Source organism: Ceratotherium simum, chromosome 7 (genome assembly GCF_057802395.1).
Source record: "Ceratotherium simum simum isolate JZ-2026a chromosome 7, ASM5780239v1, whole genome shotgun sequence".
NCBI lineage: Eukaryota > Metazoa > Chordata > Mammalia > Perissodactyla > Rhinocerotidae > Ceratotherium > Ceratotherium simum.
This window is the reverse complement of record NC_141906.1, coordinates 15,705,421-15,849,599: the sequence shown is the minus strand read 5'-3', so window position 1 is coordinate 15,849,599 and position 144,179 is coordinate 15,705,421. Positions and strand designations below refer to the sequence as shown.

The 144,179-nt window shown below is 39.4% G+C and overlaps 2 protein-coding genes across 3 annotated transcripts; both read right to left on the bottom strand.

Annotated features, from left to right (window-relative positions):
• Nucleotides 1-53,285: 53,285 nt before the first annotated feature.
• On the bottom strand, nucleotides 53,286-88,825 carry COPB1 (coat protein complex I subunit beta 1). Of its 2 annotated transcripts, none has more exons than XM_004418460.3 (22): nucleotides 88,716-88,825; nucleotides 87,822-87,972; nucleotides 83,473-83,702; nucleotides 82,887-83,056; nucleotides 81,271-81,385; nucleotides 79,725-79,817; nucleotides 78,175-78,312; nucleotides 76,255-76,374; nucleotides 74,407-74,514; nucleotides 74,177-74,323; nucleotides 73,206-73,351; nucleotides 71,733-71,829; nucleotides 70,500-70,660; nucleotides 69,026-69,146; nucleotides 63,931-64,158; nucleotides 63,594-63,773; nucleotides 61,067-61,211; nucleotides 59,669-59,788; nucleotides 56,455-56,600; nucleotides 55,749-55,838; nucleotides 54,144-54,299; nucleotides 53,286-53,668 (listed from the first exon to the last, which is right to left on the bottom strand). In XM_004418460.3, exons 2-22 carry the CDS (start codon nucleotides 87,910-87,912, stop codon nucleotides 53,609-53,611), a joined length of 2,862 nt encoding a protein of 953 aa, XP_004418517.1. In that variant the 5' UTR covers nucleotides 87,913-87,972; nucleotides 88,716-88,825; the 3' UTR covers nucleotides 53,286-53,608. The 2 variants fall into 2 exon arrangements, with proteins under 2 accessions (XP_004418517.1, XP_004418518.1); XM_004418461.3 differs by lacking the exon at nucleotides 88,716-88,825 and adding an exon at nucleotides 88,681-88,704.
• Nucleotides 88,826-94,598: 5,773 nt separating this feature from the next.
• On the bottom strand, nucleotides 94,599-106,054 carry PSMA1 (proteasome 20S subunit alpha 1). Its single transcript, XM_014783181.2, has 10 exons — nucleotides 105,949-106,054; nucleotides 104,611-104,655; nucleotides 104,237-104,338; nucleotides 104,013-104,116; nucleotides 101,994-102,082; nucleotides 100,984-101,054; nucleotides 100,735-100,864; nucleotides 99,484-99,563; nucleotides 96,306-96,416; nucleotides 94,599-94,968 (listed from the first exon to the last, which is right to left on the bottom strand). Exons 1-10 carry the CDS (start codon nucleotides 105,949-105,951, stop codon nucleotides 94,912-94,914), a joined length of 792 nt encoding a protein of 263 aa, XP_014638667.1. The 5' UTR covers nucleotides 105,952-106,054; the 3' UTR covers nucleotides 94,599-94,911.
• Nucleotides 106,055-144,179: the final 38,125 nt, after the last annotated feature.

Here is a 144,179-nt window from a genome sequence, read left to right as displayed (position 1 = left end):
GAAGATATTTCAGACAATCACCTTGTACTATACCTTGCAAGCTTGGTGTGAAGTCTAATACCAATACAATTTTTTTAAACAAAATAAGATATCCAAAAAACTCATCATAGTAGCGAAACAGTGAAGCATAGGTTTACCCAGAGATTTTACAGATGGACAACCCTGGGTTCAAGCCTGGGCTTAACCACTTCCTGGCTGTGTGACTTCGGGCAATTATTTACGGAATTTCCTTTTCTGAAAAATTGGGAAAAGAATGGAATCAGCTTCAGGGCATTGTTGCATGGATTAAATAAAATAATGGTGTAAAGTGACTGGCACTTACTAAGTGCTCAAAAAATGCCAATTATTGTTATTATCCATAATACAGTGTCTGGCACACAGTGAGTATTCATTACCTTTGTTCCCCTGCATCCTCCTCACCACTCCTCCACCCTCCACGGGTCCATCTGCACACATTTTCAGTGCACAGGCCTTACTTAGTGCCTGTTCACAGAGGAACCAGAGCCCTCTAAGTTCTAATTCCTCACAGCACCCCCAATTCAGCTCTCTCCACAGCAATCTATTCTCCCCCTTCATTCAACAAGCACAACAGATACTATAGGATATTGTCGCGTTGTTCTTAAGTACCAGCTCCCCTCCCTCATCAGGAATGTAAGAGACAGAGGCTCTAGGCCATATGCTCACATCATCAGCTGTGTTTCCATGACGACCAGCCCAGCATAACTAGATGTTTCAGCGGAGATGAGCTGTGACACCCAGCTCTCCACAGAATGTAGCTGACTAGCTATGATTATATCCCTTGCACTGACCTAAGGGCTAAAGCAGGATGGATATGATTCTGAGGGGTGGGGAGGTTTGTGTTTGCATAAGTAAGAGGCTGAATTTGCGAATGCATTTGGCTATCCATTGCAGAAGTAACTACTTTGGCTGTAATAAGTTAAAAGAAAATTAAAACAAAAATTCTATCCTAAATGCAACAATAGAGGAAGGTACCTGTTGCTATGTGAATGAAACGAAGATACAGACCTAATTCTTCCTAAGAGGGTCATAGAATACTTCATTTTAACAAAATCTTTGGTATTTTCTCTATTTTAAAAAAGGAATATGTACTATAAATATATTAGTTAGGGTGCTTTCACCTAAGTAGCAGGAACTTAACTAAAGTAGCTTAAATAATTAGGGCATTTGTTATCTCATGCTTCAGAATATCTAGAAGTAAGCCTGTCCAGGGCTGGTTAGTTGAGTGGCTCAGGGATATCCACAGGATCCAAGTGCTATCTGTCTTTCTCTCTTCTTTCCTCAGCATGTCTGCAATGTCTCCCCTCATTGTTAAGAGATGACCAAAGCATTTCCAGATGTCATAAGCAGACACTTCATCTCCAAAGAAGAGGAGCATTTGCTCCTGTGCATCTCTTTTTAGTGGTGAGGAAAACCCCTGCCAACCCTCTCCCGGCAGACTCCATGTTGGGTCCCATTGGCATGCCTTCATCATGGATTTAGGGTCAGGATTTGGATTTTATCCTGAGGGAAATGGGAAACCATTAAAGGATTTTCAACCAGGTGCTGGAGTCATAGATTTCTGTTTTCCATAGATCACTTGGAGAGTAATATGGAGGATGGAATAGAGGGAGGGAAAGATGAGAAGCAGAGAAACCTGTTAGCAAATTGTTGCAAAATCCATTTAAGAGATGATGAGGTCTGAACTAAGTTAGTGATGATAGGAATTAGGGTGGGAGTTAGGAAGCCAGAGGGAGGGAATTGGAGATGTTAAATTATCGTTGACATTGGACACAGAGATTGATGCTACTTAGATTTCTTATTTTTGTACCTGAGTAAAAGAGTCTTGCCACCAACTGAGCTGAAGAATATCACAGGAGCAAATTTGAGGGAACTGGTGATTAGCTCAATTGTGTAAATACTGAACTGGTGGAGCATGGTATATCTAGGTAGCAGGACAATGTGGAGGCTGGAAGCTCAGAAAAGAGACAGGGAGCCGGGAGTTGTCAGCATGTGAGGGGTTGGTGAAAACCAAAGGAATGGATGAGATCACCCAGAGCAAGAAGGAAAGGGTGCCAAGGACGGACCCTGGCTGAGCAGCATTTAAGGAATAAGCCACAGAAGAGAATTCAGTGAAAAAAATGAATTCAGTGAAATCAGAGAGGTAGAAAGAGAACCAGAGAGGGTGGGGTTGCAGAAGCCAAAGGGAGAGGATTTTACAAGAGTGTTAAAGCCTATAGAGGAGCTACGAAGATAAAGGATTAGTTTCAGTTTTAATGACCGTGTTGAGAATTACTGAGGTGAGACAGTGAATGCAGCAAATGCAATCTCTTTCTAGAATCTGACTGTGAAGGGGAGTAGAGAGATAATGCGACAACTGAGGCGGGTGAGGGAGGATTTTATAAACACGGAGTTAGGCTCAAGCATGTTTGTAGATTGAAGGAAGGGACCTAGAGCCAGGGAGATGCTATAGTTACCCTGCCGGACGCAGATATAGGACAATTTTGGAGGAAAACTCCAAAACCTAGAGTTCTCTCCTCCCCCAGGACCATTTCAGAGGGTCTGTAGGGATGGCCCCTCAACAGGGGGCTGCCAGGTGTCCCTCAGCCTCTGCTCCTTCAATGACATTCATCTACATGCCCTTATTGTTCTTGGAAGATACAAGAGAATCAATCTTGGTCCTTGCTCAGGACTTGCCTACTGGAAATTATGCAAAATACCGGCTGTCTCTCATAGCACCTTATTAGTGCCTTGCGGTGGTAATTTCGTGGAAATGACTCTGAGGCAGAGTTGAGCTGCCTAGCAGGCAGCATTTTACACTACACATCTGTCTTCTATGTCTTCTCTGCCTCCTTTGAGGCCAGCCCAATTGTTCCCAGGCCAGACTCTCAGGGGGCTGCACCCTCAGCCTGCCTGCTTCCTTCAGACTCAGAGTACCCTTTGCCCTGGCCAGTCACTCACTGTCCATCCCTTGGTAGCACAACTTGGACTAGGAGCCAAGAGTACAGGACATACCTTGGGAAGATCAGGAATATGTAACCTGGAGGAGACCCAGGAAAAACTGTCCACCCTGCACAGATCCCTTCAGAGCCTAGGACACCCTTACCTTCACAACCCCAGTGGGACATATATTGATGTGTTGCCCTCTCTATAGAAACTGTCTGCCTCACACCAGGAGTTTACTTCCAGAAGTATGTTACTGCTGCATCATCCTATTCCTCAGCCCCATCATTGGCTAATTGGTCCAGGTGGACATTGGGCCCAGAAGATTTCCCCATAATCTTCACTGCAGAATCCTGGCATTAACCACTGTGTCTAGCACATAGCAGGCACTTGGTAAATATTTCTTGATTTCATTTTTTATCTTAGCATTCACCACATGCTGTTTGCTTTACCAGGAAAGCTCTTTCTCTATCCCTATCATTTAGCTGATGCCTACCTACTCATCCTTCCGAGCTCACTCAAAACATCATCAACTCCATGAAACCTTTTTTGATTCTCCACCTCTGGTCTGTTCTGCAGTATTCAGAACTTATCTCTGAGGCAGAACTTTGTACTCTGTATTGCAAATATTTTCTTGCTCATCTGCTATATTGGCCTCTCTTTCTCTCTAGATGATAGATAGATAGATAGATAGATAGATAGATAGATAGATAGATAGATATCCTAATGCATTTGAGATTCACCTGTGTTGTAGGATGTATCAGCACTTCATTCCTTTTTATTGCCAAATATACCACATTTTGTTTATCCATTCGTCAGTTGATAGACATTTGGTTTGTTTCCACTTTTTGTCTATTATGAATAATGCTGCTATGAACATTCATGTATAAGTTTTTGTGTGGGTGTACATTTTCATTTCTCTTGGAATTACTGGGTCATATGGTAACTCTATGTTTAACCTTTTGAGGAACTGCGAGACTGCTTTCCAAAGCAGCTGTACCATGTTACATTCCTACGGGCAGTGTGTGAATGTTCAAGTTTCTCCACATCCTCAGCAACACTTGTTATTATTTGTCTTTTTTATTATAGCCAACCTAGTGGATATGAAGTGGCATCTTATTGTGGGGTTTTTTTTGTGTGTGTGAGAGGAGGACTAGCCCTGGGCTAACATCTGATGCCAATCCTCCCCTTTTTTCTTGAGGAAGATTGGCCCTGGGCTAACATCCATTCCCATCTTCCTCTACTTTATATGGGATGCCACCACAGCATGGCTTAACAAGCCATGTGTTGGTGCGCGCCCGGGATCCGAACCTGCGAACCCCAGGCCACTGAATTGGAGCACGCACACTTAACCGCTGTGCCACCAAGCCAGCCCTCTCACTGTGGTTTTGATTTCCATTTCCCTAATGATTAGTGGTGTTGAGCATCTTTCCACGTGCTTATGGGCCATTTTTATATCTTCTTTAGAGAAATGTCTATTCAAGTCCTTTGCTTATTTTTTAATTGGGTTATTTGTCTTTTAATTATTAAACTGTAAGTGTTCTTTGTATATTCTGAATACAAGTCTTTTATCAGATGTATGATCTGCAAATATTTTCTCCTATTCTCTATTGTTTTTTCACTCTGTTAATAGTGTCCTTTGAAGCAAAAAAGTTTTAAATTTTGATGAAGTCCAATTTATCTGTTTTTCTGTTTGGTTTCTCGTGCTCTTGATGTTGTATCTAAGAAGTCTTTACCTAATCCGAGGTCGTGATGATTTATTGTTATGTTTTCTTCTAGGATTTTTATAGTTTTAGTTCTTACATTTAGATCTATAATCCATTTGGAGTTAAAAAGGTTTAATCTTCAATTCAGTACAAATTTTTTCTCTCCCTTCCCCCATCCCAGCCTTTAGTTGGGACCCTGAATGGAAGTAGAGGGGTGAAATCTAGTGGGAAGATACCTCTTCTCCTTAATGGGGGGGAGGCTTCTCCTCCGTTGTGGAGATGAGAGAGCTCAATTAGCGTGACAATCTCTATGTATTTACTCTGTCTACGGAAAGTGGAGTGACTTATTTGATTCGTAAATTTGGGAGTAGACTAGATATGTTTGATTCAGTGACTTCTTTTTCTCTCCTCTTTTCTTGGGTGAGAGCCTGCCTGCAGGGAGCAGAGTGCTCCTCTGCTCCTCCTTGTTTTAAGTCTTACCTAGGCAGGACCTCATGTCTGCAGGCTGCTGGGGTCCAGCACTACCTCCACTGGATGGTGAGTCTGTATAATTTTGGAGTTCAGTTAGCAGACTTATTTGGCTGTCACCATAACTAAGCCTATATCTCCAAAAAGATGATATTTTGGCTACCATCTATCTACCTTATTCTTTGTCTAATTTCTCAATTTGTTTAGAATCCAGGCAGTGAGAAGAGTACTCTGATTGGGCCTCATCAGAGACTCTAATAACCTTTTCCTCCATTTAAGCCTCTAGTATATTGGGATGGGTGAGAAGGAAAGGGACAAGTGTCTTAATTTGACTTAATTTGGCCTTGGCTACAGTCTTTTCTCTCTTGGTTTATTGTTGCTTCTCTGGCTGGCAGTAACTGTCCATTGATGACTTCTGTGAGGCAGATTTCCAAAAGTAGGCTCTCTCATGGAGGATATGTGGGAGTTCTTTGGGAGGGAGTTGCAGGAACCTCCCCACTACAGAGTTGTCCGACAGATGAATCAGAGTCCAGGCAGGAAACAGACACCACATTTAAAAGAATAACTGAAGAGATGCTAGTGAACGGACTGTTGACAGAGGAGTGGACAAGGTTAAGGGAACCAACTAGGACTGTTGAGCACCCAGTGATAGTCAGGGGGAAGCCTTTACCACTATTAGGCTCAAAGGGGTATGAGGAAGGAATTGTTAACCACGGGAGAGGGGCCACCTGAAGGCTGTGGCCATAGGAAGATGAGTGAAGCTATTGTAAAGCAGGATTCCCTCGGTAGCCCAGCATGGAGGGAATTGGGCTGTGGGGTGAGGAGGGATAAATATCTTTCTTTACTCCCATCCTCTGATCTCTTGCTGATGTCTCTTATTGCCCAGATCCAGTTGGAAGCCAGAGAGCAAGGGAACCTGGTGATGAAGTCCATAGAAGTAAACCACCTAGGACGCAGGGCAGGGAAGAATGGAGAATGGAGCTGGAGGGGCAAGTGGGTAAAATTCAGCACATCTGCCATGAAAGACGGGGCTCTGCTCTTCCACACCCCCCCAGCTACCGCCATCAGAGTGCTATTCAGCAGTACTGCTGTCAAAGTTGTTTATGTCTAGTGGACATTCTGATTAAACAATGTCCGTGCCATCCAGCTGTTAAATATTTTGAATATCAACCCTGAGCACACTTTACAGCTTCTTAATGCTGGGGTCTCCTGCCTGGCAGGAAGCCCTCTTGAATAGAGCAGCAATGAGAAGGCTCAAGCCTTCCCGCTGTCCGTGATGCTCACTTGACCTTCAGGGAACTCAGAAAAACTTTCAGCACTGAGCAATGGGTGTGTGGGTTCTTCCACTGCCCCCACTTCTCTCTGGCCTGCCATCTCCCTCCGATTTTCTTCTTTCCTGCTCAGTTAGATGCTGGAGGTAGTTCAGTAATCTACTGCCTAAGCAGGTGTCCAACTGGGGAACAGAATTCTGGTCTCTTCTTGCAGGCAACTCTAATTTCTACAAATGATTGTTTTGGAGCTCCCCATTCATCCCCAGCACTATGTCTCAGGTAGAGAAGAAAGAACCCACTCACCATGAGCAAATGCTGCAGTCTCCCCAAGGCCAACTACCCTCAAGAAATCTCCCCTGTCTTCCCTACCAGATATTTTAATGTATTTTAGAAAGGGGCGTTACAGTGGGGGAGAGTTGGTGGATGGTGGCAGCAGGCCAAATCCTGCACCCTGTTTGTAAGCCTAGGAGAAGGTTGAAGGTGGTGGGTATACCCCCAAATGTAGGCTGTTCTCTTTAGAAGGTGAGATATTTAGTTGTTTTTTTTTTTTCTTTTTTCTTTTTTCAGCCATAGGCTTTAGTGTGGCTGTAGGGCAATAGGAAAAGAGCCATCAACATCCTGTTAAAAAAATAATTCCCGCTGTTGGCAAAATTTTTTTAAATACCATAAATATAGACGTAATATAGAAAGTACAAAGCTCCCATATTCCCACTTTTCTGAAAAAAAAAAACAGTGTTAGCAGTTTGATACACATTCTTCCAGACTTTTTTTGCAATGCATATCAATTTTATTAACTTTAAAAAGGGGGATCTCTTAGTGTACATACTATTTTGTAACTTCCTTTTTTCACTCAACAGAATATCCTAGACATCCATAAGGTTTCTCACTGTCAGAGTGTGGTGTTAAAAATACTAAAAAGGAGAAAACCAGAATGTGGTGTTGAATTAGAAATTGAGGTCTTAGTGGAAACTGATGAATTTCAACATATATGAATAGATGTAGAAATATACATACATATAAGTGTCTATGTGTGAGTGTGCATGCATGCACACACACATGGATATACACTGGTATATTCCCTAGTTGCCCATTCCTAGGATCTGAAAGCAATGATATCCCCAAAACAATGAGCATACCTAGCTTTCAGTTCTTGGTTTCTAAAAACCACTCTCCACTAAAAGGAACCAGGGCTCTTTGGAGAAATGGTTGATTCCAAGGCTCAGTCAGGGAAAGTACAAGAAGAACTTGGAACATCTTTTTGTGCCAGAAAGGAAATGCTCAAAAAACAATGGGGACATATCAAAAGGACATAAAGGGGACCCCCAATGGCCAAATCTAGAATAATTTGCACATCAAAATATAGTCGTGTGCCACATAAAGACGTTTTAGTCATATACAGCAGTGGTCCTATAAGATTGGTACCATATGACCTAGGTGTATAGTAGGCTATTCCATCTAGATTTGTGTAAGTACACTCTGTGATATTCGCACAATGACAAAATTGCCTAATGACACATTTATCAGAATGTATCCCTGTCATTAAGCAACACATGACTGTAACGATAATAATGGATTATAATCCACTACATAAAGTAGGAAATCATGAGTGCATATTACTATAAATAAATAGGTGAATAAATTGAAAGCTTGATGTACAGTACATTAGCATGGTTTCAAAACACATTCCTACAAAATACTCGTTAGTTACAAAAAGGAGAGTTGTTGCTCAATGGATATAGTTTCAGTTTTGCAACATGAAAAAGTTCTAGAGATCTGTTGCACAACAATGTACATATAGTTAACACTACTCTACTGTACACTTAAAAATGGTTAAGCTGGTAATTTTATGCTATGTATTTTTTACCACAATAAAAAAAATATTTATTAGTTATAAAAGAAAACAGAGTAATTTTTCAGTGGAGAAGCCTGGAAGACACCACCTTAATCAAGTGATCAAAGTGAACATCATTAGTAATGGGACAAAGTGAAACCATGTACCACCTGATAGGATGCAATGAGAACACGACATCATTCCTATGATATATCTGCCAAAGATGCATAATCTGAATCTAATCATGAGGAAATATCAGGTAAACCTAAATTGAGTGATATTCTACAAAATAACTGGACTGTAATCTTCAAATGTGTTGAGGTCATGAATGTCATGGAAAGACTAAAGAACTGTGTCAGATTAAAGGAGATCGAGACATGACATCTAAATGCAACACGTGATTCTGACCTGGCTCACTTTTCTGTAAAAGATCTCCTTAGCATAATTGGTGAAACTTGCATGGGGTCTGAAGATTAGATGGTTGTAATGTGTCAATGTTGATTTCCTGACTTTGATGGTTATATTGTGGTTAAGGAGGGAATGTCCTTTTAGAGGAAATACATGTTAAAGTACTCAGTGGTGATGGGTCATCATGTTGGTGTCTTAGCCGCAAATAGTTCAGGGGGATAAAAATTATTCCATATGTATTGAAATTCATTAGTTTCCACCAATACATCTGTAGGTATTATACTTGCAACCTTTCTGTAGATTTGAGATTGTTTTTAAAAATTAATATTCTTCTGGAGGAAGAAAAGAGTGTGGCACTCAAATGCTGATTAGAAGCTGTCTATCGGCAGGAATTGTGGACTAAAGGGCTTCCCTGTAGCTTCCCCATAGGCAGAGAGCTGGCTTGTTCATTGGAGGATCTCACTCTGCCTTCCAGAGCATCTGGTGCCCCTCCAATTCCTGAGCCTTTCTAGGGCACTGCAAGAGAAATTGATTTGCTTCTCATCAGGGTCCCCCTCTTCAGTGCCTTTTGCCTTAGTTTGGTTTCTCCCAAAAGCAGAGCTTGAGCCAAGAACTTGGGTGCAGGCGGTTACCTAGGAGGCCATCCCAGGAAGTAGGAGTAAGGAAGCAGAGAAAAACTAGTCAAGAGAAGAAGGAAATCCACTCTAAGGGGGTGTTATTGAGGTTGTCACTGTGGGCAACAGGGGCTGGAGAAGTGACCAGCATGCGTCTCAGAATTGTCCACCTGAAGGACGGGATGCTGGACCACTTATCCACTGCTTGATCTCCTTGGTGGAAGACTGCCCCTCAGGAGCGTAAATTTACTCCCCCCCAAAACACACTTTCACTTGCACCTGAGTCAAACAGCTTTCACAATCCCAGAGAAGCTCCAGGGCAAAGAAGGAAAAGATGCAAATCACATGCTTGAGGCACGATGCTATCAGGGCAGGCAAGGTTGAGCTGTGGCTGAAATCATGGGCTGGGGACATGTGAGGGAGGCACCACAGGTACCTGCTGGAGCAGCTTTACCTTCCTCCACTTTCTGAAGACAATTTCCCCACCTGCTTTCTCTAGTTCAGATGGCGTCATCAAAGAAGGAGTTTCTGTTTTATTGGTCTCATTGTTTGTGTGGGCTGATTTCTGAGTAAAAGAGAGGAAGAAGACCTTGATTTTGCTATCTTGTAATCAGAAGTCTGATGATTGATGACTAATACGGTCATGTGTAGCTTAACGACAGGAATATGTTCGGAGAAATGTGTCATTAGGTGATTTTGTCATTGTGCAAACATCATAGAGTGTACTTACACAAACCTAAGTGGTATAGCCTACCACATACCTAGGCTATATGGTACTAATCTTATGGGACCACTGTTAAATATGCAGCCTGTTGTTGACCAAAACATTATTCGGCACATGACTGTGCCGACTTGCACTTCTCTGAGCCATCCCCAAGTGCTGTTCCCAGCCCTCCTAGTTATCTCATTTCCCAGGATTTCTTTGGCATTGCTGGTTAGTGAAATGGGATTTGCTCATCCTAGGCAAACCACGGATTGGACTCCTTCCATCCAAGAAGGAATGCAATTCAGGCTCCACAATTTTCACAGAAGCATGTCAGCTTTGGTCCTATTGGTCTTATATTTAAAGTCTATGGCTATCCTTTTAGCCATCCAATGGATGCCACAAGCCCTTACCAAGAAGCGAAACTTAGAACTGAGTGCAAACTACCTTCTTACAAGAAGTTGAAATTTAAAAAGCTCAATTAAGAGAGAGATTGAGAAATGAATGTGCCACTCCCAGACAAGATCAGATCCCCTCTTACACATGTTCTCCTTTGTAGCATTTTACACTATGGTGATTAAATAACTAATTGTGGAAACAATTGTCTGATGTCTAGCCCTCCTCCACTGTAAGATAAGCTCTATGCATGTAGAGATGTGTTATCATTTAAAACTCCTTTCTCAGCACCTAATAAATAGTTGGATTCCAATAAATATTTGTAGAGTTTATGCTTTAGTTGCGAGTGACTGAACCTCCAACTGAAATTTGCTTTAAAATAAGTTTAGAGGTAGGGTAGTTTCCCTGGTTGGTTGATTTAATAACTCAACAGTGTCATAAGAACCCTGGTTCTTTCCAGCTCTCTGTATGTCATCTTTGATGTTGACTTCATCTTTCAAAATGCAAGATAAAAGTTCCAGGCATCACACAAATCCAGAGGAAGAAGAGAGAACGTCTCTCTATGGCTCTATCTTTAAAACAAAGAGACTTTCCCCAGAATCCTCCAGCAGACTTCTCAGCTCTCTTTGGCCAGAATTGGGTAATATGCATATTCCTATACTAATCACAGGCAAGGGGATAACATTGCCTTTAGACCACTCAGTCAGGCCTGTCCCTTGGACCTGGGAGTGAGGTCCACTTCCCCCGATGCACATAGCTGTGTGAGGGAGAAGTGGAGAGCAGAACAAAATCATAGTTCCATTCAAGTGGAAGCTGGAGGCAACAGAGTCCACTTTGGGTTCACATACCATGGAGCTCTCCGCATAGACACTGCAGCTCAGATCTGCTGGCCTGGGCCAGACAACAATCTCTGTAAGAGACATCAGGCTGTCCTCACTACCCTCCTTCCAACGTGAACTCCTCCCTGAAAACATTTCTTCTCTCTCTTTCTTGTTACCCACCTCCCCACTGAGTTCTGGAATCAGCTCCTCAGGCACAGCTCGTATTTCCCTTGAGGTTTTTGCTTCACTCCCATAGAAGACACTGTTCACGGTCTTGCTCACTACCATTTATATAAGACTCTGTGATGAATTTCTCCTTGAATTACAAGTTTGTATTACGGACAAATATCCTCTCACCAAACGAGGACAATGACACAATCCATAACCATTCTTTCTTGCAGCAGTGAGGCTTAGAGCTATGTGTGGTGCTCAATAGCCATGATGATCTCATCCCAGGCTCTTGGTACCATGATGTTTCTCCTTTCTCTAATTTTGTGTCTAAGATCTGGTTGTTGTTGTTGTTATTGTTTCTTTATGTAATAAGTTGATTCTGGAAAAGACTGGACCCAAGGATTTTTGAGCCCTTGAGGAGAGATCAACTGAAACTGGACTTAGTTTGGCATATTTCCCCCAGACCAGCAATTGATATCCCAGATTACATATCTTAATTTGATTTCTAAAGCCTGCTGACAAGACATTAGAAATGTGTTCAAGTTAGATTTTTGTGATTGTCTTTGTAGGACTGTAAAGGCAAAATGGGCATGCAGGGTACACTTCCTGAAGGGAATGGATATTACCATTGTTAATCATCTTGGCAAGAGTTCAATCCTTTGGCTGAAAATAAGTTCTGGTGAGCAACCCCATAGACTGGGGCAAGGGCAAAAACTTCCTTCTCTTTCCAGGGCCTAGGGCCAGCTTGGCTTGGTCTCTGAAGTGAGGACGTTCTTGGAGAGCTCCTGGTGATTATGAACATTATTGACTCCTGCAGAGTGAGGCCAGGTCTGGAACACAGAAGAAAGATGGACCAGCAGGGGATCCTGAGAAAGAATCTGAGTTTGCTCAGTTGTAGGAAGTTATCATCTTTTGTTATTCTTCCCTTTCTTTATTCTGGAATCATTTATCACTTCTCTTTAAACATTATGGGCTGGTGTCTGCTGGGACATTGAAGAGAAGATCTTGTCTCAGACTTGGGCCAGAGAAGCCAAGAGGAGAGCTTACATGAAGCCCAAATGCTGTCAACAGTCTGCCAGCAGAGAACCGCTGGGCCCTTGGAGCAGGCACCTCAGGGATCACCAAGGCAGAGGCATCAGTGTGGCTCGTGGAGAGAAGGCCAGAGCAAAAGAGTAGGAAGAATTCCCCCTCTCCTCTTCTTTCCCTCCCTTTTCTTCCTTCTCCCCTTTCATTCTGCCTTTTCTTCCTTCCTTTCCTCTCCTCATCTCTCCTCACCTCTCCTCTACTCTCCCTCCTCCCTGCCTCTGTTTTATTCCTTCCTTCCTTTTTAATACAAAATATCCTCACATGGTCCTAAATGAAAAGGTGTGAAAAGTACACACCCCTGACACCCAGTGAACCAATCCCCTTCACCCTTGCTACTGGTTTATTCTGAACTCTTCTGGGGATATCCTATGAATACGAAAGCAAACATAAATGTATATAATAAATATATTCTTTTTTACTCTGTTCTATAAAAATGAGAGCATAGTCAACTTGCTGCTCTGCACCTCTTTTATTCATTTAACAATATACCTTGGGGATCTTTACATAGCAGTACATAAAGAGCTTCCTAATTTTTAAAAAATAGCTAGATGGTATTCCATCATATGAGGACATCATGTTTTATTTAATCTTTTCCTTTCACCAACAATGCATATTTCATTTCCCATGTGGGTAAATATATCTAGTGGAGAAATTCCTAGAAGTGGACTTGCTGGGTCAAAGGGTATGAGCATTTGTAATTTGGGAGGAGGGATCTCTTCTTGAACACATGTGGAAAAGCACCCTGAAACATTCTCAGAAATAACTGGGAGAATCCATAATGAAAATTTTTTTCTGGCAATTAATTGGTGGGACTTAGTAGCTTGCACCTAACAATTTGGGTTAAGATTACATCTCCTGAGTAATCATTATTTATTATTATAAGACCCCGTGTGACAGAGACTGGCAGGAATCCTCCCAAATCCATTCTCTGCTTCTTTCATAGTAACAGAGGGTAAGCTAGGCAAACGGCCACCCATTTTCTAGCTAGTTTGCAGCTAGATGAGGCTATGTGACCAAGTTATCATCAATAGACTGTGAGTGGATGTGAAGGATGCAACTTTGCCTCATTTGTTTTAAAAAAACCACTTGCTCTGGACTTCCACTTCACCGCCTTCTCACAAACTGAAACATGTACGGGTCATGCATGGCCCATCTTTGACCACACAGGTGAAGACAATGGCATTGAGGATGGCACAAAAATAAAATGGAAGGGACTTGGGACCCTCAAGGACTGTGTGGATCAGAAGGGCTTTGCCACCCTGGCTTGCTTACTTCAGGGTTTTTTGTGGGAGAGAAATAAACTTCTATTTTCTTTAAGTCATTGTGCTTTGGGCCCCTTTGTTATAGCACCTTAGCCTTTACCCTAACATCTATCCAATATTTTTCTGGAAATAGGCCCTCTCTTGGAGTGTTACCCTCAATGTCTAAGTGAAATGATGTATTTTTACATATTCTGCCTACGCAAACAAGGACTTAAGAGGGCTCAGCAGGGGCCTGCCACAGAGTAGGCAATCTTTTCCTTCCTTCCTTTCATGATATTTATTGAGCATGTACTATGTAAAATAGGCACATTGCTAAGTGCTAGGGACACATTGGTGAGCAAAATAAACACTGTCCCTGCCCTCCTAGGCCTTCCAATCTGATGGGAGAAAGACATTAGTCAAACAGTCACACGAATAAATACAAAGTTACAAAAGTAATAAGTATGAGGGAAAGTAGTGTTAGATGAGATTGGAGAGGCAGGCAGTGGCCGGATCATGCAAGGCCTTGTAGGCTATGTTAAGGCTGAATGGTCTGCAATGATGAATAGCTGCTAATAAAGACAGTCTCCTAGCTGGTTCGACTCTGCCCACGCATCCCCATCCCATTTCATTCGCCTAACAAATATTTATTGATCACCTAATTAGCTGATAGGCGTGAAGGAGCCCTTCTGGTCGTGGGAAGACTAAGTACTTGGGCCTTAGGAAAACCTTAGGCACCAATGCACATATTCCTTGGAAAGGAGAAATTCTCTAATTAAGATTGGGTACTTATCTGAAGCCAGGAGGATGCCTGGGAAGGCGTGAGTTTCTGCTCACTGAAGGTGTTGAAGCAGAAGCAGGATTAGTGCCTCGTAGAGAAACTAGATTTGGAATTCAGGGATGAAACACAAGGTTGGGGTCCTTGATGCCAAACAATTCACTTGAGGTCAGCAAGAGGTGCCAGAGCTGGCGCAGGAAACCACAGCTTCACACAGTTGCTTCTGAACTGGCTGTCCCTGCTAAGGCTTCCCCTCTCTGCGGTGGAGAGGGAGCTGCTGCCACATGCCCCACCAGGGTCCCGTGATGAGTTAAGCCTTCATCCCCACTGGTGCAGCCTGAGTTTGAGAAAAAATTTCTCAGGGCCTGCCAGAGGCTTGTAGGTCCTTCCCCCCTGCCTCCAGGAAGCCCTGACTGAGGCTCACCTCTCCTCAACGATCTCCAGGGAGGCAGAGGGGGATGCTGGATTTTCCATCAACGTCACTCTCCAGGGAACAGCAAGATGATGGAGTAGAACGAGGACTGGATGAGAATTATGGTCACAGCTCCACCATCTTGACCACTCACTTTCCCTCAGTTTCCTAATCTGTAAGAAAAGATGCGGGTAAGAGGAGGGGCTTCCCCTCTAAGACCTCTTCCTGCTTTAATACTCTAGTGGAGGTTCTCAAATTGTGGTCCCCAGTTAAGCAGCGTTAGCATCGCCTGAGAATTTGTTATAAACACAAATTTTCAGGGTCCATCCCAGCCCCACTGAATCAAAACGTCTGGGGTGGTGCCCAGCATTTGTGCACCACTGTTCTGCAGTACGGCCTTTACGGTACCCAGTGCCTCCTGACCTGCATCCTGCCCCTGGCAAAGCGTGTGATGGCGTGGGAGGACGCTGCTTAAGACTGTGCAGGATATGTTTTGCACAACTCCGGGGAGCTCCCTTCACTTTGTAGACATTGTGGATTTGTAGAGTTATTAACACAATTTTCTAAAGACAGCAGTAAAGTGTCTTGAAGCAGGGACACATTTTTCCAATTGAATTGGAGGTGAAGATGGCAGGGGCTGGAATTTGGGGTTGGAAGCTGGAGCAGTCTGAGCTTAGCTGTAAGACCTTCCCCAACTCTCCAACTTTCTGGGCATGAGCCACTGCTGCTGCTCGTACTATTTCAAAGCCTAGAAGAAGAGATTCCAGTGGAAACTTCCTCCCCTGCTGGCTCTTCTCCAGAAGGCATTTGTTTCAAGTCCAACGATTCAGAGCTGGAAAGGCCCTTGGAGACTTCCTCACCCATCCTCTTCGTTTTACAGATGAGGGAACTGAGGCCCAGAGAGATTAAGCAACTTGCTTAAGGACACAGAGAGTTTGTGGCTCAGCCAGGATTAGACCCAGATCTTTCCTAGAGGTACAGCTTGTTATAATCTGCATTCAGTAGGGACCCAGCCCCAGTTCTGAACATGTTTCTTCTTTCAAGTCCACCTCCCACATCTACCTCCAACACACACACACACACACACACACTCTCACACACACACACACACTCAGGCTCCCACTGTTCCTGCTATCTCTGTCTCCAAACCAGATAAGAGGAAAGGATGTGAAACTCAGTCTTCCATAAAGCCCAGGGGACTGAGGTCAGCTTTGAGGACAGTCTTGGACGGTAGAGGGAGTTGCATTTTGATTGGGACCAAAGGCTCCGAAGGTAAAGGGAAGGCTCTGCTGGCTTATTTTAGGCATTCAGGGCAGCTGTGGAAGGCGTGCTGGGAATGGAAGATTTCCAGGCCTCCCTGCCCACTGCCCCCATATGGCCAAGTGAAGCCCACTCTGCCTGCCTATGAGATTCCCAGGGCCTGCACAGCCACCGCCCATTGCCGTCCCTGCCAAATTTGGGAGGCAGCAGATTTAATTCCTTAACTCAGCTCTGATTCAGAGGTGGCCCAAGCTTCAGAGCCCAAGCCAATGCTGTTACGGGTGAAATTGAAAACTTATCCCCTCAGGCTCTGGCCACATCATCCCTGAATTACCAAGGCCCAAAGCAGAAAATCAGAATTCTCCAGCAGCCTCTGCAGCATGCTTCCTCCGAAGGGACAGAGCTTCTCTCTGTAGCTTTGAGACCCACATGTGGGAAGCATTGTCCTTCCCTCCCTTGCTGAAGCATTTCTAATTTGGGGAAGGGATAGGGGAAGTCTGAGTTGGAAGGAGGGGAGGAGAGAGAGGAATGGGTTTTCCCCAACCAAGCAATCATCTGGGAACTCCTGGCTGTAAAGAGAGTCAATTCAGGTCACAGACCTGGGGCCCCAGGGGACAAAGCCTAGTGGGAAAATCATAGTATCACAGATTTGGGCACCTAGACATGGTCCCAGCTAGTGCAGGCATTTTATAGGGTGGTACTCAACATGTCAATTCAGTCAACTGTTATACCCGCAGTCCCTCTGCTCATTGTCCCTGCAGCCCAGGGTAGCCCTGCTTCTATCATGTGACCCTACCTCCTTTTGGCTACAACTGACTGGGCAGGTGGAAGTGGAAAGCTGAGCCCAAATATAACAAATCCACAGGCTGGCCAGGGACCTACAATATGGAATGGCACAAGAGGAGTTAGGATAACCGTATCTCCTCATTTGGAAATTTAAACAGAGGAACACTGAGAAAATGAGGCATTTAACAGCAGGAACAGATGCTCAAATGTTATGATCTAGAGAGAACCAGGCGCAACCGTGATGAGCAGGCAAAAGTTGTAAGAAAACAGAAATTATGAAGAATCAGAAACTATGAGTGGGGATAGTATTGAGAAAATGGAGCAGACATGTAGATGTGCAAAGTAACTGAGTCACACTCATAGGCCAGTGCAGTGAAGAGCCATGGAAACCCTGCTGTTAAGGTCCCTTGAGCATCTTTAGACCCAGAGCAACCTTCCAGACTTTATGGCTCAACCACACTATAACAAGGGTCCTCTCCTTAGATTCAGTGAGAAGTATGTCTCCCTTTTCATCTCTCTCTCTCTCATAACATTAGACACGTTACTTGAGATAAATTGAATGAGTCTTCATTCCAGACAACCAAAAGAACCAAACACAGCCTACAGTCAGATTTTTAATAAAATAATGATTCAACAGTACTAATGACAACATTGCAAGAGCAAACTAAAATCACCCACCATGCTTCCCCATTTAATAAAGTAACTAACAATAATAGTAGTAGCTTTAAGTATTAGATACATACTTCTGGGTATCCTTACACATTTTTCTACACAATTGCAATTATGGTCAACACACATTTTGATTTGGGCTTTTATTGCTTATTGAGACTTAAAGTGGTATTTAGGAGAAGAGTGAGGAAGAAATGAGGACTAGGAGAAGACCCCTATATTTCTGACCTGACTCATCGTATAGAACTATGCTGTCCAACATGGTAGCCACTAGACATGTGTGGCTATTTAAATTTAAATTTAAAATAATTAAAATGAAATAAGGTAAAATTTAAGTTCCTCAGTTACTAGCCACGTTTCAAGTACTCAATAGCCACATGTGGTTAATGGCTACCATCTTGGACAGCACAGACTAAGAACATTTCCATTATTGTGGAAAGCTCTATCACATGTTGGTAGGAGAGAGGCTCCTCCATTATCCTCTATCACAGGGGTAGGCAAACTTTTTCTGTAAAGGGCCAGATAGTAACTTTTCCAGGCTTTGAAAGCCAAATGGTCTCTGTTGCAGTTACTCAACTCTGCCATTGTACCATGAAAACAAGCATAGACAATATGTAAACAAGTGACCATGGCTGTGTTCCAATAAAACTTTATTTACAAAGAAAAAGCAATGGGCCACACATTTGGCCCTCCCACCACCCATAGTACCCTTGCTGTATCACATCACCTTATTTGTTTCCTTCACAGCACTAAGCATTTTGTAATAACTTACTTGTTTATTTGTTATTGTTCTTCTCCCCACGTTAGACTATAAGCTCCATGAGTTTAGTGACTATGTCTATTTTGCTTACACCGTGAATCCAATACTGATAGCACATAACTAATATTGTCGTCTGACTGAATGAATAATGGTGTTGCCATTTACTGGACTAGGAACACCAGAGAAGGAACAGTTCTTTAAAGAAGGTAATGAGTTACTTTAGGGACATGCTAGGTGTATTATAATTTATTATTTTTATTGGTCTCTCTGGAGTCCCTTTCCCCTTTAGCCTTCTTCAAGCCACATTAGTCTGCATGTCAGTGACGTTTTTCAGGAGCTGGACAGAGTCACTGCTTTTTGGATCTGCTCCTTGGGAGGCTGTAATCGGAGGCCCAGCCTGGGGGAAATTCCCTGTGACACCAAGCATGAGCCAAAGGAGCAGGAACAAGGCTGAGGCCTGGTCTGGTCCTCCTGCTCTTTTGTCAGTGTGGGCTCCAAGAACATAGATACCTTTCCCATTCTGCTTGGACTGAGCAGAATTAGAAAGACCAAATCTGCAACCCGAGGAATTACTTAAGGCAGAATTTCCAAAATTTCATTCATTCATGCACCCCCTTCACAGTTTTTACAGCATTTCCATACCACCTGAAAACACATTTACTTAATATTTCCAATCCTTTCAAAATCTTTAAAATCTTTAAATCAGATTGGGTCACTCCTTGCTCAAAAAACTCCAATGGCTTCCCAACTCAGAGTTCATTCCAGAGCTCTTACCACAGCCTACAAGGCCCACATAACCTGGCCCCTGCATGCTTCTCTGACCTCATTTCTGCCATTCATTCAGGCCACTCCAGCCACACTCGAACATTCCAAGCCAGCTGCTGCCTCAGAGCCTTGGCTTAACCTGCTGGGAAGGCTTCATTCCTCACAATCATCCCTCAGAAAGGCCTTTCCTGACCACCTTATATAAAATAGCAGCCCTCTTTACTCTTCCAAATACATTTTAGAATCAGCTACAAAAATTTCACACACATACACACACACACACACACACAAATCCTGTCAGTATATTGAATAGGATGGCATAAATTTCTAGAATAATTTGGAAGAACTAACATCTTTAAAATAGTGAGTCTTCTTCCGATCCATGCTATATATCTTCATTTGTGTGGGTTTTATTTTATGTTTTTCATTAAAGTTTTACAATTTTCTTGCTAAAGACCAGGCACACACCTTTTGTTAGATTTGGTTCTAGAGGTATAAAATTATGTTGCTTTTGTAAAGGATATCTTTTTTTTTTAAAGTTACCTTACATTAGAAAATGTTTATTGCTGGTATATCTTTTTAATATCTGTTGCATCAATTGTTATGACCTTATTTTTATTTCTAACATTATTTATTTGTGCCTTCTCTCTTTTTTTTCTGATAAGTCTCACTAGTATTGGAGTAACATTAACTAGTAGTATTAAAGACCTACTATCACCTAACAGAGACATTCTTTTTTTGTGTGTGAGGAAGATCAGCCCCAAGCTAACATCCATGCCAATCCTCTTCTTTTTGCTGAGGAAGACCGGCCCTGAGCTAACATCTATTGCCAATCCTCCTCCTTTTTTTTTCCCCTTTTTTCTCCCCAAAACACCAGTAGATAGTGTTTGTCACAGTTGCACATCCTTGTAATTGCCGTATGTGGGACGCCGCCTCAGCGTGGCTGGACAAGCAGTGCGTTGGTGCGCGCCCAGGATCCGAACCCGGGCTGCCAGTAGCAGAGCTTGAGCACTTAACCGCTAAGCCACGGGCCAGCCCCGAGACATTCTTTTTGATGCATTGGAAAGGGGTAGAAAAGGGAATAATTAAATATTATTTTTTTGATGCTGGTGTTTATGTGGAAACCTTAAATCATTTTTTGTCCCACCAGGCTATATGGCTCCCATACTGGGAAACATTGATTTATTAAATTTCTGAAGAACAATGAAATACCTTTTGAATTATCAGTTGCTTTGGCTCACCTCTGGGCTTGTCTTTAGCTCAGGAGTTGGTAAAAAGGATGCCGAGCCGGAGAAATGGGTGTGGAGGGTGCCCCAGAGAAGTGGGGGATCCCACAGTCTGGATAAGCTGAGGGGTTTCTCTGCCCACCCCATACTGTTGCCCACACTGCTTCTACCAGCAGCTGTGCTCACAGAGGTATTCCCCAGGGGAAGGTCCCGGTGAAGGGAGCAGTGAGTGATGGCCTCCCTGACTTGCCCCACCCAGGCTCTGGATGTGAAGCAGGAAATGGGGGCTTCTTAGAACTGTCGAGGTTTCCTGGAAGCCTATGAGAGCTGAAGCCATCTGGCTCTCTACAGCTCCCTTTCTGGTGGTGTTTGGGGCCTAGAGGAGGGAGCCCCTTCTGGAGACATAAACTCACTAGCTGTAAACTCTGAGGGTCTGAGGGGTGTTCATGTTGGACTGGAGAAGGAGGCTTTCAGCTCTTGCGACCTCCGGTGCTGTTGACCACAACCCCACACCCCGGTCCCTCGGGCAGTCTTTGTAGCCTGCACTTGTCAAATCAAACTACGTCTTCTGAGAAATATGATCATTTTGAAGGCTCCTTCTCTGAGAAACCCTTGAACTGAGGAAGGCAGAAAGCCACAGTCTTCTGGGTGGGCAGAGCCTACCTGGGTTACCCACCCCCCACCTCAAAGAGGAATGCAGCTGTTCTGAGTCATCAAAGGAGCCTAACAAATAACACCTTCTTCCATGTTAGCGTCATCAAAGAGTAGGTTAAGGCCAGTTTATAGCCATCATGAGGATATTGAAAAGAACACAAGCTTCGGGGCTACAAGGCTCAGGTTCCAGATCTGTCTCTTCCACCTCCTGTGCATATCTCTTAGATGAACTCTCTCAGCTGTAAAAGCCAAATAACATCATGGTGGAATGTGCGATCCCATTTTTTAAAAAATTTGTGTAGGTGAATATAATGCAACATAAAATAGCTTGTGTTTGTCTATGCTATATTAATTACGGTACTGATAGCTGCTGCAACACATCAACCCCAAAATGTATAAAGACGCAAACGTAATAGAAGTTCATTTCTCACCCACATAAGTTCGAGGTTGTTTGCAGGTGGCCCTTCTCCCCTTAGTGATTCAAAGACCCAGAGTCATTTCATCTTGTGGTTCTGCCACCCCCCAGGCCTTCAGCAGGCTGGAGGGGAACAGGGCGTGGGAGGGTCACACTCACTTCCTGAAAGCTTTGGCCCAGAAATGATACATGTCATTTTTGCTCACATTCCACTGGCAAAAATTATAAACATGGCCACACCTGGACACAAAGATGGCTAGAAAATGTAATCCCTGCCCAGGTAGCTGCTTCCTGGCAAGGAATGGTATCACAGAAGAGGAACTGAAATTCTGGCAGACACGCCATGTATGCAGAGAAAAAGTCTGGAGAATATACACTAACCTATTAACAGTAGTTACCTCTGGGGAGCAAGATTAGAGAAGACGGAGAGACTTTCACTTTCTACTTTAAACAAGTAATATTATGAGCACATATTAAGTTTATAATTAAGAAAAGAACAATGGGCATGGTTCATTGTAAATTGCTGGGCAAATACATGTTATTTGTTGTTACTTTTATCATTGTTTTTTTGTCCAGTCCTAGAGTCAGAAAATATCACCCAAGAAAAGAATGCCCTATTACATGTCCCTCATTAGAGGCACACAGGTTTTAGGGTGGAGGTGGTATGAGGGAAAGCAGAGATTTTTTTCCTTTAAAATTTTTTAAAATATTCATACCAGAGAAGACTTCAAAGAGGATACGAATTTAGCAAGCTATGGAATGGTAGATTCAGAAGGACCTACAGGGAAACACTCCATACGCATTTCTCGAACACATGTATAAAAACACCAACGTAGTTCTGAAAAAAATGAGACGCCATGTCTTAAATCTTTGCAAGATGAAAGGGCCGTTCAGATTTTCTAATTTTATTTGAACACAAAATATTTAATATTTTGCATGTAGAGAATAAGAGGTAATCATTAGCATGAAAAGGGAGGAGAAAAAGATTTATAATCAATACTGTGTAGAAAGAAAGCAAAATACAAAGACCAGCCTACTCCACAGATGGATATTAGAGGGACAGGGAGACAGATGAGAGGGGAATAGATGGGGAGAAGAAAAGGAGGACCTATGAAAGCTGCGACCATTCCCAGGCCCCAAAGCAGGTGACAGCCTCTGATGTAGGTCAGAGGAGCATGGCTCTGGCCAGAATCATTTATTCATTCAACAAATTGTTATTGTGTGCCTACGACGGGCCAGGACTCTTCTAGGTACTAGAAGTACAGCACTGAACAAACCAAAACCTCTACTTTTGTGGAATTTGTATTCTAGAGAGAGGAGACACAATAAACAAGTAAAGCAAAGTATATGATGCATCAGGTGGTGTAAGAATCTCCTTACTGTTCATGCCAGTTTGAGTTAGGGTTTCTGTTCCTTGGTGCTTTAGATAAAACTAATGCAGAGCCAGGGAGATAGGAAGTGCAGAGGAGAGGAGTGGAGGAGAGAAGTGGGACTGTGTGGTTTATTTTAAGTAACTGGTCTCATGGTCAAGGAAGACTTCATTGGCAAGGAATCATTTGAGCCAAGGCCTGAAGAGACCCACGTGAACCAGCATGCAAAAAATGAAATAGTTACCGCAGAGAATGTTGGTTGTCCAGCCAACAACCAGATAGTCTTCTCTTCTCTCTAACAGAACACTTCCTATTTGCCATGATGCAGCCATGTGCCCAGGAGAAAGCTGGACTCCATCTCTAACTCCAGAGGTGGATCCCAATTAGTCTAAGCCAATCCTGGCAATCTAACCTCACTTAGCAGTGACCAGTTCTGGAAGCCAGGCTTAAGCCAATTAATACAGGGAATCCTCCTGGTCACTATCATTGGTCCAGGGGCAGGCACATAACCTAAGCTGGCCTAAATAGATTGAAAGAAGGGACTTATATTTCTATTTAGAGGAGGAGGTTTTTTCTCTGTCGTGATGGATGTGAACAAGGAAGCATGTTGTCTCAGTTGCTCAGGACCTGGTAACACGGCCAGCTCTAGACAATGAGGGAAGCCAGCCTGCAAACAAAGCCAATACAAAGAAGAGGGCAGAGCTAGGAGAACTGCAGAGAAATGGAGTCAGAGCCCTGATTATCCCATGCCTGGAGGCTCCTCTACTTCAAGACTCCCCATTATAGGAGAGGAAGAATCTCCTTACTGTTCACGCCAGTTTGAGTTAGGGTTTCTGTTCCTTGGTGCTTCAAGATTCTTAACTATGATAATAAAAATCATAGCAGCTAAAATGTCTTGAACATTACCTTTTGCCAGGCCCACTCCTTAAATTTGTAATTTCATTTAATGTTCTCAACAATCCTATGAAACAAATAAAACTATCACCCCTATCCGTAAGATATAAGTGACTTTGCCCAAGGTCATTTGGGTAATAAGTGGCAGAACCAAAATCTTTCAGAGCTCAGAGCCTGCGCTGTTAACCACTAATGATGGTTCTATCAATATGTGTGGCGGAGAAATAGAAAAAGAAAAGAATATGTAAAGAGGCCAGAGGAAGAGGAGGCCAGAGGAAGAGGAGATGGTGATACTCTTATGAATGTTATAATTATATGTAATCTTGTTCTCTCTGCCTGGAATATCCTATCCCCAGAACACCTTCTCCCCGCTCCCACTCTTCTGCCTAGGAACTTCTATCTGTTCTTTAAGACCTCGACTCAGACATCACCTCCTATGAGAAGCCTTCCCAGATCCCATCTCCCCAAACCTCTTTTGGGATCCCAGAAAAACTTGTTTGGATTTCTATTATAGCCCCGATTACATTATAATTTGTGTTTGTTTTCATACCTCCTCCTTTTACTAAGCTCAGAACTTCTTGAGGGCAAGGACTATGTCTAATTAATCCTTGTGATTCCAGTGCTTAGCTCATTGTAGGTGTTCAGGAAGAGTAGGATTGAATGAATTGAGCATCCATCCATCAATCATCAACATCCCATATCTTGCCAGGTATTACGCTAGGCCCTGAGGAGCTGTAAAACTAAAAAGATCAGGCCTTTGTCCTCTTGAAGCTCATAAACAAGTCGAGGATGTGTTAGTGTCTTTTAATTATACATTACAGAAACATAGCTCAAACTAGCTTAAGAGGAAGAAAAATGTGCGTAGGGACAAAATTTATTTGTTGTAGTCAGATTACTTCTAGCTTCAGGAATAGCTGAATCTAGATCCAAGGGCTCCCAACAATGTCATCATCAACACTAGGTCCTTCCCCATAACTTGTTCTTCAGTGGCTTCATCCTCAGGAGTTTTTCTTCCATGTGAAAGCTCCTCCAAGTTTACATCCAATCACGGCAAAAATAGAGCTTCTTTTTTTTTTTTTTTTTTGTGAGGAAGATCAGCCCTGAGCAAACATCCATGTTAATCCTCCTCTTTTTGCTGAGGAAGACCGGTTCTGAGCTAACATCTATTGCCAACCCTCCAGCCGAGGACAGTGCCTCCACCACTCATCACCCACCTACAGCAAAACCAAGTCTAGGGTTGGAAATCACCAGGCCAACAGCTGTGCCTCAGTCCCAGAGCCAGCCTGAGGAGACCTTTGGAGAGAACTCTGGGAACAACCATCTAGGCTGAGAGAAAGTATCTGACTTGCATGATGGTTAAGAGCAAAGATTCTGAGGTCAGGCAGGCCTGGTTTTGAATCTCAGTTTCATGACTTACGATGATACCTTGGACAAATTATATAACTTCTCTGAGCTTTCATTTCCTCATCTGTAAAATAAAGTGGAGAAGAGTACCTACCTCATAGGATGGTTAATGAGGTGTGAATGAGGTAATATAATGCATATTAAGAATTTAGCACAATGTCCATTCCATAGAGTGCTCAATAAATGTGAGTTTGAGGGCAGTACAGTGCAGTGCAGGCCCTTGAGTCAGGCAGACTTTAAGAGATCAGATCCTGGCTCCAGCGCAACTACTGTATTTCATTGATTCTGCAATGTACTTTCCCCACCCTCACCCCTTATTTCAAACATCTCTGCATCAAAGCATCTTAGCATTGTAACATGGCTTAATTGCCAGTGTCTCTTAGTAGTACGTGAGATAATAGTGTGACTTACAATCGATGTCTTACATTGGGCCAACTACTTAATCTTTGGATACCTCAGTTTCTTCAGTTGTAAAGTGGGGTTAATAATAGTATTTACTTCATAAGGTTGTTGTGAGGGTTAATTAGATTCGCTTTGCAAATTTCTGGCACACAATGAGAGCTTAATCAATTCCATGTATTGCTATTGTTTTTATCACTATTACTCAAATCAGATAACACGGGTGGTGGGAGCTGCCTGGGCTGAGCAGCCAGAGGCAGAAGCAGGCTGAGAGGGTGTGCAGAGGTGAAGGTTGGTATCAGGGGGGCAATGCTGATTCTCAGATTCGAGAGGGGAGTGTGAGGAACAGTAGGAAGCCACACAAGAGGCCAATGGGGTGCAAGGTGGATCAAGGCATTTTGTTTTCAGATGAAGACTGGAAATCACGTTAGGGTGCCCTGTCTGGCTGCCCAGTGGGGATGGGATGGTGAGTTAAAAGGGCTGCTCATCCTGTGCTAGCTGGTCTACATGTTCTCCAAACTTTCATGTTCTCTGACTATAATGGCCACCATTGTTAAGTCCTACTACGTGCCAGGGCACTGTGCTAATTGATAAGTCCTATTTCATAAAACTCTATTATCAACCTGCGAGTTAGATGATTTTATTAGGTCAATTTTACAGAAGAAGCTGAGGCTCAAAGAGGTAAATTAACATGTTCAAAGTTGCATAGCTATTAAGTGCCAAAGCTGAAATTTAAATCAGGTTTTTTTGACTTTACATCCAGTACCGACGTCCCCCTGCCATACTGCCTCTTGTACTCAGTTCTCCCCCACCATCTCTCAGTATATCAGGAAGCAAATTATCCTCTTTCCTCACCTCCCTCTACTGCTCCTTCTTCCCCCTACAGGTCTCCACCTCCCAGGCCCACAAATGCCAAGCTCACAAGTCATCTGTTTTGCCAAAATTCTGTTCTGATTTGATAAACTCTGGCCAGGCCAGCTCACTCAGCATGATTCAGCCAGAGAGAATAGCGAGGCTGCATGCCCGGCATGCCGACTGTCTGAGCTCAGGCAGGATGGGCGGCGCAGGAACCTCAGCCTGACAGATGGCTCCACTCGGCTGTCTCCCTGGGCCTGATGCCAGGGACAGCGCTCACTCCCTACAGGAGGGAGTGTGGGAGCCAGGTCGTGTGATTCTCACATGCACGGCTGTGTGTATGTGTGTGGTTACATATGGAGGGTGCATGGGCGAGGCTGTGTGTGACCCAGAGTACACATTTCTATGTGGCCGGTTTGTGTGTACATTTTTGTGTGCATGCAGAAGTGCGTGTATGTGTTTGAATTTCAAGTTTGTGTTCATCCTGGTAGGTGTGCTTATGAGCAGGAAAGAGAAAGACAGATAAAGAGAGAGAGGAGGATCATAGGCTTTGAGAATTCAGCCTTCTGAATGTTCTCACCTGTGGTGGAGAGCTGTGGCACACCTTGCCCTCCAGCTCTCTCCTCGTCGCAGGACTGAGTGACATCAGCAGCAGCAGAAAGTCATCCCATTCCCGGGGTGAAGTGTAGGCTCTGACTGAACTTCAGGCTTCTAAAAACAACTTCCTGCCTATACTTTCTCCCAAAGGTAGAGGTACTTAACTTTTGTGAATCTAAAGCTGGGTACCTGAGAGTTACTGTAAATATTCAATAAGAACATGATTACCTTTCAACCTTGTTCCCAGCACAGACATAGATGAAAAGAAGCTAATCTTGTCAATTTGCTGTTTTCTTGCTTAACCTGAGGGGTGACTCAAAGGTCACAAGGATTTATGAACTTGTTTTACAGAAGAAAAAGAATGCCTTCAAGGATCACCAGATAACCATCCCTCAGCTGCCATTGATGCCCAGAAGTCAGATTGCCCAGGGGCTTATCTGGAGTGAAAGAAACTTAGATTACCCCTTTGTTTCTCTGAAACTCCTCTTGCCAAGCACCTTATGTCTACAAAACCCCCGGCTTTCTTCTCTTGCTAAGGCTGATTTGAGAGAACTTATCCTCCTGCCTTCTCATTTTGGCCAATTTGAATAAACCTTTCTCCATCTCCAAGCACCTGAGGTCTCAGTGATTGGCTTACTGTGCATCGGCACATGAACCCAAGATTAAGAGGTTCAGTATCAAATTGTGGCCCCCTCTGAAACTCTGGTGATTAGAATGGATCTTCTTTCCAGGAAAATACCCTCAAAACATACAATTTCACATACAATATTACAGAATTCAAGGGGCCCTCCAAAGCCTATTATGGACACCAAGAATTATACAAATACTTATTGAGCATTATTGCATGTGCAATAAGTGTGCACTTATTGAACACTTACTGAGCACTGGGTACTATTATACTGAGCCCTTTTTAGAGAGATAAGTACATAATGGAATACAATGGCCACTGTTTTTGAAAAGTACCCAGTCTAGTAGGAGAAATAGATGTAAATGTATAACCACAGGCCACCGCGACAAGTGCAATAATGGTTGAGTGAAGGAACCACCAGGGCATGAGAGGAATGAGAGAATGACTTTCTTGAGAGATCCCAGGGAAAGATTCACTGAAAAAGTGGTCATTTAAGCTGTGTCTTAAAATATGAGAAGGCATTCGTCAAACAGAGAAGATGGGGGAGGACTTTCCAAGCAGAAATAAGAGCCTGTAAAAAGGCAGACTGGATTCTGCATTTGGGGATAATACCTCTGGGAGGAGCAGGAGATGGGGCTGAAAAGAGAGTCTAGAGGCAGACTATGAAAAGCCTTGTACATACTAAGCTAAAGATTTTGGATTTTATCCTGTAAGTGATGCAGAACCATCAGAGCTCTATAAAAAAGAGAGTGACATGGTCTAATTGGTGTTTCGTAAAGACCACAGTGCATCCAGCACTTACCCAGAGACCAGATAAGAGGCTGTTGCAATAGTTCAGCTGAGAGATACCAAAGGTATGAACAACCGGAACGTGGGAAAACCAAGGTATGGGTTTGAAGAAAAGAGATATTTAGGAGATAAGCTAGTCAAGAATTAGGTGCCTCCGTTAAATTTGGGGGAGTTAAGAAGAAGAAAGAAGGAATAGTTGAGCATGGCTTCTATATTTCTAGCTTGAGAAGAAAGGTGGATGTTACAGCCACTCACTGGGTTGGAACCAAGATACAGATTAGGTTGTTGGGGAAGACAATGCATTCCGTTTGGGACACATTGTGAGACATCCAGCTAGAGATGTACATTAGGCAATTGACTATATAGATCTGGAGTATTGAGGAGAGAAATTTGGAAATAGAAATTTGTGAGTCACAAGCAGATGAATGACAACTGAAATCATGGGTAATAGATGAGATCACTCAGGGAGAATGTAGATATTGAATGTAGATATTGACTGAGAAGAGAAGTAAGAAAGAAGTCAATATTTAAGGGTACATGGAGGAATTTCCTGTAATTTCCTGGAAGCTAACAGTAAACAAAATTCTTAAAATGAGGGAGTGGTCATTAGTGTCAAGGGCTAAAAAAAGGTCAAGTAAGGAGAGGACTGATGTAACAACCATGCAAAATCAAAAGATATAAAGAAGACTGGAAGGAAATATGACATACACAAATCACTAACCAGAGTTATTACTCTATGGGAATTATGGGAGTTTTTTTAATATTCTTTTTATAGTTGTTATCTAAATATTCCCAGACCAATCCAGTGAGTGTGTACTAAATTTGAACAATGAGAGAGAATACCTGGGGAAAATTTAGGAGGCTATTGAAATAGGGGACTTCCACTTCTAGCCAAGATGAGTAACAGGCACTGGATTTAAACTCCTGCCTAAACAATTATAAAACCAAGCAAAACATATGACATAACTGTTTTCAAACATCGGACAACAGGCAGGCCACTGATCCCTAAAAGCAGGAGGAAAGATGAGTCCTAATACTGTCCCAGCTTACTTCCTGGAGAGAGTTTCCATGCTGCAGTGCATAAAGGGGCGACCTAGGCAGAAGTAGCAGATTCTCTGAGTTGAAGAGACTCAAAGCAACCTCAAAAAGATCAAACTGTTTCCAAGTAAGTTCACTGAATCCTAGAACAAAGCTTGAAATAATTAGAAAGTAAAAAAATCCAGGGCCGGCCCCCTGGCTTAGCGGTTAAGTGCACGTGCTCCGCTACTGGCGGCCCGGGTTCAGATCCCGGGCGCGCACCGACGCACCACTTGTCCGGCCATGCTGAGGCTGCATCCCACATACACCAACTAGAAGGATGTGCAGCTATGACATACAACCATCTACTGGGGCTTTGGGGGGAAAAAAATAAATAAATAAAATTATAAAAACAAAAAAGAACTCCATACCTAGCAAAAATATCTTTCAACAATAAAGGAAATAAAAACTTACTATGAAGCCATGGCTATCAAGAGACTGTGGTATTGGCACAAAGATATACATTTAGATCAAAGGAACAGAATTAATAGCCCAGAAATAAAATTTTACATTTATGGTCATGTGATTTTGACAAAGTAGCAAGGACAATTCAGTGGAGGAAAGGATAGTCTTTTCTGCAAATAGTGCTGGGACACTTGAATATCCACATACAAAAAAATGAACTCAGACCCTTACTTTACACTATACACAAAATTAATTCAAATGGATCATAGAACTAGATGTAAGAGCTAACATTATAAGACTTCTAAAAGAAAACATAGCAGAAAATCTTCAGGGCCTTGGGTTGGGCATATCATTTTTAGACATGACACTAAAAGAAAATTGATAAATTGGACTTCATCAAAATAAAAAAAACTTTCTGCTTCAAAACACCATTAAGAAAATGAAAAGACAGGCCATAGGTTGGGATAAAATATTTGGAAATCATACATCTAAAAGGACTTGTATCTAGAATATAAAAAGAACTCTTACAACTCAAAAATAAAGAGAAAAATAACCCAATCTTAAAATGGGCAAAAAAATTGGAAGACACAATTTGCCAAAAAAGGTAAGCAAACAGCTAATGAGCGCATGAAAAGAGGCTCAATATCATTTGTCAATCACATGAAAATTAAAACAACAATGAGATGCTACTATACTCTCACTAAAAGGACAATAATAACAAAGATATACAATACCAAGTGTTGGTCAGGACGTGCAGAAATTGTAACCCTCAAGCATGGCTGGTGGAAATGTAAACTGGAACAACTACTTTGGAAAACAGTTTGTCAGTTTCTTAAAAAGTTAAGTACAAACTTATCATACAATAAAGAAATTCCATTTCTATGAATCTACTCAAGATAAATGAAAACATATGTCCACACAAAGACATGTATGCAAATATTCATAGCAGTATTATTCATAATAGCCAAAAAATGGAAACAATCTAAATGTCCATCAACGGGTGAAGAGATAAAATGTGGTATATCCATGTAATGGAATATTATTTAGTATTTAAAAGCAATGAACTACTGATACATACTATAACATGGATGAATCTCAAAAACATGCTAAGTGAAAGAAACCAGAATCAAAACTACATATATGATTCAATTTATATGAAATATCTAGAAAAAGCGAACTTAAAGAGACAGAAAGCAGATTAAGTGGTTGCCTAGCTCTGAGGAGATCAACTTTTAAATGGGCATCAGCGGGCCGGCCCCGTGGCTTAGCGGTTAAGTGCTCGCGCTCCGCTGCTGGTGGCCCAGGTTCGGATCCCGGGTGTGCACTGACGCACCGTTTCTCTGGCCATGCTGAGGCCGCGTCCCACATACAGCAACTAGAAGGATGTGCAACTACGACATACAACTATCTACTGGGGCTTTGGGGGAAAATAAACAAATAAATAAAAAAAATTATTAAATGGGCATCAGGGAACATCTTGGAGTGATGGAAATGTTCTAAAACTGGATTATGGTGATGGTTGCACAACTCTATTAGTTTACCAAATCAGTGAATTTTTACATTTGCAATGGGTGGATTTTGTGGTATGTAAATTATACCTCAATAAAGCTGTCTCAAAGAAAACAAAGAAGAAAAAAAAGAATTTTAGACAAAAAGGCTGAGAAAAGTCATTACCAACAAACTAGCACTGGAAGAAAAGTTAAAGTACTCCAGCATACCAAAAGGAAAATCATACCTGATGGAATCTAGATCTACACAAAAGAACAAAGAACACTAGAAATAAAAATATACAGGTCTATTACTTATCTGTTGCTGTGTAACAAATTTCCCCACACCGTAATGACTTAAAACAACATTTATTATCTCACTGTTTCTATAGGTCAGTCTTGGGAGACAATTTTTCATTGTATTTCTTTTTTTTTTTTTTTTTTTTAATTTTATTTATTTACTTTTTCCCCCAAAGCCCCAGTAGATAGTTGTACGTCATAGTTGCACATCCTTCTAGTTGCTGTATGTGGGACTCAGCCTCAGCATGGCCGGAGAAGCAGTGCGTTGGTGTGCGCCCGGGATCCGAACCCAGGCCGCCAGCAGCAGAGCGCGCTCACTTAACCACTAAGCCACGGGGCCGGCCCGATTCATTGTATTTCTGTACATCTTGTATCAACTTTGTTCCCGACTATCTTTTTAAGGATGTTTGTATAGCAAATGGCCTTGGAAGACAGAGAAAGTGTCTTCCTCCGTGGCAGAGGGCAGATTTGTATCCTGATCCATCTAATAATGTCTTTGTCTGGGGCAAGTGTCGAGTAGGTCTGCTTGCAGCCTCCAGCTTTTAACCATACACTATGAATGTCAAAGTAGATTTCAGGATGTTTTCCCTTGTGTGGTCCAAACCAAACTTCAATAGTTACAGCTATGATATTGTGCTCTAGGAAACATCTATCCCAGGAGCTGGGGGGTACAAAAATGGAAACGACTGTCTAGTGGGAATAAGGTAAGGGTTGGAGGAGAGAATTTCAAAATAGAGAAATATACTGCACAGCAGGACCCGGTCTGATAGAGGCTCTTTGGCGTGCAGGACAGTGGCTAATTTGGCTGCAAGAGACAGAGCTTCTTGCCCTTGGAGACGCGGTGAAGATAGGTGTATGCCAAAAAGTGCGACGGACACTTGAGCGAAGAGAAACCACAAAGCCATTGCCCTACTGTCATTCAAGCTTAAAAGAGACAAACCCACACACAGGGCTTGAAACTGGTGATGGTGAGAACTTCCTTGCGTGTCCCAACAGCCTGGATATGAAATTCCCAAGAAGGTGGAAAATAGGGACAACACATCGGTTTTATTGTTTTTTATTGTAATTTTAAAAGTAATGCATGCTTATTGTAAAAAATGTGAATAGTACAGAGGAGATAAAGTGGTCAATAAAACCCGCTCCCTGCCAATCCCACTCTTGAGAGACACCTAATGTAAAACAGTAATCCCTTGCCCTGCCTCTCTCCTCCCCATGCCCCCAAGTCCCCTTCCCCAGAGGTAATCATTTTAGACTCTTAGCTGTTTCTTCTGGCATTTGTATATCTTTGTTTTTCCTAAATAATATGTTCTTATTGCTACCTTTTGATTAATCAGTTTTAGACAAAGTGTAGTGACTTCTTATGATAGACTAGGACTTAGCTCTCTTACACCTCCATTCCTTCAGTTTCCTCTCCTCCATCCTCCCAATAGAATTATATTACAATTTTTGGCTATATCAGTATTCAGTGTTAACATTATTATGCCTATGCAAATACTACTTACAACTGACCATTGAAATATACCAAAGTTATATTTCTCTTCCTACTTTTGCTTTTCCTAAAGATAACAGTTGCCTTGGTTTTTTACTTGATTAATTTTCTTTGTAATTACTACCTATAGCTAACTCTTCTGACACTTTCCAATAATCTTTCACTACAGTTTTCCCTGTGATCAGTGGAATCAGACAATCTGTCAGTTCTAATTTTTATCTTGAGGACACCCCTCCTGGAGACCTTCATTTTCCTATCAGAACTCTAGTCCTACTGCTCAGCTGACTTCCTGGAACTTTCCTTCCCTGTCATCCTGAGATTTTTTTTTTTTTTTTTTTTTTGTCTTTTCCTGAGTTGGAATCCCTGTTGTCTAGAATTTGTCTTTTCCTCTTTCTTGGGTTACACCCTTATTTGAGAGATCACATATACCAATGGCTTCACCAATTTTTGCCCAGTGATAGCCCACAACGTAACCTCTTTTGAATTACATTGCTCTCATGTGGACTGGTTGCCCTCTACACCTGGTGCAAAGCTGTGATCCTAGGATTTCTCTACTGTCACCTTTCAGGTGCTCGTCATCTCTTCCCTTGTTGGAACTTCTGTTTTCTTGGTTTATTCACTTATTTTGGTGAGAAAGGGTGCACTTCAGACATTGCATGTCTGCAAATTTCTTCATTCTATCCTCACACTTGATTATAGTTTGGCAGGGTATGAAATTCTCAGTCAGAAACTATTTTCCTACAGAATTTTTAAGGCATTGATTCATTCCATTCTTGATTCCAATGTTGCTATTAAGAATCCTGAAGCCATTCTGATTCCTGATTGTATGTAACCTATTGTTTCTTTCTTGAAGTTTTTAGAGTCTTCTCTTCGTGTTTGGTGTTCTGAAATTACACAGTCATGTTCTGAATTTCATCAAGTGCCGTGTATGTGTCTATTTTCACTCAATTTGCTAGATACTCTGTGGATCCTTTCATCTGGAAAAACTTTCAATTCTGGAGAAATTTCTTGGATTACTTCTTTCATGATTTCCTTCCCTCAGTTTCTCCTGTTATTTCTGAAATTCCTATTATTTGAGTGTTGGAATTGTGGACTGGACCTTTAATTTTCTTATCTTTTCTCTCCCACCTTCTATATCTTTGAATTTTCCCCCGTACTTTCTGGGAGATTTCCACAATTTTAGCTTCCAATCTTTCTATTGTATTTTTTATTTCTGCCGTTATGGTTTTAATTTCCACAGGCCCTGTTTTGTTCTTTGAATTTTCCTTTATTTAAAAATAGCAAGGAAAAATCTTCTCTTATCTCTTTGAGCATTTTAAGGATAGATTTAGAAGCTTTCCTGTTCCTGCCTTATCTTTCTTTCCTCCAACTTACTTTTATGTGCTTGTTTGTTTTGGTCTCTATCTCTCCTGTTAGAGGTTTTACTCAGAAGTTTGTTATTCTTTGTCTGCTCTTGTTGAAGAAGGGACACATAAATTGATTGGAAGCTTTGAGCACATGGGTGAGGCTTATTGGTTTGGCAATTTGCTGTGGGATGATCTGATCAGGCCATTCGTCAGGGAACCCCCAATGTCAGTATGTTCTATTTGTCTCCTCTTCAGCTGATCAGATCCTCCAGAAAAATATTTTCATCATCTGCCTGGAGGAGGTCGATGCCTGGTGGTTTACGTTCTGGGAGCCAGGCAGGGAAAGAGCTGGGAGGTCTCAGCATCTAGCCTTCAGTGGACACATATTTATTAGTCCACAACTGTGTCATGCATTCTTTAATCCAGGGACTCTCTTTTTTCCAAAAAAATTCTTTCTAGGGAATAACCCTTCAGCCCTCTGCTGGAGTGGAATAAGAGCAGTCACTCAGGGGAATAAAATATGGAGGAGTCTCTAAGAACCTTTTTTGTCAGCAATGTTCAATTGGTTTTCCTAAATTTAGTTCCCACCTCCTTTGTCCTTAGTTACTGAGCTGTTTGAGGACTCTATAGTATAGATCAGGTTGGTTCTCAGCTTTTCACATCCTCTCCATGTGTAAGATTTAGCTTCTTAGATCTGCCAAGTCAGTTACCACTTGTTTCTCTGCTTTCAGATTCCAAAATTTTATTGCTGTTGTCTCTCCTCCTTTTCCCCCATCCTTGTGAATCTCTGTTTCTCTAAATCCCTTTACTGTGGTTTTAATGAGTTTTCAGGAGAGAGCAAAATCATATGTGCGAAAAATTATTAATCTATCATCTTTAATTAAAAGCTCTTGAACACTTTATGTTAATTAATCGATACAACTCTGAGGGTTTGGATTGTTGTCCCCATTTTACGTGTTAAAGGGAAATAACTTACCCAAGATCACAGAGCCAGTAAAAACTCAGGTCTGTCTCACACACTTTCTATCTATATATGAATATACATATCAGAAGTTGCAGACTGGAAACCTGCAGACAGACAGCCCATAAAGATTTTTGTTTGGCCCAGGGTTTTTAAACTTAGGAAATTTCACATAAAACTCAAGTGTTTGGCTTTGCTTGAGAAATCCAAAGATCTAGCAACAGTGCACTTGCATTCCTGCAGTACAAAATCTGCTGGAATAGAGTCAAATCTGCTCCTTTTAAATGTGGGACACTCTCTCTAGTTTGCCACAGTCCTCAGTGTGCTGTATGGTCTTACACCTGCCTGCAGTGCTCATTTATGTCACCTGCCTTGCCCTTGTTTTCATTTGCACATGATAGAAATTTTTAATAAAAAAATGAGTTTAGGGGCCGGCCCGGTGGCCTAGCGGTTGAGTTCATGAGCTCTGCTTTGGTGGCCCAGGGTTCGCAAGTTCAAATCCCGGGTGCAGACATACACACCACTTATCGAGCCATGCTGTGGCAGGCGTCCCACATATAAAAAAAAATACAGGAAGATGGGCACAGATTTTAGCTCAGGGACAATCTTCTTCAGGAAAAAAAGGAAGATTGGCAATGGAGGTTAGCTCAGGGCTAATCTTCCTCACCAAAAAAAAAAAAAAGAGTCTTATTAGACAAACTGCTCTGGACTTTGCTTTTTTCACTTAATTGTAGTAAGTACCTCTTGTGTCTATCTGCCCCACTTACAGCCATTGTCCTCTTACTGCACAAATGAGTCAGATAAACAAGCAAAGGCCTCCTGCAATCAGATCCTTGTTATTGGATCCTGTTCCTCTCACCCAGAGCTGACTGATCCAGGGGTGGACCGCTAACCCAGGGTGAGACAATGAAATACTCTCTCCTGAGAATTTGAAACTTGGAATAGAGACTCTGAGGTAGGAGTCACTAGAATTGAGTCCTATTAACAGCAGCACTCTAGAGAGAAGTCTCATAAGCTCCTACTACCAAGATTCCCTGAGCTGCCCTCATTCCTTCCCTACCAGGTCTTGGTTATTCAGTAATTCCTGGATTCTATGAATTACCCCAGAATCCTTCCAATAAATTCCTCTCATACACACCTTTTCTTTTGCTTAAGCCAGAGTTTTATGTTATTTCTTATACACTCTTCTCTCCTTTTCCCTACTGATTCTGCTCCCCCTTTCTAAGCTTTATAGAAGCAATACCATTAATATTTAAAAATTAAAACAGCTTTATTGAGATATAATTCACATAGCATACAATTCACCCACTTAAAATGTACAATTCAGTGGTGTTTAGTATATTCAGAGTTGTGCAACCATCCTCACAATCAATTTTAGAATATTTTCATCTCTCCCAAAGAAACTTTGTACACATTAGCAGTTGCTTCCTATGTTCCCTCAACCTCCTCCCCCCTCAGCCCTAGGTAACCACAGATCTACGTTCTGTTTCTGTAGATTTGCCTACTCTGAACCTCTCATATAAATGGAATCACACAATATGTGGTCTTTTGTGACTGGCTTCTTTCAGTTAGTGTAATATTTTCAAGGTTCATCCAAGTTGTACCATGTATCAGGACTTCATTTTTTTTTTATTGCAAGATAACATTCCATTGTATGGATATACCATATTTTGTTGATCCATGTTGGATATTTAGGTTCTTTCCACTTTTTGGCTACTATTAATAATGTTTCTGTGAACATTCATATACAACTTTTTGTGTGGATGTGTTTCCATTTCTTTTGATTTATCCCTAGGAGTGGAATCACTGGGTCATATGGTAACTTGATGTTTAACATCTTCAGGAACTGCCAGAAAGTTTCCCAAAGCAGCAGCACCATTTTATATTCCTACCAGCAGTGTCTGAGGGTTCCAGTTTCTCCAAATCCTTGTTAACACTTGTCATTATCTGTCGTTCAGATTATAGTCATCTAGTGAGTGTGAAGCGGTATCTCATTGTGGTTTTATTTTGCATTTCCCTGATGTCTAATGATGTTGAACATATTTTCATGTGCTTATTGGCCATTTACATACCTTTTTTTGAGAAATGTCTATTTAGATCTTTTGCCTATTTTTTAATTGGGTTATTTGTCTTTTTATTATTGAGTTGTAAGTGTCCTTTAATATTCTGGATACAAGTCACTTATCAGATATATGATTTGCAAACATTTTCTCATATTCTGTGGGTTGTATTTTCACTTTCTTGATGGTAACCTTTGAAGTACCAAGTTTTAAGTTTTGATGAAGTCCAATTTATCTATTTTTGGTCACTTGTGACCATCAACATTTTGAAGTATACTCCAGATATTTTCTGTGTGTTTTAACAAATATGAGATGATGTATACTTCACTGCTTTATATAGTTAATAAATCGTGAACAGTTTCTATGACTATACATCATCATTCTCTTCATAGTATATATTGCATGAATTTACCATAATCTGTTTAAGTGGTCACCTAGAGATGGATATTTAGATCTTTTCCAATATTTTGCTATTATAAGCAATCCTATGAAAACATCTTTGTACACTTGTCTAAATTATTTGACAGAAGGAAACAGAACTGAATCATCAAGCTTGTACTGGGTAAAGTGTATGTGGAATAAAAGAGAACAGTAGAAGATAAAGTTGGGAAGATAGATTGTGGCTAAATCACGGAGGGCCTCCAGGGTTGGTATAATGAGCTTAGACTGGGAAAGCCATAGAAGTCCTTTAAGTGGGGGATTTGACTTGATAAAAGCTATATGATTCCACTTTGATAAAGTGAGAAAAAAGTTCTGTTTACCCACAAACCCTGTGTTCTAGAAAAGAAGGAGGAAAAGCAAGAGATGATAAGGTCATAGTAGCCAGAGGAAGAAGAAGCTTCTTCAAGAAGAGAGTAGCCAACTAAGTCGTATGATGCAGAGAAATCAAACTAGATGATTTAGCAATAAAAGAATTTCAGTGACATTTGCCTGAGTAATGTCAATGGAGAGGAGGAGTCTGAGGGCTAAAAGGGGAGTGAGAAATAATGTAATTCTCTTTAAAAAAGTGCATGGGAGGTGAGGAAGTAGAGACGGTAAATGTATTAGTTAGGCTAGGCTATGCTGTAGTAACAAACAACTCCAAATTTCAGTGACTTAACACACAAAAAAATTTGTTTCTTTCTTACACTCTATGCTGGGGGGACTGCTCTACACAGTCACTTAGGAGCTCAGAGTGATGGAGGCTCCATCATCTTTGAGTTGCAACTTCTGGAAGACAAAACTCCTCTCACAATTGGCTCAGCAATTGAAAAGATCATTGGAAGGTCACATGCCAGCTACTCTATGCTTTGGTCCCGGGTGAGATACTAGTCACCTAGGCCTGCCTAACTTCAGAGGAGCTGGGAAATGTGGGGAGTAGATGGAATATTTGATGAGCACCACTTTCTCTGAGTAGATTATATAAAATTTCTTATAAAAGGAAAGAGAGCGATAGATAGTAACTAGGGGGACAGGAAGTGAGTGGATTTTGTTTTTTGTTTTTCTAATTGGAAGAGAATTGAGTTCGCTTACAGGAGAGGGAATGGATAAGCAATGGAGCATAGTGTTGGTCCTGGAGAAGTGGAAGGAGGAATGATGAGCCCCAAAAAGAAACCTGACCCTCTTTCTCTGAGATTGGCAGGAAGGAAGTGAAGGAAGTGCAGTTAGCTAAATTTGTGGGTGCAGAGTCAGGAAACGGAGGAAGTTCACACCTGATAATTTTAGTTTCCTAAGAAGTAGGAAGCAAGTCAATTGCCAAAAGTGGTGGTAGTGGCGGTGGTGGTGGTGGTGGGAGGCATCAGAAGTAGGTTATGGGTCTTTAGAAGTTTGGAGAAGGTTCTCAAATCTATCTCCACTAAGCCATCAGCCGTTGAGTAGACAATTACAATAGTTTCCTATCTGGTTTACTTACCTCCATTCACCCTTTCAATATACCACAAATGGGTTGACCTTTTTTAAAAGATAGGGCAAATCAGATGAGGCCTTCTTCTGCATAAAACCCTACACTTGTTCAAAATCCTTAAAATGGCTCAAAGATCTGGCTCACAGTGACTTCTCCAGGCTTGCCCTCAATCCCCTCCATACACTCTCACGAGGCTTCCTTTCATTTCCTTCCTCCTTCCTGTCTCAGGGACTTCACAGATACTCTTCCATTCACCTCAAAGGCTCTTCTATTTCACTTCTACTCCTTTCACTTAGCTAATTCAAACCCTTCCTTAGGCCTGAAATTACATGTCGCTTTCTCAGGGAGCCATTCCCTGACCCTTCAGACTAGGGTAGGTCTTCCTGCTGTATGCTCTTATAGTACTCGGAGTTTTTTCTTTTGCAGCACTCTTCACAGCTGTAATTATATGTTTGTATATAGTGGACAAGGTCTCTCTCCTCTGCTAGACTATAACTCTATGAAGGCAGGCACTGTGTCTGTTGTCTGTTTTGTCTAGTGGTGTGTGTTTAACATGCAGCACATTGCCTGGCATATAACAGATGATAAATATTTGTCAAATGAGTGAATGGATTAATCAGTTTTGTTATTTAATTAATTCACACCTATTGTGAAGAGATGATCAAGGTTGTAATACCTATGAAAGCTCGGTCAAGGACAAAGACCACAGAATTGCCTTAGAGCCAATCTGCATGGTTGTGCTCAGCAGCCTATGTATATGGGTGGAGAAGGCAGATGGTTGGACTACTACAAAGTTTAGACTTTTCAGAATGGGAATGACAGAAAGAGGATAATGCTGGTTTTCATGTTGCACTATAAGGTCTAGGCAGAATAGAGAAGGAAGGGAAATATTAAGGGGACTGATGGACTTGGGAGAAAACAATGAGGCCAAAAGCCTGGTGGTATCCAGGATGTCAAGGAGCAGGTACGGTGGGCATAAAAGAGTGAGAGAGCTCGGGAGCCAGGAGATGACAGTCAGAGATTTAGTACACCAGACCTTAAGGTCTCTAAAGTGGAGTGGTTCCAGGTCTTGAGAAGGGCCAGGGTATAACTGTGGCTGTGAGGGGCTGGTTATTGTTGCCAGCATTAAGGAACAAAGAGGCTAGGATGCTAAATGGCTTCACATAGTGAAGTCACCTTGGTGATGGCAGGACTTGAAGTGGAGAACACATTAGGGACAAAGGTGGTCATTTTACAGTAAAATAGCATAGAAGATGGCATGAGCCTCAAAAACAGGCTCTCTCATCATTCCTTCCATCCTTAGATCACTCATTCAAGAGTCAAGGTCCCAGGACAGAAGGTCTGATGGGCTGAGCTGCACGGCATTAGCCTCCAAGGAGAAGTAAATTTTGCATGTGATAGAAGTGTAGCGGTAGGTTAGTGCTAATGGGGAATGATGGGACCGCCAAGTGGAGACCCCAGTGGAATCCATGAGAACAGGCAGCTTCTAATGAAGAGAATGGAAGAGAATATAGGGAAAGTGTGGCCTTGAGGAAGAGCCAAGTTTCCATTAAGCAGGAGGTAAAGAGAGTAATCTGACGTGAACCTAAAGTTCATAGGAGAGGTGTTTATCTGTTTGCTTGTTTTACAATGGATCAAGGGTTGTTCCAGCAGTAAAAGTCACAACACGTAATAGAGAAGAGGACAGACTCTGGGTCAGAGGTCAGAGTTCCATTTCTCTCCCCATCACTTACTTGCTTAGCAACCTTAGCCAATTACTTTACCTCTTTGAGCTTAGTTTTCCCATCTGTAAAATGATAAAGTCATAACGGGCTTACTGTGAGGATCAAATAGATAATAGATACAAAACTGCATTGTACGCTAAAGAGTGTTGTCCACATGTGAGTTGTTATTATCATTATTGCACAGTGAGTTAATGGTACCATTTGGACAAAAGTTATTAATTCTTGACTCTCAATGTAGAACAGTCCCAGGAGGAAGGCAGGGCAAGTGCTATCTCCATTTTACAGGTTCATTTATTCAAGAAACCTTACTGAGTGCTAATCCTGTGTCAGTTACTGAGCTGGACAATGGGATAGTAAGATGAATCAGACACAATCCATACCTTTGGAGTTCATAGTCTAATGGACACGGTAACATGGTACGCTGGGCTATGTGGTATAATGGCAGAAGAGAGAGTGCTGTGTGAGCACAGAAACAACAAGTAGGGAGAGCCTGAGAGAGCTTTATGGTGGAAGTGGCATGTGAGCTGGGCCAGAGATTAAGCCAGAGGAGAGGAGAGGTACTCCACTCCAAGTAAATTAGCAGTGGAGATCCAACTAGAACTCAGGGCCACAGACATGCAATTATGTGCCGCCTCCCAGTGCCCTTTGGACAAAGCAGAAAGAAGCCTCTTTGGCCCCACACAGGAGCTTATTCTCTTTCTTTTGCTAAGGGCCTGGCTGCCATGGGAACAACACCATTCTTGCATAGTCTCTGCAATTTGCTGTCAACAACTTACTTTCAGGGTGCAAACACACAGCTCAGATCCCCCAGATATGAGGCATCATGCTTCAGTTTCTGCCTGCTAGCCTCTTCCCAATTGTCTGATGATGCCTGTCATTGGCTGACCGTCCTGCCCTATGTGGGAACCAATGAGGCCAGTGGGTCAACTGTGAGCTGCTCTCCCAGGAAACAAGTAGGCCTTTAAAGGAATCAGGACTTGTCACACACTCTATGATCGTGCCACACCTAAATGAGGTTGTTGGAGGACCCCTGCCCCATCCTCTTCTCCCCTCACTATTTCCTTCAATAACCTTGAGGATAAACAAGATCCGATCTGGTTCCCTTCTTCCTCAATCCCTCAGATTCCCAAACTCTGATGGTTCCCTTCTTACTTTTTCGAAGGGCATTGTTGGCGATCCAGCTCTTTCCTGGACACTTGGTCAACCCAGGGCTGGGCCCTATTCCTATTTAATAGTCAACAATAATAAAAACCATGGTATATCATTTGATAGACAAAGAAACTGGACTTCAGAGAAGGTAAGAGGTGAGGGGCTCAGGGTGGGGGAGCCATCTTGGAGGAGCACCAGAACATGAGACTGGACTGTATGTAGAGTAAGGCATGAGAATAATGACTGTTGAATTTGGGCTGTCCCGCACCCACTTCCCCCTTCCTAGGAGCACCCTGATTCCTGTACACAGTATGTGTGGTCTTGGTGGGGGCAGACATCTGGATGCCTATCTCCCATGACAGTCACTGAAGGGCTAGAGTTCTAACCTGTGAGCTTGAAGGGAAATAGCAGAAGCTACCTCCTGGCAGAGACGAGCACCGTGCCTAGCCCACAGTACATGCTCAGCAAACACCATGTCCGCTTCAGCACTGTCTGTTACTTACCATCTGTGTGGTGTTGGGCATGTCACTTAACATTCTTTGCCTCAGAAATGATATGTGTAAAATTACCAGTGTTCTTAATATGCACTAACTGCTATGATTGTCCCAATTATTATTTTATTAGTCCTCAAAACAGTGAATGGATTGAATCAATTGTAGTATATCATCAGCATGACAAATTAAGTAACATAGAAGCAGACATTGACTTGTTTATATCATTGAAAAGGTCACATTATATTTTGATTAAAAAATATGTGAATGAATACATATCTGAAATGATATATCCCAAAATGATAACCAGTATTTATCTCTGGGTGGTGAGACTATAGATAATTTTACTTTTGTGTTTCTTCATTTTCTATCTTCATGAACAGATATTATTTAGTAGTAACTAATTTTTAAGTTAAAAAAGGCCATCACTTAGAGGAGAATCGAGGACTCTGACTTGATTTCAGTCAGGGGCAAATTCAAGAGGGTTGGGCAAGGCAGCCAGGCTCCACGCAATAGAGATGGAGTGCGAATGGCAGTCACAGCACCCTTCTGGATGGCATACTTCTGGTTTAAAGGAAGGTCCCAGGCAGTGGCTAGATACAGAATCCAACCCTCCAGGGGAGCCAGAGGCCAGAGCTCAGAGAATAAATTTTTTTTCTGTTTTTCTTCTTTTGTGAGGGAGATCAGCCCTGAGCTAACATCCATGCTAATCCTCCTCTTTCTGCTGAGGAAGACTGGCTCTGAGCTAACATCTATTGCCAATCCTCCTCCTTTTTTCCCCAAAGCCCCAGTAGATAGTTGTATGTCATAGTTGCACATCCTTCTAGTTGCTGTGTGTGGGACGTGGCCTCAGCATGGCTGGAGAAGCGGTGCGTCAGTGCGCGCCCGGGATCCGAACCCGGGCCGCCAGTGGCAGAGCACGCGCACTTAACCGCTAAGCCACGGGGCCGGCCCTCAGAGAATACATTTTATCTGTCCTCTGCCTACCTCTCCTACTGCATCTTCTACAACTTTATCCAGGTTACAAAAATAAATAAATCAATCAATAAATCCCAGCCATCTGTTCCTGAAATAGGCCACTCATTTCCACCTCAGGGCCTTGTTACTGCCTTACTTCCCTGACAACCCTCTCTAAGTCACCCTCCATCTCCTAGCCACTATCTATCCCATTAGCCTATTTATTTCCTTCATAGCACTCATCCACTCTGAAAATATCTTGATTATTGTCACAAAAAATGTAAGCTTGTGAGTGCAAAGGTTTTGTCTGTCTTATTCACCATATACATGCTGTGACAGGAATAATCTTGCACAAGTAGGAGCTCAATAAAAAAACACTGAACTAACACAAAATCAAAACTCCTCATCAGGGAACAAAAATGTTAAGCAGGGAAACTGAGGCAGAAACACAGTTATGCTACTGGGACCCAGAATTACAGAGGGTCAGCAATTGTGAGTTTACTTTTTGGGGTTGGATTTGGAGTCAGGAATATAAAGAAATAAATACTATTTCAATTGTTGTTTTTCCTTTGCAAAAAGCAGTTATCACATTAAAAAAAAGAAAAGGTGATGACACTTCCAGGGGAATATGACACAGCCTGTATGTATGAGTTTATTGGAAGTCTGGGCTAAATGAGTAACTTCCTGAATGATGTGAAAAGTGATGAGGCTTGTGGCATTCCGGAAAAACTTGACACAAATTGTGTCCTAAAGTAATTCCATGGAATGATGTTTGATAGTTTAAATGGTCACTTAGTTTAAATGGCTTGAAGTTAGGACAACTGAAAATTTCTTATACACACCAAAATCCCTGGTACGTAACTATTAACTCAGCTTTTCTGGGACACAAGGAAGCAGCTAACTAGAGTTCTATGCCAAATCTGTGAACAAGTAGGAAAAATGAGGGGGGTGTAGGAAACAGTTGAGACTTTTATTCAACACATTTTACTTGCCACACACTAACAAGGCACGAGTTTTCTCATTTAATAATCCTGCAATGCAGGCATTATTTATTTCCATTTTCCAGATGACAAAAATAAGGCTGACACAGATCAACTTGCCCAAGATCACAGTTAACAAATTACAGAGGAAAATCTGATTCCAGGTTTATCTGACTCTGAAGCCTGCACACTTTCTACCACACTTGCCTCCCCAGCATTCCTGGAAATCCCCTTGATGAAATGTATTGCTCATCTTAAAAAAGAAAGAAGGTAATGATATGGTCTAAAAGGAGGCAGGAAGTAACAGGAAAAGCTAAGTAACCCACAAACTATTAGGTTGAATCACATGACATTGCTGATATTTGATTTTTTTTTAGCCATGAAAAAGGGAATTTCATATGGTTCAACTTCATGGTATTTGTTCTCTGGATGAAGATCACTATGACAATACTATTAATAACTACTCGGTCGCCCAATCACACACACCTTACAGATTAGGTTCCATTGCCATTTCAGTAACCCTTCAAGGCAGGGTTAGGATAATCATTCCCATTTTATATATGAGGAAAAGCAGATTTGGTAACCCTACCTGCTCCCAGAGCAGCATTTTCCTTTCCATTCCCTGCCTCCACTATGTCCCATTCTTCACATCACGTTATGTCAAAATAACTTGAATTTGACTCCTACGACCGGCTCCTAACCGGTCTCCCACACCCCCAATCTGTTCTCCAAACTGCAGCCACAGGTCTTTCTAAATGCAAATCTGATCGTTTCACTTATCTGCTTAAAATCCTGAGTAGCTCTTCATTCCCTTCAAGATCAAGTTCAAATGCCTCGGCCTGTCCTTCATGATCTGACCCTCCAGCCTCACATCTAGCACTGCCCTCTAACACTCTATGCTGAGGAGAACCTGCCTCTCTGTGCCATGCCTCTCTGTGACTTTATCCAAACTGCTCTGTGGCTGGAATGGCTTTCCTGTCCCTTCTCTCCATCCCTCATCTGACATTCAGCAGGCAAATTTATGTTTTCAAGGCTTAGTTCAAATGTCACCTCTTTGTGAAACCAGGCCTGACCTTCTTCTGACAGTCATCAGTTTTCTGGGCTCTCACAGAAGCTGGTACATTTTTCTATTATAAGATTTATTAAATAGTCCTCTGATTAGGTGTTTATGTGTCCTTCAAATATTCACCAAACTGCATCTTATCCCTAGTAACTTCAGGACATTGCACAGCACTAGACATACAGCAGGTATTAGCTGTCAGAACCCAAGGGTCATAGAAAGCCCCCGTCTGGTGCCTTAGGTTGAGGAATAGAGGAAAAATCATACAGGTTGAGTGCTGAAAACCAGGGCACTCTTCCAGGTCTTTACCAAAGTTCTTTACATTGAAGGCATAAGCCAGGGACTACCTCAGCTTGGATTTATACTTCCACTACCAAGGCTTATATTCATTAAATAGTGCCTATGAATATATAAACTGCATGAATTGGATAAGAATATTTGGATTTTCTATGTTATACTTCACACAGACACCCAGGCCAGTGGGGGAGCATCTAGGAATCAAGTTGTCCTTTGCTTCCACCAAGATAGTGACAAATTTAATTCAATTGGATGAACAAGCAACAAATTTACTAGCAGAAAATATATGTATGCAATATAAAACCACCAGGAGCACATGTGGCCACCAAGACAAGCTATTAGACCAAAAATATTCAGCTAGCCAAATATTCCCATAATTCTTCATTACTTTTTAAATGTGGTAGCAGGCATTAACGTGTTAACATTTATGGAGAAGAAACATAACATCGACAAAATTCTTTCTACTAACTTTTCTTGGACCTGGGAAAAAGACCACCATTATTTGATTTTAGCTGTGGGAACACACTGGTCTAGCTTGTGGAATCCCAGTCTACTAGCAGAGATAGTTTGAAAACCACGCTCTTAAGTCATACCTTTACTCAAAGCATGCAGTCATTTAAGAAAAGTGTGACCTTAAACAACTTCATAGAGAAAATTTTGATTACGATTAACTAAATTCACTTTTTCATGTTGTTGGGCTTTAAGAAATGGTTTGCATAGCTTAGTAGAGTTCAGAAATTTTCCAAGACTGACTCCCTGAGCCACACTGGCATCTTCCCCACATTCTGGCTGGTGAAGTCCTGTGCCGTAAGATTCAGTCCCCACCCTCTTATGGGAGAATGCAGTGCTTACTTACAAGGGGATGCCAGCTCTCTGGGTGGGCCCAAAAACCAGAGAGATCAAGATTACAGATCTAAAAATCACAAGAGCTGGAATCAGGGACTCCAGCTAATGAAATATCTTAGCCACACCCAGTGACGTGAGGAGACAAACAGCATTTATTTTCAAGATGTACTAGTGATATGACTGATGTGATATTTTCATTTCCTATTCACTTAGAGAGACAGGCAGTGTATCCATAACTATCCTGATTCATCCTAATGCAGGAGACATTCTTACAAAGTGGTGTCTTTGTTATCACCTAACATTATTTCATAGGCACATGTCCACGGTGTGATTTAATCCACACCCTTGTTATCATTAGAGCTACATGCTTCATTTATTTGGTCACTCAATAAATATTTATGGAGCAACTACTATCTATTCGGTACTCTGGTACACACTGTATATACTTAATACCATTTGCTTATCGATTCTCATTCTGAGGTGTCTTGATCATTTTCAATATTAAAAATATTATTGAAATCTCTGAACATATTTTTTTCTTTTTTTAGGTATGTCTCTCAAAATGGTATTACCAGGGAAGAGTCTGACCAGGTCAAGGAATTGTAGAGCTACTGTTGCATGTGGTCAAGATTAAAGCATATGCTTTAATTTTAGAATTATATGCAAAATTTATGGTTAGGCCACTGCAGTAGACCAAGACAGAGATGACAATCAGAGTCTAAATCAGGGCAATGGTGGTAGGAGGGGGGAAAACAAATTAGAGAAGTGCTGAGGAAGGGAGAACATGAGGCTCGGTCTCTGAAGAGACACAGGGGGGAGGGCACTGGGTTTCTAGCCTAAGTGACCAGACAGAGAACACAGCAGGGGAACAAGTCTGAGGGGCAAGATAAAATCCATTTCACACTGTTGATTTTGAGGTGTCTGTGGGTAATATCTGGGTGGAGATACCCCAGTTCATTATAAAGTCTGTGGAAGAGGTAGATGTAAAAACACAAGGATTTTCAGTACGAATTTTTTGAGCTAAAAACTCTGGAGGTCAGTTAACTAAATTATTTCATCCTACAGATAAGGAGAGAGGGCCAGACAGATACGCCTATTTTCAGAAAGCTACTTAGAGAACTGAGATTAAATTTAGGAAGACTCATTCACGGCTGTTTCAGTCCACCATGCTGCATTCCATTTGTATATCCTGTTGGTTTTACAATTATTCAAAAATAGATAGTTTTCTCAGAATCCCACAATTATATACAGAACTCCAGATAAAAGGCGCAAATCCCACTTGCATTCTTTTGTCACTGCATACCTGACTTCTCAATCAAAGAGATCCTGCTAGGATAGAGAGAGAAAATAAAGAGCAAGTGGTCAGAACACTGGGAGTGACTTTTGATAAGAGTGAGCAACTCTAAATATCACATTGTTACTGTAACCTGGCTGCACATATTTCTGTTTTATTTTTTGTGAGGAAGATGAGCCCTCAGCTAACATTCATGCCAATCCTCCTCTTTTTCCTGAGGAAGACCGGCCCTGAGCTAAGATCTGTGCCCATCTTCCTCCACTTTATGTGGGACACAGCCACAGCATGGCCTGACAAGCGGTGTGTCGGTGCGCGCCCGGGATCCGAACCCAGGCCACCAGCAGCAGAGCATGCGCACTTAACCGCTACGCCACGGGGCCGGCCCCCTGGCTGCACATATTTCTGTGCGCAATTGTTAAATAATTGTCGTTTGACACCAAAGCGTAAAGATACATGCACCCCTGTGTTCATTGCAGCGTTGTTCACAACAGCCAAGACTTGGAAGCAACCTAAGTGCCCATCAAGGGATGAATGGATAAAGAAGATGTGGTATATATACACAATGGAATACTACTCAGCCATAAGAAACGATGAAATCCAGCCATTTGTGACAACATGGATGGACATTGAGGGTTTTATGCAAAGTGAAATAAGTCAGAGGGAGAAGGTCAAATACCGTATGATTTCCTTCATTAAGTAGTAGATAATAACCACAATAAACAAACGCATAGAGACAGAGATTGGATTGGTGGTTACCAGAGGGGAAGGGGGGAGGGAGGAGGGCGAAAGGGATAATTCGGCACATGTGTGTGGTGATGGGTTGTAATTAGTATTTGGGTGGTGAACATGATGTAATCTATGCAGAAATAGAAGTATAATGATGTACACCTGAAATTTATACAATGTTATAAACCAATGTTACTGCAATCAACAAAAAATTCAAAAATAAAAATAAAATAAAATTTAAAAAAAAGGATTAAATGAGTTAAAACAAAAACCGGCACAGAGTTAGCGCTCAATAAATGTTGGCTCTAATTATAAAAAAAAAAAAAAAAAAAAATTGTCATTTGATTCTCATTCTGAAAGCAAACAAAACAGTATGTTCATCCATCCATCACATGAGGTATATGGGTTGTTGACAGTTACATTTAGCTGTGATAACAATAGTTAATAGGCAAAAGTGCCAAGAGCTAATTAAAAAATTGACATGGGGGCCAGCCTGGTGGCGCAAGCGGTTAAGTGCGCATGCTCCGCTGTGGCGGCCCGGAGTTCACCGGTTCGGATCCTGGGCACGCACCAACATGCCACTTGTCAAGCCATGCTGTGGCGGCGTCCCATATACAGTGGAGGAAGATGGGCATGGATGTTAGCTCAGGGCCAGTCTTCCTCAGCAAAAAGAGGAGGATTGGCAGATGTTAGCTCAGGGCTGATCTTCCTCACACACACACAAAAAATTGACATGATAAATATTGTTACAAAGTTGAGGGCCAATGACACCTCAATTAAAGAATTTTTGAGAAATGAAGTTTCTTTTAAGCAAGTTACTGGTGTTAAAAACAAAGTATTCAAGTAGAGTATAAAATTAGGACCTAAATTCTGAGGGAGTTATGATCATAGTGAGAATAGGTTTCCATCTTCTCTGCAGCACAAGGAAGGTAGGTGAATGGGGGAAGAAATGGAATGAGTACTTATTGATAAGCATCTACTATGTGCCAAGTATTCATAATAAATACATTATACCATTTCATCCCTCACACCAACTTTATGAAGTAGACATTATAAACACCTTACAAATGAAGCAACTGAGGCACAAAAAGATGAGGCAGTGGTGGCAACGTGTGACTAGTTGCAAGGACTTCAGTGTCAGGCACACTGACTTTTCATCGGGGTTCACTTTTTACTATTAAGCCCTAATTAATAATAAGTAACTGACCTTCTTAAGACTGCAATCATCATCTGTAAATGATGATATTAATAGTATTTGCCTCATAGAGTCATTGGGAGGATTATACATATCATGGAAAAAGCACTCAGTTTATACCTGGCATATATAAGCACTCACTAAATCAGCTATTTACCATCATCTACCACCACACAGCAAGTAAGTGACAGACAGGACTACACACTTTTCTGATTCTCAACTGCACTTCTGCACCAGTCCTGGTTACCTCTTTAGGCTCCTAAGAGCCTGGGGTGAGTGCAGAGCTCAGGGAGGAGACAGATAACATGATGGTGTACTGAGAGTCTGGGAGAGAGCGGTAAGCAGGGAGCTGACATGCCTCACCCTACTTTAAGGAGAGCCTTCAGGACTGTTAAGACAAAAAACAAACTATAATTTTAAACTTAACCTTGAGTTAAGGGAAAGGCTATAAACTATTACTTAACTAAGAACATTTACCAATGTGGAAGGAAAGTCACCAAACTACTTTACCCAACTATAGCACAGATTTTTCACATCTGATACTGAGTTTCTAAAAATAGTTTGGTTCTCTTGCCTTTTTAGATACCCTGAATGACCTGTCTCCTCTATTATTTATAAATCATTTAGAAAAGTTTCCCGCAGCTAGCAAAATATCACTAATATCAATCTCCTTGCTAATAGAAAAATTCCCTTGTTTTTTCTTATAAAAACAACTCCAATCACTTCTAATCCCAAAATGAAAGTAACTGATGGAGCTCCCTCTAGTGTCACGACAGCAAAATAAATATAAGGACCATTTAATTCTCTCCTAAGATTTATAGGTTTCTTTATTCAATACATTTATATATTAAGGCCTCACTTGGTGTCAGATACTATGTTTATTCTCTTACCAGACATCATGGTCCTAATTATATGATATCTTCTAATGTCAGTAGCTACAACCTTTAAATGTATATTATATCCTAATTAAGAGAACAGAGTATGAACAGCCTCTCTATATAGTGCCACTAATTCAGTCTACATTAAATACGCAAAGCTAATAAAATGCTAATGAAGTAAACAGCTTAATGTAGTATAGATATCTGACAACTGTGTTACCTTCTCTCTGTTCTCCCTATTTATGAATTTAAGAAAATGGCAATGTGAGCCAACTGGATCCCAACAAAAATGGCCTGATTACGCTAGGCAGGCATTTTCTGAGAGTATCAACAGAGATATATTCTAGGACATACAGAGGCATAACTCCTCGAGATTTGAAATGCAATACTGGTTGACTGTACAACACCGAAACCTTTAATATGCGAAGTCACTTGTCCTGTCCTATATATTGTCAATAGCTGTTCTGTGAAAAAAGGATTCCTGGTCAAGTAAGATTAAGATACGCTGGGTTAACTCATACACTGCTGGTGCGAATGCAAACTGGTGCAGCCACTATGGAAAACAGTATGGAGATTTCTCAAAAAATTAAAAATAGAAATACCATATGACCCAGCTATCACACTACTTGGTATTTATCCAAAGAACTTGAAATCAACAATTCAGAGAGATTTATGCACCCCTATGTTCAGTGCAGCATTATTCACTACAGCCAAGAAGTGGAAGCAACCCAAGTGCCCATCGACTGATGATTAGATAAAGATGTGGTATATATATACAATGGAATACTACTCAGCCATAAAAAAAGACAAAATCGTCCCATTCACACAACATGGATGGACCTTGAGAGTATTATGTTAAGTAAAATAAGCCAGAGAGAAAAAAACAAACACCATATGATTTCACTCATATGTGGAAAATAAACTAACACACGGACAAAGAGAACAGTTTAGTGGTTACCAGAGAGGAAGGGGGTTGGGGGGTGGGCACAAGGGGTGAAGGGGAGCATTTATATGGTGATTGACAAATAATAATGTACAACTGACATTTCACGTTATAAACTATTGTGACTGCAATAAAAAAAAAAGATATGCTGGGTTAAACCAAACTAATCTGCTTCCTTTACTAAAGGACCTCTCAAAATTTTTAGTATGCTAACGCATGGTGAATCCCCAGTACAGGACAGGATAAAGCTTTTCCCAAACCTACTTGACTGTGGAATCCTTTTTCTCCCAGAAGACCTAATGACATTAAAGAAGCTAATGTTCAGCAGAACAGAGTTTCGGAAATGATCTTCTGCAAACAAAGTTGCATTGGCTCCTCTGCTCTCATCACAAGTCTCCAGCCCTTGACTCAGTACATCAAACTGACCCCCTTCCTGCATTCCTAGTATCTTTCCCATTTGATAGCCACTGACTTTGCTTTGAGTTCTCAGTGCTCTGGAATTCAAATGCCCTGTAATCCTCTGGTTCTTTCTGATTAAATAAGCAAGTGGCTTCAAAGTTTATAACATCATACTACTCGGTATCAATCACCTTCACACTCCAAACAAATCATTCTATTCTCACTCAAGTGCTGAAATAGGAGATGCTGCTTTGACTCTTTCACAGACCTTATCTCTGGACTCATCCTGAACGCAGCCTGAAGTCTAGCTGGAAGACAAAGTATAATAGTTTAATGTTCAGACTTAGCTAAAAGATCAGACTACCTCAATCATGCCCAAGGAAAAGCAAGGGCCAAAAGGACAGCACAATCAGACTCTAGGGAACTGGCTCAGAAAGGCATCTGGAATCATCCTGGGAGGTGATGATGCCCAGCTCCCACATAAAGTGAGGAAAAGGGGAGGAGTAAGGCACGGAGGTGACATGCAAACAGGGCAGCTCTCTGAACTCTCTGGAGCTAAATCTCCCAGTGCAGCTTCAATAATTAGCTGAAACCCATTTAATTCCTAGCAAACATAAAAGAATACCCAAAGCTAAATGTGAATGATTAAAAAACCTATTTGGGATTATCTATTTTACAATATGATTCAGGATAATTAAGAATAGCATGTTTATTTCAGTCAGAGTTCACAATACTCTTTAAACTAAAGATGGATCTGTTTTCTCAAGTTAATACTTTCTTTCTGGAGCTAAATTCCAGAGAAAAGCCCTGTAGAACACGATAAGGCATTTACAGAGATACTGATGTCAGAATATTATATAAGGAAAACTCAACCAAGTAAATCAAGGTCTGTCTCACTTCATATCACTGAGTTTGTAAATTCTCTTAATAAAGTTCATGTATTCACAACTCAAAGAGTAATTTTCATTTATAATAGAAATCTATAATGCAACTAAAAGAAATCCATTGCTACACAGCTAAAATTCTGTAATTATACATTTATTTATAAAATAACAAGAGATTTAGGAATAGATCTGTTTATTGTACTGTGAAAATGGTCTTGGTACATGTGAGAAACATTATATACTTTGAGGACAGCAATCAGAACTGTTAAGACAAAAGACAAACTATAATTTTAGACTCGATCTTGATTTAAGGAAAAGGCTATAAATTATTGGCTGGAATGCATTCAGCGTGAACTCAGATCCTATATAACATAAAGCATGAAAAGTACAAAAGACACTGGAGTCCAATAAGCCCACATCTAAATTTTAACTATAAAGCTGCAAGGACTTCTTGTTTATTCTTATATACTAGTTTTCTTCTGAGACAAGTTGATTTTATCTCCAAGACTTAAGGCCATTCCCTGTAAAGAAGAATGAAGATGTTTATAATTATTGAAACTATGCACAACCAGTAAGCTATTCTATCTCACAAAGCCTCCATCCAATGACACCACATCAACAATGAAACCAAAGATATATAAAAAAGACTCACCAAAACCTTACTCAGGTAAGTACTTTTAGTGCTAGATTTACAAATAGTCACTGGAGTTGTAGCTTGGATTTCAAAAAACTCTAAAGAACCCATTTCACAAACATCCCATGGGAATCAATCTGGTTTTAAGCAAATAAGCCAGAATGATAGGCCCCCAAACTGGGCCACTTTAAAGAAGCAAAACTTACGTTTTTACTCAGAGCATACTATTTTTATATATATACATGCATCTAATGCACAAAACACTTGTATGACAGAGGATACTATATACGGAAATAAGAAAACCATAAATTCTTCCTTCTTTTGTTCAGTTCAGAGACGATCTCCAAAAAGGCAACTGTTACCTGACTCTTTGCACGAATTCTTATGTGGCCAGTAACAGGGGCCTCTGGTCCCTGTTGAATTGGCTTCTCAATGCTGACATTTGCAAGTGCATCTTCTCCAAATATGGAACGAGCATAAAGGTTGGCTGCCATAAAGCCACAGTAGCCAGAAAGTGCCTGAAAGAAATTTGTGATAAAGTCAATACTTTCCTAGAGAACTACAGTCACATGTCGCTTCACAACAGGGATACGTTCCGAGAAATGCGTCGTTAGGTGATTCTGTTGTTGTGCAAACATCACAGAGTGTACTTACAAAACCTAGATGGGATAGCCTACTACCTAGGCTGTATGGTACTAATCTTATGGGACCACCATCGCATATGTGGTCTGTCGTTGACTGAAACATTGTTATGTGGCACATGACTGTACACATAAGCAAGACCAAACAGCACAGCTGAATTATCACTTAAAATAGGACTTATCATGCGGTGGTGGTTACAGGACCGTATGAATATGTCAAAACGCACAGAACTATACAAGTAAAAAATGTGAATTTTACTGTGTATTATACCTCAATAAACCTGACTTGAAAGAAATAGCACTTACCCCAATTTGTATTTATATATTCTCTATTTACTTAGAGTTGTTTGCCTCCCACACCAGACCTTAAGCTCCATGAAGGAAGAAACTATTTTTATTTTGTTCATTATTGCATATCCAGTAGCTCACAGAGTACTGGGCATACAATATTCGTTTGACTCAGTATTTGTTGAATAAACTAATACATGAATTAAAACCTACTTGTTTGGCAGCACACTTTCTTTTACTGATTAAATATTATAACATTAGCAGAAATTTTATAAAGATAAAAGATTCCTTAAAGCCTTGGCTTCATTTTTGGTCTTTCTTTCTAGTTTTTTTTCATACATACACAAACACAGCAGAAAATCAGAGTTTATCAACAATTCTGTATTTGAGCAGATATATTCTGATCCACAAACAGAGCCAACAGAAGATGTCATGGGCATTTTCTAATCCAGTATCACAAACTATTTTGTGATAAGCCTTTAGCTGAAAGGGAGACTGAAAAGAAAAACTAATTTAACTATTCAACTGGGTCACTACACAGAACAAGCAGGCTGGTTTTATATTCCAGTAGAAAGAGGTCAGCAGATCCATACATTCTATGGGATAACTTCTTTTAACCAGCCCAGAATGACACTGCTTTTCTCATGCAAATTAATAAGAAAAATACACTAAATACACTAGAGGAAATAGAAGAAAGTCAGGGGGGCTGGCCTAGCGGCGCAGCAGTTATGTTTGTGTGCTCTGCTTCGGTGGCCTGGGGTTCGCAGGTTCAGATCCTGGGCACGGACCTATGCATCGCTCATCAAGCCATGCTGAGGCCGTGTCCCACATATAGCGCAACCAGAAGGATGTACGACCATGACATACAACTATCTACTGGGGCTTTGTGAGAAAAAAGGAAAAAAGGAGGAAGACGGGGAACAGATGTTAGCTCAGGGCCAATCTTCCTCAAAAAAAAAAAAAGAAAGAAAGCAAGCAAGCAAGCCAGGGATCTACCATACTACTCTCTATCAGATTTAAGAAGTTCTCAAATTTTACCTTCTCTGGAGTGAGGCATTTCATGTTGGTTGACTTTAATATGTGCTGTAAATAGTCATTTAAATCAATTATATTTGTGTTAACCGTCACCTGTATAGAGGGAGAAAAAAGTCAAGATTATAATTCTTACAATGAGAAAGTTGCAAGTTTCTTATCTTGCGGTTGAGAAAACAATCACTCATATGTCATATTAGAACTTCCTTCTAAGTATTTAGCGGGGAGGGTGGGCAACAAAAAAGTAAATGACATCTTCTATAAAATCCAACAAACTGCAGGTTGGTATCAGAATTTTCAGACATACATAACTTCATAGAAGATCAACATGCTGCACATAAATATTTCTAATAAAAATGAAGGCTCAGAGGAACAAAGTTCCTCAGCAGGCTACTGACTTTGCAAAGCCTCTTTTGGATACTGGATTCAATAATAAGTTATTATTCATACATACAAGGGATGGAATATTGTCTATAATGTCTTGATCAATCAGATTAATTATAGAACTGCTGCTCTCAGCAATTTACAAAAGCAACTTATCAAACTACTTGCATGATTTCCAGTTAAGGCTAATTTGCAAGAACAGATATTGAAAGACTTTGCTTTTCATACCTGACACTTTTTAGTGGGATTAATTTTATCAGAGAATCCCTCAACACTAGCCAAAAAGAAAGAAAGATAAGGAGTTCAAGGAAATCTCCCAAGGACTAACTTTGTTTTCCCACTCAAACTCAGCCCACATCTGACGGAATTCAGCATCGGTGCAAGTTGCAGGCTGGATATAGTCCATGATGTCAATGTGAATATCACTGAGGACCACACAATTTCTGTCACTTGCTGCTCCAGAGACATCATAAACTGCAATATACATACACAAAAGATCCCCAATCACCAGAGGCAAATTTTAATTTAAAAAAGTTTTAATATTTCCAAGTAATAATTATGATATTAGCAAATATTTATAAAATGTTTATTATATACTGGGCTCTATTCTAAATGCTTTACAAATATTACCTGTTTAATACTCCCATCAATCCTAATTTATAATGTTATTATCTTCCATCTTACAGATGAGGAAACAAAAACAAAGAGAAGTTAATTGAGCTGTAAGGTCACAGAACTGATAAGTGGTGGAGGCCAGGACGCAAACCCAGTGCGCAACTACACAGCAACTGTGGTGCGTTAGGCGCTCCAGGGGGGATACACAAGTAGTAGTGTTCCCATAGTAGGTGCTTAACTAACATTTTTTTTTTTTTTTTAAAGATTTTATTTATTTTATTTTTTCCCCCCAAAGCCCCAGCAGATAGTTGCATGTCACAGCTGCACATCCTTCTAGTTGCTGTATGTGGGACTCGGCCTCAGGATGGACGGAGAAGTGGTGCCTCGATGCGCACCCGGGATCCGAACCCGGGCCGCCAGCATTGCAGCGCGTGCACTTAACCACCAAGCCACGGGGCCGGCCCTAACATTTCTGAATAAATATTGCTGAGCCATAGTGCTTAACGATACAAGATTACTTGCTTCTATGACTGTCTCTTCCACGGTAGAAAGTCATAATCTGATTGGAGCCTCCCTTTCCTCCTTCTAGCCTCTTCTCTTGACGTTTCCTCACCCTTTCTACTTTCAGAGAAAACTGAGGTTACCAAGAGTAAGTTCCTTCAATTTTCAGCCCCACATCTAAAAATAAACATCTCTCTCTCTGAATCTACTCTTACCTCCTTACCTTTCATATCAGAGAAGTGCTGCCTCTTCTCTTCAAGGTCAATACTTCCTGCCATCTATGATCCCTGCTTTGGTTCAGGAACTCATTCCATCAATCATTACCTCTTTCACTCTTACGTCTTTACCTTTATATTCTCTACTGACTTTCTTCCCTTATAGTCTGTAAAAAAACTCAAGGCTCTTTCATCTTAGGAAAAAAACCCTCCCTTGTCCTTGACTTCACTTCTTGCTACTGCCCTCTCTCATTCTTATCAAAACCAAGGTCCTACACTCAGAATAGTCTACACTCACTATCTCTATTTCTCCATCTCCTATTTAGTCTTCAATCCACTACCATTGCCCAAGACATGCCACGAGAAATGTTTTAATATCACTGACTGCCAAATCCAAATGATCCTTCTTTTAGACTTCATGTTACTTGATCTTTTGCAGCTTCAGATGCCTCTTGAAGATTTTTCCATACTTCTCTAACCACACTTCAGTTTCCTTGGTAGGCTTCTCCTCCTGACCAAGCTTTTAGTATTGTTGTTCTCTTCGATTCAGTTTTCAAATCTCCCCTCTTCTCATTCTTTATGGCCTCTCTGGGTGATTTCTTCCACTTCTACAGCTTTTAAACAAATATTTCTCTCTAGTTTAGACCTCTTGTTCAAGTTCCACACTCATATCAAACTGCCTTTGGATATCTTCAGACACTTTATTATTGAACCTGCTCAAGATTTAACTTATTATCTCTCTCAAATTTGTTCGTCTTGCCTATATTCCCTGTTCTTGTGACTGACATAAATATCAACCCAATAACCAATCAAGAAATCTGAGGGTTAACCTAGCCACTTCCTCTTCCATCAGTAACTATGTCCCAGGCATTCTGCCTCCTCAATATCTATTACATTCATAGTCCTTCTCTCCAACCCAGCCACTAGCGCATTGGTTCAAACTCTCTGTCATCTCTCACTCGTGCCACTGCAATAGTCTACTAGTTAATCTTTCTGCCGCTTCCCATCAGTTTTCTGTAGTGATGTCACAGAAATGTTTAATCATGTAACTCACTCATTTATAATTCCTTAATGGTTCCCCTTTACATCCAGGATAAAGTCTGAAATGCTTAGCATGGCAAGTAAAATGCAGCTCCCACTAACCTTCCTAACCCCATTTTTTTTTACCACCACCCTCCCCCAGCTCACTCTACACTCCAGGTATATCAAACTACTTGCATTGCTTCCAGCTGAATCCCCGTCTAGTTGTAGAATACTTACTGATCTTTCAAAACCCCATATGAGCACTAGCTCCTCCACAAAGCCTTTCCTTACCTTTTCCCCCCCAACCCCCTCCACTTCGAGAGAACTGACCAAATCTCTTCATCAACTCTCAGTTTACCTCGCACAGGCTTCTTTCACAGCACTGACCATTATGTACTGCACATATCCACTTCACATATCTGTTTTCCCTTACTTGATTATAGGCTATCTGAGGACAGAAATCTTTTGTTCCTCACCATGGTAGCTCCAACCCTACCACAGAAATTGCTAAAAAAAAAAAAAAAAAGCTTATTGACTGAATGCCTCTGTATAAGCTAGTCCCTAGGTGGCCTGGCAACAAATGGCTATACTAAGTTTTAGACTCAGTTCAAATGTTATCCTTTGATAACATACCCTCCTCCTTTATAAAGCTTTCTGTACTGTTAGCATTTTTTCCCTATGATCCCAAAGTTCACACTCGGTAAACTAGCTCTCATCACACTGTACTGTAGTTACATATTTACCTATTTATCTCCTCCTTTTGCTTGACAGTTTCTTGAGGACAGTGACTCTATCTGGTTCATTTCTGTACATCCAAAACATAGTACAACGCCTAGTAGCATAGCAGGTGCCCCTTAAATGATGAATGATGAATGAATGAATGAATGAATGGATTCAGGTCCTGTCCTCAAGAAATGTCACAAAGCTAACTCACTACAGAAATTCTTTAATAAGAATATTCAGGGCCGGCCCCGTGGCTTAGCGGTTAAGTGCGTGCGCTCCGCTACTGGCGGCCCGGGTTCGGATCCTGGGCGCGCACTGACGCACCGCTTATCCAGCCATGCTGAGGCTGCGTCCCACATACAGCAACTAGAAGGATGTGCAGCTATGACATACAACTATCTACTAGGGCTTTGGGGGGTGGGGGGAAGAATATTCAACATCACATGCTATAAAACAATTCCTTACCTATATTACCAAAAATTATTCCATTTTCTGTTGATGCTACTTTGACATTAGCTTTAATATTTGCAAAATCATGAGGAGCAAGAGTCAAAGGAGACGGCTTTTCCACAAGTTTCAGATCCCCTGAAAAAAAAATTTAGACGTGGTTAAAAATACATATACATTAACCTCTCAAATTATAAAATCTTAAAATGTATGCAGCTTATAGTTTCTAGCAAAATAAGGAACAAGACAAGGGTTATGATCCAAACATTATCAGGACAAAATAAAGAAATTATTTACCACTTTATTATTCATATCAATATGCACATTTTCTTTTAAAAGGCAATAAGCTTCTCGGAATAACTCTATTTTTGATTCATGTGTGTAGGGGGATGCTTTGGGCATACCATTTTATTTCCATGAATGAATGCAAACTTCTCAAAAAGCTTAAGTATTAAACAATAAATTTAAATAAAATTATTAAAAATAAACAATCCATTACAAAGAAAGATAAAACAAGCTGCAGAAAGATTTGTGAGTTCTCAGAAACATAGTTCTTTATATAGGCCTCAAGCTATGCTGAGGAAGATAGGGCAGAAGTATGTTTTCCCTTGATATTAAAGTCCCTTAACTCTTGCTTAAGCCATATGGAATTCCCTAGGGCACTGCACTTTCCTGTATACAATTTACATTTTTCAACTTCAAAGCCAGATGTAAAAGTGGTCAGAGATTCTGATTCATGTGTCCTTATTAAGAAGAAAAAAGCTAAATATGAAATGATATATTACTTTGGCCACACGTGTACGTATTAGTCATGGACTGAGAAAACATCTGGTTCTGTACTAAGGCAATTAAAAATTTAAGCCGGCTACTTGGTAAATCTGTAACTTAAACAGCTCTTATTTATATCCAGGAAAACTGATATTTGGTACATCAAGCTCACTGAATAAACCCATCTGTTTTTTTTGTGAGGAAGATCAGCCCTGAGCTAACATCTGCCAGTCCTCCTCTTTTTGCTGAGGAAGACTGGCCCTGGGCTAACATCTGTGCGCATCTTCCTTCACTTTATATGGGACGCCGCCACAGCATGGCTTGACAAGCGGTGCGTCGGTGCGTGCCCGGGATCTGAACCCCAGGCCCCCGTAGCGGAGCGCGTGCACTTAACCGCTATGCCACCGGGCCGGCCCCAGTAAACCCATCTTAATGTACCAAGAGCACAGGCATAAGTCAGTATCACAGAGGTTCAGAAAATTGGAGTTGAAGGAGACTAAATATTAAATGTAAAACTAAGCCTTGATTCAAAAATGTCACAAAGGGCTCAAGAGAATACTTATACTAAAACTTGTGCTCATCTCTTAGTAATCTGTCATAAAGATTTACTATGTAATAATATTTTTCCTTTATGATGAATTTCCTCACCCAGAGTAGCTAACTCTAATGTGCAGTTCTGCAAAGTATCACTGGTTTGGTTCACAACAAGTACATCCAGGACGATATCATACTGGTTGACGTGAACATAAGCTTCTGCATATACAGGATCTGAGAAACCTGTCAACTGGGTGACCTGTCAAACAAAAATAAAGAGGTAATCAAATGACTGAGACAATTTAACCAAACATATCCTAGCAACATGACTAAATCTGTTAGGTAATTAACAGATGTGCTTAGATTAGATAAGTCATTTTGAAATAGGTATAGTAACTGTTTTGTAATGCAGACATGGTAATTGAAACTGGGTCATTAGAAATAACAGGTCCTAGAGTTTCTAGCTCAGTAGTAGAAAGATGTTACATATGTTTACAAATACATTAAACAGTATCCCAACTTAGGAACTGAATAGATTTAGATATATTTTTCATTTAAATCCCTCAGTATCTAAACTCACTAGCTGCTCTCCAAAACTCAGGAACCAAATAAAATTCAGATCATGTGGTAGTCCCTGCTATGCAAAATGAGGAACTAAATAGATCATACAGCAAGAAATGCTTGTAATTTCACAAAAATAAAATTTGGGTCACCCCCCAAATTTTGTTTTAAACACCCAAAGTATAGCACTTTAAAAAAATAATATTGTCACCAAAAATACAGATAATAAAAGAAGACTGGACTACATCAAAATTAAAAACTTTTGCCCATCAAAGGACACCATTAGAGTGAAAAGGCAACCCAGAGAATGGGAGAAAATATTTGCAAATCATACATCTGATAAGGGACTTGTATCTGGAATATATAAAGAATTCCTGTAACTCAACACAAAAAAAACAAACGAATTAAAAAATGAACAAAGGATTTGAACAGACATTTCTCCAAAGAAGATATACAAATGGCCAATAAGCACATGAAAAGATGTTCAACATCATTAGTCATTAGGGAAATGCAAATCAAAAGCTCAATAAGATACCACTGCACATTCACTAGGACGGCTACTATAAAAAAAAACAAAACAGGATGTAAGTGTTGGCAAGGATGTGGAGAAATCAGAATCCTTGTGCTTGAAGGTTGGAATGTAAAATAGTGTAGCTGCTATGTAAAACAGTACGGTGGTTCCTCAAAAAATTAAAGCAGAATTACTATATGATCCAGCAATTCCACTTTTGGGTATAACCAAAAAGAAATGAAAGCAGAGCCTCGAAGAAATATTTGTCTATCCATGTTCATGGCAGCATTATTCACCATAGCCAAAAGGTGGAAGCAAACCACATGTCCATCAACAGATGAATGGATAAACAAAATGTGGCATATATTCACAATGGAATATTATTCAGCCCAAAAATGGAAGGAAATTCTGACACATGCTACAACATGGATGAACCTTGAAGACATTAGGCTAAGCAAAATAAGTCAGTCACAAAAAAACAAATACTGTATGATTCTACCAATATAAGGTACCTGGAGCAGTCAAACTCATACAGACAGAAAGTAGAATGGTGGTTGCCAGGGGCTGAGGGGAAAGGGGAATAAGGAGTTACTGTTTAATGAGCATAGAGTTTCAGCTTTGCAAGATGAAAAACAGTCTCAGGATGGATGTTGGTGACGGTTGCACAATAATGTGAATGTACTTAATGCCAGTGAGCCATACACTTAAAAATAGTTAAGAGGGTAAATTCGATGTCATGTAAATTTTACCACAATTTTAAAAAATAAATTAAAAAAATTTTAAAACTGTACTATTGTCAATATCGATTTCTAATTTTAAGGAAGAGAAAGTGTTTTAGTAGTTCTAATTCTGCTAATGTTATCTTGGACCACAAAATCAATTTGAGACTATTTACTCACCTAACAGGATAAAGGGATTATACTAGATCACTGATTTGTAAATTTATATATTTGAAGAGTAGATACAAGAATATAAAAGGGGGCCAGCCCCAGTGGCCTAGTGGTTAAGTTCGGTGCGCTCTGCTTCAGCAGCCTGGGTTCAGTTCCTGGGCGCAGACCACCACTTGTCTGTCAGTGGCCATGCTGTGGTGGTGGCTCACATACAAAAAGAGGAAAATTGGCAGCGAATGTTAGCTTAGGGCAAATCTTCCTCAGCAAAAATAAAAAAATAAAACAAAGTAAAAGTAGAGTTGCCGTGTTTACAGCAGCAGGGGACAGGAGAAACTGAGGGCAGGGTGTTGCGGAGGAAGTCAGAGTCTTGCCCTTTAAAAGCTGTAGTTAAGCTCTAAGGATCCTCCAGCTGTATGTATTAGTCTATGATCCACACACAACTGGAACAAGTTATAAAATCATCTACTAGACCTACGGTACTATCATATAGTAAAGTACTTCATCAGCTTCTGAGTTTCAATTCATGTTTAATAAACCTATCAATCACACTGACTTGACAAAAACTGATGCTGTATAACTATTTTTCTTTTAAAAAGCAGCAAGACCAGCAACTTCTTGATTACTACTTTCTTAAGTAGCCAATTTAAATAACTTACCAGTGTATTTGACATTTTGTTACCTTGTTAAGTTTAGATGCTAGGGGATCTGCTGCTTCTTTCCTCTGTGTGTTACCCATTGCTGCCAGCAAACTCAGCTGAAATTGATCTTCCTTGCAGTTCATTTCATTCTTAGCAGTGAGTTGCATGAAGGAAATGGGGTCATCAGGCTGTACGGTCACATTCCTCTTTTCAGATTCTTTCTGTATTGAGAGAACAATACACGTCTCTCTCTAATATGGAAAGATAGCTTTCTGTAGGGTTTTAATAGAGACAACCCTCACATATGAGGCCTGAAAAATCAACAAAATAAAAAAAAACCCACAAAGCACTTTTATGGCTTTATCATATATACCTTACCTTTTGGGATAATTTCTCTTCTTCGAGTTTAGCAGATAACATGTGAGAAAGGGACTGTCTGCATTCCTTATTGAAAATGTCATTCATTAAAGGTGAACATTCAGACAAGACCTTGAGGCACAGGGAAATTCGATCTACATCATCATCTGTAATTGGCTTCTTAGGAAGAGAGGATTTTCCCAAATGAAGGATAGTGGCCATGAGCAACATAGCCTCAGCGACAAAAGACTAGGAAAAGTAGAGAAATGGGTTATTTATCATCACGATTCTCCAATAGCAATAATGTCACTTTACTATAACTCACAATTCAAGAAATAAACCTAATTTTCACTTCACCTGAATAAGATTTCAACTCCTTTAGATTTCATCTCCGTATTTTTTTGCACCCTTCTTCTTTTCTATTCTAACTGCCACTCTTCATTCATAAAAAAAACCTTCACTAACCCTCAACTGAGAGACAGCAATGGCTTTTCTTGGTGAGGAAGACTAGCCCTGAGCTAACATCTGTGCCCATCTTTCTCTATTTTGTAGGCAGGACATTGCCACAGCATGGCTTGATGAGTGGTGCATAGGTCTGCGCCCGGGATCCAAACCTGCGAACCATGGGCCAGCAAAGCAGAGCGCACAACCTTAACGGCTACACCACCGGGCCGGCCCCCAGCAATGGCTTTTTAACTGTTTTCCCTGACTCTAACCCCCTCACACGCCAATGCTATCTTCTTAAAATTCCAACTACAGAAAAGTTAAAAGAATGATACCCTTCACAAATTGTTAACATTTTGCCATATTTGCTTTCTTATTCTACCTATACATGTACACTTATTTTTTTGGCTAAATATATGAAAGTAAGATTCTTCACCTCATAAATACTTCACCTCATAAATATTTCTTAAGATTCAGGACAGTTTCCTATATAACCACAATATCATTATCTCACCTGAGAAATGTAACTATCCCAAAACATATCTATTATACATTCTAAATTCAAATAAATCTTCCTAATTGTCACAAAATATTTTTATTGTGGGTTTTTTTCCCCCCAAGGAAGATCAGCCCTGAGCTAACATCCATGCCAATCCTCCTCTTTTTGTTGAGAAAGACCGGCTCTGAGCTAACATCTATTGCCAATCCTCCTCCTTTTTTTCCGCAAAGCCCCAGCAGATAGTTGTATGTCATAGCTGCACATCCTTCTAGTTGCTGTATGTGGGACGTGGCCTCAGCATGGCCGGAGAAGCGGTGCATCAGTGCACGCCCAGGATCCGAACCCAGGCCGCCAGTAGCGGAGCGCGCACACTTAACTGCTAAGCCACGGGGCTGGCCCCTTTATTGTTTTTTTTTTCAATCCAGGATCAGCTTCATGCATTTTATTTGGCTATTATTCTCTTTAGTCTCTTTTAATCTAGACGAGTCTCCCTGGCTTTCAGTCTTGTCTTCCATCACAATGACTTTTTTAAAGAGCCCAGGCCAGTTGTTTTATAGAATGTCCCCAATTTTTGGTTAGAATATCAGATAGGTGATGTTTTGTATTTCTTATTGTATTCCATTAGGAGGCACATAATGGCAGGTGGTCCCATTACTGGTGATGCTAAGTGTGATCACCTGCTGCTACCTTAATCCTTATTGTGCACCAATCATTTCACTCTACATGCAAATACCTTCCATGACTTCCTACAGCCTTCATACTGGAGTCCATATTACTTAGCCCGCTATTCAAGATCTTCTACAAGTGAATCCAACTTACTCTTTTAGTCTCATGTAGCATTATCCTGACACATGCTCTATGTCCTTGCCAAATTGTCTTTGGCTGAGTATACATGCATGAAAAACTACCAGAAGCTTGAGAAAGAGCCAGCACAAGAGTAAGTATAATAATCCTCTGAGCGTGGCTATTGTCTCCAGAAGGAGAGGAAAGAAGAGGGAACAGAAAAAAATAGCTGAAGAAATAATGGCCAAAAATTTCCCAAATTTGATGAAAACTATAAACCTACATATCCAAGAAGCTCAATGAACCACAAACAAAAAGAAAATGAAAAAACCACACCAAGGCATATCCTAATCAAATCACGGAAACCCAGTGATAAGGAGAAAAGCTAAAGCCAGCTGGTGAAAGCAGGACACATTCCACACAGAGGCATAAGAATGACAGTAGGCTTCTCATCAGAAAGCCAGAAGACAATGGAGCAACATCTTTACAGTACTAAAAGAAAAAAATTGTCAACCTAGAATTCTATATCCACGAACATATCTTTCAAAAGTGAAGAAGAAATAAAGACTTTTTCAGACAAACAAAATTCAACATAATTAATTGCTAACAGACCTGCACTGCAAGAAAAGTTAAAGCAAATAAATTTTTTAGGCAAAAGATATAATGATACCAGAGAGAAACTCAGATCTACACAAAGAAATGAAGAGTGCTGGAAAAGACATAAATGAAGGAGCGCCAGTGTAGTGATAACCAAACTTCCTCCTGCCTTGTTGTACCAAATGTAGCAAATTTCATGAACCAGATATGTTACCAGAAACCTGGCTCTCTTACACTGATATCAGCAAATCCTCTCCCAACTTGCAGAACTGAAGCGGCCATTCCACGAGAGCCCAAATCAAATTGGGCTCTGAGACACAAAACACTTGAGACTTTTAAAAAGCATAACTTAAAGAACAGATGATTAAACTATTACAAGACCTGAATAAATAAATAATGGCCACAGAGAGTTACAAAGTAAATTACTGCCTAGAAATAAAAATACATCGATAAAAAAGAGTTAATACACCTTGCAATTTACCTGGCCCTCTAAATCTCATTTACGGCTCTTTTATGATCAAACTAAAATAAAAAAAGCCTTTGAAAATCTCAAATCTAAAAAGAAAATGTCTAATTACATGGAGGCTTAAGTAAATGCAGAAATCTAATAGACTATTATGCAGCTATCAAATATGATTATTATGATTAGGCAGGGTTTAAAATAACATGGGAATATGTTTATTATAATGTTAAGTGAAACTGTAGTATTGTAAAACACAAAATGATCACTACTAGGGAAAAAAGTGTTTCACAGATAAAAGCCATATTAAACTCCTCCTAGAGGAAGCAAGGATTTTTGTTATTACATCTGGTAATGTAATTCCATCTTTTGATGTTTCTATCTCCACCACAATATTAACAAGATTTGTACTTCAGTGCTGTAACTACAGTGACTTTTTTCTCATTAGTTTTTATTACATCACTCCTTGTTTATCTTAGCCATATGAAAAAAGAAATGAACAAAAATAAAATAAAAACATTCACAATTCTATCACAGAGAATTTTTTTTTTTTTGTGAAGAAGATCAGCCCTGAGCTAACATCCATACCAATCCTCCTCTTTTTGCTGAGGAAGACCGGCTCTGAGCTAACATCTATTGCCAATCCTCCTCTTTTTTTTTTTTCCCCAAAGCCCCAGTAGATAGTTGTATGTCATAGCTGCACATCCTTCTAGTTGCTGTATGTGGGACGCGGCCTCAGCATGGCCGGAGAAGCAGTGCGTTGGTGCGTGCCCGAGATCCGAACACGGGCCGCCAGTAGCAGAGCGCACGCACTTAACCACTAAGCCACAGGGCCGGCCCAGAAATTTTTTTTAAATGAAGGCACAGTAAAAATTTTTTCAGGCAAATGAAAGCTGAGAGAATTCATCACTAACAGATCTGCATTATAAGAATGATCAAGTTCTTTAGGCAGAAATAAAATATCAGATGGAAATCTGAATTTACAAAAAGAAATGAAAAGCACCATAAATGGTAAATACGTGGGTAAATATAAGACTCTTTTCTCATTTAAAAAAATCTTTAAAAGAAAACTGACTATTTACAACAGATGAATAGATAAACACAGTAGAATATTATACAGCCTTAGAACGGAAGGAAATTCTGACACATGCTACCATACGGATGAACCCTGAAGACATTACGCTAAGCAAAATAAGCCAGTTGCAAAAGGACAATACTGTATAATGGCACTCATATGAGGTATGTAGAATAGGCAAATTCATAGAGGCAAAAAGTAGAATGGTAGCTGGCAGGGGGCAGGAGGTATGGGGAGTTATTGTTTACTAGATACACTTTCAGTTTGGCATAATGAAAAGGTTCTAGAGACAGACAGTGGTAATGGCTGCACAACAATGTGAATGCCACTGAACTGTACACTTAAAAATGGCTAAAATCAGGCCATGCTGTGGCAGCATCTCACATAAAGTGGAGGAAGATCAGCATGGATGTTAGCTGCAGGGCCAGTCTTCCTCAACAAAAAGAAAAAAAAAAGAGGAGGATTGGCATGGATGTTAGCTCAGGGCTGATCTTCCTCACAAAAAAAAAAAAAAGGCTAAAATCGTAAATTTTGTTATCTGTATTTTACCATGAAGAAAAATATGCAAAAAAAAAGCATCCAGGAAGGTACCTGATTTTTGCTCTATTCCCTGTTCCCAACTCTCGACCTCTTACAATTGGCTAAGAATGCCCCCTCTCTACCTGAGTCCAGACACTAGATAAGAAATGGAAAAAAAGTGGTGAATATATATAAAAAAGATAAGTAACTATTTAAAGCAAAAATAATAACAGTGCATCATAGGGTTGACAACATGACAAGCAGAAATAAAATGTAGGACAATAGCACAAAGGATGGTAGGAGGGTTTGGGGGAATGGAAGTACACTGTTGTAAATGAAAGTACAGTCACAATGGTGAGAAGCCACGATGAAGTTATGAACTGTAGAATGGGAAAATATTTAAGAGACATTTCTGGCATAAAAGAGACAATGACTGACTAGATAAAGATACTGGAGACAGAGAGGCATTTTCTTCACTGGGCCTTAACTAATCCCAGCAAACAGAAATGACTTCATAAACCCTTATATCTCTTCCATTGGAATAATCACAGGTATTATTATTATATTACTTTGTCAATTTTACAATAAGATTATATTACTGTGTCCATTTCCTCCATTAAACCATAAGCTCTTTCATGACAGGAACTTCAGCATTCACTTCTGGGTCCCTGACTGTTCCATGCATATAGTAGGCTCTCAATACTCACTTGTTTGGTAAATGCAGAATAAATGAACTTACGTTTTGCTTTTTCTTCTCCTGAACCAAAGCCACATAGCGCAAGGCGATCTTGGTCAGAGTTGTGGCAAGGGAGGCAGCAACAAAGAAATCTCCATCCAGAAGGAATCCTCTCAGGGGAGGTCTGCAAAGCAATCAAGGAAAATGAAACCCACCAACTTCTTAAGCAGCATGCAGCTTTTGTATAAGTGATTCAAATAAGCCTATTTAACATTCCTGCTGCCAGCCTTCACTGATAAGGATCTAAATTAGCTCCCTCTCTAGCTCCCAGAATAAAAAAAAGGAAAAATTGAAAAATATATGGCTTTAAAACTTATCTCCTGGGGCCAGCCCCGTGGCTTAGTGGTTAAGTGCGCACGCTCCGCTGCTGGCGGCCCAGGTTCGGATCCCGGGCGCGCACCGACGCACCGCTTCTCCGGCCATGCTGCGGCCGCGTCCCACATACAGCAACTAGAAGGATGTGTAGCTATGACATACAACTATCTACTGGGGCTTTGGGGGGAAAAAAATAAATAAAATCTTTAAAAAAAAAACAACAAAAAAAAACTTATCTCCAAATGATGCAAGAGCCAAATGAATATGGAAAGAGAAAATGGTTAAGGGTGTATGCACTGGACCCAATGAGCTACATTCAAATCTCAGCTTATCTATTTATTTATTGTGTCCCTTTGGGTAAGTAACAAACCTCTCTAAGCCTCATATTCTTCTGTAAAAAGGGGATAATAATATACTCTATCTCAATAGGTTATTGTCAAAACTATATGAGACAAACTACTTAGCACAAAGCCTAGCACATAGTAAGCAATCAATAAACTTTTCGGCATTATTTTCATCATCTTCACATAAAATTGGACAGCAAAATAAAGAGGGAAACATCAAAATTTTATTCCATCAATTAGAAGTGAAAAATCTGGGCTGGCCCCGTGTCTTAGTGGTTAAGTGCGAGCGCTCTGCTGCTGGTGGCCCGGGTTCGGATCCCGGGGTCACACCCATGCACCGCTTCTCCGGCTATGCTGAGGCCGCGTCCCACATGCAGCAACTGGGAGGATGTGCAGCTGTGATACACAACTATCTACTGGGGCTTTGGGGGAAATAAATAAATTAAAAAAAAAAAATTTAAAAAAAGAAGTGAAAAATCTTCAAAATATGTTTCCCAAATGCTAATAAACAACAAAACTCAAATATCACCAAAGTGACCTCCACTTAGCATTTTCTATGTGAGTAAAATAATTTTGGTTTAAACAAAACACAGTTACTTCAGTGAAAACAGTTATAAGGAGCAGAGGATTAAAATGATTAACAAAACTCCTGAGAGAAAGAACTTAAACATACTTCTCCTTTCAAGTATCTTAAATGGCAAAGATTTCCATTTTGGTCAAAAAAGCAAACTAATAAGAGAAAAGAAGTCATTTGACTGTTTTAGACACAGGAGTAATAAAAAAAGTATAGCTGGCAGGGCACAGGTGCTGCAAATTACCTTTCCTCCTCTTTCTTGGTGGGTCTAGAGCTGCTGAGGGCACTCTGAGTTGCATAGGTGCCCATCTCAGTTACCAATTTCTGAACTGGCCCCACAGTTATTTCTTCTTCAGGTTTTAATTCACCAGCTTCTTTCTTTATTTCTGACTCTACAATTGGGATCTAAAAATCAATTGGAAACATCAATTTAGTAATAATACCAACAGCAAGCAAAACCATGAAGAGAAGCCATACCCTCAGTGGGATTTTCGGAACCTGGAGCTCTGCTTTCAATCCTCTTTCCTTCCCAGGATAACGCAGTGGAAAGTACAGGGGCTTTGGAGATGGATGCCACTTACTGGTTGTATGGTTCTGGGCAAGTTTATTAAACTACTTTGAGCCTCAGTTTCTTTATCTGTAAAACGGAAATCTTAATTCTTTCCACATAAGCCACTTAATAGGAAAATGCATAGGATAGTGACTAAGACAAAGTAGATACTAAGTCTTATTCCTCTTCTCTATTCCTTCCCTTGAAATACTAACCAAAAACAGCACCCATCCTTCTAAAATGAAATGAATCTGACTTACTCGTAGATAGTAACTTCACCAACTACTTTGTTAAAAAAACAAATGGCTACTATGTATTTATTCCTCAACACCAGTCTATCATCTAATTTAAGAGCTCCAAGAGTCTTCAATCATTATCTATCAACTCTTTTATTTTACAGATGAAAAATATGATGTCCAGTCAGGTTAAGGGACTTATATCCAAGGTGCCAGAGCTAATTATTGGCAGAAGCAAGACTGGAACCCAGGCCTCCTGACAAGCACTGTTCTTTCTGTTCTACCACACAGTCGTCTGGATAAGGAAACATTGCCAGTTTTAGTACGTAAATATTCTCAAGTCAGCTCTGTTCTTATAACATTTGCCTTCTTGTTTCAGAACACACAGGCTAAAGCAGAGTTTTACAAGTCTTTTTCTTTTTTTAAAACACAGAACCTTTTGTCCAAATAAAATCTTACCCAGAAAGGTAAATAATACAGATAAAAGAACAGGTGTTACGGCTCAATGCAGGGGCAGGGGACTCCCAAATTTCCCACAGCTTAATTATCTAGGTAATTAAAATGCATTTTTCAGTGTTCTTTACCCCAGACACTACTAAATAAAAGCATGAAAGCAAATCACCACATAAAAATCAGATTTATTAAAGTAAAAACTACCATCTAAAGTAGCATTTACTAAAGTAAAACATACCTCCCCGAGGGACCTGCGGACCTCAGTCATCACACTCTGGATGTCTTCCTTGGTGCTGCAGTATTCTCCCAGGATCCACAACGCTCCTCGGTAAATCCTAAGGCAAGAATACAAGTTCTGAAACACCTACTTTGCCAATAAACCTCGAAGCAGAAGTCTTTCTTTGTGAATTTAAGCTCAAGCAAGAAAACAAGATTCTGCAGTTCTAAGGGATTGTGGATGAAATATTAAGAAAGACTATAACAAAGACACTAACTTTCTTTGATTCTCTTCAGAAATTACAAGAATTAAAAGGCAAATAAGTATTCCCATCCATCATTATTAGGAACATTCTAAAACTGGTAACCCAACAGTAAAAATAAAATATCAAAATGTTTCCCAGAAAGGTGTTCATTTAGGACAGAGTTAAGGTAAATTTGATTTTATCACTTACTACTACAAAAAATGTATTATTTTAACGTAAAAAGTAATTCAATTTTTATTCAGTAGTCACTGAAAAGAAGAGGCAGGATGATGAACAGAACAATGGACAAGGAAGGATCAGCAAGAGAAAAAACAAAAACATGAAGTGGGGCTGGCCCTGTGGCCTAGTGGTTAAGTTCGGTGCACTCCACTTCGGTGGCCTGGATTCAGTTGCCAGGCACAGACCTACAGCACCTGTTGGCAGCCATGCTGTGGCGGCGACCCACATACAAAATAGAGGAAGATTGGCACAGATGTTAGCTCAGGGTGAATCTTTCCCAGAAAAGAAAAATATAAAGTAAAGAAAGCAATAATTCTCTAGTTAAAAATGTTAAACTGAATAGAGTCTTTAGTCATCTTTTCCCTAAGATTTACATTAAATTTATTAAAGAAAGATTCTAGACATTGAAGCCCTAAGAGATCATGGCGCCAAAACCAAAACTTCGATATGATTTTTTTTTCTCACAAAGGAAGCGAATCTTTCTTACTTCCATAAATATCAATACATTTTCACATCATAAAAACTATTTTGTAGTGTTCTCTTCTTTTCTATCTAGGCAGATACAACGAAAGTCTAGTATAGTCTATTCATCAGATGCTTTAAATGAAAAATTTAGATGCAACAGTCTTTTCTCATTAGCAAAGGCTACCTGAATGGAAACACATGTCAGATTTACGTTGCATTTTCAATCCTTCACTTCAGTAAGTGCTAAAGGGGGATATAAATAATAATGATACCTCTAAAAATACATTCCTTAGCCACTTTAGGATTCACAATGTTTTAGAGGAAATCAGGATAAAGAAACCTAGCTAAAACACTCGTACAAAAAAAAATTTTGCCCACAGATTACATGGATAAAACTGAGGGAGGGGGTGAGGTGAGGCTTAGTGACATACTTATTTTGGCTAGATTGCCTTGAGTCATCTCTCCTCTCTTATATTTTCTATCAACTGACCCTTTAAAGGTAAAATGCTTATTTGACTTTACATTTAAACAGATTTTAGACCTACTTGACGGATTTAATAGCATGAAAGACTTCAAGCATCTTCTCAACAATAAGCATTCTCAGGTTATCAAAGCGCTGAATGGCTTCACGAACAAACTCCAAGACATCAGCAGCTGCTGCTTCATTACTGTCACTGAGAAATTCCATTAACTAAAAGAAAAAAAAGGAAAATAGGATAACAATTACATAACTTTCAGAAAGAAAATTATCTAAGGTTTAACAAGTAAATTAAACAAATTTACAAAGAATATAATTAATAATTTTCAAATACATAACAAAATGTAAGTTGAGAGACAAGCATCATTATGTAACAAACTCACAATGGCTTTTCTGTTTTATGTGCAGCAAAGTTTATTGTAAAACTCACAATAAAACAGAAGCTGGAAATCCGCAACTCAAAATAAATTAACTGGATACTCCTGAGTTGTAACTAAAAGTAAAATCATTTTAGAGAAAACTCAGAGCTCAAAGGCAAAATTTCATATTATAGTAACCTACCTCATTTATCTGACAGTGACAGAAAGCAAAATATTTTAGGCATATGAATTTTTCCTATAATCGAATCCTTCACTTTAAGAGAAAGCAAAATATTTTAGGCATGTGAATTTTTCCTATAATTGAATCCTCCACTTTAAGAGGTAAAACTATTTGAAAGAAATACTAATTTGCCCTACTGAATGATACATATACAAAGAATAATTTTACTTTAGGTAACTGTAACAAACACCAATTATAATAACATGCAGAGGTATTTTTGTTACTATGTTTTTATCTATTTATTTTTTTGATGAAGATGTAAGAGAAGTCAGTCAGTCCTTATCTTTCTGTGTTTACGAATGGACATGAAGATCCCTTCTGACCATGAGATTTAGTGATTCCAGACAGTTGAGATTTCCAGAGTTTAACTGTTGGATAACTAGAATTTTTTTTTAAATTCTTTTAGAGAACTTCAAAATTAAGATCATCATTACATACCACAGGAATAACGTTTGCAGCCATATCTGGAAATCGGACAGAACAAGAATGCAGTGTTCGCACAAGGAGTTGTCTATATTTGTCAGTATCTTCATGCTCAGTCACATTATTTGTTTTAATCACTTCCTTCTTCAGGACAATAACCAGCTATAGAAGAAGGTAAAAATAAGGGAGAATTACATCATGTTTGGCCTGAGGGCTTACCAAGGGCTCTCAGAGTTTTGTTTTACCTCTTCAACATTCCTAGAAGAGACAAGATCCAGTGCTAACTGCAGAGTTTTCTTGCGTACTTCTAAGTCTGGTGTGCTCAATACTCGTAGGATGTCCATAACCAGATCCTGAAAAGAAACAAAAAATCCAGAATAAACACCAGTATTTCTGGTCACAAGAAGAAAATCTTAACTGTACAATGGAGAGTTCTGTCCATCATCACTTCAATTCTTTGATCAAAAAGAAAATTACTAGTGGTGGAAAAACCAGATATATGGTCATGAATTGAATAAACCAAACAAAAAGGGTATTTGGGGATGTTTTTTGGCTCTGTAGAAAAATGTAATATTTTAAAGACGCACACAAAAAAATCTACAGCAGATAAATATTTTAAAAGTTATACTCCTGTATAACTTTCACTTACATTCACCAGTTGTTAATATTTTGCCACATTTGCTTTATCATACTCTATGCCTAAACATTTTGGTGTATGCCTCCCAAGAATAAGGATACTTTTTTATTTTTTATTTTTTTTTTTATTTTATTTTATTTTTTTTAAAGATTTTATTTATTTTATTTTTCCCCCCAAAGCCCCAGTAGATAGTTGTATGTCATAGCTGCACATCCTTCTAGTTGCTGTATGTGGGACTCGGCCTCAGGTTGGACGGAGAAGTGGTGCCTTGATGCGCACCCGGGATCCGAACCCAGGCCACCAGCATTGCAGAGCACGCACTTAACCACCAAGCCACAGGGCCGGCCCAGGATACTTTTTTATATAACCACAATAAAACTACCATTCAGAAAATTTAACATTGATAACAAGCCTATTAATTATTTTTTTGTGTGTGTGAGGAAGATCAGCCCTGAGCTAACATCCATGCTAATCCTCCTCTTTCTGCTGAGGAAGACTGGCTCTGAGCTAACATCTATTGCCAATCCTCCTCCTTTTTTTCCCCAAAGCCCCAGTAGATAGTTGTATGTCATACTTGCACATCCTTCTAGTTGCTGTATGTAGGACGTGGCCTCAGCATGGCCGGAGAAGCGGTGCACCAGTGTGCGCCAGGGATCCAAACCCGGGCCGCCAGTAGCAGAGCGCACGCACTTAACCACTAACCCACGGGGCCGGCCCAAGACTATTAATTAATATACAGTCTATATCCACATTTCTCCAATTGTCCCAATAACGTTCTTTATAGCAAATTTTTTGTTGTTGCTCTGATCCAGGATCAGCATTGAATTTAGCTGTTGTGGGGCTTTATTTTTATAACAATCATTATTCTCACAGATTAAATAGGTATGCTGATAATTTTCTAGAATCTAATGATCTTTTATTCTCAATCAATTGGTATAATATTTTTCAAGAAATGTAATTTACATTCAAATCAAAAAGAATATATCTCTATTGCCAAGAATACTGAGTGCAGTACACACAGAAAAGATAAAAGATAACATATTAATTCATGTTAGAAATATTTTTATTTTTTAATTTTTATTTATTTATTTTTTCCCCCAAAGCCCCAGTAGATAGTTGTATGTCATAGTTGCACATCCCTCTTAGTTGCTGTATCTGGGACGCCGCCTCAGCACGGCCGGAGAAGCGGCGCGTCGGTGCGCGCCCGGGATCCGAACCCGGGCCGCCAGCAGCGGAGCGTGCGCACTTAACCGCTAAGCCACAGGGCCGGCCCTAGAAATACTTTTTTATGGCAAAGACAATACCCCAAAAGGCTTTGGTGATTCAAGAGTTACATCTTAGTTGACCAAAATTTAAACTATCCAGTCTCCAAGCTAACCAAGGTGGCAAGGCTTGGGAATTATCTCAAATTGAAGAAGATTTAATTTAGGATTTCTCTCTTTCTGATAACATTTACCTGTAGTACTCGTTCATGAGCAGGATGCTCTTTCAATTCTATCAATCGATCCAGAACTATGAGCTTTACATTGTTGTCACTCTCCTTAATAATTAAATCAATGTAACACTGAGCAGCAGCCTATATAAAAAAAGAAATACTTTTTAAGAACATATTCACCTATCTTAAACATAGAATCTGAAAATAAGAAAAAAAAAACCCCAAGAAGCCAAAATACGTTCACCACTCCTGCACTAAAAGTTTATACATTTTTCCAGGAAAAATGTGTCCCTTTATTCTCTAAGTTTTAACAAATATCATTATTTTTCAAGTTTACAAAAGATTAGAAGCATAACAAATTAAAAGAATAAAAAGGGGCTGCTGTAGGCAGAAATACCTATTAACGGCCAAAAATAAAGTGTTAAAACTAAGGAACAAGGCAGAAAAAAGCAGATAGAGAATCCCAAAAAGTACATCTATTGAGTTTAGGCACAAAGTCTAACACACCTGCCTTACAGTACAGAAAAATAAAAAAATAAGGATGACCCCGACTCATTAAAAGTGGAGGACAAAGGAGCAAACCTGGAAGAGCTCTCAATGACCAAAGCTAAACAACTTGATCAACAGAATAACAATAACAGTGGATTATAATCCATAGAATAAAATATCCATACTGATATAAAGAAAAAGGGAAAGGAGGGAGGGAGGGAGGAAGGAGAAGGGATAGCTTTTCCTTACAGAACTCCAATTAATAAATGCAGAATGAGGGAAACAAAAATCACCATTAGAATACCACAGTAAAAACTGTAGAGAAGATCCACTGATGGATGCTAAAATTAGTTGGTGTAAGTTTGAGAAGAAATAGGATGTCTGCACAGTTTCAAAGTATCTTCCCAGATTACAAAAGGAAAAATCATAACTCATCAGTGGAGGAATCTGGCAGACACCATCTTAACCAACTGATCAAGGTTAACATCATCACTAATAAGATATATCAACATCATGTACTCCTTGAGACACTGAGAAGGGTGCATCACTTCTGTGGTATTCTCCCCAAAAATGCATAACTTTGACCTAATTATGAGAAAAAATCAGACAAACTGATTTGAGAGATATTTTACAAACTGACTCTTCAAAAGCGTCAGGGTCATGAAAAATAAGGAAAGGCTGAGAAACTTCACAGATTGGAGGAAACTAACACGTGACAACTAAATGTAATGTGGGATCCTGGACTGGACCCTGGGACAGAAAAAGGACATCAGTGGGGAAATTAGTGAAACTCGAATAAACTCTATAGTTAACAATATTGTTCCAATGGTAATTTCTTAGTTTTGACAATTATACCATCATTATGCAAGACAGGAATATTATGGGAAGCTGGGTGAAGGGTAATGGGAACTTTGCTCTATTTTTGCAACTTTTCTGTAAGTCTAAAATTATTTCAAAATAAAAAGTTAAAAAAAAATTTTTTTAAAAATATTCATAGGCAAAGCAGTAAATTCTCCTATTTATACAATCTGGTTTTCTAGAACAATTCATTCTCTGAATATATTAGGGGTTCCCCATATAGCTCTGATATAGTAAACTAAAGAGAAAGATAATATTCCATTATTGAACATTCTCACTGGAAACTTTTTAGGATCCAGAATTCATTTTCCCAGATAATGTAAGTAAAGTATGGGGAGAGATCTTAAAATACCAGTATCACTTCTTCAGAAACTAGAAATATTGGTATTCTCTCTCTTTCTCTCTCCCTATATATGGATGAAAGCAGGAAGGAAGAAGAAAGGTCAAACTATGTAAGGAATGAAATTATTTCATAAAATTTGTAGTTGTTATCTTTACGCCATGTAACCACATAGTAAATCGCAATGTCACTAAATCATAGTGCTAAGACAGCACATCTATCATCTAACTGGCTCCAAAAGAAATAAGCAGTACCTTGATTGCAGTAGGTGCACTAGACAGTGTCACTAATGTTCCAGCGGCTTCATATTTTACAGCAGGGCTAGAAGACTGTAGTAAGTTATAGATGCAGCGAATGAAACGAGCCCTTTCCGATGGATTGGCATGACAGACCTGGAGAAGAAAACATTTAGGTGTCAACTGACTTCAGGGAAACTTGCTTTCAAATACATTTTTTTTATAGATGTCAGCTTATGGGATGCTAGTTTTCTTAATCTCAAAGCTAAGAACAGCCTTATAAGAACATCTGAAAATGTTGGGCAACATGGGATGAGACAGTGACACAACACTAGTAAATTCAGAAAGAAATGGGTGTTACTTCAAATAATTGTTACAATCATAATTTATATTTTCACTCTTGCACAAAAGGTTTTTAGATGGCTTATAATAAAAGATATGCATTGTATACGTAGGTGAAATAGGAAAAGAAAATCTAAAGTAACAAAAGCAAAGACAATACCACATTAACCAAGTACACTACATGGGTACTGTGATAGGATATTAAATTTGGTGCTAAATTTTTATTCTGGATGCCATGTCAAAAAGGAAAACATGATGGATTATATAAATCTCAATAGCTTGATAAAGGGAAAATACCAGTTCTTAAAGCAAGAAAGATAACCTCTTTTTCAAGTACTACTACTTATTATTTGGGACCATATTCAATATTGAGGAGACAACTAAAATTGTCTATCCCACTCTAAATGCATCTTAATACCTTCACCTGTGAAGCAAATATTCCTTATTTTTTCCCTTTTGAAGTTATTATTTATGTTAGATCTTCCTAAAATATATATAGTCCAAGTTCTACTACTTGGGCATGACTCAAAAGTAGTAGTGTCTGCTATGGGTATTTTGTCCATACCACCCTATTTAATGAAGCCATTCCTGATGTATATTTTTGTTGGCCTCCATTGGTATCAATAGCAAAATTGGATGTTACTGCACCTTTTATTTTATCGGAATATTAAGATGCAATCAATTCTTTCAAAGGATACATCAAATTAAAATGCTGCCAATAAAGTACTTCATTTTAAAACCCACATCTCTTACCTAGTTTTAGACTACCTGTTAGTCAATTGCCTACGATGTCATATTAACATATTTAAAGTTTCTCTATTCTCTTTTACAAAGGGGGAACATAAAAAGTATTTCAGGCTTTTTTCATTTGTTTTTAGATTTCCAAAGTAGTCTGGTGTGTACTCAAGAAAAGATCTTGAATTTTATTCCAAAGCCTAATTCATGATCTATTCAGTGACTGAGAAGTACACAACAATTTCTTTGCAGTTGTACTGGGTCAAGCCATGAGTTTTTACAGAATTCTTTATGGAGGTTTAGAGAGAAGCAAGTACTTGGAAAATACAATAAACCAAAGGAAAAAGAAAAAAAAGACTTTAACAGGCCATGCTATAACATATTCCTACTATTAAAACATATAATCCTAGCAATTAAGCAGCATCCCAGAGACTATTTAATCTTGTCTTAAACTCTTAAAGTTTATTATACCCATTATAGATTAGTCTTACCTTATAAATTAGTTCAACAATAACCAATTGAAGAATGTCTCCAAATGTCTGAACTTGATCAATACAAGTACTCAGGTAATCCAAAGCTCGATCCTAAAAAATTAAGAATTTGTTTACCAAACTCCACCTCATTCAATAAAAGGACTTAAGGCAACTTTAAAAAATATACACAACTAAATATAAAACAAATGAAGAAATCAGTGCAAAGAAAAATTAATTGAAGAGAAAAAATGAAGGTTAACATAAAAATGTAAGACATAAAGTCAAATACATTTTCTAGAAATGGGCCACAAAGCTGGGGTCTGAATTTTCTAGCAGCTAAACCAAAACACCATGTATTACATGATTCAGGGTATCCATATAATCAAAACAAACCAACTGCTTAGGAGCATAGTAATTCCTACTTCTGAGACCTGAAAGAAAAATCTCATCGATTCTCACACATGGAACACTGTGATATAGAGAACTACGGCCTCAACAACACCTCTACAGTAAAAGTATCCACGGATTTTACTGAACTACTTCTCATCAAGTCCCTTCACGCAGGCAAATAGCACAACACCAAAAACAAACGTCAGTAAACCTATTTCTACAAGAAGACAAAACACTGTGGCCCAAATAAGCAGCTTTCTTATAATCCTGTTTACAAAGATAAAATGAAAGCATCTAGATTTCAGAGGAATGGATAGACTCCGTATTTTTCAGTCTTCATGCATATTATTCCCCACATTTTGATAATAAATACTGGATAGTAAAAATTCTAAGATTAGATGTCACCAAGATGCGCAGAGTCACTGCTAACCACCCGTAGATCCATATACGTGAACCATCTGCACAGCTGAATGTAGAGTTGATATTTACTTAGGAAATTTGAAGAGCCTAATAAGGACTCACATCTACATTGAAGGCCACCCTTCTCCCACACACATGGCTCAGGGTGGACCCTATACAAAATTACTATTTTTCTCTAATAAACAATTTTAGATCTATACTAAGAGAAGGAAAAACATGCAATCAAAGCCCCAAAGTAGAGTGCCACAGAATATGGCCATAATTTCAATCTGGAAAAACTGTAAAATGACTGTCATTAAATGTCTCTCCAATGTTTACCTTAAAAAAAAAAGTGTACACACATAAGCAACATTCCAGAGAAGCGTTAAGAAAAAACTGTATTGGGGCCGGCCCAGTGGCATAGTGGGTTAAGTTTGCGTGCTGCACTTCGGTGGCCCAGGGTTCACAGGTTCAGATCCTGCAGACCAATGCACCACTCGTCAAGCCATGCTGTGGTGGTGTCCCATAAAAAGTAGAAGAAGATGGGCATGGATGTTAGCCCAGGGGCAATCTTCCTCACAAAAAAGAAAGAAAGAAAGAAAGAAAAAAACTGTATTTTTATACAAATTAAGTTCGAAAATCTAAAAAAATCAAAATACACAAATCTTATGTACTATAAACAAAATTACTGACTAAAAACTCGGGCAGGTCTATGTAACGCTTTTAATTCTCATTTAAATACAGTCATAAAAGTATTTTTTAAAAAGTACTTCACCTGATCTGCATGAATTAGCATCATAAATGCATTCCTTTTGCAACTTGCATCCTTCTCATTCACCAGAAAATCATGTATCAGTTCAGGAGCATCAGGTATAAGATGTTCAAAATTTCTTGAAATAAAATAGGTAATATCCATATTTAATAAAAACCCACTTTGTTATTTTAGTAACTCTCTGGACACTACCAAAATTAACCTTTATCAAACTTTATATCACTATCAATTGCTTTGCTTTTTGAAACTTTAAATCAATTAGAAAATTGTGGGTAGGAATCACAAGCTTACATCTTCATTCACTATCAAATTATGTTTTCTAGTTCCATACAGAAAAAGCTGATTTATTCAACACGCTATCTATCAACTGAATATCTATAATAATTGTCTTTCATATACTTGAGGAATATATCGATGTTTATAATGACAACCTCAAGGTACTGAAAGATCCTTCAATAAGAATTATCGGAGGAAAAAAAAAATAGTCCCTTGAATTTTCTTAGTTACATACTGTATTTATTTACTTACTAACTTACTTCTCATTTTGGAAATTTTTAAGTATTTGTAGTACACAGAATAATGAACACCAGCTTAATAAAAACCATCACTTAGCTTTAACAATTATTAATTCATAGCCATTTTTGTTTCACCTATACCCCTGCTCACTTCCTCTTCTCCCATATTATTCTGGAGCAAATCTCAGGCCACTTATCAGTTCTTCTGTAAATATATCAGTATGTTTCTCTAAAATTAAGGACTCTCTCTTTTTAAAACTAATCATAATACCATCATCATACTTTAAAAATTTAACAATTCCTTAATATCATCATACAGTGTTCAAATTTCCAATTATCTTATAAATGTCTTAATTTTTATGTGTACACTGTAGTTTAAATTCTGAAATTTGTGTAATCTGTATGGTAACTTCCAAAGAATTCTACATTATTAACCAGAATACCACTTTCCCTAACAGATAACAAAAAGTTAGAGAACTGTGAAACTATATAACAATCAACTATTAAAGTACAAAGACATTTATAAAAATTACCATCTCCTCCAAAATGGACTGACACCAAGTATTCTCAGTGACTGTAAAAACCAACTATTCTTGCTTCATCTAACTGGTTCTTTGAATTGTTTTTAAAGTCCAAAATCTTCAGCTTTCTAAGAACAGGAATCAGTTGAGAATTGCAACTGGTTGTTCCTATTAAAAAAGTTCCCTCCTTAAGTCTTCTAAGGGTAAAAAGACAAGACCCACATTTCACAAAAAGAGAATTCTAAAACAGGGACACAGCCTATGGGGCTAATCAAGTTAATAAATTAATTGGGCTGGAGTAAGACAATTGAGAATGATAGGCACTGTTGTAAACTGGAAAGTACACAAACTGTTTAAAGGGGGCTACAATTTCAGCAGATTGCTGTTATGCAGAAAGTAGGACCCAGTGTTGCCGGATCTTTTGACTTTTCAATGTTGACAACTTGCTAATAAGGAAAAAATATTGTTCAGGCCAAAGAAAACAAATCTGCAACCTACATACAATCTGCAAGGAACCATTTGGAACCTCTGGTCTAAAAGACTAAACAGTCCTCACAGAACTAAGTCAAAGGAGTACCTTTACCTATAGATAGTATAGATGGCCAAAACAGCATTTCTTCTAACATAGCTGTGTCGATGCTCCAAACAAGCACGAATAGCCGGCATTAAAGGTTCTAGCAATTCTGCTTCTTTCAATTTGCAAAGAAAACGAAGAGTAGATCCTCGAATAAATTCATTAGGATGCTGAAGATCCTGATACAAAAATTTAAATATGAAACGTTGAGTTCCAGCATTTTACAAAAAAAACAATTTTTAAATGCAAAACTTTCCAATGAAAAAATCAGCAAGTATGTCTGAGGAAAAAGATCTAGATTGTTAGATAATTTGCCTCAGATTCCTGTCGATTAAAGAATTTTTACTTATCACATCAATGTCATATTCTACGTGTCACTGTTTTTTATCAATAACACATAAAAATGCATGGAAAATGTCTGAAAATAGTAACAAAAAACTTTTTATAATAATTCTTTAAAACTTCAGTTCCAAATATCTATAACTTACATCTTATCCAAGATTTAATTTTAAAAATTAAAACAAAGCCCATTCCACCAATTTTACATTTATTTAAAATCAAAGCAATATTCAGAAATAATTATGGTTTGGTTTACCTTTCTATATGCATCACATACAAGGATCATTTCATGTAAAAGTCTTCCGTCTGGAGTTGTTTTAGGAACAATTTCCCAAAATACCAGAAGCAATTTTTTGATGGTGTGATCCTGAAGAGGTAGCACAAAACGAATGATGGTCATCAGAAGTCCAGGAAGCTTTTCGCCATTCAGAATCATAATGATTACTTTCTTCAAAGCTTCAGTCTTCGACTTTACATCTCCTTTTTCTGATCCAAATATTAAAAAAAAAAAAAGCACAATTATTTCACAAGAAAATTCCTCAGATAATTTTTTGTGTGTGTGTGAGGAAGACCAGCCCTGAGCTAACATCTGCTGCCAATCCTCCTCTTCTTGCTGAGGAAGATTGGCCATGGGCAAACATCCATGCCCATCTTCCTCAACTTTATATGGGACGTCACCACAGCATGGTTTGACAAGCGGTGTCAGTCTGCGCCCGGGATCCGAACCTGTGAACCCCGGGCCACTGAAGTGGAACACGTGAACTTAACTGCTATGCCACGGGGCCAGCCCCCCTCAGACAATTTTAAAAGCAATTAACAAACAAAACATGTTCTTACTTTATCAGTGGCAATGGTAATAAAGGTACTAACCCAAGTGACAAGGGTTCTCCACCTGGCTCTGCCACAAACAAGCTACATGACTTTACACAAGTCATTTATCTCTGCATGTCATGATTCTTTACATATAATCTGAAGGCACTGGATTAGATGTCTGGTCCCTAGCCAATGGAGTTAACGCAAAGGCCATGAATCTATAGGTATACCAAATAATGTATGTCTCAAACACACATGTAGCTATTTTTCAAAATGTAAATAGATTCTGTTAAGTGCTTCAGAATTCAAAGCAGCTTTTAGTCAGTGTGTATTTTCTCAACCAAAGTTACAACTACTATAACGGAGGGGGACAGACAGTGACATGTTTTCAACATTAGGAAGATCCTCAAACTCAAAAAGGTTGGGAACGGATATACTTTAGCCCCCAAAAATATGCACTATAAAGTATTTCATGCAAAACAATCTATAATTTCACATCATTGTCATTGCATACTGAAGAATTTATGGTAAAAATCTTTTGGATCCAAAATTCAAAGGCAGAAATATAACAAATACACTGCTACTACAATTGTTTACATCATAAAAATAAACAAATATCTAGGAGAGGGGAGGACAAAGAGGAATGACAAGTCTTTCATAATCTTAGGGATATCATGCAAAAAAGAATAGAACTAGAAATAAATTTTCAACAATTAGAGCCAACTGGTTATTAACAAAAGTGTTTCTTGTTGTTGCCAAAGAGAGAGAGACCGTGAATGACCAGTTGGGAGAGCTATAGGAAGAATTTAAGCTTCGGAAATATTGTACTAGGTAAATCAAAAGTTCTTTCTAGCCCCCAAAGGCTATATATCTATTACTAGATTGGTATGATATTTTAACATGTGGCAGAATAGAGAACGTCCTCAGGTATGTGGACTGAGAAGACAGTGAGGGTTACTGCCATATTTATCCCACAAGGGTCAATATTTTTGTTTAAAACAGACTAACTTCTCATGCATCTCTCCCTGCTTCAGAGTATTCTATCCCCCACCACATATGAAAAAAACCTGGTGTGTGCCATACCAAATCAAGAAATAAACAAATGTAAAAGCATGAAGTGAGTATCAACCTGGGCAAATCTTCAGTTTTTAAGTCTGTGAGGATGACAAAAAACAAAGCATCAGGAGAGATGACAGTAGCTGATACCAATAACTATGAAAATAAGACAGATTAGGCAAAGTTCTAAGTGGCTCAAGTTGCATTCACTGAGCCTAAACAGGTTTTCCTCTCTTTGTCCCAAAGCTTCCTTTCTGAATTTTTTCTTAAAGAAGTTTTTTTTCTTTTCTAATATGTTTGATACTGTAAAGGGCACAAAGTCCAAAAGGCATAAAATTGTATCACTATAAGGCTGATGGCTTCTTTTGTTCCAGTTTTTGGCTACTTCTCACAAATTAGCAAACCCTAAAAATTTAGTAGGATAAAACTTCACTTGGTACTAAGGGTAAAAAGTTTTAAAAGTAAGTTGAACAGCAAACTTGTAAAAAAAACTACACAGCCCCCCTAACCCCAATTTCCATTTATTCCAACAATTCAAATTGAGGTGAAGGATGCTTCTTTCCACATATTCAAAATTTTCAGAAATTATTTTCCTCTATGAACACTACTGAAAATTTCAAATATCAAGTCAATTCATCAAAATACACTAGGTATGTCCTACTCCAGGGAATGTATAGTTATCAGAGCTCATACCCAGCGATAAATGGTAAAGAAAAGCGTAGGTAAAGCAACTCAATGTTTCACGAAACAAAAAAATATTTGTTATTCAAACTGGAAACTACTTCCAAACTTTGTCTCATCTCAATGAGAGAAAGTCAAAAATATACATAAAATTCAAGACTACTTACTTATTTATTGGTAGGGGGAGAGTAGTTAAGAAAAGAGTATGGTTACAATTAAGGACAGATTTTTGTTTTTTATCTTCCCAGCTATAACTTTAAGGAATTTGGGGGTCTAAAAATGAAAAGTTTTTTTTTTTTTTTAATAATTTTATTTATTTATTTTTTCCCCCAAAGCCCCAGTAGATAGCTCTATGTCATAGCTGCACATCCTTCTAGTTGCTGTATGTGGGACCCGGCCTCAGCATGGCCGGAGAAGCAGTGTGTCAGTGCGCGCCCGGGATCCGAACCCGGGCCGCCAGCAGCGGAGCGCACGCACCCAACCACTAAGCCACGGGGTCGGCCCGAAAAGTTTTAAATTATAAGAAAAAAGTAGCAACGAAAGTGTATTCATTAACTTGCATTCTATTCTACTATCTTACATAAATATGGGGGAAGAAAAGGAAATATATGTGGCTTTTGTATATAAGGAGTTATCAGTTTAAACGTCAAAAAAGAGGGTTTCTTTGTCCTTCTCTAAAAATAGACCTTGGGGCCAGCCCCGAGGCACAGCGGTTAAGTTCTCGAGCTCTGCTGCTGGCGGCCGGGGTTCGGATCCAGGGTATGCACTGAGGCTCAGCTTGTCAGGCCATACTGTGGCAGCGTCCCATATAAAGTGGAGGAAGATGGGCACAGATGTTAGCCCAGGGCCAGTCTTTCTCAGCAAAAAGAGGAGGATTGGCATGGATGTTAGCTCAGGGCTGATCTTCCTCACAAAAAAAATAAATGAAAAATAAATAAATAAATAAATAAAAATAGACCTCAATAGGAACCTAATATTAAGTAACCTAAAATCAGGAGGTATTCCATTACTGCTGATTGAGAGGTGGAAATACGCAAGTAAAATATTGTCTCCTTTCAAACTGCAAACCAGAGATTTGAAGCGTAATTTGCACTCAGTTTTAAACAGTAGTTATCAGTTTAACTTATTTTTAGTAGTTCAATTAAACAATCATTATTTTGGAATGTGCACTATTTAAAAAAATTTTTTTGACAATCACTCACAAAAAGGAGACACAGCATACACTGCTAAAATTAAGAAATATATGTTTTCTTCTTTGCATAAATGCTTTAAAAATGAAAAGCTTAAACCTTCCTGCAAAACACATGTGTATTCCAGTGTTGACTTCATTTATTCAACAGGTGGTGAACCCAAAGAACCAAGTTCTTTTGGTTTTACAAGCTAAGTAACACGAAGTTAAGAGCACAAAGGAACTAAGACATTCAAATACACACTCTCAACCTGTTACCTACAGAGAATTGTCAGCTACATTTAAGCATAATGCATTAAACTACACAAGCCATTATGTTATTTTGAAGAATATCTAACAACTAAACTATTACATTTCTTTTTTTTTTTTTTTTTTTTTTTATTTATTTGGAAGGAAGATCCACCCTGAGCTAACATCTGCCAATCCTCCTCTTTTTGCTGAGGAAGACCGGCCCTGGGCTAACATCCGTGCCCATCTTCCTCCACTTTATATGAGATGCCGCCACAGCATGGCTTGACAAGCAGTGCGTCGGTGCGTGCCCGGGATCCGAACCAGCGAACCCTGGGCCGCTGTAGCAGAGCACACACACTTAACCGCTTGCGCCACTGGGCCAGCCTCTAAACTATTACATTTCTTTAGCTTTACTAAGCTAAACTGAGATGTTTTATTTCCAAAAACAAATACTACAAGTCTAAAGGTAGCAAGTTTTCATTTTTAATAAGACAAAAGGTCTATTGAAGAGATCCTAGAATAAAATATTTAGACAAAAGCTAAGCATTTCTAATTATAAAGAACTTGAAGTACAAATGAGCTTTTTCTTTTCATTTTTTTCCATTTAATATTTTCCAAATATTATCAAAGTTTACCTAGATCATTTTTTAAGCTAATTTCAGATGGTGGTTCTGAATCCATTGGCACGTTAATTAACGTATAGCACACATTCTCAGCAGCCGTCATGGTTTCCGGTTATAAATCAACCCTCGATACAAGATTTAAGGATAACAGATGCCAGAAAATCTAGAAAAATAAATAGAAGGATATCATTACAAGTAAAAAAACAAAAAACAGAAACCCAACCAGTAACTATCGTGATCTTTACTGTCTAAAGTTCAATCAGTTTGGCTTATGAGTTTTTATTAAAGTATTAGAAGGGCAGAGTCAATCTATACTGCTTACTATAAAAATAAAGCCTATTATAATAAAAAAACACTTGTCAGCCTTGGCCTGAGGCATATTACCTCCCACCCCACAACCCCACCCAGAGTTTAGATTGCTGTACTGCAGGATAGGCCCACAATACCGTCCGTGACAGTCCCCAAGCCCCATCCCACCATGTTACAGAAGTGACTTTTTAACATAACACACAATCTGGACTGCTCATGTTAAGAGACCCTGTGCACGAATACTCTGCTAAAACTAAAGCGCTTCATCGCGTTGGTCGGTGGGGCCCGACTCGGTGTACTTGGGTCCCTCAATCTGTGCGCTGCACCCCCACGCTCCTTCTCCGTCCCTTTCCTTCTGCAAAGCAGGCCTCGGCCTGAAGTGGCAAGCCCCGGGGGCCTGGGAGGGAGAAGACCCTGGCCAGGACGCAGGCCGGGTGGGGAGTCCGGTCCAAAGCCGCCCAGCCTCCCGTTCCGCTCGCCAGGCGCGGCCCCAGCGGCCTACTCGTTCCCCTCCCTTATCCTCCCGCAGGAGAGCCAGTTCCCCCGACTCTGCCCAGCCCACCACGCCTCCGGGATTAGGGGCTCGTGGCCCGCCACCTGGCTCCGAGGGCAGCAGCGGGGGCAACGGTGGGACCGTCTACTCCGGCTCCAACCCGCAGCAGCGACGGCGGCTCGGCGGACTCCTTGGCTGACGTGGAAGGGGGTGGGCGGACGACCCAAGCCGCGGCCACCTAGCACCTACGGCAAGTCAGAGAGGACATGCGTTCTCCGTCCTGCGGTTGCGCGCGGAACTGTTTCCTGGAAGTTTCTTCCTCTTGTGTCATCCGGCTGGTTTAGGCCACAGAGGGAACTGGAAACACGTATTTATTAAGTTTTCCCTGCGAACCTGAATTAAGTGCTGTGACCATTTAAATGCTGCTTAGAAATTGTCTCTTCTTCCAGGAACTAAAACAGCCAAGGGGAGGAAGTGCTTGGAGAGAGGAGAAACGCATTTTATAGGGCTTTGTCGTCCAATGGAAAAGAGCGCTAGACTGGGAGCTGGAAGCCCTTTTCTAGCTCACCCAGTGATAAACTGGGAAAGTAACTAACTACTATTTAGGAAAGTAACTTCAGTTCCTCTAATAAGGGATACTAGATTATATGAAAATCTATTTCAGTTTTTATCATCTGCAATAGTCTGAATCTCTGCCTCTGCAGTTAGGCTGGAGTTGCCTCAATGTTCAAGTCTCACTGGTATGATTTCTGGTCTTTATTTACTAACGGTCCCTTTCATGATGCTTTCTGAGTACCCAGTAGATTAAAATTTTTTTATGCATAAAGGGAGATCAGCAGTCACTGTTTTGTTTTTTTTAATACTTTTTTTTTCTTTTGCTGAGGAAGATTTGGCCTGCGCTAACATCTGTTGCCAGTCTTCCTCTATTTTGTATGTGGGTCTCCGCCACAGCATTGCCACCAATGAGTGGTGTAAGTCAGTGCCTGGGAACCAAACCCCGGCCCATGAAGCTGAGGGTGCCAACTTAACCACTACGCCATGGCTGGCCCCAACAGTCACTGTTTTAAAGGATTTTACCTATCTCCAAAGACCTAATTGTTACAGCTACAGTCAGCCATAGCATCTTTGGTTTAGCTCATTTGAGGTTCCATATCCACCCCCCTGCAAAAAAAGGTTTTTCTGGCCAATTATTAATAAAAAAATTTGATGTCTTTGAGAAAAATATTGTGAATACAAAGAGGTATGACAGAACCTGCACTTATTAACAGGTTCATCTCAGGGAGATAGAACACAAATAGTGACTTACCCATCTAGAATCCAGCTATTTTGAGGTTCCTTCTTTTTGGAAACATTGAGTAAAAAATAAAAATAAATTCTTTGAGCAACCAAAATATATTACAAAGGCCATGTGCTTATTGCACTTTCTAAGAGTGCTCCTCAAATCCTGTGCATTCATTTTTTAAAAACTATTTATCTTGAGATAATTGTAGAGTGACGCAAATACAGAGATCCCATATACTCTTCACCTAATTTTTTCCAGTGGTAACATCCTGCATAATTACAGTACAATATCAAATCCAGGAAATTGACATTGATACAATTCACTCGTCCTCAATCAGATGTCACCAGTTTTACATGCACTTGTGTATTTAGTTCTAGGCAATTTTACCATGTTTAGATTCATGTGATCTCCATCAGCTGAGATACAGAACAATTCCATTACCAGGATACCTCCTGCTATCCTTTTATAGTCACAGCCGCTTCCTTCCTTAACCCATGGCACTAACCTGTTCTCCATCTCTATAATTTTGTCATTTCAAGGATGTAATATAAATGAATTATACAGTGTAACCTTTTGAGGTTGGCTCTTTTTCACTCAGCATAATTCCTTTGAGATCAACCCAAAATGTGTGTACAACAGGTTGTTCTATTTCTGTGTATTCATTTTTAACATGGAATTTTTACAAATGCAGTTGTCTGGTTTCTAAGCCCACTTATTAAGAAGTGATGATCTATTGGCATGAAATGAGGCCCCCAAAAGCATAAAAACTAGAGTTAGCAATAAGAAAGCTCAGCAGTTTAGGGCGAGCATGGTGCAGGACTAACTGTGCCCTGGAGGCCCACTGTGTTACACATTACAATTTGAGGCTTATCATGACTGAGTCATTAAGGAAACTATTAAATATGAAAAGGCAAGATAATGTATTTTATTATTTTTTTTAAACTTTTTTTATAAGAACAATTTTATTTTATTTATTTATTTATTTTGTGTGTGTGTGTGAGGAAGATCAGCCCTGAGCCAACATCCATGCTAATCCTCCTCTTTTTGCTGAGGAAAACCAGCTCCGAGCTAACATCTATTGCCAATCCTCCTCCTTTTTTTCTTCCCCAAAGCCCCAGTAGATAGTTGTATGTCATAGCTGCACATCCTTCTAGTTGCTGTATGTGGGACGCGGCCTCAGCATGGCTGGAGAAGCCATGCATCGGTGCGCGCCCGGATCCGAATCCAGGCCGCCAGTAGCAGAGCTCGCGCACTTAACCGCTAAGCCACGGGGCTGGCCCCAAGATAATGTATTTTATAAAATCTCATTTTAGGTCTGCACTTAAAATTGTCATTGGCAGTATATATATTGTTGTATATATATTTTTTCTGTCTCTATGTGTTTGTTTATTGTTGTTATTATCTACTACTTAATGAAGGAAATCATAGGGTATTTGACCTTCTCCCTCTGACTTATTTCACTTTGCATAATACCCTTAATGTCCATCCATGTTGTCACAAATTGTTGGATTTCATCGTTTCTTATGGCTGAGTAGTATTCCATTGTGTATATATACCACATCTTCTTTATCCATTTGTCCCTTGATGGGCACTTAGGTTGCTTTCAAGTCTTGGCTATTGTGAATAACGCTGCAGTGAACACAGGGGTGCATGTATCTTTATGCATTGGTGTTTTCAACTTCTTTGGATAAATACCCAACAGTGGAATAGCTGGATCATACGGTAGTTCTATCCTTGATTTTTTGAGGAATCTCCATACTGTTTTCCATAGTGGCTGCACCAGTTTGCACTCCCACCAGCAGTGTATGAGAGTTCCCTTCTCTCCACATCCCCTCCAACACGTTGTTTCCTGTCTTGTTAATTATAGCCATTCTGATGGACATGAGGCGATATCTCATTGTAGTTTTGATTTGCATTTCCCTGATAGTTAATGATTTTGAACATCTTTTCATATGTCTGTTGGCCATCTGTATATCTTCTTTGGAGAAATGTCTGTTCAGGTCTTTTGCCCATTTTTTAATTGGGTTGTTAGTTTTTTGTTGTTGAGATGCACGAGTTCTTTATATATTTTGGAGATTAACCCCTTATCAGATGTTGTATATTCTTAAATAGAGCTTGTTGAACATATATGAGGACGTTATATCGCCTAATTCTTCCTGACTTGTTATAACATGCATTTTGTTTTGGGACTTATTTTTACTTTAGCATGTAATTATCATTTGAATGCTCTTAAAATTATAAATTATTTGAGAGCAAGGACTTTGTCATTTACCAAGAATCATAAAAACTTAAATGTTTAGGAAATCAAGGCCTAGAGAAAAGGGACTTGCCCCCAAAACACAAAATGGTTAAACACTGAAAAAGCTGGGACTAGAACCTGAATCCTGTCACCTACTTTACTGCCTCTTATTTTTAACCATACCAGTTCTTCAAAGATGCACATATAGATGCTTAACAAATTCCATGTGAATTGAATATTATCTTTATACCAAAGTGATAGATTTTATGAGAGCACATTAGGAATTTTATTGTTTATAATTATTTAACACAAACTAAATGGAATAAGAGCATAACATACTAGACAAAACGACATGAAAAGGCATCACAATGAACTCTGTACAGAGAGTGGGGTTGAATTTTATTGGGGTGGGGAAGAGTTCTAAAGTCTAAAGTCAGTGTATATGACTAAAATCACATATTGAAAAAATTACTAAAATTGCCCCAAAGTACAATACAGATTACTGTTTTTTTTCAGCTGAGCACCAACCAAATAATGGTTTACACTTAAGAAACAGATACAAAAATGATAGCCAGCCCTGGTGGCCTCGAGGTTGATTCGGTGCTTTCACTGCTACACCACCCGCCTGTCGGCTGTCCTACTGTGGTTGCTGCACATTGCTATGACACTGAAAACTGTGCCACCAGTATTTCACATACCAGCAGGGTCACCCATGGTGGACAGGTTTCAGTGGAGCTTCCAGACTAGGAAGGACTAGGAAGAAGGACCTGGCCACCCGCTTCCGAAAAAATTGGCCATGAAAACCCTATGAATAGCAGCAGAGCATTGTCTGCTATAGCGCGGGAAGGTGAGAGGATGGAGCAAAAAGACGGGTCAGGTTTCAGCTGTGCTGTACACAGGGTTGCTAGGAGTCGGAATCAACTCAATGGCATTAACAACAAACAAATATGATACACATACACATAATCTTTAAATAGAATCACTCAACAGAGGCTCACACAATGAAAGGCACAGGGGAAGATAGACCTGCCTGAAGAGATTATGAAATTTCCCTCTTATGCTCCCACCTCCAGACCACATACCCACTGACTCTGAAGGCAGGTGGGAGGACTCCCCCTCATTCACTGTTTCCTGCTTGTGAAAGTTACATGTGGTTGATGCAACTCCATTGTAGGTCACATGGTCACACAGTACCTGTGGCCTTGTCCCAAGCTCAAATGGCAGACTCTTGAGGCTGCTTCTAGAGTGGAGACCAACATCTCACACATTCCTGTATTTAGTCAGAGGTCTTTCTCTCAACAAGGTTGCCAGAGTTTCTCTTACCACTCTCCCTTCAAGAAGTCACAGAGAGATTTAAACCTGCTAAAGCTTTTAAAGTTTTGGGCAACCTGGAAAAAAAATTAAACTAACATTTATGAATTTTAGAGTGTACAAGGTGTTTTCACATAAAGTCTCCCATTTAACCTTCACAATAATTCGCCAAAGGATTTCCTTAAAATAGGGCTAAGTAGGGGCTGGCCTCGTGGCATAGCGGTTAAGTGCACACGCTCCCCTGCTGGCGGCCTGGGTTTGGATCCTGGGTGTGTACTGAAGCACTGCTTGTCAGGCCATGCTGTGGCAGCATAAAGTAGAGGAAGATGGGCATGGATGTTAGCTCAGGGCCAGTCTCCCTCAGCAAAAAGAGCAGGATTGGCATGGATGTTAGCTCAGGGCTGATCTTCCTCACAAAAAAAAAAAAAAAAAAAATAGGGCTAAGTAACTTACCCAAAGTCAATAGCAGCTGGCTAGTAGAATTAGGTCTAAAATCCAAGTTCCCTATCTATAAATGAACTGCTCCTCCTTAGAAAGATATGAATCTCAGAAAATAAAATAATTCCTATAGGCTTCTTAGCAGCAAAATTTTGGATTATTGGTTTTGTTTTTTAAACCAGATTTCCTCTAATCTCATTTTGCATGGTCTAAGATAAAGATGGTTCTGTACTATCTGTGTACACAGCTCACAGGAATAATGGAAGGCAGCCTAAAAATTATGCTGGAGTGGGACTGGGCAGAATAAGAGGAAATGATGGTTTGGGATTAAAATTTCCCTTTTGTTATTTTTGCAGAAGTTCCCTATACTGAGACCAGAGCTATCACTACTGCCATCTGCTGGTTGGAAAGAAAAACTGTTCATATGTTAATAATCTTGCTATTACTATTGTTGGGAAGTGGTGGTTTCTTAGGTTTTAACCAGAACCTCCAGGTTGAACCCTGAAATTTGTATTCTGAACCAATCTCCATGGATTGTCACGCAGCCAGTCCATACACTGGAGAACTAGTATAAGGCTGTGATAGATAAGAGGTAATATTTTTCTCCATCACTAAAAATAAGGAAATTTCATTTGGCAAATATGGCAAATGAACAGTTGTAATCTCAGACTACTATTTACAGTTGAAGCTACTTAAAAAACAAACAAAAACCCAATACACCAGCAGGTAAAACAATTTTATTTCACAGTTGTCTTTAAAACCACAAAGACACTATGTTCTTCATATAAAAACATTAGTAGAGATAACTATACTTTCTAGAAAATGATTATATAGACCCCTTCAAAGAAAAATGCATCCCATTATATAGTTTCATTGAAGTTGCTTGGAAAAAACTCACATCTGGACTGATTCCTAAAACATACCATTACACCACTCTGCATCTTTTGGTTCAAAGTATAGATTATTGTCATCAGTACATGTTCCTGCATTCTTACATATTTTATAATACACATATAGACTGGTTTATCTCTTAATGTTCCATTGGTTCATCAGCCTTTTCTGCAGGTTCATCAGCAGGTTGAGCCGGCTTAAGAGGGGAAGAAAAAAGAAAATATGTAAAAAGAACATTTGACCAATACATACTTCTAATCACAAATACTACATTATAAAAATACTTACAAGGGAAAGGGGTTAGGAGATATTTTGGATACTCAATTTTAGTTCATTGCCCTGTTAAGATTTCTGAAAAAAGGTTTTTTTTGAATAGATATAATTTTACAGTTCTGAAAACCTAAGCATCACTGAACAATTCCAGCATTTTATCATACTTTGTCTTGCTCAAGAATAAAGGCCTTCCTTTTATTACTACTAGCCTTAAAATACAATCGGCACATTTTAGACATTCTTTTCCTCTTTAGCACTAATAAACACAGCAAAAATACAATCAAACAAACCAGCTGCATAGCACTGCACTACATTCTTCCCAACAGTGCTGGTTCTTACCAACATCAGTTTAAATAATACAAATCTTGCTCCTCCAAATATTATCAACAATATCCTTTTCAAGTTGAAAAAAAAAAATTCATGCTGTAGAAGAAATTTCTATATAGGACACTTTGTTTTCAATTACACAGCTATCAAATAACCATCTTTAAATAGCAAATGTGTATTCTATACACCCAACAAAAAAGACCAGTATTCAACCTGAGATTCACCAACATTTCTTGACCCTTTTCTCACTATTTGTGAAGAGCCAACTTAGTTTCCAAAGCTGGTCTCCAACAAACTTTCTCAGTCCCCACTCCTATAGAATCTTGGTTGGCCCTATGACTTGCTTCAACCAACAGAAAGTGCATAAGTGATGCTGTGCCAGTCCTGGGCCTCAGCCTTAAGAATGTCTGGCAGCTTTCACTTTTGAGCTTCTGAACTTGCACGAGGTCTGAGATGCTACCCTGCTAGAGAGACCCTGGTGAAGGAGAGGCCCTGAGAGAACATGGACAGAGGCCCAGCGATCCTAGCAGAGGTCCCAGCCTTCTAGCTATCCCTCTAAGATACCTAGAAAGTGTGAGTAAAGAAGACATGTGAGAAAGCCATCTTGGATGTTCCAGCCCCACCCCCTCAACTGACTGCACTGTTTGAGAGATCCCAAGGGAGATCAGCAAAAGAGCCATCAAGCTGAGCCCCAGTCAACCCACAGAATCATGAGAAACAGCAATATATAACCAAACCATCAACTCTTTTTGTTTATGGAGATCACTGCCCCCTCAGTATTTTACTTCTGTCAGTTCTTAGTTTTCCTACTGCCATTTGAATTATGACCCTATCTCAATAATTAAAGACAAAAATGGTAGGTTTACACAGTTGTGGAAGGAACAGCAGTTTACAATAGAATTAAAGCCTCTTGTGTTATGATTAGTTATATACCTGTGCCTTTCTCTGTGGTCTTTCTTCAAGACCTTCCAGGAATGGAGACACGTCATTATCATCATAAATTGTAAACTCCAGGTCTTTACCAACAATTCCAATGGAAACATTCTGAGGAGAAAAAAGGTAAAAATAAAAAATCAAGAGAATTTAGGCTGGAAAAATGCTTATGATAAAATGTTGGGTGAAAAAAGCAGAATAAAAATTTATATAGCATTTGAATAAGACTCAAAAAATACTTACGTGTAGGGAAAAAAGAAAGAAGGAAAACTAGTACATCCCTGTAATTTGCAGATTTAATATTCACTTTTGGTAATCATGAGTAACCCCAAAGGTCTATGTCACCTAGAAATTTGCAACTTGGCTCGTAATGGGAATGGGCTGCAGACCAGCGTGAGGGAGCAAACCACTTAGCTAGGAAGTAAGCCTAACTCGTAAGAAATAATCAAATTTGTTTCTTGTATAGGACACGATGGTTCTTAACAAGGAAACAGAATAAATTTGGGGTTCTAAAGTGTTACATTTGGTAGGGGCCTGGAACTATGTTCTACGTGGAAATATTGAAGAGCAATTCTTAAAATGTTCAGTGAATGCTAACCAGTGCAAAATAGCTCCTGTAAGATTAAAATGTTAGTGAAAATTTGAGGCATAAGGATATACAGGCCATTCTCTATGATTCAATAAAAATATGAAATCAGGAAGCCAGATACCTGAGCAAACTTTCCAAATTATAAATGTCAACAGTTAATTCTATACCCAAAATTTAAGATAGTCATTTTGGAGTGACAGCATTATAGATATTTTAAACAAATAAAAACAATTTAATGTACTTTCCTAACTTTCTTTGAAAGAATATTTATTATAATAAGAAAAATTATTTGAAAAAGATTATGCAGGCTATTGTCTTCACATACGTATTAAATAATAATTATCCAATCACTGTAACAAAATGGATTTATAATATGCTAACTGATCTCACTTTAATTAATGAGCATTAACCTCAAGGAGGCCTGTAGTAATTCCTGCATTGTATTATATGGGTCTCTAGATCATTCAATCTCTCCTTTTCCCAGAAAACTCTTTCTAACATTCTCCATTCTCCTTGAAGCTGACAATCTTGCTCCTATTTCACTGAGAAAATAGAAGCCATTAGAAGAGAACATTCACAAGCTCCCACAGCATCCACTCTTTCCTGCATCTATGTCCCTAGACTCTATCTCTTCCTGTTACTGTGAATGAATAGTCTAATTTCCTCTCTAAGGCCTGTCTTTCCACCTGTATACTGTTCAAGGACATTGGTCCACCAGTTTCTCATATTTCTCCCACATAAATGTTTCCCTTTATACCGGATTATTTTCATAATACAGCAGCAAACATGCTGTAATTTCTCCCATCTTAAAAAACCAAAACAATAACTATATTCTCTTTCAGCCACTACTCTATTTCTCTGGACCCACAACAGAAAATCTCCTCCAAAGAGCAGTTTCCAATTCCTCTTCTTCCATTCTCTCCTGATCCCATTCCTATCAGGCCTTTGCCCCACCATTCCATTAAGATTGTCTAGTCAAGTCCCCAGTGACATCATTGCTAATCTAATGGTTAACTCTCAATCCACATCTTCCTTGATCTATGAGTAATTTTTCATTCCCTTCTCCTTGAAACAGTTTCTTAATCCGCTTTTAAGGATGCCTCATTTTCCAAGTTTCCCTCCTACCTCCCTGGCCATCTTTCTCAGTCATTTTTGCTGATACCTACTCACCTTCCAATCTCTAAAGGTTCGAGTGCCCTTGGCTCAGTCCTCAAACCTCTTGTCTAACTGTTCAATTCCTTTAGCAACCTCATCCAGTCCAGCCTCTAAGTGCCATTTCTACATAAAGACTCCAAAATTTGTAATTCTAGGCTTGACCATTCTCTACCAAACTCCAGGGGGTACACATCTGATAACTGCTTAGTCTATATAGCCAAATGGACAAACAACAGGCATTTCAAATTTTATATGTCCTAAATTGACTGCCTGATCTTCCTCCACAACCCCTACCCCAAAACCTGTTCCTGCAACTGTCTTATCCATCTCAGTAAATCATAAATCTCTCCTTTCTTTAATCAGGCCAAAAACCTTGAAGACATCCTCTTTTGTTGTTGTTGTTTCTCACACCCTCACAAGCGATTTGTTAGCAAACCTTTCTGGCTCTAATTTCAAAACATACCTAAAACTAAACCACTTCTCATGGTCTCCAACTCTATGACTCTGCTCTAATCCACCACAATCTCTCACCTGAATTACTGTAACAGCCTTAAAACTCTTTCCACCTAGGCTCCACTACAATCTATACTCAAGATGGCAACCAGAGTGACTCCTTTAAACCCTAAATCAAATCATGGTTATTCCTCTGCTCAAACTCTAACAGCCTGCTCACAGTAAAATCCAAAGTACCTACAGAGGTTTCTAGGACATACACAATCTGGCCTCCATTACCTCTCAGACTTCATTCCTTCTCTTCCTCTTGATCACTGACTCCAATGACTTGCTTTGAATACTAGGAACATTCTGGACTCAAGCCCCTTGCATTTGTATTCCCTGGAATAATCTTGCTCTAGACACCTGCATGGCTCACTTACTTTTCCTCAAATTTCACTTTCTCAGTGAGGCCATCCTTGAATACTCTTATTTTAAATTACACTCACCACAAATCCTTCCTATACCCAATTGGTCATTCTCTCTCCTATGAATATGTTTTATTTTCTCTACAGCATTTATCACCTTTTAATATACTATATAATTTACTTATAGGTATATTGTCTACCTCTCCCCACTTGGAAGTATATTCCATGAAGGCCAAGATGTCTGCTGTGTTTACTATTCTCAGTGCCTAGAGCCTGCACATGGTAGGTGCTCAATACATGTACTTGTTAACTGAATTAATAATACGAAGATATTCCTACATCAGACACTCTACATCAGACTTACTGGTTTTATTGCTTTATACCAAAAAGAAATGTTTAAAAATCACTTCAAAATCCAGTCACTTAGTAAATAGCTTAAAGAGAAAGAATGAGGCAAGGCAACCATCTCCCAAATCGAAGAACTCTAAGTATACACTCCACTATTACTTACATTTATGCAGTGAGTGATTAAACTGAAATGTTAACATCTACAATTGGAAAACGTGGTATTTACCTTTGTAGTTAGGTCCTGTTCGGCAGGAAGTGTCTCTCGTAAGGCACGCAGACCATGCTTAACCAGTTCATTCAAACTGCCTATAGGTAATAAATTAACAATTATTTCTTAACTTCATCTTCATGCTAGGCTTCTTTTATTTGTCAGGTCTAATGGTCTGAAATCACGGTTTTGTCACACGCTAAATATATCAAAATAAAAACAGCCAAAAATTTAACAGTTAGCCATATAATCTTTTAATAATAATCAATAACATTGGTAACTATTATTTTATTTAATGAGAGGATATATGATTTTTGTTACTAAATTTGACCTTTTCTTATGCTGTTAATCAAATTCCTGATTCACAAATGATACAGCTCAAAGTTTTGTAGAATGTATTCTGTGGAATGCTAGTTGCTGTATTTGCTCTTTATAAAAGGAGTCTCCAACTCTTTTTATGTGGCCAGGACTACCCTGATACCAAAACTATACAAAGGCATTGACAAGAAAATAAAACTAAAGATCAATATCTCTTACGAACATAGACACAAAAAACCTCAAAAAATTACCAGTAAACCAAATCCACCAACATTTATATGTTTATATAAATATTCATATATAATTTATATTATACACCATGACCAGGAGGGATTTATCCCAGGAGTACAAAGCTGGTTTAACATTCAAAGATCAATCAGTGCAATACACCACAACAGAATGAAGGGGAAAAAAACACATGATGACCTCAACAGACGCATAAAAAGCATATGTTAAAATCCAAGACCCTTGCATAAACAAAGCACTTGACAACCTGCCCTATCATCACATCTTACATCTTTTACCTTTCTTTCCCACAGCTACATGGACTTTTTACTTGTTTATGGACTACTTAATGTAGAAAAGTCTGGCTAAAAATAAGAACAGAATCATAGAAAACTGAAAGTTGTAAACAAAACTTACAATTGGCAGCTAGTACAGTGGTTCTCAACTCTGGCTGGGGCACACTTCAGACCAACAGAATCAAGAATCTTCAAGGTTGGGGACATATATTTGTATTTTGAAAAAGTTCTACTGGTGACTGAAACTACTATGGTAGCCAGAAGAGGTAAAAACCAATATGTGTGACAGAAATAATAAACACTTCGTGGGCTTAATTTTTTAAAAAGTTTTCTTCATGTGGAAGAAGACTGATAGTTTTCTTCATGTGGAATACTGTGTTTATTCACAATGTAAAGACTGGAAGGGGCAAAAAAAAAATATATCACTTACACTCCATAAACTCAGACATATGTCTCTCCAAGTAAGTACGAGCTGATTGAGAACGGGCTCCAATGGACATAGCTCTGCAGTCAAAATAGTTAGCAGAAGGACAGGTTTGGAAAATGTGAGGACCCATATCCTACAAATAGAAAAAAAAAAATACACAACATAATTCTTGTATATAGTTGAGCTAAAAATTAGAAATTTCTAGTCAGCTTTTCAAAGTCATTAAAATATAACAATACTCAATGAACTTACATCATAACCAGCAATAAGCAGCCCAACACCGTACGGTCTCCGGCCATATCGTTGCGTTGGTATCTGGGTCTCTTAAACTAGTTAAAGAGCCTATTCTAACAAGGAATAAAGTAGTATCTTTATTTTCTAATTAAACATTAACAAAGAGTTCTGGTGGTTTTTTAGATCTGAAATGAGAGTTTATTTTAAAGTAATAAAAAGTATGTTTATTTTCAGATCACATATAATGACATTGCCCTTTTTTTTATTTTTATTTTTTATTGAGGTAACATTGGTTTAGAACATTATATAAATTTCAGGTGTACATCATATTTCAATTTCTGTGTAGACTCCACTGTGTTCACCACCCAAAGACTAAACATCATCCATCACCACACACATGTGCCCAGTCACCCCTTCAACCCTCTCCCTCCCTGCTTCCCCCCTGGTAACCACCAATCTAATCTCTATGTGTTTGTTTGTTGTTGCTGTTGTTTTTATCTTCTAAGTTCTGGTTTCTTAATTGCTGTGTAATCCACCACAGAAAGAAGAAAATAAAACAGAGTAATATTTCTTGGCCTAGTGTTAATGTTTGACTATCCACCAAACCCAAGAATGAGTGCTAGCTAAATGATCTCCTTTCATGTAGAAAATCTCATTTGTTTTGGATATAAGGGGTCTACGATTTTTGAAGACATCTAGAACCACCAATAAAGAACTTTAAATCTCCTCTAAAAATGATGCTTGGATAGTTTCCCTGAAATTGGGCTTATCTAAGCCTGGAAAATATCAATTGCTTACAAGGGCTTATGAAAGACCAACACAATTCCTTATTTAGAACCCCTTCTTCCATGGGAAAACTCCCCATGCTCTCCTTCTACATTTTAAACATTCTGTTCCTGAAAAGTGACTGCCAAAGTTTTCACAATCCTACCTATGTTAATGTATTATCATATTCCTAAGTAACATAAGGATTAAGTATTAAAACTCTTTGAAGTTGATGTCCATAAATGCTAACATAAAAAGGATACTGCTTCCAATTAGAGATACAAGACGAGACACAGGAAGAGGTCTGTCAAATACAAATCGGGAATCCAAACACTCCTGGCGCATAAAATTACTAAAAAAGAAACAAGAAACATTAGTAATTTCAAATCATAGAGAGTTATTCCAATCTAAATAAAGAAGTTTGATTTCTTTTTGCTTTCTTCCAGACATTTACATGGATTATATCCATATAAGGGAACCAGAAAGACATGGCCACAAGGATGCATTTTTATACTAAACTCTGGGGCTACTTGAGGTTTTTAAAAAAAGACTAAAATATTCCTCAGCTCTAGATAAGCTTTGTCTCAGAGCACTTTATAGAATAGAGAAGAGAAGGCTGAGCAAGAGAAAAAGAACAACCTCTCTGCTCTTATCCTTCCCACTGTCAATAAGATGTCTTAATTCTAGGTGTTGAACCAGCAAAAAGAGTAATTACTTTGCTGTTTTCTTGAGAGCTAACTAAAATTTCCCCAATAGAGCAACTGCAAGAAATAGAATCCATACTAAGACATTGTTACGTATTCTTGCCAATGTTACTTCTATCCATAAGCAGCACTCTAGAGATACTGGACACTAGACTATTGAGTCTCACTGTTAAACCTGGCAAGACTCAAGCAAGTATAATATTGGGGCAAAGGGAATTCATGCGTAACTATTAAAGACAAAAGAATAAACAACAAGAAATGAATATGCGCCTCTTTCCATGTTGCTTTGTCCAGTTTATGTGTATATCACGTCTGACGATCAACTGGTGACTGCAAGAACCAACCTATTTGTTCAGAAATTTTATTTAAGTCCATTTCCCAAGGCTGTCTAAAACCGCACTGCCCAATATGGCAGCTACTAATTACATGTGACTAGTGAGCAGTGAAAAAGTGGCTAGTCTGAATTGAGATGTACTGTAAGCACAAAATACACATGAAATTTCAAAGATTTATTACAAAAAATAATGTAAAATCTCATCAATAAGGTTTTTATATTGATTACATGTTAACACGGCAATATTTTAGAGAAACTGGGTTAAATAAAACGTTTGACAATGCAACATATTTTACATTTTCAAGAGCTGACAGAAACCGATAATGCTGTCACTATATTGCTGACCTAAGACAGCAGGAGGCTTGCTAGATAACTTGAAAATCTTAAACATTAGCTTTACTACTTGTCCTTAGTGTTTATATTCTTTCTTCCCTAATGAAATCACAGACTTTAAGAGATGAATTTTGGCAAATGACCTCCCACTTCCCAACACACACACTCATATATTACCTGAAAGGCACTATGTTAAGTGCTCTATGCGTTAGGCTATTTAACAATGACCTTGAAACAGAAAAATACTAGAAAAATTGAGAGTTTAAGTAACTAGCCCAATCTCAGATACTAAGTGGTGAAAGTGGGAACTAAACTCAATCTGCATGATTTCAAAGCCCCAGTTCTTCATTTATACACCGCCTCTCAACCAGAAATAATCTCTATCTCCTCTGGCCTCTCACAGAAATCTACCTGTTACTCTGCACTTTCTACTTTGTATTATAGATACACTACTAGATTTTGAGTTCCTAGAAGACAAGATCTATGTCTGATTCACCTTTGTATACCCTGCAGTATCTAGTACTGTGCTTTATGAAAAATAAATGTCTAATAAATACTGGCATATTAAAGAACGCAAAGGTAGTTCGGCTGATCCTTAGAAACCAGACAAAAATGTCAAGCTCTTCTTAGACATAACATCGTCTCAAACAATATACAGTGAGTTAACAAGTATTATTCAGTGACTTCCTAAAAGCTTTAATATTAATACAGTCAATTCTATTAGTTACGACAGGGATCAAGAAATGGAATACTTAGTAACTGTCCCCAAATCCACTAACGTATTCACAAGCTTAACTTACAAACACTCTGGCAGTCAGCTTCCTAAAATATCTTATCTGGATCTTTTCAAGAAATGTAATCAATTACGAATCAAAAAGGGTATTTCTTTTGTTTTTCATGATCATACTCACCACAGCAGTCTAGCATCAGCAGTAAGTCCCGCAATTGAGATACCAATATGGTTGTCAACATGGAGAATTTTTTTCTGATGAGCTGCAAGCTCTGACTGTGCTCTCTAAATAGAGATGTCATAAAACACAAAAACAAGTTTACAATTTTATTATCTATACAGTGAAACTTACATTTGATAGTTCTGTTTTCTAAAGGAGGAAGATATATTTATTGCTTTACTTACCTTCAATGCAACCAACACTGCATGAGTTTTCGATTTCAGACCAACTGTGGCTGAACCCTGTTTGACGGCTTCCATTGCATATTCAATTTGATGAATCCTGCCCTAAAGAGAAAAAAACCACACATCTTAGAGTCATCTTATAAGACGCTTTTATATATTTAAAGTTAGAGTTCCCAAATCTCAGGTGAGCGTAGTTAAATCTCAAATGATTTTTTTTTTTAAGTAGGAAACTTACTTTAATGATAAATTTAGGTTCCAGGAATGTCTAAAACAATTATATTCCATTTTCTCCCAACCTACAATGTCATGAGTTTATAAACACACTGCAGCTACCAAAAGCTACTTCATAGAAGTAGTATAAAACATTATTTTACCTGAGGGCTCCAAACAGTGACATCGTTGTCATACTGGTTGCGAAACTGAAAGTAAAAGAAAAAAGACCCATTAATACAAGAGCATTACAAATTCCAAATCTTAGCAAGCTCTATCATTAAAAAATGGTCTCCCATCTGTTTCCACTCAATATTAATGCAAAGCTGTTAATGCAACCTCACTGAAGATTACTACTGCACTCAGTTGCAAGCCAATGCTACATTTACCATGAGCTAATGGTGGGGGGCAGATCTAAATGGCACCTATCTTCCCACTGCCAATTCTACCAGTGTTCACAGCACTCCTTTTGGGTGCAGTTACTAAAGTTCATTTGCATCAACTGTCCTTCCGTTCTTTGCTTATGCTTTTCCTTTAGACTGGGCCCTAATAAATGGTCAAAAGCATTCTCTTTCCTTAAACTAGCTCAAATATCTATCTCTTTAAGTCTTCTCCATCTTTTCTCCCAAAATCCAATGCATACTCCCACCAGTTCTTTATCTACATGTTCCTTTTTACCTTATATTATGATTAGGGACATGTCTGATTTATCTTTGAACCCTCACTGCACTTAAAACAGTGCCTTGTATAAACATTCATATTGAATGAATAAACACAAGAATATCCTCAGGAAGTTAGAGGTGGACACAAATACTATAAGACAGAACCGTTACTGCTTTAGTGACCACATTAAAACAAGTCTCCAGCACAGTACTTGGGAGAATGACCATGGGGATGAGAAAGCTGAGGTGCTGGAAAGGTAGACAGAGGACAGGAAGCCCTGAGCCCTAGACTGTAATCCTCATTCCATCACTTTTCTCAGCCTCGGTTTACTCATCTGTAAAACCAGGTGACTGGACAAAGTGACTGAAAACGGCCTTTTCTGATCGAGCTCTGGAGGAGAGAGATATCAGACAGGCCCACCAGGTAAATGGACGCGGTCCAGGAACCCAACCCCTGGGTCCGCACTTGGCAGTACAGGGAGGCCTCTTAAGTCAAGTCCCCATTTTCTCCCCTCTCTCCCACACTGAGCACGAGGGGTCACTCTGGACCGCTCAGAACGTACTCCACTGAAGGAACGAACTCCGCTAGTATACCAAGAACGTGGTGTCCGAGGCCCGGTGGAAAGGGAAACAAGCCCGGGGAAAGGCCGCACCGACTACCGACCGCCCCTCTCCCGGCCAGGCCGGAGATGCTGAATCACTGCCGGAACCCTCCCGTCGGCTGAGGTTCCCATGCCCCGTGGCCCCGGGCCGCTCTAAGAATGACAGGAGAGACGGCTCGCTATCCCCCAGTCAGCGGACCTCTGCCCCAACCCTGCCTGGGCTCGGAATCCGACGCACCATGGCTCCGGCGCGGGCCTGACTGCCACCTCCTGCAAAGCTGCGGATCGACGAGCACCGCCGAAACTACCGCTCGGCGATCTACTGAGAAGTCTGCGGGATTTTGACGGCGGCGGCGCAGGCCAGAGCAGTCTATTCCAGAAATATCGATAGGCTTTCAGTACTCCCCCGCCCTCCAAGTTCTCGGCCGTCTCGATAGTGGGCGGGGCCCCGGAAGATGGAGGAACTGATATTGGCGGGAAAGCTTGGACCAGGAGTGCCCGCTAGAGCTAAGAGCTGCGGAGCGGCCACTATCAAGTCACCCTTTTGGATCCTCGGAGAAATTACCCGTGTGTTGCAGATTCCCGCCAGTTTTCACCGACTCAGCCGGATCCGCCTGAAATCGCTCAAGACGACAGCTGCGACTCTGGGTGACGGACTGGCCGCTCACCCTCTCATTCGGCGTCCACAGAGATTTGCGGTGTTGTGTGTCTGTGAGAAGAACGAGACCGCAAGAAAAGCTACAAAATAATGGACCGTTTCTGTGTGTCAGCCATACCCTTCCTTGAGTATCTTGTTTGTGCACATGCTTTTCTTTCTACTTTGAAATCCTTTCCCCCACTCCCTGGAGAACTCATCTTTCAAGGCTTTGCTGTCGTTGATCACTGTTTATCGCTATTATTGGTTTTCCCCCACCAGACTTAACTCTTTGAGGGCACTCATGTCTTTCTGTGCCCTCAAAACCAAGCACGATGCCTGATATACTAGGCTACTAAGGAAAAAAGTTGACATTTTCTTCTGAAACACGCATTTTCTCTTTTGAGAGTGTCTTTTAGTAAGTCCCAAATGAAATAGTTTAGGACACTCTGCAAACAGCTGCCCACCTAATATCTACCTACTGCCAATGACTTATTTTCTTTACAAAGAGGAAAGGATGAGTAACTAGACTCGGGGAAGGTAAGAGTTGAAAGCGTCCTTAAAGATCTAAGTTTTGCAGATGAAATAAGAGACCCAAATCACTTAAGTGATTTGCTCCAGTTCCGAGCACTTTAGTATCTCACTCTTTTTAAACCTTTTCGGTTATATATTTTGGACATTTTTTCATGTTAAACATTTTCCAGGTTAAACATGACTCCCTAGTATTCTGCGTTATGAACATATGATATTTTATTTAACCAAATCCCTATTGTTTAATATTTAGGTTCCCCCATCCCTGCTTGATATATTTTTTTGTGTACATCTATACTCCTTTCTTTAGAATAAACTCCTAAACATAGAATTTTAGGGTCAAATGAAATGGATATTTCTAAGGCTTTTATAAAAAGTGCTAAATTGCCCTCCAGAAATGTTTTACCAATTTATACTCTCAACAGTAGTATATGAGAGTGCTCTCCTCCCTAAATTCACCAATACTGGTTGTTGTCATTTTTCAAAATCACTGTTAATTTAGTGGATTAAATGAACAGATTTAAATTAACAGATTGTTCTCTTTTGTTTCCTAGCACCTAGCGCAATGCCTAGCACATATTAAGTGCTTAATAAATACTATTAAATGAATGAATGTTGAATGAATGATTAATAAATGATCCTTTAAAAATGATTATATAGTAAACATTCTTTTCTACATATCTCTATATATTCAAATGCCTCACACATTGTGTATAATAAATATATAACTCTTTTTACAAATAAAATCATGCTAGACTGTTTTATACTAGACTTAAAAGGTTATGGCCACCTTTTCATGTCCATAAGTAATGATCTGTATTATTTTCAATAGTTGCCTAGTATTCCATTGTGTAGAAATACAATAATTTACTTAGCAATGGGTGAGCAATTAGATTATTTCCAAGTTTTTGCTGTTATAAAAGTACTATAATGAATATTCTTGTACATGCACACATGTTGTATGCTTTCCCGATTACCTCCTTATGATGAATTCATAGAAATAGAATTGATGTTCAAAGGGAACCCAATTTTACAATTATGATAAATATGGCTAAATTGCAAAAAAAAAAGTTATATCAGTTTATTTTCTACAGTGCCTGAGAGTCCACATTATACCTTCACCAACAGTGGATAGTAAAAGTACTTTTTACCTTTATCAAGTTGATAGGCAGGAAGAGAAAAAACCTCTTGCTTTAATTTTATTTGTATTTTTTGATTACTAGTAAAAAAATCTTTTCATATATGTTTTGGCTGTTTATGTTACTTTAGTGAATTGCCACTTCATTCCTTTTCTCAATTTATGATTGTGTTTATCATTTTCTCACTGATTTGTAGGAGCTCCCTGCCATTAGGGATGTTAACCTCTTATTACTGTGTTACTTTTATAGAAAGAGCCTGTTGGATACAAAGAAAATAAACCCACTGAAGCTAGCTCAAGTAAAAGTGGAGGGGTTGGGGTGGGGATATTGTAACTATGTAACAGAAAAATCACATAAACATCCAAGGATAGGAAATTTCAACTTTTATTTACTGAAGTATTCCTAGTGCCTGGAACAAAGCCTGACATTATAGTAGGCACTCACTAAACATTGGTTGAATGAATGAATGAATGAAAGAATGATGCATCTCTCACTCTAAAACCTGTCCTTTTGATTATTATCTCCTAAGCAAATATCTGGGGCTTTGGGATATATACTTCATTCACAGTGATTGGCTAGCCTCTTCAGAATGGCTCTTTTCAAAGCTCCACTTGTAAACCATCAGAAGGGACATTTTTGGCCTTTTTGTCAAAAGGGAAGATCCTAAGCACTTACTAAAGATTTTAGATGACTTTCAGCTCCTCTATTCATGTTTTGGGAATTTGGCTCAGGATACATTTTGGTCCTTAACCAGGAGCTGAAAAATTGATCAATAAACATATTTTTAGGAATATGGGTCAGCAAATGTAGCACTACTTCTTTACTTTAAAGATTTTATTTATTTTATTTTTCCCCCCAAAGCCCCAGTGGATAGCTGTGTGTCGTAGCTGCACATCCTTCTAGTTGCTGTATGTGGGACTCGGCCTCAGGATGAACGGAGAAGTGGTGCCTCGATGCGCACCCGGGATCCGAACCCGGGCCACCAGCATCGCAGCGCGCGCACTTAACCACCAAGCCACAGGGCCGGCCCATTACTTCCTTACTTTAAAGGTCATTGGTAAGTTATATCAGACTTTTTTAGAATCAAATAAAAATAAATTCTAAATAAAAGGCAAGTTGAAAATTTTTCCCCGTGGACATGTAAATCTCATTGTGTTACTCTGTTTAGCAACTGTGTTTGGAGTGTTGAACAAATGAGTAGGGTGTGATTGCAAATAACACTCTTTTCCCAACACATGTTAAAACAAACCCTATGGAGTTAATTCTTCCCTGATCCTTGGATGAAATATGGCACAAATATCATGACTCTTCTGACATTCAAGCAAAAAAAAAAGTTAACTAGTCAATTCAACAGCCTCAGATCAGTAATTAATAAGTTCAATATAATAATAAAAACTTTAGGGGCAAAGCCCCTTCCCTCCCCCAGCTTGACCCTGCTACCACGGCAAAAGGGGAATGGTTGACTTCCTCTCTATGTACTTGCCTAAAATTTCTCCCCTAACGCCCCCTCTCACCACCACTACCAGCTGGGTTGCCTTACTTCTCCCTAGTTGAAACAGAGGAAAGAGCAAGAGAGTTCTTAACTTGGCTAGTACAGTTCTGTGATTAAGAGTTGATGCTCTCTGAGCTTAGCAGGTGTTTACACTTGACCCTTGTTACTTTATGTATTCTTTGGAAACACCTCCATCCTCACCTTACCCCCATGAGCAAATACTGGCAATCTCTCACTTGCACTTGGGTAAACACATGTCATCTGGCCTTTAGCTCAATGTCAGTTGCTAACATCTGTGGTATACACCTCCAGCTTCGTTCTCCGCAGATCTCCTCATGCTTCCACTTGATTGCCTTCAGTGGCCCGTATCTAATCCAAAGAAACACCCACAGAGTGGCTTTGCCTCATGCCTCTGGGAGTGTAGACTTGGGCCAAATCTAAAACTTATCTTTCCAGTTAGTCAGTCAAAATTTCTTGCTGCCTAGGTTTCACTAGAATGTTAGCTCCATGAAAGCAGGAGCTTTTCATTTATTTTGTTTACTGCTGTAGTCACCTGTGCCTAGAATAGTGCCTGTACTTAATAAGAGCTACATAAGGATTGAATGAATGATTTCCTCAGATATGAGCCAGACGCTAATCCTCTATGACCACCCCACCGACACCCACCCCGAACTCTAGGAGTCATTTATCAAAGTTCCATTAAAACCTCTCCCTAGGCATTAGGAGAGGAAAAAGCAATGTCAACACATACCACACCAAAAACCCTCTCAAAATCTTCAATTTTTTTCTGACTTAAAAGTGGGTAGACAGTTGAGTTGCCAAAGCAGCGGCCCCCCTCATTCAATCTCTTCTTTTGGTGGTCTTCCGCTTTACTGTGGAATGTGGGAATAGTTGGTGCTTTACTTTCTTAGAGCCTCAGCCAAAACAGAGATAGAAAGAGTCCCATTTTAACATCCTGCTACACACAGAGAACAAAATTGCACTTACTTGTTTACATGTTGTCTCCATCTATTAAATCATAAGCCCCTGGAGGATGGGGACTGGGTTCTATTTCCCTTTGTATATATATTTAATGTGTCACACAAACTAGGTGTTCAATAAAGTTAACAGCAGTAGTAGTAGTGATAACAGTTCCAAGTATATTGCATAGTACCAAAGATTGAAGTCCAAAACTCTGTGTTTCTAGTAGAAATCTTTAAATTTGGAAATATTTATAGTAAAATTGTAAAATTGTTTGCACTTTAATGACACTGCACTAGGTATTCTCTATTGCCCCTGTAGATCTACTTCACTCTTTATGGATTATAGCAGCAAGGTCCCTTCCTCTCTGGCTTCTGGTGAGCTCAGCTGATGGAGGGCACTAGCAGGAACAGAAGGCAATAGGAAAGAGGTCAGTGTATTTATTACCCTCCCTCACCACAGGTTGGCAGTGGTACTGCGTCATCCTTTGCCGTTTCCCTGACCACATTCTGATTATACTCTCTTCAGTTACCCCTTTTGAGTGTGCCATCTGTTTCTTCTGGGACTCTGATGGATACAATAATATTTTGAATTTTTACAGGGTGCAGGAGGTATACAATAGTTTTTTTAATGTGAGAAAACATTCTTGAAGTTTAGTTTATATTATGCTTCTAGGAACATTAATATCAGTAGGTCTGAAACTGCTGGAAAATAGAACCTAGGATTATAATATATACCCTTCCCTGTTTTCCATTTGCTCAAATATACAGGAAAAAAGGTCAGCTTACAGTTGGTCTTATAATTTTTTTTACAATTAGAAAAGAAATACACATTTATTTTAAATGTTTTCAAATGCAGACAGTATGAAAAATAATCCCCTATTATCCACTAGGTAGAGAAAATCACTGTTAAAATTTTAGTCATTTTTTCCCCTACAATAATATCTACCTGAAGAAGAGAGAAAAATTATCCTGAGAATATATTTTCCATTATTTATAATATGTAATACAGTGTCTGCATGTGCATATGCAAATTGTGGGTGTGGCTCTCATTCCATAGAAAGAAATACTGCATTCTTTAGATAGACTTGAATCTGCCCCTGTGCTCCCAACCTGCCATGCTGGTGGAAATTCAATCTCTGTTCTTATTGAGAATTTCTTCTCCATCCAGGATTGTACAAAGTTCCTAGGGCCTTAACTATTGTGGAAGTACCTAGAATTACTTCAAATTATTTGGTTGTCTGTCCACATTGATTTACTGCTGAGGTTCTTTTTTGTGCCATCTTCCCTTCAGGTCTGATGACTCCAATATTCCTTTACCACCCTTGGAACTCAAGAATCTTGAATTGAGTGAATCTGGCAGCCCCTGCACCCAGGTGCAGCCTTCCTCTTTGAAGTTTTGCCACCATCCTGGGCTCTGTCACAGAGCAAGACAGGAGTCTTAGCTGTTCACTCAACCTACAGGCTTCAGATTTCTAAACCTTGAGGAATCTTTCTTCCGCCTCACCCTCAAAGGTGTTTCTTTCCTTTTTTCCTCTCCTCATTTCAAAAGACAGAGCTTATGTTGTCTCTAAGAAGCTTTTGCTTTTTGCCTTACAAAAATCTGAGGTCTGGATACCTGCTTGAATGGGGGTAAGGGGCAGGGGGATAGGAGAACACAAGGAATTAATATCTCAACAAAACAAACTGTCACAAAAATTTGTATCAAATTGTATATGCTTATTTTATGGTTTTTAATTTAAACATTATATCACAAACATTTCTTCATGTCATATGCTTTTAAATGTCTGCATAACTGTAAGGTATTCCATCATTTGAGTGTATCATTGTTTAACCAACATTTTTTTTTTTAAAGATTTTATTTTGTTTATTTTTTCCCCCCAAAGCCCCAGTAGATAGTTGTATGTCACAGCTGCACATCCTTCTAGTTGCTGTATGTGGGACGCGACCTCAGCATGACCAGAGAAGCAGTGCGTCGGTGTGCGCCCGGGATCCGAACCCGGGCCGCCAGCAGCAGAGCGCGTGCACTTAACCTCCAAGCCACGGGGCCGACCCCATAACCAACATTTGATAGTCTTTAGGTAGCTCACTCTAAATCTAGTCTTCTCTGTATCCACTCTCACCTTGTTATTATTTTTTTTTTACTAGTTATTCAGAAGCTAAGATTCTCTTTGGATAATAGCTAAAGCTTGGAATAGAGCAAATTGGAATTAATAGAAATAATTTGGAAGAATAACAATTTAGAGTTGTATTTAAAGTGTATAATATAATTTCCCTCCGTCAGTGTGTGACCAAAAGAGAGGCCTGTACAAAAGCCATTGGCATACTTGAGTTGTTTAGAAATATTTTTTCCAGAAATTTAGCAATTATTACAGAATGTCATCTAGATAGTTGAGTAACAATGAATATTACATGTCTATGGGAAAATTTCAACTTGGCTCTTATTAGAATTTATTTTTATTTAATTGTAAAAAATCCTAAAGTAACTAACAATGGCCTTTAGATTGGAGAAGTAGTGCTGCTTTTCTGGCCTATTCTTTCTACAAAAGACCCTTACTTTTTGCAACTACTGCTTAAACGAGCTGAAAGCCATTAAAATCCCATAAGACCAAATGTCTCTTCTGTTGGTCCACAAGTGGGGCTTTGATATAAAGGCCACTGTGAAGAGTTCAGCCAACCACCTTCAACTCACAGAGCTACTAATATATGCATAGAAGGGAATAATGAAAAGGACTGGTTTGGAAGACAGATCTTTCTCATTCATGCAAAAATATTTGTTGATCACCTTACCCTGCCAAGCATTATTACTAAGATGCTGAGAATCCCACAGTAAACAGATAAAAATTCCTGAGGAAGAGTGTTATGGGATGAAATCAAAGAGGAAATGAGATGGGGGTTGCAGACAGTATAGGGCCTTTAGGCTATAGCAAGGACTTTGAGTGAAATTTGAAAGCTGCTACAGGATTTTGAACAGAGAAATGTCATGAGTGACATTTCTAAAGGATTATCCTTGACCCTTGTGTTGAGAAAAGATTATAGGGGACCAAGCATGCTAACAAGACCAAGCTATTACAGTAATCCAAGTGGGAGATGACAATGGCTTGGACCAGAGTTGTAGTGGTGAGATGGCAGGAAGTAGTGGGATTCTGGAGATATTTTGAAGGCAGAGCCAACAATACTTTGCTAATGGATTGGATGTGGCATGTAAGACAAAGAGAGGTTTCAAAATGACTAACGTTTTTGGCCTGACTAAATAGAAGAAGGGAGTTGCAATGAACTGTGACAAAGGAGAGATAGGAGGAGCAGGTCTGGAGGGAAAGACGACGAATGCGGTTTCGTGTATTTCAAGTTTGGGATGTCTATTAGATATCTTAATGGAGATACGGAGTTGTTAGTTGACATACGAGTTGGAGTTCAGTGAAGAGGTCCAGGCTAGAGATCCAAAATTGGGGGTCATCATCGTAGAGAAGTTATTTAGAGCCATGAGGTTGGAATGAGAGTAGGTAGAAAAGAGTTCCAAGAATTGAATGCTGGGGCCCTCCAATATTAAGACAGAATTGGGTTTGTTTTTAAGCTTAGATACTTATAAACTCTGAGACCTTCAATGACTTATTTCATCTCTCTGAACATTTTTGTTGTTGTTGTTGCTTAAACCTGTAAAATAGAGATAATATTGGCTAGTATCTTTTATGATTATTGTGATGACTAAGTGAATTTCTCATTTAAAGTGCTTAGCACACTACCTGGCACATGGTAAATACTCAGTAAATCTTAGCTACTATTATTATTACTTTTAAAGCCAGCATTTGTCTTCCAAAATGTTGCTGGTTGCCTCAGTGATAATATACTCATATAATCAATACAGTAGTGATGCTTATTATTTATTTAGATAAAAAGTGGCAAACTGGAAGTGTACAGTGAGCCATTCCCTTCATATCTAATATCTTAAATAAGTTACACTTTTAGTCAAGAGCCTACTTTTTCAACTTGTTAGCTTTTGAAGTCCTCTCAAATACTTAATTTTGCTTTAGTCTCTTGAAAATTTTTATTTATTTTTATTTAGCTGCCAAGATCTGTGAAACAATAATAGAGACTCTCCTTTAAAGCTCTGGCATTCAGTCTGGCTGATTGCTACAAAAATAAAAACATGATTGGTGAAGTTTGAAATAAGGACACTCTTTTTAAAACATTTGAATAATCATTTGTTTTGGAAATAATTTCATCCTTTATAAAAAGATGTCCTCCAATTTTCAAAACAAACAACCACTACCTTATTTTGTTCTAGCAAAATAAAATATATTCTGATCTAATTTTTATAGAAATCTGCCCTGAGATTATTTGAGAAACCGTTTTCTGTATTAAAAACAGGCATTTCTTTCTTTAATGGGCCAAAGCCAGAATTTTTTAGTGTCAGGGTGGCTTCAGAATTTCTTTTCCTTTGGTCTGTTGCCGAGGTGGCAAGGGTAACCACTGAGAAACAAAGAACAGAGATATTTTATATTTTATGATGGAAAGAGTATTCTTATAAATAAGGTGAAATTTTTCATTTGTTGTATTTCTTTTTCTTCCCTCAAGACAAGAGAGAAAAAATTCAATCCCTAGTCTACCAGTAGGCTAATAATTCCTTAGATACTGGTCATAATAAAAGTAATGTGCTCTTTAAAGCCAATGTTTTCTAGACTTCAAGTCCAAAGTTAAGTGCGCAATTCTCTTCTTTGCTGCTAGGTGGCAATTAATGCCTTGGGGAGAAAAAAATCCCCACACCCGCCTCCCCCTTCTCTACCCAGAAAGATACGTGCATTTTCTCTTCCTTAAGGTATGAATTCTCTTAAGGATAATGTTCTCTTTCCTGCTTTGTTTTGTCTGAGTGAATTTACATTCACCTTTTCCTTTAATTGTTAAGAATAACACATACAAATCTAACACAGACTGCTATAGCTAGGGAAGAAAAGATCATATCTCTCAAAGAGGGTGGTTTCCAAACAGAGTGTATGTTCATGAGTGATATAGAGTAGGAAGTTGCCATAATTTCCCTGCAGGGTTTTTTTTGTTCAATTTTATTAAAGAAAAATTTCCTGTGAAAGGAATTACAACTGGCCCACACTAACATTATGCCAAATGTAATATAATTAAAAATAAAACAAAAATGGAGAAAAAAAATAATTTTAAAGACCTAGAAGCAATTTCAATGTGGTGAAATTGCTTTTTCAAGTGAACTACGGAAAAGACAATAAAATAATTCTTTATAAGAGTCACAGAGTGGTACAATATAAAAAACAATTTTTCTTTCAGACAACCTACCCAGATTCATCTATTCCTAGAAAAATTATTTAAAGACTACACATAGTTTCTATGTATTTATAAGTCTAGTGAATCTGGTCTACATCCTTTAAAAAATATGTTTAATCGTGTACATTGCTTTTTGTGATCTTCTTTACCAAAGGAATATATATAATGGGTGTTTGTTTTATATAAAATTCAAAATATCAAATCCCTGTTCAAAGAAGACTCTCAGTTTGGGTCTTAAACCAAAAAGACTCTCCCCAAGCTGAACTTAATGAAGCCTAACACCAAAAAGAAAAGCTGTTTCTGGCATTCTAGGCCTTCCCTGCATCCAGATGGCCCCTCTGTAGCCTAGCCAGAACCAAACCCTTCCTGCTGCCTTTTCGTGCCGACCTTGGACAAGAGCCCCAGGCTACACCAGCTTCCATACCTCTTTAACTCATCAGTGTCCAGGATTTTTAAGAAGAGGTGGGACTTCCAATGTGAATTTGTTTGAAAGGGTGAATCATGTTTTAAGCTTGAAGTTTAGTTTATAAAATATTTATCCACATAACCCCTCTTATCCCCTCCCATAGACTTCCTCGCAAAGTGGCTCAGTCAGCCAGTTGGCATCAGAGGAGCACCGTTTGGAAGGGAGTGTGTGTGGGCAGCTTGCAGGTGAGGACAGGGCTGCCAAGGCAGACCATGCGGTTTGTCCTGTGTCTACACCCAATACCTAACTTGTGCCTCTCCAGAGCATTTGTATACACACAGCAGTTCTGCTGTTTAGGGTGTGGGTAATTTCAAAAAGTATTTTTTAAAATAACTCGTTGGCAAGACTTAGGTTCAGCAAACGAGAATGCATAATGGGAGATGTAAAATGACCATGCATGGATTTAAGTGAGAACTTCTCAGATGTGCTTGTGCCAGAATAACAAATCCACTGTTTTAAAAGTACCCTTGGAAGTCTCACTAGTGGCAGCCATTGTTTTTATCTTGGGTTTTCAAAGGTTTATCTATGAGAATTTCACCAGAAGGTAATACACAAAGCAAACTCCACACTTGAAGGTGAAATTTCCCTGTAGTTTTGCTTTTCTCCACAGAGAGAGATGTTATTAACTGATTTGCAAGGGTGCTTCTCAGTTGGCCAGAATAGATAATTTCAGACAAAAGCCCTGTGTCACTTGCCTTCTTATTTTTGAACCTCATTTCTTAGTTCTGTGCTCATTGTTATTTTTAATTATTATTATTATGCCTGTTGCCAAGCTATTCCACTTTCCACAGAGTTGATTAGAGACCTGAGAAATCCAGGCCAACATAAAGTCCTGGTTTCCAGATCAAACTACATGAACAAAGGAAAAAAACTGCAAAACTGCTAGCTTTTACAGAGCTTTTAACGAGAAGAAAATAAAAAACGAAAAGGAACCTAGAGCTGTAGAGAACGGAGCTTAAAAACAGGAACCAGTAGAAGGGAGAATGAAAGGATAAGAAACCGTACAGCACTGAGATGAAAAGAAAGTATATAAAAGAGAGAGTAAAATAGATCTGATATATCCGTTGATTTGCAGTGTTTATCCTGGAGTGCTGGGTGGCTGCTCAAAGCAGCAGAACCTCTCTCAACAGCCAGCATAAAAGGAACCCTCTGGCACTGGCTTCCCATTCGTGGCTTCGGAACTGAAACCTTTTCCTTGCTCCCCTCCACCTGCCTGGCTCTGTTCAGATCTTGACTCCCCTGGTTTCAGCATCACCACTCACTTCTTGGTGTTTGCCTGGCCCACCAATGCACGAGGTTGTCTTCTGTGCCATGACCTTGTCTCCTTGTAACTAAGATGATGAAAACTGGGACTCTCCATCCAGCTATGTTGTCTCAGGCCACCTTGGGTAACATTCCTCCCAGTTGGAGCCAGTCCTCAGACTTCCTCCTTCTGCGAAAAACACAGTGAACTAGACAGGAATTTAGGAGAGTTTATGTCCTCAGGAGAGAGATGATACCACTTGTGGTTCAATGCATATTTCCAGAAAATAGGTTGAAATCACCTAAATGCAGAAAGAGCAAAAAGGTGCATCATTTCTGGACATAAATGTCTGTTTTTCAGTTTTACACATTACCTGACATAACTTATTACTTTACTCATAACCCATACCTGACAGATTGTAATTGGATTTTCACAGAACAATAAAATACTACTCCCACCAGAAAGTAAATATGAGAAAAAAATTTATGAAAGCAAAAAAGGAACTAACACATGGAGTTAGATGTCAACTTTTCTTCTCAGAGAATCTTAAGAAAAGTCCAATTAAAGAGGAAGATTATTTTAGAATAGGTCATCTAATGTTGGTTTAATGCTCTTTTTAAAAAAGTGCGCATTTCATTTCTGTGAAAAGAATTTTACTTCCCCTTTTGTTTTGAGGAGAGGAGCAAAAACTTGGGAGCACCATTCCTATGTCCTAGTGTAAAAAGAAAACTGCTTGCATGAGAAATGTTACGAATTTATGAAAAACAATAGTTTTCTCCCCTAATTAAGATGTTGTATTTTTCTCTACTTTCCCCATCACCATGAGAGTATATATATATATAAAAAAAAATCATCCTTGCATAAAACCCTTTGAACAGATTTCACAACTCTAGTCCTATGCTAATAAGAAGTCTTTACTTAGTTTCAGTCTTTCCAAATAAGCCTGTAAGTTTCTGACGCAAATACCAGTTTGGTCCTGTCTGTCCTCTGTCCCTTGACCCCCTACTGAAACCTGGCTCAGTCTGTTCACCTAAAAAGGTGAAAGTAGACCCTGTTTCTACAGAGCATTTTAGTCTTTATGCAGGGCCACACAGAACGGTGGGGCGCTCCACTCGGGCCCAGGAAGGAGCTAGAGGCTGGCCACCGTCCAGTTCAGCTGGCTCAAGAGGTCAGCTGCCTTGTCCTCTCACTGACAGTCCCTTCCGTGCTGACCTTTGACTAACGGGCAGGCTCTTCAAGCTCTGACCCAGCTTCCTCTCTGCCCACACTCTTCTTCCCCCACATCGACGGGACTTCTTGGAATGGAGGAAAGCCTGAGGAAAAGGTGCCGGGTCGGGGGAAAAGTGGAAGTCCTGACTTTCAAGCCTCTAAGGATTTTCTCCCCCTCCTTGATAAGGGGTACTGTTAATTTAAAAGGATGTCAACACATGGCATGCAAAATTTGCAAAACCACGGAGAATTTAGCAGAGTCTATGTATCAGGGTAGATAGCTTATAAACCTCAGGAGAATATGCTAGCCCTTCCGCAAATAACCCATAGTCTTTTTAAAACTCCATATTTAACAGAACTTTTTGCAAACATTTTGCTTTCTTTTTATAATTATTATTATCAGTAGTTCCTCTGGGTAGAAATAGATTCCAGGAAAAATTACAGTGCATACAGACAATGATCAAATACCTTATAGACTTTGATGCTAAAGTCTTTTAAAATGCAAATCATTTATCTCAATCATTTAATTAATTTTGAAAGAAACATAACCAGTATATATTTAAAACCCTCCATACTATGTTTAAAATTTAAGAAAAAAGGTAAATAATATAGAGTAACAATTATAAAATTGTAAAAGTATCTTTACAATTGTAAAAGTAAAGATTTGATTGTATTTTCCTGATTTTTCTTCTCTTTGATGGCTCCCTTTAATGACTTTAGTGATAGTGGGTCAGTTGTATGCTTGGCATCTCTCCTCATGCTAACTTTGAACAAACAATTCCCTCCCTCATTTGAGGGTATCTGTAACCCTTTCATCTAGCCCTCTCTATTTACCTTCCAAAAGCTGGCCTTCAGCTGAAACCAGAAAAAAAACCTTTTTCCAGTTTGTTGGCAGCTTGTTGAAGGCAATTGACCGCTTTTCAATAGAAAACATTTCCTTCCCCTATTGTGTCACCTCTACCCCCTAAAACACTTCACAAAGCTCTGGCTGAGCCCTCCCGTGATTGCCAGACAATGGCTTCCTTTAAAACAAAAACAAAAACAAAAAACTTAGAAGCAGCTGATGTCACAGACATGAAGTATTTTCTTAAGAAAAGAGTCATTGCTCTCTACCCATAATGTCTAAACAGTATAGGGCACCATAGAACTGGAAGGGGCTTCCCAATTCAATCTTACTCATGAATTTTACAGATGAGGAAACTGAGGCCCAGAGAAGTAAGGGTATATAATCCAATTTCTAGAGCAAAGATTCCTCACTTTTTCTGTACCATGGACCACCTTGTCAGTCTGGTGAAACCTATGGATTCCTTCTCAGAATAATGTTTTTAAGAGCATAAAATAAAGTACATGAAGTTGGACCCACCTTCCTTATACCATATACAAAAGTTAACTCAAAATGGATCAAAGACCTAAATGTAAGAGCTAAAACCATACAGTTCTTAGAAGAAAACATAAGAGTAAATCTTTATGACTGTAGATTAGGCAATGGTTTCTTTAGTCTTTTTAAAAACAGCTTTAGGGGCCGGCCCCGTGGCTTGGTGATTAAGTGCGCGCGCTCCGATGCTGGCGGCCCGGGTTCGGATCCCGGGCGCGCACCGAGGCACCACTTCTCCGTCCATCCTGAGGCTGAGTCCCACATACAGCAACTAGAAGGATGTGCAGCTATGACATACGACTATCTACCGGGGCTTTGGGGGAAAAAATAAATAAATAAAATCTTTAAAAAAAAAAAATAAAATAAAAACAGCTTTATTGAAATATAATTCATATACCATAAAATTCATCCATTTAAAATATATACAGTCCAATGGGTTTTAGTATATTTACAGAGTTGTGCAACTGATACCAGCTCAAGCCAAGGTTGACATAAGGGAAGCCATATTGTAGAAAAGAAAAACTCTATTGTAACTTTGAATGACCTCTGACAAACTAACCCAGCTGGATATGCACCCTCCAGGAGATCTAACTGCTCTGTAGATTTTACGACCCCTGCTTGTGCGTGTACCTCCCAGCTGCGATAAGATGATAACTTTGTTTTTTTGAGTTCCTTAGGAATGTGATGACCCCCGAACAGAGAATCTATGCTGATAGCCATCATCAGTGAGAACTGAAAGATCTGGCGTGGCACTCTCAGTCTGTAACACCAGAAGGTCAACATTCCTAACCCCCTCCCCAATAACTCAATGGTTATTGGGTTATATATATAACTGCTGTAAGATTTTGTGCCCCCTTAAGATGGTTCTTTTGGACATGAGTTGGCCATCTTCTCTCTTGTTAGCAAGCTGTAATAAAAAAGTCCTTTTTCTCCTACCACCTTGCCTCTTGACTATTGCCATGTCTTGCAGCGAGCAGAAGGCCCCACTTTGGGCGGTAACACAACCATCACCATGATCAAATTTTAGAAGCTGATTTGTGTTTTTTTTTTTTTAAACAATAAGGAGGATTTATTGGTTCATGTACAGAGATGATCAAACAATGACACCAAGTTCTGGATTTTTCTGTCCTTTTCTTCTCCATTTTGGTTTTTTCTTTAAAACAGCTTTATTGAGATTAATTCACATATAATTCACTCATTTAAAGTGTATATTTCAATAGTTTCTGGTATATTCACCAAATTGTGCAACCATCACCTAGGCAATAGTTTCTTAGATATGACATCAAAAGCACAACCAACAAAGAAAAAAAATAAATTGTACTACATCAAAATTAAAAACTTCTGTGTTGCAAATAATATCATCAAGTCAGTGAAAAGGTAGCCCACAGAATGGGAGAAAATATTTGTAAATCATACTTCTGATAAGGGACTTGTATCCAGAATATATCAAGAACTCTTACAGTTTCATAATTAAAAAGACAAACAACCCAATTAAAGAATGGGCAAATGATTTGAACAGACGTTTCTCCAAAGAAGATACACAAATGGCCTGTAACCACCTGAAAAAACACTCAACATCATCAGCCATTAGGGAAATGCAAATCAAAACCATGATGAGATACCACTTCATACGAACTAGGATGGCTGTAATCAAAAAGACACAAAATAACAAGAGTTGGAGAGGATATTGAGATATCGGAACCCTCAAACACTGATGGTGGTAATGTAAAATGTGCAACAGTTTTGGAAAAGAGTCTGGTGATTCTTCAAAAGCCTAAACCTGGAGTTACCATATGACCTAGGAATTCCACTCCTAGATATAAACCCATTAGAAATGAAAACATAAATCCATACAAAAACTTGTACATGAATGTTCATAGCAGCATTGTTCATAATAGCTGAAAAGTGGAAACAACTTAAATGTCCATCGACATGAATAAACAAAATATGGTAATATGGTAATATTTTGTTTATACGATGCAGTATTATTTGGCAATAAAAAGAAATGACGTCCTGATACGTGGTACAACTTGGATGAACTTCAAAAACTTTATGCTAGGTGAAAGAGGCTACTCACAAAAGACCACATATTGTATGATTCCATTTATATGAAAGGTTCAGAATAGGCAAATCTGAAGACAGAAAGTAGATTAGCGATTGTCTAGGGCTGGGAGATCGGAGGAGGAGGCTGAGGAGTGACTGGTAATGAGTATGGGTTTCTTTTTGTGGTGATGAAAATGTTCTAAACTTAGTGATGGTTGCATAATTCTGTGAATATATTAAAGCCGTTGAATTGTATACTTTAAATGGGTGTTTTATATGAATCATATTTCAATAAAAATGTTAAAATAATAAAATACATGAGGATCCAAAGGAAACCAATTCTATTGAAATGCAGTTATCAGAACATTAAAAATTCTGTGTTATAGTAATATATGTGCTTCTTTATTAACACTTTTTAGATTATAAGTATTAACTACCATAATTTTGAAGTAGTGATGAGCAAATATGGTATTTTGAGATATCAACAACAAATGTAAAAGCAGTAAGAAAATATCTGATTTCTATTGGTGGAAAGTCATAAGTACTGCTAATACTCTGGTTTCTTGTCTACGTTAATAATCTAAGGACTACATTGTGTATTGAATTCTACAAATGGGAGGAGGTGAAAGATAGGGCAGAGGACGGGGAGATCCTGAAGGAAATGCTAAATTTCAATTAGAGGTCAATGAAAATAATGATGTAATATTTTCACCTTCCAAGTTCATGGATGCCCTGAATTCTGTCTGTGGACCCTTTGGGGGTCCATCAGGAGAGTTAGTAAGAGAGCTGGTTTAAAATCCATGCCTCCTGATTCAGTTCAGTTCTCTATCTAATCCTACTCTTTTTTCTCTCTTAATAAAGGAGATTAGGTAGAAAAGAATGGGTTTTATTTAAACTGCTAGATTGAGTCAACTCTGAAAAGAGAGGTACCGAGAGTTGTTTGTGTGGGAGTTTCTAAAGAAAAAAGGCTTTTGACTACGACCCTCCCCTTCCTACTCCTACTGCCCTACCCCCACAACCACCTCCACCCATGCAGCCATATATACCGCCACCAAATGATGCTAGAGTGCTTCTGCCCTTCAATAGGAGACATTGAGTTAGAGAAATTGTTGTTTAGAACTCTAGTGGAAATGTGGATTTTGAAGCTTTCTCAGAGGGAGTATTCTCAAGAATTTGCCTTTGAATGCCTGGTGAGACAGAAAAGCTGCTGACAGAGATGGAATCAGCTGGAAACAGGGTGGGGTAACAGAGTTCAAACCACTGATTTTAGATTTTGCAGAAATTTAGTCACTTTTCGATTTAGAGGGGAGCTTCTCAGGGCACGCCATCTTTAGAGACAGCTGCTGATACATGTGGTCATAAGAGGCAGAAAAGAGGAAAACAGAGACAATCAATTTGTTTGCCTCCATTAAATTCAAGTGACAACAAATATCAGATGATTACAACACATACACACAAGTAGAGTAAACAATTTTTAAAAATGAGAATAGACTGTGCGACATTCTTGCCATTATTTGAAATCTGGGGCAAGGAGGAGGTTTTTGGGTGCTCCTCTGAACTATGCCTTCTTTCCCAATCACCTCCACCATGTAATATGGTACTGACCGACAGAGAGGAGAACCTGGACCGTGGTTTGGGGTTGGGCATTAAGACCATGGCCACTTTAGTGCTGAAACTTAAAAAGTTAGACAGATCATGATCATGTTTTCTGAATTAAAAAAAAAGGGGGGACATGTTTTGACTATGGGGTTTTATATTTCTTTCTATCATCAAAAATTCTCTGGGCAATATACTTTGTATACCAAAACGCTAGAGTCAAAAAGACAGAGTATTTAAAACTGACAGTATCTGGAAAACCCAGGTTGAATGACTGTCACAGTTAGACATATCCCAGATCAAGAGAATTGGAGTGTAGTAAAAACGGATAAGAACTGGGAGGTCCAGAACAAGATTATCAGTCAGGATTCCAAACCAAAGCAAAGTCATGAGTCGGAACCCAACAGTCGAGGTCCAGAGATCCAGGAACTCACTCAGAGCAAAGACCAGGGCAAGCCACCAGTCGGAAACCAAGAGAGGCAACAGATGAGCTCAAAGATTCTGGGGGATGAAGGTATGTAGCCAAACACCCGGGACAGTGCTCCAGTAACTAGAGCTCTCCAGGGACTGAGGGAGAGGGACAAGCAGGCAAGACAGCAGACTTGATGACTGATAACAGAACAGGTTCCGCCTCGTCTAAAGATTTGCTGATTCTGAGGGGGACAGAACTTAGTCTCTACAAGGCTAACCCGAACCTGCAAATGGGAGGAGGGGAGAGATAGGGCAAAGATTGCGACGTGGAGAAGGAGATGGAGGTGGAACATCAGCTGCTTCTGGTGGGCAAGATCCTGACAAACCACTATATATACATATAGAGTTATGTATAGATAATAATATTAATAGCAACAACAACAGTAGTAGCTGATATCTAGCACTGAAGTGTTATTGTTGTTCACGCTTTATATACATTAATTTATTTAATCTTTACAACATGCCTACTAAGTGGTGCTATTATTATGTTCACTAGGCAAAAGAGGAAACTGAGGCATGGAAAAGTTAAGTGATTTGCCCAAGGTCAAATAACTAGTGAGTGGTAGAAGTGAGATTTCAAGGCGGGCACTGGCTTCAGTCTTCCTCTACTCCATAGCCCTCTTGGGTTGTGTGTATGTGTGTTTGTGTGGTGTGTTCATACCTGTACACACAGGTGTGTGTGTGTACACATATCTTTATATACTTATGTGTACACACACATATAGATACTCCACGTGTGCTGGAGCTTTTTCGTACTGGCTCACAAGAGCCAAATGTGCACATCTCTTCCCAACTCCACGTTCACTGGCATCGTATTGGTAGCTTGAAATTAGCCACAGTGGGAGTATTTACAGCATGAAAATTGGCAAAGGCAATAAGTCAGGACTTAATTTTTTTGAAGGGCTGATTTACCAGCACACTACTGGCTATACATACCACGTAGATACACATATCATGTGGGTATACGTATGCATATAACATATGTAACCAAAAACATAAATAAATTCATATTGTAAGCTACAAATAAATTAAAATTCCCCAAATATAAAACAAAGTTTAAAAATACTAACTACAAGAAATAGATCATCTTTTCTTGACTGTGTAATAACTTCATTTTGACCTACTTTCTCTCACAACCAGCCTGTGCTGGTTAAGAGATCAAATCAAAAGATTTCTTTAGGTGCCAGCCCAGTGGCATAGTGGTTAAGTCCAGCAGGCTCCGCTTTGGCGGCCCAGGTTTGCAGGTTCGGATCCTGGGTTCAGGCCTACACCACTTGTCAAGCCATGCTGAGGTGGCAGCCCACAAACAAAATAGAGGAAGACTGGCACAGATGTTAGCTCAGGGCTAATCTTCTTCAAGCAAAAAAAGAGGAAGATTGGCAACAGATGTTAGCTCAGAGTGAATCATCCTCACCAAAAAAAAAAAAAAAAAAGATTTCTTTAAAACATATTTGCTATAAAAAGTTCAATTAAATTTCAGTATAAAAATGCCTTGATACCGCTCTGTGGACAATACTATATGATAGGTCTCTATCACTCCTAGAACTGCTATGCTGCTAAAAAAATACTAATTAAAAAACCCCAACTCTGAGGTTTGCTGGTACTATTTTGTTTTTCAGTTAGACTCATGATAGAATCAGTAGTGAAAAAGATACATTATAACGTCTATTTATGGCTTTTGATGAAATGTGCCTATGGATTGCTGTGAATTTTAATATGAGACTCATTGCCTGGGATCTGCACAACTTTTGCTGTTTAACCTAATAAAATCCTCCAGATGTGGATTTACTTCTTTTGCTCTATATTTATTATTGTTTCATCTGTAATGAAATGGGAGCTGTAAGCATTTTGATAAGTGGGCTGAAAGGCTTCTAAATCTCACTCTAGCTGTTTAGAGTAAGCCCCATTATGTGCAGTAATCTGATTTTATAATTTCTGCAGTGAAAACCAAACCTAAAGAGATGTTCTTGCCACCTCCTACAACACAGCAAAGGTAGGCAGCTCTCCCTGTGCCCTTGGATCCTCCCGACCAAATGAGTGTCACAGAGTATGCGCAAGGCTGGAGCTCTGGCCAGAATCATGAGGACATGAACAGGGTTATGATGCTCCAGTCGCAAGAGGATGGAGTCAGTAGGCAATAAGAATACATGGGACTGGATCTTTTTTTGTTTTAGCAAAATAAAACATGTTAACTCTTCTCAGCCTCATCTTCTCCTAATGCCTCATGTTCTCTATTTAGCAAAAATGTGTCTTGGGTGAAATCGTCCTCTGAACAGATTCTGAGCACAGTCATTACTTGTAATCATGCTGAGAGGTAGTGGAGACCATATGACTGCCGTCTGAGGATGTGACTGCATCACTCCATCTCAAAGGACAGAGCTGAACACAACTAGCTTATTATTATTATTTCGAGTTTACATAAATAAAAAAGGTCGTCATGCATGAGTTGGAGGAAAGCAAAGCTCAAAGTAAATATATTCGTGTACTTCATAAACATTCATGTGTTTCATAAATAGTCAAGGAATCAAATCAAAATAAAACCGCTCAACTTGATAGAAACATTATGCTAAGTATTACCCCCAAATCAGTTGAAGTGAACTTAAAAAAACTTCATAGTCTCATTTTGGAATCCTAAAATTATACCAGAATTACTTCAGAAGCCATAACATGCTACATCATATCCATTTATCTTGGTCGATAAAACTATTACAAAATCATTCTTGAAGATGGTTGGCTGGTGTTTTTTGTGGCTTTATTGGACGTAATGAATTACGATTGGAAAGATCTCATTAGTAATGATGAGAACCCTGCTTGTGCCATCTTAAGAAAACTAGAGAAGAAAAGAAAAAAGATTGGAAAGAGAAATAAGGCAAGCAGAGGACACCAGAGAATACAAGGTAACTAAACAGACTCTGAGGGAGCAGGCTGAGTTTCATTCTTGCTACCATGGATGAGGTAACTTGTTAAACTTTTCTTGGGAAAAATGACCTTGAAATCTATTATTATTAATTATATTTTCTTATTCTCCTTCTATAAAACAGAAAATAGGATAATAATTCTTGATGTATACATAGATTTATAGGTGAAGAATTACCATAAAGATTGCTTTTAAGGACTTTACAAATTCTAAAGTTCATTAGAACATTCATTATTTCTCCGCAAAAAGTGGGAGAAAATGTCAGGGACTTGCCTGTCATATACTAGATTATTGATATGTCTGAAGTTTAGAGATCTCAACACAGCACACACACAATAATCCAAGAAAGATATTGCTACACACAAAGACATAAATACCCAAGAACTTTTACAGTGAGACCACTCTATACTTAATATAGAGTGTGCACTCAACACTTAAAAATCTGACTTCAGTGACATTATTATTGGATTGTTTGCATCCAGCAGATTTCACCCATCATCATGCATGCTGCATTTAACAATTAACTATTCTTCAATGGTTACAATGATGCAATTTTTAAAATATATAATTATTTTTAAATTGTTTAAGATAATCCCTTTGGATGTTTCTGGTGTTTAGAATCCCACATTGAAGATCTTCTAATATAATTTGTTTTATATATACCATTATTTGGATGTTGTGGGTGCAGGAAGGCTAACCCAAGAACAAAGAAATTATATGGCTCTTTGAGAGTTCAAATTTAAAGTTCCTATGTAATTGGTTGGAACAGATCTATGCAAAACCATCCTGAAGAGACATGAAGCCTAGGCCAGCAGGACTGGCCTGTTATTTGATGGAAGAAGTGGTCAGTTGTGGAAGCATAGAAAAAGGACCATCTCTAGAACAAATGTCGGTAGTGTTCATCCAAGTGCTCTCCTAGGAGAGAGAGAGCCCCAGCCAAATTCCTCTGAATATTGCAACTCCACTGGTGAGGACATTTTCAAAGTGAACATGGATTCAGGGGATTATAGCCAATGAACTTCCAGTGTTTCCAGCTCCCTTAGCATGACGTGAGTATCCATATTGTGGGAATCATCCATCAGGCTATGACAGCATGGCTCTTTTATGTGCTGAGTTATTCTAATGCCCCTGGTTCTGATTTCAGACTCACCAAGCAACAGTCTTATTAGGATCTTGAATGTCTACTTAAAGAGGGAAGAATGGGCTGGCCACGTGGATGTGACCTGTTGCTGTGACATTCATTGCTCATTGCAAATTAATAAAGTGGCTTTTCTGATTCGATGTAGTTTTGGCAGAATGATTTGTTAAAATATTGGTTTTATTTTGTTCTCCCTACATTTTTCTCGTCCCCACATTTCATAAGGTAGTGAGGCTTTATAATCCCTTACCACAGGGATTTTGGCAGGACAAAAAGTAGAATCGGCTTCAAGTTCGTGGTTTTCGCACCTTCTGGAAAAGCTAAGCTGATTGATCAGACAATGCTGGGTGTCCTGGAGAGCTAGGAGAGAAAGTGTCTTAGAGAACTAAGAGGTTTTTCTAGAAGTTGCCCTGAGGCTGGGGAAGGGGAGATGTCAGAACCTGAGAAGGTGCAAGACCTCAGAGGAAAATGGCTGCGCAGAGTGACCAGGGAGGCTGGATCCTACATGCTGAAGACTTCTGAGTCCCAAGCATCACAAAAGCCACAGTCACCATTCTTAGGAGTATCTTTCAGACTACAACAGTGGATGTCTGGGCAGTAACCAGACGAAGAGTGTCTTTGCCTAGAATTACTTACGTTGAATTTCCTCCAGTTTATAGGGTGGGAATTTGGAGTTCAAAGTAAGTTTAAAGAACAGAAAGAAACATGGCTTTTCTTGCACACCTAAATGTGGCTGAGATTGCTGTGCACAGCACATCAGTCTGTGAGCTCAGTTAATGGGAATCCATGCTCAGTCTGTAAGAAAATCAGGTTTTTGAACCTGAAAAGCTGAGGGCCAGACACTGGTCTATGGTAAGAAGTACCATTCTGTAAGGAAATACGCTTGGAAATATGCTACTTCCTTCTTGAGACAGCACCTGCATAAGGATGCCCCCTCTACATATACACACCCCTCTTTGCTTTTACTATATTTTGAAAGAAGCGCTATTCTTAGATTACAATTTCTACTAGCCCTTCAAATGTTTAAATTATCATTTTATACAATCTATAAAGAGTTTGCTAAATAAATCTAACTTTAATCCCCAAATCATTGAGGTTTTATTATAGAATTTACCTAACATTTTTCATAGCATCTATTTATTTAAACCTTCTGTTGAAATAATTATAGATGGCCAGGAAGTTGTAGACATAGCACAGGGAGGTCTTGTGTAAATTCACCCAGTTTCCCCCAGTGGTAACATCTCGTGTAACTATAGCACAATATCAAATCCAGGAAATTGACCTCGGTATAATCAACAGATTTTATTCAGATTCAGATTTCACAATTTTACGTGCACTCGTGTGTGTGTGCGTGTGTGTGTGTGTAGTTCTACGTAATTGCTTCATATGTATAGGTTCATGTAACCACAATCACAAGAAATAGAACTTTTATTTCCACAAAGATCCCTCATGCTACCCTTTTATGGTCACATCTTTGCTCCTCCTCTCCCCCAACCCAAATCCCTAGAACCACTAATCTGTCCTCTATCTCTATAATTTTATCATTTCGAGAATGTTGTGTAAATGGAATCATATAGTATGCAACCTTTTGAGACTGGCTTTTTTTCACTCAGCATAATTCTTTTGAGATCCAGCCAAGTTGTTGTGTGTGTCAAGAGTTTGTTTCTTTTTATTGCTGAGTAGTGTTACGTGATATAGATGTACCATAGCTTGACTATCATTGAAGGATATTTGGGTTGTTTCCAATTTTAGGATATTACAAATAAAGCTACAATAAACGTGCTTGTACATGTTTTTGGACACAAATTTTCATTTCTCTGGATAAACATCGAGGAGTATGATTGCCGAGTCATGTGGTAAGTGTATGCTTAGTTTTTCAAGAAATTGCCAAACTATTTCGCGGAGTAGCTATACCATTTTACATTACTACTAGCAATATATGATAAAGCCGATTTCTCTGTCAGTGTTTGGTTTTATGAGTATTTTTTATTTTAGCCATTCTCGTAGATGTACAGTGATATCTCATTGTGGTTTTAATTTACATTTCCCTAATGGCTAATAAGGTTGAACATATTTTTATTTGTCATATGTATATCATCTTTACAGAAATGTCTCTTCATGTCTTTTGCCCATTTTCTAATTGGATTGTGTATTTTCTTACTGTTGATTTTTGAGAGTTCTTTATGGTCTGTTACAGACATTTGGTTTGCAATACTTTCCACAATACTTTTTGGTTTGCAAACACTTTCTCCCAGTCTGTGTTTTATCTTTTCATTCTCTTAACAGGATCTTTTGCAGAGCAGAAGTTTTTAAGTTTGATAAAGTCCAATTTATCAACTTTTCTCTTACAGATTATGCTATGAGTGTCATATCTAAGAACTCTTCACCTAACTCTAGGTTCCAAAGATTTTCTCCTTCGTTTTCATCTAAAAATTTTATAGTTTGACATTTTACATTTGAATCTGTGGTCCATTTTAAGTTAGGTTTTGCATAAGGTGTGGGGTTTAGGTTGAAGCTTATTTCTTTGCCTGTGGATATCCAGTGGTCTAGCGCCTTTTGTTCAAAAGACTATCTTTGGTGCATTGAGTTGTTTTTACATCTTTTTGGAAAATCAGTTGGCTGTACTTGTGTGGATCTATTCCATTGATCTGTGTATCTATCCCTTCACCAATACCACGCTGTTTTATTTACTGTAGTCTTAACATATAAGATTCATTTTTAAAAAACATTTCTCTGAATAATAGCTATCTTTTTTCTTTTTGAGTGCTTATATATGCCAGGCCTTGTTTCAAGTACTTCACATGCACAAACTCATCTAATCCTCACAAAATCCTGTGAAATGATAATATTTAGGCCCATTTTATAGATGAGAAAACTGAGTACAGATAGTTCAGTAACTTTCTTACGGGACAGCTTTGGAGCTCACGCCCATACCCTAGCCACCGTGCTATATTACTTCTTTGACGTGAACAGATATTTTTATCTTCTCACAGAATTGCTTTTACTGGACTCTGCATTGGCGTTTTGCCATCAATCTACGTTGAAAGACGTGACTAGAAACAGCTCTATGAAACTTACTGTTGCATTTACTGTAGGCAAGTTGATGACGATGTGCTACACTACGTCACACGGTGTCCTTTGTAGGACAGACGGGAAAAATGTCTCTCAGATCTCAGTACCAGGAATAGATATATTTCTCCTGAGTAAGTGGTTTGCTTTTATCTCTTGGACATTGTGAAACTGTATAAATGATTACAATTCCCACTTTGTGCTGGCTGCTAAAAAGCTCAGAACCAAATTTTCAGCCAATCTTTAGCAATGATGTGTATTGGATCTAACATTACTTCTGACTTCATCTTATTTTTTCTACCCTAATTTTCTCTTCTCCCTATTTCCTTTCTAACTCACTTTTTTTTTACTTTACCATTTTTAAAAATCAAAATGTACAGGTAAATAGTATAAAAAGCCAAATACAAGGCTTTTAACAACCAAACATAATGGCAGTCCCTTTGTCCACTCCTTCCCACCTCTGATTTCTGCTCTACAGAGCCAATTATATTCATATCTTTTAGCTATTTCTTGTTCTGTTTTTTCTTCTCATGACTTTTTAGTTTTGGTATTTTCTCCTGATTTCCTCTGACAGAGAGTAGGATTTCGTTTTCTCACACCACCCCCTACGACACACACTCTTCACCTATAACCGTGCTCCCATTATAGTTATATCACAACTTTGGTTAAGCTCATTTTCAGTGTTTACATTATTATGCTTGTGGAGATATTGTTCACAGGTGAGCTGCTTCTTTGTATCTTATATAATCATTTTGTTTTCCCTTAGGTTAATAATTGTCTTTTTTGAACTTCAGTTTCCATATGGCGATCACTGGTCTCTGCCCAAGCCATCTGACAGAATTGTAAATCTCTCATTCTATCAGTTTTGTTTGTTTTCTCACAGACGTCTCTTCTGAATGTCATCCTGGAGCCTTTCATTGTCCAGCTTTGGTCTGGACTGATTGTTCTCTAGGCCAGCTGTCTGGCTGTCATCCTAAGACTTCCCTTTTTCATCGTTTTGGGGGTTCCTTCTACAGCTCTCTTTTGTTGGATCTCTTGTTTCCTAGACCTCATATTTCCCTCTTGATTTACTCACTTGGTTTGTTGGAGGTCATCCTGCAATAGCTTCCTGAGAAAAAGTTCATGAAGGTGAAATTTTTTGAGATCTAGCATGTTTGAAAATATCTGTATTTTAGCAGCACACTTGAATGATAGTCTGGGTGTAGAATTCTAGGTTGGAAATAATTTTCCTTCAGAATTTTAAAGGCATTGCTTCTTTATCTTCTAGCTTTCCGTGGTGCTACTGACAAGTTTGACACTAATACCTCCTACAGGACTTGAGATTTGTTTGTTTGTTTTCTCCTCTCTGGAAGTTTTTGAGATCTTCTTTTTCTTCCTAATATTCTGAAATTTCATGATGAAGCACCTTAAATTAGCGTCTTTTTTCATCCACTGTGCGGAATGTACCTGAATACAATGGGCTCTTTCAATCTGAAAACACATTTCCTTCAGTTTTGAGAAATTATCATGTATATTCTTATTTTAATAATTCCATCTCTTCCATTTTCTCTGCTCACTCTTTCTAGAACTCTTGATTTAGTCATTGGATCACTTGAACTGATCTAATTTTCTTCTTAGCTTTTCTTTATTTTTTCTGGGAGGTTTTCTTAACTTTGTCTTCTAACTCTTCTATTGAACTTTTACATTTCTGCTATCATATTTCTATTTTCTTTTTTCTTTTTTTTTTGTGAGGAAGATCAGCCCTGAGCTAGCATCCATGCCAATCCTCCTCTTTTTGCCGAGGAAGACTGGCGCTGAGCTAACATCCATGCCGATCTTCCTCCACTTTATGTGGGATGCCGCCACAGCATGGCCTGACAAGTGGTGCGTTGGTGCGTGCCCGGGATCTGAGCCGGGGCCGCCAGCAGCAGAGCGCATGTACTTAGCCGCTACGCCACGGGGCCGGCTCCACATATTTCTATTTTCTAAAGCTCTTTCTGGTTCTGGGATTGTCCCCTCCCTTTTGTTCCCACTTTTGTTGTTTTGTTTTTAAATGGCATCCTGTTCTTGTTTTATGGGTGCAATATCTTTTCTTACCTTTCTAAGGACGTTGATTTTAGTGTTTGAAGTTTTCTTTTGTTTCCTACGTTGTCATCTCCCTCTGAACTCTTTTTGTTTGTTTGTATTTCGCGTTAGTGACTTTTTATAAATAGCTGTCTATTCATATTTCAGAGTGAGGAGCTCAAGTGCCCCCTGTGAATGGGCAGGGCTTATTGACTGTTGGGCTTCACAGTAGTGTTGTTATTGAGCCAAGTGGGTTTGCCTCCTGGCGAGTTAAATAAGACTCTACACCAGTGGAAGTTGTCTCACAAAGTAAAGTGTATTTGCAGTAAATAGGAGACCATGAGGAATCATTTCCAAAGCTATGGCATCCCCAAACAAAGAGAAGCAGGGATCTTTTATTTTGGATGGGGAATGAATATTCAAAAGGGAGCGGCAATTATTTGCTTGTGCAGGCTCAGTTGGAAAACATGCTTTCATATACACTTCGGTTACAGTGATAAGGCCTAAGCTCCTCCTGGAGGGATCTTAGCATTAAAATGAGGCAGAGGTCAAGGGCGTAGCTATTGTGGTGAGGCTTGGTCTGGTTCAGGGTGGTTGGTAGTTGCATCTCCTTAACATAACCAAAGGGGAAAAAAACAATTCGGAAAAAACAGTTAAATGCTTCCAAACTCACCCTTGAGTTCCTTGGGGCACCTAGTTCGTGACAGTGTCACATTTCCTTTTTGTTGGGGAGGGACCTCCAAATGACATTATTTGAAGATCTTTTCTCTTAGGCTGTTTATTCAGTCAGTCAAAGAAATCCTTTTGCATAGGAGTTTATAAATCTGGCTTCCAGCCTTCTGGGAGCTTATCAGGGGAAAAAGGCTGGAGGGTGGGGTAGGAGTAGCTCATCATTCCATATAGAGACTTCCACTTAATCCCCCTCTGTTCAGCTGTGCCTGATGCATAAGCCCAGAGCCTTTGACCTAGCCTTTCAAGAGAATAAACGTCCTGGCTTCTTCTAGGGAGATGGAAGTGGAAGGCTATCACTTGGCTGTGCTATGTTGGGAAGAAGATCTGGGGATCTAAATGGTTGTTATAAAGACTTTCAAACAACCTTTTCTTTCTACCAACACCCCACACTCCCATCTTCAGAGGCACCTGGTGCCTCCAATTTTAGAGTTTTCCAGGGTTCTGTGATGCAATTTATCTTCCTTCTTTCAGCTTTCTTTAATTTGTCCAAGCATGCGACAGCCTGAATCTTGATTTAGGAACAAAACAAAAGTTTGAAGTCAAAGTCAGAGGAATGGGGCCTATGGTCAGATAGAAAAGATGAGCAGAAAACAAGAAAGGTTCTGCAACTGGAGGAGTAATCATATTAAAAGTCACAGTCTTTGTCTACATCTCTATACATTTCTCCATTTGCAAAGACTACTGGGAGGTAATGTGCTGAAGACGAGCAGTAATTCCCTCTGCTGACCCCAAGCTATGCCCTGAGGGAGAGGCGAGGCTATTCAGGGGAGAATGAATTGTAAGGTCAGAAACTTGAAGGTTGTAGAAAGGTTGAGAAGTATGTCCCGGCTTCAGGACTAAGGTCAACAACAGTGTGAGGATGGAGAAGGCCCAGTTTTATGTGGCTCTTGATTTAGAAGTTCACAAGAGGACCTGATGACTTAAAGGAGCCACTGGGGAGGGAGCTGGATTGTAGTTTCCAGTCTCCCTGTCAAGTTGGCCTTTAAAGACCGGTAGATCAATAGAAATCTGGTTAGTGATATATCACTCTACTACTGTTGACCTTAAACAAATAGATAGCGAGTTATCTCTCCAGCAAAAATGAGTTTATTTGGGATCAGTAAGAACTGCAGTAGGACCTGCAAGGCATGGCGAGCCACATGCAAGTTCCTCAGCAGCAAGGGAGGAGAAACTCTTTTATAGAGAGGAAGAGGAAGTTAGGAGGGCCATTGTAAACAAAGAGTTCATTGGAGGAGCTGAGAGTTCCATGTGTAGTGGCTTTTCATTGGCTTAGTTGTGACAGTCTCTCATTGGCTGAGCTTCTTGCTGATCAAGAAGAGGAAGTCTTTCTTCTTCCTGTTGGGTTCTGCTATAGACTAGGGCATGAAAGCTCCCCTTTTTGGCCTCCTGACTCCAATTTAATGAAGTTTCTGTTTATTAATTTGACACTACACTAAATATAGTGGGCCTTTACAAAACTTGGAGGCCTTCCTATATAAAGAGAATGCTGTTAATGTACTCTCCATCCAAAGGCACGAGCTCTGGGCTGTTGTTTCAGTGGGATGTGCTGCAAGACCCAGCCAGACCAGCACTCTGCTGCCAACTTTGGCCCCTAGGGAGGTTTCAATAAGGAGTGGTTGTATCCCTAATATCATGTTTAATAACCTTAAATAAAGGTAGGTATAGCCTAGCTTCACTTAAGAGATGACTCAGAGTTGGTACACAAGAAATTTATGGAAGGAAGGAAGAGAAGAACTTAGTTCCCATTTATAGCTGTGTCATTCAGAAATTTAAGAGTAAAATAATACAATAATAATTATAAAATTTGAAAGTATAATACAGAGATTTAGTGTAAAAAGATATTGAAATTCCAGTGGGCAGAGGAACTTGAAGATGCAATGGAGTAAGGAAGTGACATACCTTTCTGATCATGAGAGAAAAGCAATGGGGGCAAAGGAAAGAAACAGAGAGACAAGATGGTGACTGCAAGCCACAGGGATTTAAGTTCCCCTCCTCCTGGTGACACTGGAGAGGTTTCCGCAATGCTCTCAGCATCTGGAAGTTATTTGACTATGGGTGGAGGGAGACAAGTGACAGCTAGTGGGACCAGTGGCTTTCTGGAGAGATGGGATAGAAAAGCTGAGGGCCTGACATAATCAGAGAGCTGAAGAAGAAAGGACATGACCATTAGACAGAAGCAGAACTGAAAGACTTCCTGGCTTCTTCTGGTATTCCACACATGCAATGGGGTCCTAGGAAAATGAAGTCTCCAAAAGGAGAAGAAACAGTGCCAGTGTTGCTGGTGAGGTAAATGAGCTTTCCAGACATAGATCTCTCAGGGATTCTTAATATCTATGTAATAGTCACACAAAGCCTTGTATGTTATATAGTATTTTGTGTTAAAAAAAAAACAAAACCAAAACAAACTAATACAACAGTTGCATATTGAGTTCCCCAGAAACTGACTCTGAGATGGATATTTGCTCACAGGAATTTTATTGGGGAGTGCCCAAGGATTCAATACCAGAAGAGTGAAGGATGTAGGGTTGGGTGGAGGAGGAATTGAACTGCAATGCGGTTGCAACAAAGGTCTCTCGTCGAATCCTTTGGGGAGCTCTGGAGTTGTCCTGCCTTGGAGCAAAGAAGGCTGGGCATGGACTAGTCATTAGACGTGGGCTGCCTATGAGCTTGGATGAGGTGACTCTCTTCAGCTGAGGACAGTATTAGAAGAGAGACTCATCTGAGAGCCATCAGCTGCCAATATTCCCAGCAGCTAATGTAATGATTGCCTCAGTCTGGAAGGGAGGATCTGAGTGCACAACACAGCATCCATTACAGACAACCTTTTGCTCTGGATCCACTCACTTTGTATAATAAGTTCTGGAAACAGCTCCTCCAGGATCCTGGTTGGCCTCTTTGCCTGGGGAAATTACAAGAGGAATGTTAGTGGCACAAACTGCAGCTCCTGGTACTGCTCCTGGTCTGCAGGTTGCAACTGATACTCATTGTCTCCCTGCTCTATAACCCATGTTAGTTTCCCTCACCCTCAGCTCTGTTGTCTAGGTGGCTAACCTGGTGGGCCTCTGGTTACCATGCCCTTTTCAGGCATGGCTGCTCCTTTTACCATAAAAATTGCGCAAAGGACTACCTAGTCAATCACCGAGACCTCTAAACCCACAGAGTCCAGAGTTGCTGGGACAAGAAGCCTAAATACCACAAGTAGGTCACTGTAAGTGATGGTAAGCAGGGCGCAGGGCCACTCCTACTTCCTTTCTTTAGAATCCAGAACCATCTATTATACCTATTGAGAACCCAGGCCTACATAACAATAGTTGATTTATGGTGTATGCTGCATCTTGGAAAATGTCACTCAATCTTTGCAGGGTATCACCTCCAAAGTGGTACTACAAGTGCACCTTCAAAAGGCTATTTCATCACTCTGTCAAGCTGACAGCTTCTGTGTAGTGTAGTATGAAATAGGAAGAGTGGATCCTATGGTCATGTGATACTGTTGCACCTACTCTTGTGAAGGTTCCTGGGCCCAATAAAAATATTACGCAGGATTCGTGTTGGGGGATCAAACACTCTATTATACCCTCAGATGGTGGTGCTGGCTGAGGCCCTGAGGGCAGGAAGGCAAACCCATACCTGAAATATGTATTTACTCGAGTTAAAATGAATCACTGCCCCTTCTACTATAATCAACCTGCCATCAAGTGGCTGATTGGTCTCCTGGAAGAATGGTGCCATATTGGTGCCTCAGTGTTGGTCTCTCTTGATGGAAGGTTGGACAGAAGGAGGAGTAAACAGCGGTGAAGTTGCAACAAAGGCTCCCATAGGGAGTTCTGGGCTGGAATGACCCTTCGGAGGTGCCCTTCCTTGAGGCAAGGGAGCCTGACCTTTATTATCTCCCCCTTCCCCCCGTCACTGGCCAGTCACTGGAAGTGGCTACCCCCAAGGAGAAGGGCGTGACCTTGGGCAAGGCAACTTTCTTCAGTTGAGGGAGAGCAATTCTTGGAGAGATACTCATCTGAGAGCTATCAGCAAACTCTCACAGCAGGTGGAGGAATGAGTGCCTTAGTCCTGAAGGGGAGATCTAGGTATGCAGCGTACCACAGAATCCACCACAATAACTAAGTGGTAGGAGTTTCTGTTCTAAATTTGAGCTATTTCTAGGGGTTCTCAAATGGGGATGAGTTGGAGGAGGATAGAGAATTGTGATATATATCACCTGCCAAATTTCATAGCTGATTATCTGGGAGAATTCATTGAAAACTGCATATATTATTGTTTTATGGATATTTAACCAAACTTAGAGGTGATCCAACCAAAAAATTTCTAAACAGATCAACAAAAAGTTCAAAGAATGCCTTTATCACAAAATATCTGCCATTTATAAGATTCTGCTTGCTTTCTTTTAAAATCTTTATTGTTGTATAAATACATATACAACACATATCAAGAAGTTTTCTTTTTTTATTATTTTTTAATTATTATTTATTTATTTATTTTTAAATTTTTTGTTTATTGTGCTAACATTGGTTTATAACATTGCATAAATTTCCAGTATACATCATTATACTTCTATTTCTGCATGGATTATGTCATGTTCTCCACCCAAATACTGACTACAATCCATCACCACACACATGTGCCTAATTATCCCTTTAGCCCTCTTCCCTCCCCCGTTCCCCTCTGGTAACCACCAATCCAATCTCTGTCTCTATGTGTTTGTTTGTTGTTGTTATTATCTACTACTTAATGAGTGAGATCATATGGTATTTGATCTTCTCCCTCCAACTTATTTTACTTTGCATAATACTCTCAATGTCCATCAATGTTGTCACAAATGGCTGGATTTCATCGTTTCTTATGGCTGAGTAGTATTCTGTTGTGGGTATATACCACATCTTCTTTATCCATTCATCCCTTGATGGGCACTTAGGTTGCTTCCAAGTCTTGGCTATTGTGAATAACGCTGCAATGAACACAGGGGTGTGTGTATCTTTACGCATTGATGTTTTCGTGTTCTTTGGATAAATACCCAGCAATGGAATAGCTGGATCATATGGTAGTTCTATCCTTGATTTTTTGAGGAATCTCCATACTGTTTTCCATAGTCGCTGCACCAGTTTGCACTCCTACAAGCAGTGTATGAGAGTTCTCTTCTCTCCACATCCTCTCCAACACTTGTTGTTTCCTGTCTTGTTTTTATTTATTTATTTATTTGAGGGAGATCAGCCCTGAGCTAACATCCGTGCTAATCCTCCTCTTTTTTTGCTGAGGAAGACCAGCTCTGAGCTAACATCTATTGCCAATCCTCCTCCTTTTTTTTCCCCAAAGCCCCAGTAGATAGTTGTATGTCATAGTTGCACATCTTTCTAGTTGCTGTATGTGGGACGCGGCCTCAGTATGGCTGGAGAAGCAGTGCGTCGGTGCGCGCCCGGGATCCGAACCCAGGCCGCCAGTAGCGGAGCGCGCACACTTAACCGCTAAGCCACGGGGCCGGCCCTCCTGTCTTGTTAATTATATCCATTCTGACGGGCGTGAGGTGATATCTCATTGTACTTTTGATTTGCATTTCCCTGATAGTTAATCATGCTGAACATCTTATCATGTTGGCCGTCTGTATAACTTCTTCGGAGAAATGTCTGTTCAGGTCTTTTGCCCATTTTTTAATTGGGTTGTAGCTTTTTTGTTGTTGAGATGCATGAGTTCTTTATATATTTTGGAGATGAACCCCTTATCAGATGTATGGTTTGCAAATATCTTCTCCCAATTGTTAGGTTGTCTTTTTGTTTTGTTGATGGTTTCCTTTGCTGTGCAGAAGCTTTTTAGTTTGATGTAGTCCCATTTGTTTATTTTTTCTATTGTTTCTCTTGCCTGGTCAGACATGGTGCTTGAAAATATGTTGCTAAGACCCATGTCGAAGAGCATACTGCCTATGTTTTCTTCTAGAAGTTTCATAGTTTCAGGTCTTACATTCAAGTCTTTAATCCATTTTGAGTTAATTTTTGGGTATGGTGTAAGATAATGGTCTACTTTCATTTTTTTGCATGTGGCTGTCCAGTTTTCCCAACACCATTTGTTGAAGAGACTTTCCTTTCTCCATTGTATGTTCTTGGCTCCTTTGTCGAAGATTAGCTGTCCATAAATGTGTGGGAAGAGGTTGTTTTCGTACTATTTTAATTTTTGTTTTTTCTTTTCCATTAATACACGCTGTTCATAGATTTGTTAGCAATTCAATATTCTATTGTATTATTATGTCAATATTTTTATAATGACATTCTTTTTGTTTGGGGTATTTACTTATATCCAGTTTTTTACAATAATAAGTAGTATGGATATAAAAAATAGTTTTTAAAGTCTTTCTTCTTTTCTTCCTTGAAGTGGAATTAACAGGTATATTCCCATGTTACTTCTTAGAAAGGTTTTCCTAGTTTGCAGTACCTTAAGCAATGTTCAAGTGCCCGTTTACCCATTGTTATGCTAACATTGTATTTTTCTCACTTTTACTTTTCATAGTGGAGTGAATTGTTACCTCATCATTGCTTTGAATTCAGTTTCCTTAATGATTAGTGAAGTAGGGAATTTTCCCAAGTGTTTATTTACTTTTTGTACTTTTTGTTATTTATATCTTGTGGGTATTTATCGCTCCAAAAAAGGGTACTGATCTTTTCATATTTTTATCAGTCTCTTACATATCATAGATAATAAACTTTATTTGACATTTATTTTCAGTGGTAAATTTCAGAGAAATTTCATTGCTCTTTATTGTGAATTCACTTTTTAATTAAATATTTGGCTTTGTGTTTTATAGCATAAAACCCATTAACCTTGCCATTAACGATTTCTTTAAATACTTCAATATTCCAAAATTGATATCTTGTTTTCGTTACTTAAAAAAGGAGAATCTCTTCAAATAAAATGAAGAAAACAAGAATATTAATCATGAAATAAAAGACAATTATTAAGAAGAAAAAAAGAAGAAGAAGGGGCAGTTCAGGGACTATGTCACATTAGGGCAAACTCAGATAAATGGCTATTGCTCCCAAGTTCCTTTATGTGACTCTACTTGACACCATCCAGCCCTCCGTGTAAGCACGTCTCTGCGTAGCTGCCCCTGACTTTTCTGAAATGTCCACTTCTCTGTCCCAGTCTGTCTCAGTCCCGTTCCTGGAATCTACTCCCCACGACTGCAACTGTACCTGCCTTTGGCTTTCATCCCAATTGGTTACCTCAGTGACTACCAGTCACTGATTTCTCTCTGGATTTCAGATATCAGACTTTGCTCTTTGTGTGTTTGGGTAACTCTGCTCAAATCTCTTTGTAGTCTTTCCTCAATTGTGAACCCTCCTCACTCCCATACCACTCACCCACTCCCAGTGCCACCAGCTTCTGGGCTGTCCTATTCTCAGCTGCACCAGAATTTGAGGTGACAGACCATCTGCTCAAGGTGGCCATGTCTAGAGAAACAGTTTGTGATTTGTGCAGGCTGGACCGAAAAAACAGGGCAGTGCTGGAGCTGGCAGTGTAGCAATCAGAGTCCAATCAGAACAGGAGCCACTGTAGACACGTTAAACAGAAGGGATTTAATTCAGGGAATTTGTTACATGGCTGTTGGAAAGCTGGAAAAGAAAAAAGGGGAAGCTAGGAAAACCAGAGATTTATATTTCAGGAAGCAGCTACCACCTCTAAGACTGGGAGAGCAAAAGTGAAGAGGAGGTATGAACATCCTCCAGAGCTGCCACTGCTTCAGGGGCTGGGACTGCGGGGAGGGTGGGAGGTGGGGTGAGGTGTCACCCAACTGGTGCTCAGAACTTCGGGATTTGGGGATGCACTAGGAAGGGTTCTTGAGATATGGAGAGTTGCCTTGGTTCATGGTTTTAGGGCAGCGAAGTCTGACTGTTCTTTGTTTCCATGCTTAGATGAGGTGAAATTGCTTGTTATAGCCTTAAAATAAGCCCTCTTTTACTTGAGCGACCTTGGAGGAGGTCTCTGTTTTGCAAACAAAAAAGCCCTCCCAATCGCCTCTGAGTGGTCTTTCACCCAGTCCTCTTCCCCCACGTTTTCCTTCACCATGCTGACTCAACAGCCCCTTCCATTGGGAGTTGACTGCCAGAGAGTTTTGATCATTGCTGTCCTATGACATCACAGTGTTTTTAAATCCAGGAAACAGAAGTTCTGCAGTATTATCTTTTTCCTCTCAGAACACTAACATTTTTGTACGCTTCTTTTCGTGTGCATTTTACAATTATTTTGTATTTATAAAACTCATAATGCACCACTAATTAACATTGCATTAAATCTGTGAATGGGAAGTGATACTGTATCATTTGCTTAGTCTTTCCAGTTATGAGCAGGGATAACTCTCCATCTACTTTGATTTTCTTTTACTGTGTCATTAAGGTTTTGGAGTTTTCTTTATGGTTCTTGTTAGGTTGACCTTAAAATTCATAATGAAGATTTGGGGTCTTGGTTGTGAATGGATTGCTTTTTACACTTTTTGTTTCTGGCCATTGATTGTAACAACCATTTTAAAATCTGTTTGTTTCCTGCTGACCACTTGAGGAAATGAGGAATTGTCCGGTGTGAGAAGAGGTGCTTGGCAGAGAGGGATTTGTGTCTCTTGACAATGTTGGAGGAGTGCCTGGCCCTTCTGAGCCATGCGGATGGTGTTTATTGTTTTCCTCTATGAATAAGCCGGGTTAATTGACCTGTGCTGGGAATCCATGTCCTTAAACCCTCTGAAGGCACAGGCAGTACAGACCTTTGCTTTCAACATTTCTAACAATGAGAGCTGCCTGGGCTGCTTTGGGAAATATTGATTACTTGATATGAAAGACTGAACAATTATTTGGAGATTGGTTGCAAGTTTTCAAGCAATGGATTAAGGGTTGGTCTAAACAACGTTTTAACAATATGGTGTGCTTTGAAAATTGCATAAGTAGTATGTGTTCAGCATAGAAAAACGAGAAAATGCAGACAAGCTAAAAAAAAACAGAGAGAATGCCCATAATCTACCACTTAGAGATAACTACTGTTATTTTGGTGTCTTTTCTTCCAAGTGGTTTCCTGTGTCTAGTGTGTATAATTACACAAATAAACACGCACACTAACATATTCCCTAGTTTCTAAGATGTGCTTTCCCACATTTTAACATTTCTGAAATTGAGATGCAGCTTTACAATCAGTGATTAAATTTAATAAAGTACTTGTCTTCTCCCCCTAAAATAGCTATAACTAAATGTAGCCCACGGTATCTTAAAATCTAGAGAGAGATATTTTTTAATCAAATTTCTTATCTTCAGATAATTGTAAATTCATGTATAGTTGTAAGAAATAATACAGAAAGATCTCTGTACCCTTTTCTCAGTGTGATGGTTAATTTTATGTGTCAATTTGACTGGGCTAAGGGATGTCCAGGTAAAACATTATTTCTGGGTATGTCTGTGAGATGTTTCTGGAAGAGATTAGCAGTTGAATCAGTAGACTGAGTAAAGAAGATCATCCTCATCAGTGCAGGTGGGCATGGTCCAATTCACTGAGGACCTGAATAGAGCTAAAAGGTAGAGGAAGGGTAAATTTGCTTTCTTTGCTTGAGCTGTGACTTCTATCTTCTCCCGCCCTTGAACATCAGTGATCCTGGTTCTCGGGCCTTTGGCCTCAGACTGAGACTTATACCATTGGCCCCCTGATTCTCAGGCTTTTGGACCTGGGCTTATATTATCTACTTCCCTAGTTCTTAGGCCTTAGGCCTTGGACTGAATTACACCACTCTGTTTCCTGGTTCTCTAGCTTGCAGATGGCAGATCATGGGACTTTCAGTCTCCATAATCGTGTGAACCAATTCCTATAATAAATCTCCTCTTATATATCTATATCTATATCTATCTATATCTATATTATCCTATTGGTTCTATTTCTCCGTGGAACCCTGACTAATAAACCCAGTTTCCCCCCACCCCCGGTAACATCTTGCAAAACAATAATACGGTATTACAACCAGGATATTGATATTGATACAGAATATTTCCATCACCACAAGGATCCCCACGTTGCCTTTTTATAACCATACCCACCTCCCTCTCATTCTCCTCACCCCACCCAGTCTGTTACCCCTGGCAGCCATCAATTTGTTCTG

What these genes read in the sequence shown, in the direction of transcription:
- COPB1 (XM_004418460.3), bottom strand. Translation starts at nt 87,912, where the DNA reads ATGACGGCTGCTGAGAATGTGTGCTATACGTTAATTAACGTGCCAATG. An exon ending in CATGCTATTAAATCCGTCAA is followed by an intron (nt 71,830 to 73,205) that starts GTAGGTCTAAAA and finishes TTCTTGCCTTAG; the next exon opens with GATTTACCGAGGAGCGTTGT. An exon ending in ACCAAGAAAGAGGAGGAAAG is followed by an intron (nt 69,147 to 70,499) that starts GTAATTTGCAGC and finishes ATTGCTTTGCAG; the next exon opens with ACCTCCCCTGAGAGGATTCC.
- PSMA1 (XM_014783181.2), bottom strand. An exon ending in TGTATCTCTAATTGGAAGCA is followed by an intron (nt 101,055 to 101,993) that starts GTATCCTTTTTA and finishes AACTAGTTTAAG; the next exon opens with AGACCCAGATACCAACGCAA. An exon ending in TGCTTATTGCTGGTTATGAT is followed by an intron (nt 100,865 to 100,983) that starts GTAAGTTCATTG and finishes TTCTATTTGTAG; the next exon opens with GATATGGGTCCTCACATTTT.